This window comes from Vipera ursinii (assembly GCF_947247035.1).
Source record: "Vipera ursinii genome assembly, chromosome: 2".
Taxonomy (NCBI): domain Eukaryota; kingdom Metazoa; phylum Chordata; class Lepidosauria; order Squamata; family Viperidae; genus Vipera; species Vipera ursinii.
In genome coordinates this window covers 222,995,074-223,116,969 of record NC_139513.1, presented here as the reverse complement: position 1 = coordinate 223,116,969, position 121,896 = coordinate 222,995,074, and the positions used below count along the sequence as shown (strand labels likewise).

At 38.3% G+C, this 121,896-nt stretch overlaps 2 protein-coding genes across 5 annotated transcripts; one reads left to right on the top strand and one right to left on the bottom strand.

The window, feature by feature from the left end:
- The first annotated feature begins 3,318 nt into the window (after nucleotides 1–3,318).
- RIC1 (RIC1 homolog, RAB6A GEF complex partner 1) lies at nucleotides 3,319–61,014 on the top strand. 2 transcript variants are annotated; one of them, XM_083352527.1, is made up of 26 exons: nucleotides 3,319–3,857; nucleotides 19,709–19,816; nucleotides 23,474–23,550; nucleotides 29,035–29,142; nucleotides 30,651–30,793; nucleotides 30,960–31,093; nucleotides 31,642–31,733; nucleotides 40,443–40,531; nucleotides 41,762–41,906; nucleotides 42,537–42,585; nucleotides 43,802–43,948; nucleotides 44,206–44,409; nucleotides 46,146–46,184; nucleotides 46,356–46,466; nucleotides 46,626–46,715; nucleotides 48,584–48,744; nucleotides 49,198–49,336; nucleotides 50,101–50,217; nucleotides 50,910–51,638; nucleotides 52,081–52,239; nucleotides 53,260–53,396; nucleotides 53,489–53,775; nucleotides 54,304–54,501; nucleotides 56,325–56,502; nucleotides 56,639–56,827; nucleotides 59,019–61,014. In XM_083352527.1, the coding sequence occupies exons 1-26, from the start codon at nucleotides 3,717–3,719 to the stop codon at nucleotides 59,305–59,307; spliced, it is 4,260 nt and encodes a 1,419-aa protein (XP_083208653.1). In that variant the 5' UTR covers nucleotides 3,319–3,716; the 3' UTR covers nucleotides 59,308–61,014. The 2 variants fall into 2 exon arrangements, with proteins under 2 accessions (XP_083208653.1, XP_083208654.1); XM_083352528.1 differs by lacking the exons at nucleotides 3,319–3,857; nucleotides 19,709–19,816 and having other exon boundaries at nucleotides 23,523–23,550; nucleotides 29,037–29,142.
- Nucleotides 61,015–70,025: 9,011 nt separating this feature from the next.
- Nucleotides 70,026–116,112, bottom strand: ERMP1 (endoplasmic reticulum metallopeptidase 1). Of its 3 annotated transcripts, XM_083352545.1 has the most exons (15): nucleotides 115,674–116,112; nucleotides 102,765–103,066; nucleotides 97,548–97,675; nucleotides 96,714–96,819; nucleotides 96,238–96,384; nucleotides 94,828–94,920; nucleotides 94,093–94,305; nucleotides 81,786–82,006; nucleotides 80,906–81,080; nucleotides 79,423–79,613; nucleotides 78,697–78,849; nucleotides 75,065–75,267; nucleotides 73,909–74,024; nucleotides 72,974–73,140; nucleotides 70,026–70,868 (listed from the first exon to the last, which is right to left on the bottom strand). In XM_083352545.1, exons 1-15 carry the CDS (start codon nucleotides 116,009–116,011, stop codon nucleotides 70,704–70,706), a joined length of 2,718 nt encoding a protein of 905 aa, XP_083208671.1. In that variant the 5' UTR covers nucleotides 116,012–116,112; the 3' UTR covers nucleotides 70,026–70,703. The 3 variants fall into 3 exon arrangements, 2 of the variants coding, with proteins under 2 accessions (XP_083208671.1, XP_083208672.1); XR_014491192.1 differs by lacking the exon at nucleotides 73,909–74,024; XM_083352546.1 differs by lacking the exon at nucleotides 94,093–94,305.
- Nucleotides 116,113–121,896: the final 5,784 nt, after the last annotated feature.

The window sequence follows — 121,896 nt, the reverse complement described above, 5'->3', positions numbered from 1 at the left end:
AATGTAAAGGGGAAAAATAAATGATTTTCAACATAGCCATTAAAATAAGTATGTACTACTTTGCAATAAAAATGCATGCCCATGGGAGAAAATAAGCAAGTGCCAATTCAGAGTACATTCCAAAAAGCAACTGGCTGTATACTAGAACTACAGTGAATTATCTCCAGCTGGCATGAGCTGTTATTTCTAATTGCAGGTTTAATATGCATACTGTGCTTACAAACTTCCTTGTGATTACATTTGGTGCTTCTATATTGCAGAACGTATTCTGTGTTTCTACATCTTATTAATACAAACAATTGGAAAATCTCAGAAGAAATGTGATCCTGCTTATTAGAAATTATCAATTATCTTTTATTTCATCATCCATAGCATCCTCAGATAAGAGGCACTCTGCTCTACTTCTGTTCTAGTAGTTAAGGCACTGGGCCAGCAACCAGGACTGAATTTTATTCTTGCCTTAGGCATGAAAGTCAACTGGATGTCTTTGGGGTAGTCATTCGATCAACCCTAGGAAAAAGGCAAACCACTTCAAATTTTTTTAAACAAAAAAATTGCATGGATTTGTCCAGTCACAAAGAATTAAAACACACTCGATAAAACCTACTCATTTGTTTCCTGAAGATGGTTTGGAAAAATGTAGATGAGCATTTCTAGAAAGCAACTACATAGGAAAAGCTGCACTAATGCAATCTATTGTGTTTTGAGCTGCTTTTGAAAAAAGTTTAATTAACTTGAAAATTTCTATGGACAGCAATAAAATATGTATTAAAAGGGACTCATGCATCCTGCATGGTGGCTAGAGCAAAAAAATCATAAAGCTCCCTTGGAAAAAAATTGTTAACAGTTCTTTATTAGTACTGTGCAACATCTGTTTATGATCTTTAAGCAAAGGCTTCTGATAGTATTAAATATGGATGGATTGGTATTTCTGCTTGAAAAGAAATCTGAAACACAGATGGTTGTTACTTTCCAAAGAGACAATATGTTCATTCAAGCTATTTCAAGCATAGTTTTATGCTTACTGTACCAACAAGTGCAATCATAATAGTGTCTTTTGAATTTTATATTTAATCGTGAAATCAGAACAATTACGGGATTGAAACCTAGTTTTCTATTTAGAATGGTAAGTTCAGATTTGAATAAGTCTTTCAGTGCAGATACAAATTCACTATTTGCAAATACAGCATTTCCAATTTACACTGGTAAAATCAATGCATGGTTATAGTGAATTTTTTGCAACATTCACAACTTTTATTGTGTTGCTTTTAAATACAGTCATGTTTCAAACACAATTATAGTGAATAGCTGCCAGTATTTCAACTTTAAAATTTGGTTACCAGAATATACTATTTTGGAATTAAAACTAAAAATAAAATACACATATTTTGCTTGTATTTTATGTTTATGTAAATTGTAGTTTTCACTATTAAGCACTTTCACTTTTGCAATGAAAGTAAATGGATAAGTGCTTCATCTCTTTAAGCTTCTACAGTATGTACAAAATTCTTTGTGCAGCTGGAGGAAACAGGGAGATCACTGCTTTTGATATGTCAGTTCTACAATCCAAGAAATCTCTTGATATTTTGTATATCAGACACAATTTTGGGAATCTCTGTTTCCATAGCTGTCAGAATCCATTTATATCATATTCATAAATATATGTTTAAAACGTTGTTCCTGGATTCTGCCATCTCCCGAGGAGGAAGGAACGAATGTGTATTGAGCCTGTATTAGGCATTTCAAAGGAAAAGAGAAGCCTTTTGAACTGGGGGAACAAAAGGGAGGGTTAGGGTAGGTAGCATCTGGCTTGTGTCAAGGAAGAGAGCAATAAACATAAAAGGTCCTAAGTTCCTTTTTCCCACGAGAGGGATGATACAAGGTAACTGATGGAGGGCTGACCAAATGGAGTTAAGGAGGGGTTGAACCGGGAACTCTTTATAAGGTTTTAGTTTGTAGAACAATATTAAGTCCTGTCTTGTATTACTACAACCAAGCATGTCATAGTAAAGATTCCTTTTGGACTAGATTTGGCTCCAAGAGTTTTGTTTTCCTAAGAGTGGTTTGGGTTGGGTCCTGACAATAGCATTGATTTTTGCATCAGTAATTATATGCCCTGTTTTTTAAACCAATCTTCTTTATATATATTTCTTTTACAATGAGTTTCATTAGCACGTATAGTAAATTAAACATATGCATACATTGGAATTTTTCTTTGGTAAATATTTGCACTTCAAACAATTCTTATGTAAATATATCCTAACAGTAGTCTCCAGATCGTTTTCGCTTTCGCTCACACACACATTTTATTCAGTTTTGTTGTTTCTAACGTCTTTGGGGGGGGGGGAAACCGAGGGTTTCTTTTCTGCTTGAACTAACAGAAGCATATGTTCTTATACAGTTTCATAGACGAATCAAGCCCCCACTTCATTAAATTATAATGCTAGATGGCTTTGTCATATGAAAGAAGCCTTTGCATTTGAGTGCCTCTATTAGTAAAAGACTCAAATACCTTTATCGCAAGCGGCGAAGCAGTAGAAACTCTGTAGTGTAACTGAACTCTGCCTTAGGCGCAGGTTCATCTTGTTTCAATTTCAAAAGGAACTTTTAAACTACATTAATGAAACTGATCACAAGATGTGTTGATCGCGGAGAGATAGGGAGTGGACCTTAAATTACAAGGCGTACCTGCCTTTGTGATAGGGATTATTTATTTATCGCATGGCACATTCACATCCCATAAAAACACAGATAAAAACGGTAACAACATATGACACATAAAATCCGACGGGGAGGGAAGCCCTGATGAAATACAGTGCGTGTACGTTTGGACTGACCGCTTCAAAACGATCTTTTGCCGATTAGAACACCTGTGCGCGTCTGCCTAATTCCTTGGCCATCAGGGTGGAGAAAGGAAGTCGAGTCTGCAAAACCGGGACCTGCCGCCTTCCCCTTCCCCGCGATGTCACCAAACGCTTTGGAGTGTACGGCATCCGACGGCAAAATGGAGAAGTCCTCCACTGCACAGGAAATGTGAGGAAGGGGGCGTTTCCTCCGTTCTAGCCTTTCTCGGTGGTTCTTCCGGAGATTTAAAACGTCACTTCCGTTTTTTTCCTACGGGCCCTAGGCCAATCACGGCGTCCTCTACCCCCGAATTCTCCGCCCCCTTTTTCCAACCAGTACCGAGTTGCCGTCCTGAGGCAAACAGGGCTCAGTTCCCTCCTTCGGGTCGCATGCGTCTCTCGCTCGCTCTTTCTCCTTCTTCGCCCCCGCCCCCCCTTTCTTTCCACCGCCAGACGCCGACGTAGCAGAAAGAAAAGAGATGGCGGCGGCGGCGGCGGGCAAGGCAAAGGAAGCCGCGGCGGGAGGAACGCGAGGCGCCCGCAAGATTAAGGCGACGTCGCCAGGGCGCCGTCTCGAGCTGTAACCGTTCTTTCCCCTTAGGACGCCCACCCCCACCCGCCGGTCCCGTAGCTTCAACCCGCCAGAGAGGCAGCTCCGACTCCCTTCCTCTTCCTAGCGCCTCTCAGCCTTGCGAGGGGCGACGCCGGCCGCCGAGAGGAGCTTCCATTCCTTCGCTATTATGCTGGTACCACTCGGGAACGGCGAGAGCCTCCCGGCCGCCCGAGACAGATGCTGAAAACCCTTCTGGCTCCGGCCGCCGTTTCTGCTTGCTAGGACGGCGCCTGGCCGGGACGCTGGGTCCCTCTCCAGCCATGTATTTCCTCAGCGGCTGGCCCAAGAGGCTGCTCTGCCCTATAGAGGCTCAGGAGCCCCCGCTCGGTATTCAGGCCGACCCGCAAAGGACTTTGTTCGCCGTGTTGTCCCCGTCCCAGCTCAGCATCTGGTACAACAGGGTGAGTAAAGCTGCTTCACCGCGTCGTCACCCTATAATCACCTGCCTGTTTTTGGGCTGCCTTCTCCTCCAGAAGCGCGCTCCTTTTTTCCCCACCCAGCCAGATTACTCCGTACCTGACTTTAGCGAGCCTTTCTTACCCCCTCTCGGGTTTGAATAGCGAGAAAGATGTGTGTATATGTATATTTGTGTGTGTATACATGTATGTGTACGCATGTATGTATACATATGTATACATACGTGTATATGTGTAAATTACTAACAAAGAATTAAAGGGAAACTGAGATGCATTTCTGACTCCTTAGTCGTCCTCAGTCAGCTATACCCGTCTGAGATTCGAACCTGTGCTGATTGCATACAAGGCAGTGTTATTTGCCTCTAAGCCACAAGGTCTCTCTTGCTCTGTTAGCTTTTTTCTGCAAGGGAAGATATGTTTCAAATGTTAACTATTTAGATTACCTTGCTAGGCCTTAACATTTGATAGTTAACATTTGAAACATACGTGTATATATGTATACATGTGTGTATATATGTATGTATATGTATATATGTATGTATATATATATGTGTGTGTGTGTGTGTGTGTGTATATATATATATATATATATATATATATATATATGTATATGTATATGTATATGAGTATATATATATAGGTATATGTGTGTATCTATATGTGTGTGTGTGTGTGTGTGCGTTCATGTGTAGCCTCATTGGGATGTGATGATGAATAGGGAAATACTTTAGAAAAAGTGGCTCAAACAAAACTTGTGGCTTTGGTTTGTGGTATGGCTAAGCTGAATGTGACTGTGTTAATGTTATTGTTTTAAATATGGACTGAGGAGTTTAATATTTTTAAACTGTGATTTAATTTTTGCAGCTAGACTTAATTTAATTTATTTTAATTTTATATTGGATTGTTTTTAAATTTTGCCTTGTAAACCGCCCTGAGTCCTTTGGGAATAGCTCTGGTGCTGGAGAAGACTCCTGTGAGTCCCTTGGACTGCAAGGCGATCAAACTGGTCAGTCCTAGAGGAGATCAACCCTGACTGCTCTTTAGAAGGCCAGATCCTGAAGCTAAAACTCAAATACTTTGGCCACCTAATGAGGAGGAAGGACTCACTGGAGAAGAGCCTAATGCTGGGAAAGATTGAGGGCAATAGAAGAAGGGGAGGACAGAGAATGAGGTGGCTGGATGGAGTCACTGAAGCAGTAGGCGTGAGCTTAAATGGACTCCAGAAGATGGTAGAGGACAGGAAAGCCTGGAGGAACATTGTCCATAGGGTCGCGATGGGTCGGACACGACTTCGCAACTAACAACAACAACAAAATAAACCAAATAAATAAATAAATAAATGTGGGTCCTTTGCCTCTTCTCTTAAATCTTCAGATTGACAGCATTGTTTAGATGTATTTTTAGTCACTTAATGGACTCTAAAGGTGTGAGAAAGTTGATTGCAAAGGGATGCTTACTTAAAAAGAAAGGACTTGTTGTATCATTCTTGGAATGCTTTATTTTCTTTTGAACTTTACTGGTATTTCTTAATCTCAGTTCCAAATCTGCCTTCAGATACATACAGGTAGTCCTTGATTTAAATTTGTTGCTGAGGAGACATTTGTTAAGTTAGCTGTGCCCCATTTTATGATCTTTCTTATCATAGTTGTTAAATGAAGCATTGTGGTTAAGTTAGTAACACAGTTGTTAAGTGAATCTGGCTCCCCTATTGACTTTGCTTGTCAGAAGATCATAAAAGGTAATCACATGACCCTGGAACACTGCAACCATCATAAATACATACCAGTTGCCAAGCATCTGAATTTTGATCACATGACCATGGGGATGCTACAGTGGTCATAAGTGTGAAAAATGGTCATAAGTCACTTTTTTCAGCGCTGTTATAACTTGAATGGTCACTAACAGAATGGTTGTAAATGAAAGACTATCCGTAGTTGTAATGGCTTGGGCACAGGGGAAAAAAAAATTCCAAGAAACTGTTCGCCACTTTTAAAAGGAGCAGCAGAACCGCATTCTCAAGAGTTCAATCCTGTGATATTTTCCTAAATTATATTTACATTTTAGGCAAATGGCAATAACTCCTCTTGAATTTCCATTTTGTATACTTGTGACAGTTATGAAAAGCATTTAGGTTTGCATCTGAAACGTTCATAAATTTGAGTTTCTTCATTTCATACATTTGTTCCATTGGATATCAGAATCCATGGAAGGAACAGGATGTGCTGTTTATATAAGATACATAAGAGATGTATTTAGAAAGAACCAACTAACAGTAATGATGAAGGTAATTTGGTGGGTTTAAATTTTCTGTAAGAGTGAAATGTATTTCAGTAACAGTAACGACATATCTGACAGTATAGTACTGTATACTCAGTTACTATATATACACCATATGGTGCCCATGCCTTAACAATTTTTTTCTGTAACTGAATTTGAATGTATTAATATGATAGTGTAATGTCCTATCAATCTGTTGGTCTAAATTTAACATTAATACTTTGATTTCATAAAATCCAGAAAGGAAATTGAATTTTAGTTTTTCCATTTGCCTTAGCTTCTATTTCATTTGGTATCTATGATGCAATATTGTGTTGCAATGGCAGTCTGTTAGTTCCAGTAGTTATTTCTTTGTGACTATTGGTTTCAAAATAGTCGTAAGTTAGTGTAAGTCTACAATTCCCTACAAAGTTGTTACCATTCAAAATAATGATCTTAAACATGTTTATCATACTATTACATATGTTTGCATTAGAGTGTCATTTGTTTGGGACAAAGCAATGTGTTTTTATATTAGATGTGATGTTCGATAAAAAACATAATCCTGGAAGGAAATTCAGAAAACAATGATTAAAATTAAAATGATTGGACAACCTCCTCAAGGGATTTCTTAATTTACAAAAAAAGGTAGAGATGGAGCAATAAAGAAGAGAAATTTAAAAAACGAATATGAAAAAAATATCAGATATACTGTATTACTAGAACTGAAGATTAGAGAATCAAATGCAATGGAAGGTATAGGATGAAAAAGAAAATATATAATTACCTACAGCTCACTTTCTCAACACATATTAATCATCTACGTGACATTAAACAATTTTGAATGCAGTTCTACATATACTTCCATGAGAATAAACTCTGAACTAAGTACCAGAATATCAATTTCCAAATGTATTATGCCATTACACAGCCTTTGGATGGCTGTTAGTTGTAAAGGATGAATACAATTTATTTTTGCTCATAATTTATAATTTATCTTTCCATTTTTCTGGCGAGGAGGGCAAGTTTATAATCCATTTGCAAACATCCAGTGTAATATATGTATGTTATTAGGTTATTTGTGCAAATACAGAAAGCCTTTGTTATCTTCAATTTTGTTCTAGTATTTCACATACATATAACTTTTTAGAATTTTTTTGTATTTTATATGCCCCAATCCCAATAGTTCTGAATACATCGCCAACCTTTATTTGTGCTCTTCCTCTTGTCCTAATGACTTCACATGAAGTTGTGAATTCTTTAATAGAATCTTCAAACAGAAATTGGATGGTTATTGTCAGAGTTGCTATAATAGAGTCTGTTTTGAGATGGTGTTGGATTGTATGACAACTAAGGCTCTTTCCAGCTCCGATTCTATGAGTAGATTGCCAGCTTGTATAGATAAATATTTTTAGACAAGTGCATAGTTTATACATGTGTCTATAAATGGTATCAATAATTTGTAATGTGTTTTATGTAAATATGGCATCAGAATTGTAAAAAAATTTCACTATTAACGAAGCATTGCTGAGAAGCTATTTTTTTCAATCTCTGCTATTAGAAATTTCCCTTTTTAATTGGATATTAACAATGCGAGCTATTTTATTATATGTTTTGTTATATCCACTAGATAAAATATCACTGAAATGAGTTTGATCCAGAGGGTTCTGTCATTAAAGTAAGAATGGAAGCTATATTTAATAATGATTTGTTCCCAATAGAGCCAGTTCTGTTCTGTGTAATAGAGGGACCTTTTGAACAGTTTGTGTGGGGTAGAAGGATTGCAGTAAAAAAAAACCACACACAATTCAATAGAGCATCTAAGAAGTTGGGACAGAAACCAGGAAATATGCATTTTAGGCATGGGAGATGGCTGGGTGGCATTGAGACAGTCACTCTCTTGGCTCAACCCACCTCACAGGACTGCTGTGGAGAAAAGAGGATACATATGAACACTGCCTTGAGTTGACAATACAAAAGAGGGATTTAAACAATTGAAAAGAGGAACTTTTTCAATTTCTATTACTGCTAACAATATTTTCTACTGCATCAAAGTATACCATCCGCAGTGTGATTCCAGTTGGCAGCAACCATTTGCTAACATGTTTTTACTTGTAAATTGCAGTCCAATTTTACATTTCTAATATGTAAAGCAGTTTTTTTCTGAAATTATGCATATGAACACTATTTTGGATAGATGAAGAACTGGGTGACCTTTGTATTTTTTGGAAAAAGACAATAAGATTATGACTCTCTCTTAAAATCTAAGGCAGTAGAGGGAAAGGAATAGGGTCAGTGCAAGAGCCATGTTAAGATACTTAATATGACTTCTAGGTTTCAGTTTCCAACCCTTTTGGGCCAATAGATGGATTTGGAACTGTGCCATAGTTGTACTAAATAAAGTGGCCAACATCGGAAAACTATTAACAATTCACTAAATACTGTTGTAATGAGCATGGCATGTAGCCATTTTTTTGAAGTCAAGATACTGAGGCTAAAGATAATTTTAGCAGAATGGTTTTAAACTGTATGAGTCATAATTACAAATATGCAGAAGGTATAATGGAAAGCTTTTAAATAATAAGCAGCATCTATGCATAACTAAATGGACTCCAGAAGATGGTAGAGGACAGGAAGGCCTGGAGGAATGTTGTCCATAGGGTCGCGATGGGTCGGACACGACTTCGCAGCTAACAACAACAACAACAATGCATAACTATATTAAAGGAAAAAGCTTGTTAGGCTTATTCTCTATTCCACCTTTTCTTTAGATGCTTATGTCTGTTTCAGCCTGCTACATTCCAAATTATTTCAGAAGTAACTCCCATAAAGGAACAGTTAGTGAAACAGTGAGTTTTGATACAGAACATCCCTGTCGCTGGTCATCAAAAAATTATAGGGTTAGGAGTGCATGTAACATAGATGTGTGTGTGGACAAGAATATCAACCTTGCTGTCAAGCAAAATCAAGCTTTTAATAGCGAGTGCCACACAAAGTGCACTAACCAAACAGGTGGTAAGAAAATAGGGGAACTCAGGCACCACACAGGTTATGTATAAAGTAAACACAGGATCAGTCATAAAGGACTCAAATGTTTATACACCAATGCACAGAGTATGAACAATAAACAGGGTGAACTAGAAATTCAGGTAAATAAGGACAGATATGATATTGTTGCCATTACAGAAACATGGTGGGATGAAACCCACAAATGGACACACAGCTAGAGGGATTTAAATTATTTAAAAGAAACAGGCCAATAAAAGAGGAGGTGGAGTTGCTCTATATCAGACATGTCAAACTCGCGACGTCACATGATGTATCACAACGTATCTGAGCTTTTTCATCATTGCCGGCAATGGGGTGGGTGCAGTTTCTTCATGACGCATTCGGCCTGTGGGCCAGCAGTTTGACACTCATGCTCTATATAAAAGAAATAACTACATCTCTACAGAAATAGAGCACAACAATGATGAAAACTGTCTTGAATGCATTTGGGTCAATATAAAAGGGGGGGAAATGACATTGCCATAGGTATATACTATAGGCCACCCAACCAAACAGAGAAAATAGATTAACTTTTTGCTGGTCAGCTAACTAAGGTATGTAGGAAGCACATCACAATAGTAATGGGGGACTTTAATTATACCCTGACATCAACTGGGAGACAAACTCTGCACCAAGTGGAAGATCAAACAGATTCCTGACAAAACTAGCAGACAACTTTGTCTCCCAAAAAGTAGAAAAGGGAACTAGGGGGTTAGCCATACTAGACCTAATCCTCACTAACAGAGATGAAATGATAGAAGGTGTTGAAGCCACAGGAACCTTGGGGGGAAGTGATAATGCAGTATTGGAATTCAACTTTACGGAAGCACAAGCAATAGAACACAGTCAAACTACAGGGAGTGCAGAATTATTAGGCAAGTTGTATTTTTGAGGATTAATTTTATTATTGAACAACAACCATGTTCTCAATGAACCCAAAAAACTCATTAATATCAAAGCTGAATATTTTTGGAAGTAGTTTTTAGTTTGTTTTTAGTTATAGCTATTTTAGGGGGATATCTGTGTGTGCAGGTGACTATTACTGTGCATAATTATTAGGCAACTTAACAAAAAACAAATATATACCCATTTCAATTATTTATTTTTACCAGTGAAACCAATATAACATCTCAACATTCACAAATATACATTTCTGACATTCAAAAACATAACAAAAACAAATCAGTGACCAATATAGCCACCTTTCTTTGCAAGGACACTCAAAAGCCTGCCATCCATGGATTCTGTCAGTGTTTTGATCTGTTCACCATCAACATTGCGTGCAGCAGCAACCACAGCCTCCCAGACACTGTTCAGAGAGGTGTACTATTTTCCCTCCTTGTAAATCTCACATTTGATGATGGACCACAGGTTCTCAATGGGGTTCAGATCAGGTGAACAAGGAGGCCATGTCATTAGATTTCCTTCTTTTATACCCTTTCTTGCCAGCCACGCTGTGGAGTACTTGGACGCGTGTGATGGAGCATTGTCCTGCATGAAAATCATGTTTTTCTTGAAGGATGCAGACTTCTTCTTGTACCACTGCTTGAAGAAGGTGTCTTCCAGAAACTGGCAGTAGGACTGGGAGTTGAGCTTGACTCCATCCTCAACCCGAAAAGGCCCCACAAGCTCATCTTTGATGATACCAGCCCAAACCAGTACTCCACCTCCACCTTGCTGGCGTCTGAGTCGGACTGGAGCTCTCTGCCCTTTACCAATCCAGCCACGGGCCCATCCATCTGGCCCATCAAGACTCACTCTCATTTCATCAGTCCATAAAACCTTAGAAAAATCAGTCTTGAGATATTTCTTGGCCCAGTCTTGACGTTTCAGCTTGTGTGTCTTGTTCAGTGGTGGTCGTCTTTCAGCCTTTCTTACCTTGGCCATGTCTCTGAGTATTGCACACCTTGTGCTTTTGGGCACTCCAGTGATGTTGCAGCTCTGAAATATGGCCAAACTGGTGGCAAGTGGCATCTTGGCAGCTGCACGCTTGACTTTTCTCAGTTCATGGGCAGTTATTTTGCGCCTTGGTTTCTCCACACGCTTCTTGCGACCCTGTTGACTATTTTGAATGAAACGCTTGATTGTTCAATGATCACGCTTCAGAAGCTTTGCAATTTTAAGAGTGCTGCATCCCTCTGCAAGATATCTCACTATTTTTGACTTTTCTGAGCCTGTCAAGTCCTTCTTTTGACCCATTTTGCCAAAGGAAAGGAAGTTGCCTAATAATTATGCACACCTGATACAGGGTGTTGATGTCATTAGACCACTCCCCTTCTCATTACAGAGATGCACATCACCTAATATACTTAATTGGTAGTAGGCTTTCGAGCCTATACAGCTTGGAGTAAGACAACATGCATAAAGAGGATGATGTGGTCAAAATACTCATTTGCCTAATAATTCTGCACTCCCTGTAGTATGGTAACTTGTTCAATACTAGCAACTGTGAGAGGGATCTCAGAGTCCTAGTGGACAATCACTTAGATATGAGCCAGCAGTGTGTTGCAGCTGCCAAAAAAGCCGACACAATGCTAGACTGCATTAACAGAGGGATAGAATCAAGATCACAGGAAGTATTAATATCACTTTATAATGTCTTGGTAAGACCACACTTGGAATACTGCATCCAGTTTTGGTCACCATGATGTAAAAAAGATGTTGAGACTCGCAACAAAGATGGTTAGGGGACCAGAGGCTAAAACATATAAGGAATGGTTGCTGGAATTGGGTATGTCTAGTTCAGGGGTAGGCAACCTCGGCTCTTTTATGACTCATGGACTTCAACTCCCAGAATTCCTGAGTCAGCTGACTCAGGAATTCTGGGAGTTGAAGTCCACGAGTCATAAAAGAGCCGAGGTTGCCTACCCCTGGTCTAGTTTAATGAAGAGGGAGTCAAGCTATTCTCCAAAGCACCTGAAGGCAGGACAAGAAGCAAGGGATGGAAACTAATCAAGGAGAGAAGCAACTAGAACTAAGGAGAAAGTTTTTGACAGTTAGAACAATTAACCAGTGGAACAGCCTGCCTCCAGAGGTGGTGAATGCTCCAACACTGGAAGTTTTTAAGAAGAGAGTGGACAGCCATTTGCCTGAAATAGTATAGGGTTTCCTGCCTGAGCAGGGGGTTGGACTAAATGACCTCCAAGGTCCTTTCCAACTTTATTATTATTGTTATTGTTATAGCTTGTAGGTCCTATACTTGTCTATGTTTTAATTAACTGCTGCTGCTAAGTTGTGTATGGTATAAGGCAAAAGTCCTTTAATTCATGATTCTTAACTAGTTACGGTTTAATGCTACTCGGTACAGGAATCACATTGGGATTTGTGAACCTATCTGCATGTCTTTCATAGTTCTTCCACTTTAGCAAGGGTTTTACACTTGTTTCCCTCAGGATTTCGATAGTGAGAAGATCTCTTCCTCTGAGCATGCCTGTTTCTGGGGTGCTGCTGGTTAAGGCTACTAATTCCAAAGCTATGACTAAATAGAACAACGGTTATCTCATTTAGAAAATAAGAGGAGGGCATTTCAGGTGGCAGGTTGTAGCTGCTTTCATATCACCTTGCCTTTATTTAACAATTTAAAAGTCCAACAGATCCAGAAAATAAACCATGAATTCTCACAATCTGTATGTCATCCTACTGAAGACACTTGGATTTGAAAGGCATAGATATTAAAACAGGATTTCTGAAAGGTCCTGTTGGTCTTACAGAATTATTTTCTTACCTACAAAAACTACTATCAACATTTTTATTTCCCAATTATGGATTATTAATAGCTTCAGTTTTTCTTCGATTTTCATTGAAATTACGCTAAGCAGAAGAAGGACTTTCTGTGCTTTTGTGTAGTCTAGTAGTTTCACAAGTCTCTTCATAGCACATTTCCCATTTTTCCCATTTTTCAGGTACACTATATGTGTACGTGAAATCTTTACCATCCATTCAAGGGGGTATTGCAAGATTCATCCAGGGTTTATAATGAACTTCAACATGTTAAGGCTCCCCCAGGAACACTGGGCTGACTTTCCATTAAACAAAACTGTTCTATTCCCCTTTTCCTAAATATTTAGAGTAGTACTCATTAGCTTCTGATAATTGTTCATGTCAGTGCTGTTCTATGAACTGTCTTCTGAACGACTCTGTGAGGATTTCCAGTTTAATTAGGAAACAAACCATTGCAAGAAAAAACATTTGCAAGATACACAAAAGACCTAGGCAATTTGCCTCATATTGTCTAGCAAAAATGTCCACCATAGCAATAATAAACAAAGTAGGCATGTAGGCACACACATAAAGCAAACACATACTATAGCAATCCAGACAAAACATTTAGAAGACCATATATTCTTTTGTATTGGTTATAGTCATTCCTGTGTATTCTTTGCTACCCCTAGCTTTTTTTTTCTGAAGGCCATTTGCTAAATATATGTTGCAATATACACATGAATCAAGAAAAACAAGGTAGAGCAGGGGTGTCAAACTCAATTTCATTGAGGGCTGCATCAGCATTGCAGTTGCCCTGAAGGGGCCGGGCGGGTATGACCAGGGTGGGTGTGGCCTACTGGGTGGGCGTGGCTAGAGTGCATATGGCCTAGTGGGTGGGCATGGCCAGCTCTACATCGTTCGCATCAAGGGTGCCTATGGGGGCCTGGGCTGGAGTGGGACAGATCTGAGGGTCTCTGGCAGAAGGAGGGTCTCTGGGCCAGTGCCAAGGCAGTGGGGGGCGTTTCCTCACTGTTTCCAGGATGGCTTCGCGGGCCGCATGAAACCACTTCGCGGGCCGGATCCGGCCCCCGGGCCTTGTGTTTGACATGTCTGAGGTAGAGTATTAGCATCAGAGGAACTATCCAAGTGCTTTATAAGCTCTCTTTCTGATTTTCAGAAATGTAATGTGAGCTTGATTTTTTTAAATTGACACATAAGAGAATTGGTTGATATATAACATATGATATGCTTATTACAATGCTCAGCTATCACTGTAATTTCCTGCCATCGACAATGCATATTTAATGAGCTGTATTGTACAACACATAGGACAAAAAATAAGTAATATTTGTTCTGAAAAAATCACTTGCAAGCAGATTGTGATAAGGTTTTGTGTAGCAGAGACAAGACTTGTGCTCTGTCATCCTTATTTTTACAAATATCTGAAAGCCCTTTAACCCACTGAATTGAGATGATACACAACATTTAGAATCAGCAGGATAGCCTTCAGCTATACCGTATTTTCCGGCTTATAAGATGACTGGGCGTATAAGACGACCCCCGACCTTTGAGAGGATTTTCAAGATTGTTCATCTTATACGCCAGAAAATACTTACATGCCAGTTGCCAAGTGTCCAACACAAGCCCGATTCAGACCCGTCTGATGCAGATGGTGCAAAGCCCGGGCGGTTTCTGCCTGACGCCGGACGGCTCCGCCGGTGCCACCTCGAGAGGGAAGGGTGTGAGGCGCCTGCCATGGCTCCCTGAGGACTCCTTAGCAGCTGGGGAGCGCGCACGTGCACAGGACTGCCCTACCGGCTCCCGCCTGACGCCAGCCTGCCCTGTTTCCTCCACAGTGAGAGGGGAGGGCGTGCCTTCCCGGGCTCGTCGACTTGCAGCCACGCCAGAGCTGGGCTTTTCCTTCCACCCACCCTTTGGAATAAATGCAAGAGCTCCCGGGGTCTGGCATTTGCAAGGGGGAGGGGAAGGGGCTTAGAGGCTCTTGGGGGTGGGAAGGGAGAGTCACGTTGGAGGGGGGACTGGACTAAGGAGGCTTGAATTTTCTTTGCAAGAACAGGGGCGCTCAATTGATTTATGTACTATTTTCCGGCATATAAGACGACCCCCCAACTTTTGAGAAGATTTTCATGGGTTAAAAAGTCGTCTTATACGCCGGAAAATACAGTAAATAGGTAAAATAGGATTGCTTCTAAAGATACAAAAATTAAATTGTTAATTGCAGTGCTTATATGATTTTTCTGATACATGACTACACTTCATATTTTCATATTTTGAGTTGCCAATTAAAGTATTTGTTTTAAAAGTGTGAAAGTACTTTTGGCATATCTTTCAGCAAGATTAGAAGACTGAAAATTTAATCATCTTTCAAAGAACAGTTACTATTTATAATTGATAATAATATGCTTCAGTGCTATGTGACATTTTCTTTTAAATGTTTAAGCTCTTGTGTAAATGATAGAAAAGTGAAATGCACGTGAAATGATAATGCATAAGGAAAATTAAAATTTCTATGTATGACTTTGAAAAAGAAGTCTGATATCAGAATGTAAAGCAAACAAATACATCAAGAATGTCTGAAAGTAGCAATATTGATTTGAGATACGAATTTGTTTATTGTTTGTAGAAGGATAGTTCCAGAATGCTCTATCTTCTGTGAAACAAATAAAAGCATTTTTGAAATAGCTGGTCAGCCATAGTCTTAATACAGTCAACTTCTTTTCTGCTTTCTCCTTGCTTTTCTCTTCCATTTTCTTGATTTCTAAGTTATTTTACCAGTATATAAAATAAGATTAGTTGGTGCTAATGCTTCGATACATGTCTATTCAGAAGTAAGATTTCAGTAGAAGTTTCTATCAGATAAATTTTTATAGGCTTCCATGTAAATAAACACTACATCCATAAAAATATTTTATTGCTCCTACACAGTAAAAAATCTTCCTTAGAAGTATGTTCATTTATAATACATATTTATAATAAATTTGTCTTGATTATTATCCTATCTTCCAAAAGAGCAACATTTCAAAATTAATGAATGATTATGGTTCTTGCTGTCTGAAACAAAACAAGATGTTATTGTTTTAGCATATTTACTTGCAATAAGCTTACATGCTGAGACTAGCTACTGTGCTTGTGTCCAGTTAGATTTTCTTCCATACAATTCTCAGTTTTCCTTATGAGAAAAATGTAGGACTTTTTTTTTCATTGAATCTTAAGATATTTTGAAGTAAAGGTAAAGGTTCCCCCACGCATGTGTACTAGTCGTTTCCGACTCAAGAGGCCGGTACTCATCTCCGTTTCAAAGCTGAAGAGCTAGCGCTTGTCCGAGGACGTCTCCGTGGTCATGTGGCCGGCATGACTAGATGCCAAAGGTGCACGGAGCGCTGTTACCTACCCACCGCAGTGGTCCCTATTTTTCTACTTGCATTTTTTTACGTGCTTTCGAACTGCTAGGTTGGCAGAAGCTGGGACGAGTAACAGGTGCTCACTCTGTTACGTGGCACTCTGGATTTGACCTGCCAAACTGCCGACCTTCTGATCCACAAGCTCAGCATCCTAACCCACTGAGCCACCGCATCCCTTTATTTTAAAGTACTTATTATTTAAAAGATGTATTTGACTATCCATCTTAAGCAACTCTGGGCAGCTTATAACAATCATAAAAGCAATAAATAAAGCAATCATAAAAATAAATAAGTCAAAACCCTGCATCCAGTTAGATGCATTTTCTTCCATACAATTCTCAGTTTTCCTTATGAGAAAAATTGTCCCTCAGCCACGCTCCTCCCATGCATATAAATCTAGCATCTCAGTAAAAAGCCAGGTGTTCATGGCCTTCTGAAAGGTTAGAAGTGTGTGTGTGTGGGGGGGCTGTTGAATTGCCAGGAAGGGTGTTCCACAAGGTAGGAGCAGCCATGGAAAAGGCACACTTCCGAGGTTCTTGCTCAATGGAAAGATTTCAGGGAGATTTCTGTCCACCCTATTTAATTGAGTGGGACGGGTGATTATTCTTCCTGAAAGGCAGTCCTGCAAATAACCAGAAATATATCCTCTGAACTTAAGTTAACTTAACTTAATGTTTAACAGAACCCTTAAACAGAATCCTTAAACTTTCAGTATAGAAAATTTCTGTAAATATGAATAAACTGTTTAAAACTATTTATAAAAGCAGGTATGTTCCAGCATGATTACCATATGTTAGTAAGTGGTTCTTTTCATGGGGTCCTTATAAGGTTATTTAATTCATTTTGCTAATTTCGTATGGGAAAATATATTTCCATAGTAATACAGATAATAAATAATCTGAGAAAGAAAAAGAGTGGAGTAGGTCAACATTTTTCTAATTTATACAATATTTCTGAGTTAAATGCAGGCTAAGATAAAATAAATTATACATATCTATGTAAAATTGTTTTGGAAGATAGGAGTTTTAATGTTAGAATTCAAGCTAGAATTTTACTATAATTTCCATTGAAGGAGAAAATAGAGAAATGAAGTACAAGTATCTCTGATTAGGAAGAAATCATTACAGTACTAAACTGTGCTTCTCTTAACTGCTGAAGCCCTCTTTTCCCATTGTGCTGCTTTCCTCAGCAGCTTATCTTCTGCAACAAGTTGCCATTAGTTACTGCCAAATGTTATAGGTAAGATTGTGCTTTAAATGCTATATCAGCCATTCCCAACTGGTGCCTTCCAGGTGTTTTGGATTATAGCAACCATTGTTCTTGACTGCAGGCCTTAAATGGCATTGGAAGTAGAGGGAATGGAAATTGTAATTCAAAACAACTGGAGGGGCACCAGATTGAAACAGCTTGAAGTAATATTATTGCAACAGCACATGCCAGAATACGGCGTGTGGAAGATATGGAATCTTAATATTCCATATCTTCATTTTAAGATATGAGTTTTCAGTTGAATTCCTATCATTATTGAAATGTATTTGAAGCATAAAGATAAGGAGGTTAGTGCATATATTATGTGCTGATATAGTAGTTTGTGGTTGCTTTGGGCTTGACAGAGTTTAAAACCTAAATTTTTCACATTGCTAAATTTCATGGGTTACAATATGAATGTAAAACTATTTATCTTATTTATGGGCCACCCAAATCCAGTGGACTTTGGGCAGTGTATAAAAATATAAAACAAAACATAAAGGCAGCTAAAAACATTGAATCAGATGGACAGCTCCAACTAAAATGATGTAATAAAAAGCAAAATCTATAAAATAGGGATCTTAGACCAGAGGTCCCCAACCTTTTGGGCCTGGTTCATGGAGAACGGTTTATCCATGGACCGGAAAGCTTGTGGTTTTGTGTGCTGCCTGCATCACACAGATGGTGCTTTGCTTGTTTGTGCGGACTGGTTGCTGGCATGCCACGGACCAGGGGTTAGAGACTCCTACCTTAGACAAATAATAAACATAGTCCCCAGATCTGAAATCAAAGTTAGGCTTTCAAGCTTTCCAGACTCCTAGGAGAAAAGGTGCCACCCTTACATCTGAGGGAATGCTGTTCCAGAGGGTGAGGCCAGAAGACATGCTTCCTAGGTCCCACAAAGTGATATTTAATGGAGGGGAGCTGGAGCACACTCATTTTGCTGGAACATACTGGCCAGGCAGTTTTTCAGATATCCATCTAAAAGATTAAACATTCAGATATAACTAAGGTTACTTATTTGATTATACTAGAAACCAAGCATTACACTAAACTTAATAAGTAGTTGAATAATGATCATAACTTTTCTATCATTATTGATTGTATAATCGGTGCTGGAAATGTATAACACTCTACATATAACACTCTGCTAGCCTTTGTTTAGAAAAATAGCATTGGAAAACCATAAATCTCCAGATGTGTCTAAAAACAGTGCAATAATTTGAAAAGTAAATTATTCAAGAAATTATTGTTTTGTAATAAAAGCAAGTTCTTGAATGGTACTCTATTTTCATTTAGATATTCATAAATGAAAAAAGTATAGCTTTGACATACTATATTTGTTTTATAATCTTTTATTATACTCTTGGGACCCATCAAATTTCTGGAGGTATATTATTGATACTATAGGGAATTTATAAATTAGCATCTTGGTGAGCCATCAGCTCACTTTCCAATGTTTCTAGTATCTTCCAGTACATTGATCTGAAATTTTATGCTGCAAATGATAGAAATTAAATACCATTATAAAACAAATTTTGGAACAAATGCTCAGACGTTTGTTAAAATAAACATTTCTGGGCAAGAGAGAATGTTCTGATCTTTCCAAGCCTGAGAATTATGATGCAATATTAGCTTTTATTAATACATTTCTCACTTTGGAATGATTAACTATTCTATCTGAATTGAACCATTTTGAATGATAGCTGTACATCTTGAATAAATGTTTGAAACCGGTAATAGTGCATGAGCCATATTTTTTAGCAGAACATTTTAAGACATCATGCTTAATTTATATCCTGCTAATTAAGTAAGATTATATTGTGGTTTTGAAATAAGGAAGTCTTAGATTTTCCTAACCACAATTCCTAATTAATTTGCTAAGAGGTAGCTTCTTAAATGTTAATGTATACTTTTTGGTATTAAGCATTGAATTTAGATATAGAGCAATATCTTAGAAAATATAAACAATGATTTTTACGGTTGTACTATAGTCTTCTTTGAAAAGAGGTAGGTGTGCTATCACTTAAAGTGTTTAAAGCTATTTGAAAAAGTTGAACTTGTGAAAGTAATAGCTAGTAGATTTAGACTTTTTTAAAAAGATAACATTGAAATATAAAAGAATGTAACTGTTGTGTACTATCTCTCTTCCTATCCCAGCCCAGTGTGCTAATTGTAAGCTACAAAGAAACATTAAAAGCTGTGTCGCAGTTTGGACATTATGACCAAGCTGAATGGAAGCCTGACAGTACCATGATAGCTGTTTCGGTAAGTAAAGAATCTTGTATAAGTCTAATAGAGAGACATTTCACATAACTTTTTATTGAAAGATATAAAATTAATTTAAAAGTAAATTTAAAATATAGATGGAGTTGGTATCTAAATTTCTCATATATATTTTTTGCTCAGAGCAATCAGATCTGTCCTTTGGGTACTCTTTTTTTTGTCTTTCCTCCAAATATGTTGGATAAAGAATTCAGTGTCCTATATTCTTATGATTCCAGCAACAACTTGTTTGAATACAAGTCTAAATTTGGGGTTGTATTATGCTTCATAAAACCATCATTCTTCATAAAGACATACATTCTGAATTTTAATATCTCATTCAAACATATATTCACATCTTTACATTGCATTAATCTTTGTAATATATTAAACACAAATACAGCAATAGTAGGACATCTTAGAGATGAAACATGCTTACTTCATTTTTCGATAAGATTTCAAACTCTTATTTCCATTGTTTGATATATTCCTGTAATTTGTCAGTGTAAAATTAAGGTTCTCTGAATGAGGAACAGGGAGGTTGTGAGGCCACAGTTACCCTCCCTTGGTTACTTGCTTGATTGGCTAATTTTATTTAGCATCATAGTTGGCGATTAGCTGTTGTTTTTTTTACTCATTACATTCCAAAGCACTATTTTAAGGCAGTTTTTGCATATATTTGTAGCAAAGTTGTGAAAACATTTAATTTTTTTTTAAAAAATGGCTTTATAGTTTCACATGGTTGTTATTCAAGAAATCTAATAAAGTAGATTTTTGAAATACAGGTAATCATAATTACCCATTATCTCTTCATGTATCATAAAAGGTATTTTTAATGTCCAGTCAATAAAATAAAAACATATTGATAAACTAATTTGTTTTGAACATCTTTGTATTTGAAAGTGAATTTAAACGTGAATTTTGATTGATTTGGTATTCTATGCTTTATTATAATATGTTTTCAAATAATAATTAAGGAAAATAATTGTCTTTATTTTCAAGTTTTAAATTATTAAAGTGCCAAATCCTGACTGTTGTTTTATTATATTGCTAGTGAACATCTCTTGCTACTAATTTTTCAAAATCTCAACAGATTTTCTAAGTAGCAAATTTTGTTATCCAATATGGCAAATTCTGTTTAAAAAAGCTCACAATTTTTATTTAATTGCTTGGTGGTTTGTATTACAAGTAATATGTAATTTTTATTCTTTAGCATAAAATAGTAAGAGTGGTGTTTTTGCCACATCTAAATAGATTTTTGAGATAATGCATACAGTATTCCAGTTAGCATTCAAATACTTAAAAATGAATAAAAACAGTAATGAATCTGGTGTGGTAAACAGGTATAATGTTGTGAGCTTATGCATAAAGTTTGAAAGACTGATGGAATTTGACAAGATTGTCATTAATCAATCTAGTATCCAAGCAGTTTGTTTCAGTGATATTAAAATTAATTGGTTTGATTACTTGATAGGCAAAGAGAAGCAAGGTCAAGTGCTGAAACATGGCATAACTATAATGTTTTCTGTATCAAGACTTGAAGTATTGGAGCAATCAATTACTATTATTTGCATCATCTTGAAATGTCAATGATACACAAAAATATGAAGGGGAGGCGTAGGTTTATTGTTTGACCAAGCAAAATTAGTATCTGGAAGTTTCAACACAGTGTAGCGTATAGCTTGAACCTTGCTCATAAAAAAAAATGACATTAAAGGTAATCTGAAGAATCAGATGTTCTAAGCACATACAGCATTGGTTTCCTTTGGATTTGTGGCCAAAGTAATATTACATAATATCAATATCATAAATAATATCACATTTTTAATTCTAATACCACAATATTTACTAGTAAAAGAATAGGGGAGAAATAAAACCATTTCTCATTTCTGCATTTCATTTCAAAATGCAGGAAGTACAAATTTATAACTGTTCATAACTTGATTCTCTTCCATCAAGTCTGCACTTACGGTAATCCATGTGATTTCTTGGTGGAAAAAGGAAGCCAGGTAACAGGCACAAGGCCTTGCTTCATCCAAAGTACCTCTTTGAAATATTTTATAAGATTGATATCCTAAACCTCATGAGACTTCGGTATTTTATCCATGATAGCCTGGATCTTTTACTGGCAAGACTAGGTTTGGATTGCTTAAGAAAATTTGGCATCATTCTTCTGAGCCTGCTGTAACTTTCGATAATGATAATTGCTATTGTTTGGAAGATCCTATATGTAAATCTGTTTACTTATGCAAATTCCAATGGAAGTTAATGATAGCTTCTTAAAATTAGAGAACTGAATATAAAATAAGAACAAGTTGGAATAATAATTGTTACAGAAAAATGTAGGTTAAATATGACTATTTCAGCCTTCTTCATATCAGCATATACAGAACTGAGTCTTATCAACTTGTATGGCAAATGGAACTCAAGAATGCGCATTATGCTGATGTCAGGATGATACTTCTACAAAGTGTCATTTTACACTTTCTTGTAGCATAACACAGCAAATGAATAAATTATTTAAAGACAGATAATGGTAAAGAATGCAAGATTAAATAGACAGTGCTATCTTGTTCCTTTTGTTTCTTTCAAACACTGAATTTAATTAGAACATAATCTGGAAATTGTAATATATACATAGATATAGAAACACATCTGTGGATAAGTAATAGTTTTTCTTTAAAAATTGAAGAAAAAAATATCACTAGGTGGAGCAATTGTGGAAATATGCTTTCCTTTTCCATCATATTCTTCACTGAAAAACAGGAAACTATGCTTGGAAAGAAACCTGAAATCTGTATTTTTTTTCTCCTTATGTCTTTGAGAAATATATTTTAAAAATTAAATCATTTAAAAGAAGGAATTTGGTTAACATTCTTTTAAGTGTCTGCTTTTGATTTAGAGTCCATTTTACTTTAATTTTGGGAAAAATGCTTATTAATGTTGTGGGCAGTTATCCATCTAATGGGGAGGTTAGGATTAAATGAATAAAACAACATATTGAAACCAAAGAATGAAAATTCAAAAATCAGGTGTTTGAACTAATATTGTGTTTTCTCTCTCTCTCTCTCAAAATATAAACTCCTCTGCCTTTTAAGTACCTTTCTGTCTTAAAAGTTTTTATAAACTTTTTTTCTGCCATTAATTTGGTTAAAATATAAAACTTCAATATGTCATGAACAAAAAGTATTTCTGAGTAAAAATAAAGCACAGATAATGTTGCTTATCAAGTTTGTTTACTCTAGAAATATGTATTGGGGTAACTTGGAAGACTAGACCAGGGTTAGGCAACCTCGGCTCTTTTATGACTCATGGACTTCAACTCCCAGAATTCCTGAGTCAGCTGGCTCAGGAATTCTGGGAGTTGAAGTCCATGAGTCATAAAAGAGCCGAGGTTGCCTACCCCTGGACTAGACTGTATGGTCTGATACATTTTTTTAAAATTTTCATAAATGTAAGACGCAGTTCAGGGAGAAGAGAACGCTGTTTCTTACTTCATGAATAAAATATGATTGATTTGTAAGCCGAGGACTACCTTTTTTAGTTTTTCCCTTGAATGCAATATTCATGTTTTAAATATATGGAGTTTAAATTACTGACAGCTCTATGTGAAAAAAATTAAATTATTCATTTTTTAATTTTGGCTGTCTTATCTTTTAGACTGCAAATGGATACATATTATTTTTCAATCTTCTTTCTTCAAGAGACAAATACTTGTATGAGCCAGTGTATCCCAAGTAAGTTTTACTGTAAATCCTTTATTGGTTCCATTGTACAGGGCTACATAAACAAATTTCACAGAAATAAACACCACAGAAACATATTTCTAGTTACGTATATCCTTTATTTTCTTTCCCTTCCCCAGATCTGTTTTGGTACTTTAACATTTTGCTGAAAATATTATTTTTGAATTAGAAAATATTCATAAGGGAAAATATGGGGAAGGAAAAACAAATTTGCTTTTTGTATGACATAAAAATATGGCTATATTAGTAATGTATACAGTATATTTGTCAATTCTTTTGTACTTTTTACTCCATAATATGAAATTTTAAAATTCTGTTTTAATAGCAGGAACTTGAAAATTCTATTTAATAAGTATAAATAAGAAAAAAATACATATCTAGATCAGTTGTCTAGAGAAAGGATGGGCAGATTTCAGGCATATTCAGAAGTTGGCAGTGATTTAGAAGTGGTTTGTTGGTTCAGTATACTGACAGTGGTTTGTTGTTGGCAGTGATTTGTTAGTGTATTCGGAAGTGTTATCAAATTAACCATCTAGTAACCCCAACAATTGTTATGTTAACCCTTGGAACTGAGAAATATTAAAGTTAACAGAACACAGCAGTGCTTCTTCAAAACAGCTGTATTATTTCTTTAAAAAAATGATAAATAATGCCAATAATTGGATGTTCTCAAACTTTGCAGTGCTATGGGGAAAAAATTCACATAGGATTGACTTTTGTCATATTGATGACATAAAGGCAGGAATTTGTCCTAGATAATGCAGTTTAAGTAAAAATAGATGAGAGCCTTTGGAAAATGAAGTGCTTTGGGAAAGAGATTTGACACAAAAAAAATGTTCCATCTAAAGAATTTCCTTTCAGCTGGATAGCATTTTTTAATAACAAAAGAAAACCTGGTTGCACTTGTTTTCTTCAAATAACTGAAGGCATAAGGAGAATATTCCTATTGAGTAAGAATTGTGAAAATAAAAATGATTAGAAAGAATTTTTTTTCTTTTTAACTCCCATTCCATTTTTAAATCTTTATTGACATATGCCGAGTTAGATAACTAAAGACACTTTAAAGCAGAGGTGGGGAACTATGGCCCTTTTATGACTTGCAGACTTCAACTCCCAGCCTGGTTGGCTCAGGAATTTTGGGATTTGAAATCCATAAAAGGGCTATAGTTCTCTCCCCCTCCTTTAAAGGGTCTAATGGTTAAGCTCAGCTAAAATTCTGAATTCGCTAGTCACACATCTGCTTAGAAGTGGTGATGTGATACAGTTTTCTACCCAGAATCCTTATGACTTGAATAGGTATGCATTACCCATAAACCCCTAAGTATGTACAGAGTTATTTTCAAATGAATCAGTAGAAACTATGTTTTTCATTAGTATCAATAAGAAGAGAAAATATGTTCTTCATTTGGTTTTAACTCCCAGGATTTTTGATGCAAGTAGAACAATTAATCCAAACTTCACCTTTTTCCTATTCTGCCTGTCTGGAAATTCTGAACTGTGATAGTGTTGCAGCTGTGACCTCTACTTGCTCAAACATGCTCTGGACTTCTTGCTTTTCCTGATCTGGCAGGGAACATGTGAGGTTTGACTTAGTTGTGCTAATATCTAGAAAAAAAAATTAACAACTGGTTCTTAAAGGTCGGACCAAACTGATTAAATAACTCTCTGCAGCCTATTAGATGAAATCGTTTCACTGCCCCCAAATCCTGGCTCCATTAAATTGAAGAATAGCAGCATATGTAGAATGAAGCACATATATTTCAAATTACAAAAGACTATGGCATCTTGAAGCATATGCTAAAGTCAGGGATTTGTTTAGTATAATAGTGCTTAAAGGCCTTTCAATCACAAATTTCTGTTAGCACTGGAGATGGTGAAGTGCTACTGTTAATAGGAAGACAAGAAACACTTAAAGGTCTGCTGCAAATAAATAGTGATTTATCAGTAGAATATAGTTCCTGTTCCTGTAGAATACATATATAATACAGTTAATGACTGAGTGACCAAACTCCTTTGTGCTATACATTATAGTAAAGCTTAGCTTTCAAAGCTATGATGACCTTGATGGCACTGAAATGATACTAAGCCACTATCTTGAATTAGCTGCATCTAAGGCAAATTAATAGAAATGGGGGATATACAAAACTCCCCAGTTTGGGAATAGTGCTTTCTGGAGAACTTTGGAACAGTCTGTAATTCTTCCAGATCAGACTAAACTTCTTCCAGGATCATGCTGTCCCAGGGATGGTCTATGGTTGAAATGGAAGATTTAAGAGTTTTCTGGAACTGTTTGTGAAGCAGTGAGCTTTTCAGCATTTTTATAATGAAATCTTAGTTGAACATTTTAATAATTACCACTTGGTTCCTTAAATTATATATAAACAAGAGTTACAATAAAGTTTTAGAAATCAATCTACATTAAAAAAATCAGTTTCATTTAATAAGAATCTGCTATTATGTTTTGACCATTTTGTGTTTACTTCATGTTAATAAATAGAATTCTATTAATTTTTTTTCTGTCACTATGTTAAGAGATTAGCTAATTTTCAAAGAAGTGAGCTATCATAAATAATGTGAGTATGTAACAGCCACAAATATTCTTTCTCCTAATATCAAACTCTGTCCTGTGATTTTGAAAATGTATTAGTTTTCAGCCAAAAATGAAATACTTTATGCTTTTGATTAAAATGGTACTCATCTTCAGAAACTCTTCCCATCTCTGCTGCCTCTAGTAATAATACTTTGTCAATTTGAAGAAAAAAAACCTTACAAATCTGCTATGGAAAAATGACAATCATCTCGGAAAATAATTGTTTGGAAAGGCTATGCATGAAATATGCATATTTGTGTTTATGATAGAAGGAGAGATACACATGTAGTTCAGAAATGCTCTTAGGCTTGATAGATAAATAAATTTCCAAGAGTATTATAAAACATTCTTGCTGACAATCCCTCATATCTCATTGTAATAGAATTAGAATTTCTATACAATGTATTCATACAAAACATTTTATATAGAATCACTTGTTTTTTTGCCTTCTGTTCATGTGTTCTTTAGTGATCTTCCTCTTCGTTTCTTTTAATTTTTAGACATCTATGGTAAGAGACTACAGAAATATAGCTCTTGTTGGTTTGGCAACATAGATGAAACATTCTTTCCTGCTTCTGTCACCAACTTACATTCAGAGTTTAAAGGTCAAAGCTATTGAAGTACTAAAATAAAAGTTCACAAGGCTATTTTGTGTGTCAGAGTATTTTAAAGGGGTGTGATCATGTTATATCTTTCAACCTTTTCAGTGGCTATTAACAAAGAAAAAAGAGTAACGTGGAACCATTTCTGTTAAAGGATTTAACATTGCACGGGACTGAATTCTGGCTTGATTCCCCTTAGACTGAGAAGAAAAACAATTAGATTTTGGCATCTTCTGCAAAACAGTATCAAATTATGTTAGACGTTTGAAATGCATCTTTTTCTTAAGACTTAAATATAACATTTTAAATGAATTTAAGTGATTTTAGATATAAGGCAGTGGCTTCAACCTGTGGTCCATGGACCTCTGGGGGGGCTCCAATGTCGTCACAGGGGGTCAGCAAAGGTTTGAAGAAATGTTATGATTTAAATCTTGAGTTAAGTCTTGGAGGGTCCATGCCCATGGCCACAAAATGTATTTAAAGGGGGATCTGTGGTAAAGAAAAGGTTGAGGACCACTGATATAAGGCATTGGTTGGATTTGTGGTAGGAGGAAAAGAAGGCAGAGGATGTTATGGAAATAGAGGTATGTGTAAACAGAGCAAGAAAATGATGGATATGAAAATATTAGCTGTTCATTTAAGGAGACAAATGGGAGCAAGGTTGTGGAGTTGCATTTTAGTTCTAGCCTGTTGGTCCTAGTCATAATGTCCTCAGCTTTTTATTCCCCTTCTGTAACTGGATGAGTCAAAAACATTATACTCATTCATTTATTTGAGGGAAAGGAGCCAAGGCTACTTATTGGTTTTAGGACATCTGTGGAGAACAGATCACATTTTTGTTTGTATTTATGCAGATATATTGAATATTCAAAAAAGTTCATAAACTTTTATGCACCACTATATATGTACTGCCTTTTCATTGTTTAGGTGTACATGTAGTTCTCAACAACGGTTTGTTTAGTGACCATTTGAAGTTACAACGGCACTGAAAAAAGTGACATGACCATTTTTCACATTTATGACTGTTGCAGCATCCCCATGGTCATGTGATCAAAATTCAGACGCTTGACAACTGATTTGTGTTTATGACAGTTGCAGTATCTTGGGTCATGCAATCACTTTTTGCAACCTGCTTCCCATGTATTTTACCAGGAAACATAGATAGGGCAGGCTAGAAAAGTCAGTGCCTTCCTAACCATACCCAAGCACTCCGATTTTGTTGGAGGTGTCCATTTTGCAATCCAAGGTTATGGTGACCTAACCCTAACCCTAAATGGAATTTTCCTCCAATGGGATTTTCCCATGTATTTTATCAGGAAATGTAGATAGGGCAGGCTCGAAAAGTCAGTTCCCTCCTAACCTGACCCAAGCACTCCGAGTTTGTTGGAGGTGTCCATTTTGCTCTTTGAGTTCATGATGACCTAACCCCCCTAAGTGGAATTTTCCTTCATTGGGATATTCCCCTGTATTTTCCCAGGGCAAGTTGAAAAGGTAGGCTAGAAAAGTCAGTGTCCTCCTAACCATATCCAAGCACTCCATGTTTGTTTGCGATGTCCATTTTGCTCTCCGATTTCTGGGTCACTAAACCCTAAAGTCTTTTATCGTTTTGTAACATGAAAATCATGGTACAAATAACTGAAGTAATAAATCTGTGTTTTCTGCATAGATAAGCTTTTCTTGATGAAAATTTCTTTCAAGCTCTTTTGAATTGCAACATATAACTGTTGTTGAGTAGAGAATATCTTTCTGAGCATAAACTAAGTCTTCAGTCTTCATAATTTCATAATACTGATTAAATTGTGATCAAGTTATAGAAACGGTAGGAGCTATTTTGCATAAAACCTATTCTGGGAAAGATTATCTTTCTTGGAAGCTATGAATATTTGGTTGTCTTAGTAGCACATATTTGATTATATCAAACGTCAAAATAATTGTTAAGTGTTTTGCATTGAAATATTGTATATCTCCATGGGTAGAGGAATCTCAATGCCATGCAGTAATTTGGGGTTGAAAAGTATTTCCTATAGCTTACTTTGGTGGCTGGAGGAAAAGTGTGAATTAGACTGAGTATAGGTCTCCCCAAGGCTTTTTATAAGAATTGTTTTCAGGACCATAGCTTGTAATATAAATGTTGGTGGGTGCTTGAAATGTTTTGCTTTATCATGTATCTTCAGATCAGAAGTTTATTTTAAGGATTTATTTAACCACAGGCTGAATTAGTATGTTAATATATAGAACTTGGGGGGGAAATGTATTGAGTACTGTTGATTCTTTTTTTAAAAGAGGAAGCCCCCATCTGAAAGGAACACTGTATTATAAGGAAGAACAATGTGCTCCATCATTAAATCTAGAGAAGAAACAAGTACTAGATTTACAAGCAGCTATTACCAGGTACAGAGACTAATAACTTATATATTTAAATTCTTTTCCAGAAAATCAGGAAATAAGGTGATTAATAATGCATTATTATCAGATTATAGTATAATTAAGAGTAGAAGTGAATAATGTCATCTTAGAGTATCAATTTGCTTGGCAGTTCCTTAGAATCTTTAGTAGATCTTTTCATCATCTACTATTTAATTCTTTTAATCGGAAATACTACAGCTGCCCCCACCTCCAAAAATTCTAGAAACTCTGATAAATGGGCTTTGAGAGCTTAAGGGCAGATAAACTGGTTATATTGTTTGGACAGATTCTGTATATCTTTTCCTGCAGCACTACTGAGTGCCAGGATATGGAGCTTTTGCACTGTACAAGTAGTCCTCACTTACGAACCACAAAATCTGTCACTAAGCAGAGTGGTTGTTAATTGAAATGCCACCTGACTGCACTGGCTTACATCAGTTCTAGCGGTGGTTCTTAAGTGCATCACCACAGGTTGTTAAATGCAACATCATGTGACTGCAGCGTGCAAGTTCCTGTGACTTCTCTGTTGACTTTGCTTGTTGCATACTGACTGTGGTAATTGCAAATAGCGATAACATGATCATAGGATGCCTCAACCACTGTAAATAAGCACTGCTTGCCAAGTGACTAAATTATGATGTGACTTTGGAGATGCTGTGATGGCTGCAATTTTGAAGATTAGCTATGAGTCTCCTTTTTCAATGGCATCATATCTCTGAGCAAGCAGTCAACGGACCACTTGTATGCAGTCTGTACTATTTCTATAGTTACAAAAGTACATGAGCTCAATTGCCAGTACAGGGTCTGAACCCATTGAAGCCCCACTGGCTACCTTTGGGTGGCATGTCCCAAATAGGACCAATCTGGCCATGTAATGCCTCTTAGTGGTGACCAGTGTAACTGAAAACACAGTATATACATTGTATAAAAATAGAACATTTTCCTTTTCCCTTAAAGTAGAGGGGATGGAAATCATGTAAAACCTTGTACATGCAAACGTGAAATAATGTAACATGGTATCTCTCTCTGCTCTGAATGCTTAATAGAAGGTGAACTGTATATACCAGGGGTAGGCAACCTCAGCTCTTTTATGACTCATGGACTTCAACTCCCAGAATTCCTGAGTCAGCATAGCTCAGAATTCTGGGAGTTGAAGTCCATGAGTCATAAAAGAGCCGAGGTTGCCTACCCCTGGTATATACCATTCTGATTAATTTCAGATAGTTGGAAAGCTCTAAAGTAGTGTCCAAAGGTCTGTTTCTGATTTACTTTGCTTCTCTTAGCAGAATCCAGGGCTACTTTCAATAGTTCTTGTCCTTCCATCCCTACATCCTTCCTCAGTGAGTTGGAGAATTATTTAGAGCAGATCTTGGAGGTGGTGTTGGGTTATGTCTATAAAAATGTTTAAAAGTTCTAAATAGAATTGATGTATTGGTAAAAAAATCATTTCTTTTGTATCAAATGTCTGATAAAACAATGTGCCTTGCTTGTAGTTTACAGTCCATGCTAGAGGATCTGATCATTGCTACGGCTGATGGTCTTCTCCATCTTATTCACTGGAATGGTTTGACGAATGGAAGGAAAGCCATAAATCTCTGTACAGTACCGTTTTCAGTGGATCTACATTCATCTAGAGGTATTTCTTATATATGGTTGAAAAGTGGGGATTCTGAATTAAAATTGAATTAATATTTTTATTAATTCATAGCAATTCCCTTTTCTTGTATTCTATGGAAATGGAACTGATGAAGAGAGCTTGCACTTTAATAATGGCAGCTTTTAATAACTGTGTTCTTTACCAGGTTCTTTTTTGGGTTTTGAAAATGTACACATAAGAAATATGGAATACTGTGCTACTCTTGATGGATTTGCGGTAGTGTTTAATGATGGTAGAGTTGGTTTTATTACACCAATGTCAAGTGGATTCACAGCAGAGGTAAGATTTCTCAGTAGTTCAACAACAGTTTGATTTTTCTAACATATAACAAAATATTTGCTCATCTGTCCATTTAATAATATTTGAGCTATGCTTGAGAAATTGTAAAAATGTATATAATTAGCCTTGTTAACTAGAAAATAGGGTTAATTTACAGAAATATATAAATAAAATGAGATTCGGTTTTTTGCAGTAAAATATTAATGGAAAATTACCCCTATAAAGAAAGGAAAATATAAAGTAATATTTCTAGAATATCTGATTGTTTCATAATCTCATATTGTTATATTCTGCTAATAAATTTGAACTATATCATTTTGTTCTTTGTAAATTTATTTCCTTGAAATATGTTATTCTCATGCCCATCATTTATACATTCTTTGCTTAACACTTAGTACTATATAAAACAAATATTTCAAAATGCATATTGTACTTATAGCTTAAAACTTGTATCAATTGAAAAAGAGCATATAGGCCATGCCTCATTTTAAGATGTAAAACAATGTGCTGAAAGCTAAACAGATAACTTGGATAAAATATTCTTGCAGCAACTCCATGGTGTTTGGGCACAGGAAGTTTTCGATGGGACCTGTGTGGCTATAAACAACAAGTACAGATTAATGGCATTTGGCTGTGCAAAGTAAGTTGAACATCTTAACTCAGAAGTGGAATATATTTTTTAGATTATCTGAGTATAAAATTGTTACTATGCTAAAGTTCCTGAATTCCTAATTACCATTCTTTCTATAAGAGGACATTACCTTAGCTTTTAAATGCAAATCCAGTGTATCACATCATGGGGAAAACTATCTCTTGTAAATGAAGTTATTAATTTAATTAATTCCGTAGTAGCTAATATGGTTGGCAGAAGTACATGTTTTTAAATTCCGCTGTTTTTAAATTAATGGTGTTTATATTTTGTACATTAACAGTTGTTGCTATAATAATCAATGTTCAGGTTGCCAACTGCAACAAATCTTTTATGTACATGGAGCGATATTAGATGTCAAGCCTATTATTGGATAAGCATGATTGTAGAAAAATGTCTCAAACCAGTAACCAGAGAAGTATATTTTTGCTGTTGTTATAATAAAAATAGACTTAAAGTTAAAGGAAATTCATCCCTTGTTGCTTCTTATCAGGTCTGTTTGCCCAGACCAACCAGAATTAGTCTGCAAAAGGTGTGGTTAGCTATTATTTCCATTGTTTATTATGGAATTAAAATAATCACCATCCTCATTCCTGCAGCTAAAGTTTGTGGTAAATAGCACTCAAAATGGATTATCAGGCCATGTTTAAATGTTTAAGGGTGAAAAACAAAGGAGCAAAAGGCTTGCTCTGAACTGCTTTTCTTTTTCGTGTAGTAGAATGTTCAAAACATTTTAGAGTGGTGGAGTTGAAATAGGAATATTGTTTGAATATTTGTACAAAGGTTTTTTTGTACAATTTGCCTTCCTATAAGTTATTATTTGCCTTATATTCTGCACACATGTAGAACATGTTTGACATTCTTTTGTCAGATATTTGAGGTGTGCTATCATATCCACTGCATTCTCCTCAAGGCTAAATGTGCCAAATGCCTTCACTTTCTCTTCATAATGCTTAGTTTTTGGTGCATCAAGTACCCTTGTTGCCCTTTCTTAAACTTCAAATTTTCTGAATTACTTGCCCCAAGATAAGTAGGCCATTTTTCATATTGTAATATGAAATGTTACTGTGAAAATAATTTACCAGAATATTAGAACATTCTTTTGTTATCTAAAAGATTGACTATTCATTGCATTTCTAAGTTAACTGCTGCATGGTATAAAAGTAGAAAAAGGTTGGATGTGAAGAAATAAATAAGAAAGCCAACCAATCCAATCTAACAAGCACTGTGCATATTTATCTAGTACAGGGCTTTTCAACTGGTGGTACGCATACCACCAGTACGTTGGCACTTGGCAGGTGGTATGTGTATGACGGGTTGAACAGCACTGTAAAATAATGTGTAAAAAAAGTGTAAAAGTGGAGGAGGTGCAGCAGCAGCACCGCACAGACTTGTGGGAAAGTCAGCTGGAACTGCAGGAGGCATTGGCTGGGTCCTACTGAGAGCCCAGAATCAAAACACGCAGCTCCAGCTGATTGGCAGCGGCTTTGGAGGTGGCAGGCAATCACATGCAGTCTTCGGGTGGAGATTCAGCTGGAGCTGCGTGATGCATTGCCTGGGTCCTGCTGAGAGCCCAGGATTGCTGCGCACAGCTCCAGCTGATTGGAGGTGGCAAGTAGCTTCATGCAGTTTTCAGGTAGAGATTCAGCTGGAGCTGCGTGAGGCATTGTCTACCTGGGTCCTGCGGAGAGCCCAGGATCAGCATGCACAGCTCCAGCTGATTGGGAGTGGCAGGCAGCCTCACACAGTCTTCAGGCAGAGATTCAAATGGAACTGCGTGAGGCATTGCCTAGGTCAGGGGTCAGCAACCTGAAACAGTGAAAGAGCCACTTGGAACCGATTCCCTCACAAAGGAAAAACTGGGAGCCGCAAAAAATATGTGTGCATGTGCTTGCATGCGCAGAACAGGGTTTGACTGAAGAGTGGAGCCAAGGCGAGATATGCACCTACCCTGCATATTTGAATTGATTGGTTGAACTTTTTTAGTCCCACTTTTTTTTTTATTGAAAAGTTTTAACATACAATTTTTTCTTTAAAAATCCCCCCTCCCCCTCCCTTCTCCCTCCCCCCCTACCTCTCCCCCCCTCCACCCCCGACTTCCCAGAGCTAAATACAAGGTATATATAAAAAAAACAATCATAAACAACCATATACTAACAACCATAAACTCTAAAATCCATCACTCTCTAGCTTATATAGGATAAAACAAACCTTAATAATATTAAATATATATAGAAAAACTAAAATAGAAAAAGAAAAAAAGAAAGAAGACTTATTCAAATGCTACATGAAACTTCTTAACCCTATACTTGTTCTGGATAAACTCAATCCATTTTCTCCATTCCATAATATAGCGTTCTTGCGAGTGATCTTTCAAATAGGCCGAAATCTTCGCCATCTCAGCCAGGTCGGAAACCTTTAAAGTCCACTCTTCTATGGTCGGCAGTTCCTCTTTCTTCCAGTACTGACCTATCAAAAGTCTTGCTGCCGTAATTAAATTCAACATCAACTTAGTGTCCACAACTGTAGCATCTGTAATTATTCCCAACAAAAAAAGTTGCGGACAAAACTTTATCCTCTGTTTAAAAATCTTCTGCATGTTCCACCAGACTTTTATCCAAAAAGCCTTAACCTTTTTACAAGTCCACCATATATGAAAATATGTTGCGTCTTCATCACCGCACCTCCAACATTTAGGCTGATAATTCGGATACATACTTGCAAGCTTTTTAGGATCTAAATGCCATCTATAAAACATTTTGTAAAAATTCTCTCTTAGATTTTGAGCTTGTGTAAATTTTACATTCCTAACCCAAATCTTTTCCCACGTGTCCATTGTAATAACATCCTGGATGTTTTGGGCCCATTTTATCATACAATCCTTAACAAGTTCTGTTTCTGAATCAATCTCTATCAACGCAAAATATATCCGTTTAATATGTGCTGGTCCCTGATTTCTGATTTGCTTTATCAAATTTTCATCAGTCATTGTAAAACCATTTTTCTGGTCTTCTTTCCACCTGGCCCGTAACTGAGTATATTGAAACCAATTTTGAACAACCTTCTCTTCTCGCAAGAGGCTATATGATTTCAAACACCAAACATTTCTTTCCAAGCTTAGGATCTCCTTGTACGTAGTCACATCATGTTTGAAACCAGCATGTATATTTTCTATTGCGTGTTTTGGAATTGCCCACAATGGTATCTTGCAATCTAGCTTATGTCTATACTTCTTCCAAACTCTCAACAATGCCTGTCTTAAAATATGCACTCTAAACACATTGTCTACCTTCTTGTCATACAACAAATATGCATACCAGCCAAACAACAAATCGTGGCCCTCAAGATTTAATAATCTCTCTTGTGTCAAATTAATCCAATCACTTATTCCTACTAATGCAGCAGCTTCATAATATAGTTTAAGATTAGGCATTTTAAGACCACCTCTCTAACGAGTATCCTGCATAATCTTAAGTTTAACTCGTAGCCTTTTCCCTGCCCAAACAAATTTATTGATACCTCGCTGCCATTCCTCCAAATTAGAATCTTTCTTAAGAATCGGTATCATTTGAAATAAAAATAAAAATTTAGGCAGGACATTCATTTTCACTGCTGCGATCCGTCCCAACAAAGACAATTGCAATTTTTCCCAACTCTCCAATTCTTTTTGAATTTCCCCCCATAATTTTTCATAATTATTTTTATATAACTTTGTATTAGAGGGCGACAAAAGCACCCCCAAATATTTAACCCTTTTAACAATCTCAAATCCAGTTAATCCTTCTAAGAGAGCCTTTTGCGAAACTGTCATATTTTTGGCCAAAATTTTGGTTTTCTGTATATTAACTTTAAATCCAGAAACCTTCCCGTATTGTGTTATTATCTCCATCAGGTCCACAACAGAGTTCTCTGGCTGGGTCACTGTAACAACCAGATCGTCTGCAAATGCTCTCAATCTATAATCCTGATCTCTAATTTGTATCCCCTTAATTTTTTCCGAATTCCGTATTTTAACCAATAATATCTCTAATGTTAACACAAATAACAAGGGCGATAACGGACACCCTTGCCTTGTGCCCTTCTCAATATTACATGCTTCTGTCAGACTATTATTAACTATAATTCGGGCAGTTTGTTTTTGATATAATGCCCTAATCGGTTGTAGAAAATTTTCCCCAAAATCCATTTTATCTAAAACTTTCATCAAAAATTGCCAATTCAATTGATCAAAAGCTTTTTCAGCATCTAGAAAAATTAGCGCCGCAGGGATCTGGTTGTTCCTTTCCAAAAACTCTTAACACATCAACTATATGCCTCACATTATTTTTCATTTGCCTACCACTGATAAACCCCGTTTGGTCCCCATGAATCACCTGTTGCAGAACCCTCATCAGTCTATTAGCCAAAACCTTAGCAAATATCTTGTAATCTGTATTTAAAAGCGATATCGGTCTATAATTTTTAACTTGAGACCACTTTTTTTTTTGACTGCACGTGGCAGAGGACCGGGAGCCGCAAGAGACGGCTGAAAGAGCCGCGGGTTGCAGACCTGTGGCCTAGGTCCTGCTGAGGGGGAGAGAAGAGAGGATATAAAGGGCAGGAGAAGAGAGAATATTAAAGGGGGTGAGGACTACCTGTACTTTATCACTTTTTTCTGGTTTTTTTGGTCATCAAGTTTTTGACACCTTGTTAGGTGACTGGTGGTACTTGAATATTGCCATATTCTAAAAGTGGTACAATCGGTGAAAATGTTGAAAAGCCCTGCTCTAGTAGATCCCAATGGATTCAGTTGGATGCACGGGGCTCATGCAGCACCTATTAGCAGTTCTTTCAATAAGTCATATCTTAAATCTAGAATTAGTTTAAGGCCTTCAGATGCTACATTCATGCCTGACATTTTTAGTCCTTTGAATCAACCTCTCTGCACAGCCCTAATATGATTATGACATCTGTTTCCCTCGGACACTAATGAGGTACAGGTAGTCTTTGACTTACAACAGTTCATTTAGTTCAAAGTTACAACGGCGCTGAAAAAAAGTGACTTATGACGCTTTTTCACAGTTATAACCTTTCCAGCATCTCCATAATCATGTGATAAATTCAGATATCTTGGCAACTGGTTCATTTTTATGACTTTTGCTGTGTCCCAAGATCATGTGATCACCTTTTTTGCAACCTTCTGACAAGCAAAGTCAATGGGGAAGCCAGATTCACTTAACCGGGTTATTAACTTATCAACTGCAGTGATTCACTTAACAAATGAGGCAAGAAAGGTTATACAATAGGGCAAAATTCATTTAGCAAATAACAACAGAAATTTTGGGCTCAGTTGTGGTCATACGTTGAGGACTATCTGTATTTGAATTAATTATATGAAGTGGACAGTCTTTACATTCAGATTTTCATCTTGTTGTTGTTGTTAGCTGCGAAGTCGTGTCCGACCCATCGCGACCCTATGGACAACATTCCTCCAGGCCTTCCTGTCCTCTACCATCTTCTGGAGTCCATTTAAGCTCACGCCTACTGCTTCAGTGACTCCATCCAGCCACCTCATTCTCTGTCGTCCCCTTCTTCTATTGCCCTCAATCTTTCCCAGCATTAGGCTCTTCTCCAGTGAGTCCTTCCTTCTCATTAGGTGGCCAAAGTATTTGAGTTTTAGCTTCAGGATCTGGCCTTCTAAAGAGCAGTCAGGATTGATCTCCTCTAGGACTGACCGGTTTGATCGCCTTGCAGTCCAAGGGACTCGCAGGAGTCTTCTCCAGCACCATAGTTCAAAGGCCTCAATTCTTTGGCGCTCAGCCTTTCTTATGGTCCAACTTTCACTGCCATACATTGCAACTGGGAAGACCATAGCCTTGACTATACGCACTTTTGTTGACAGGGTGATGTCTCTGCTTTTTAGTGTGCTGTCTAGATTTGCCATGGCTTTCCTTCCGAGGAGCAAGCGTCTTTTAATTTCTTGGCTACAGTCCCCATCTGCAGTGATCTTGGAGCCCAGGAAAATAAAATCTGTCACTACCTCCATTTCTTCCCCATCTATTTGCCAGGAACTGAGAGGGCCAGATGCCATGATCTTGGTTTTCTTAATGTTAAGTTTCAACCCAAGTTTTGCACTCTCCTGCTTCACCCGCAACAAGAGGCTCTTTAGTTCTTCTTCACTTTCTGCCATTAGAGTGGTATCATCTGCGTATCTTAGGTTGTTGATATTTCTTCCGGCAATCTTAATTCCAACTTTTGAATCATCTAGCCCTGCCTTTCTCATGATGTGCTCTGCATATAAGTTAAATAGGCAGGGCGAAAGTATACAGCCTTGCCGGACACCTTTCCCAATTTTGAACCAATCAGTGGTTCCATGTCCAGTTCTCACTGTTGCTTCTTGACCCGCATATAAGTTTTTCAAGAGACAAATAAGATGGTCTGGTACTCCCATCTCTTTAAGAACTTGCCACAGTTTGTTATGATCCACACAATCAAAGGCTTTAGCATAGTCAATGAAGCAGAAGTAGATGTTTTTCTGGAACTCCCTAGCTTTCTCCATGATCCAGCGTATGTTGGCAATTTGATCTCTAGTTCCTCTGCCTCTTCGAAATCCTGCCTGTACTTCTGGTAGTTCTCGATCCACATACTGCTGAAGTCTAGCTTGTAGGATTTTAAGCATGACTTTACTAGCATGAGAAATGAGTGCAATGGTGCGATAGTTTGAACATTCTTTGGCACTGCCCTTCTTTGGAATTGGGATGTAAACTGATCTTTTCCAATCCTGTGGCCACTGTTGAGTTTTCCAAATTTGCTGGCAGATTGAGTGTAGCACTTTTACTGCACTGTCTTTTAAGATTTTGAACAGCTCAGCTGGAATACTGTCGCCTCCACTAGCTTTGTTGTTGCTCAGCTTTTCTAAGGCCCACTTCACTTCACATTCTAGGATGTCTGGCTCGAGGTCAGTGACCACCTCATTGTGATTATCTGGGACGTTAAGCTCATTCTTGTATAGTTCTTCTGTGTAATTTTGCCACCTCTTCTTAATCTCTTCTGCCTCTGTTAGGTCCCTGCCATTTTGGTCCTTTATCATGCCCATTTTTGCATTAAACGTTCCCTTCATCTCTCCAATTTTCTTGAAAAGATCTCTGGTCCTCCCTATTCTATTGTTTTCTTCTATTTCTTTGCACTGTTCATTTAAGAAGGCATTCTTATCTCTTCTAGCTATTCTCTGGAATTCTGCATTCAATTGGGCATATCTATGTTTTTCTCCCTTGCCTTTCGCTTCCCTCCTTTCCTCAGCTATTTGCAAAGCTTCCTCAGACAGCCATTTTGCTTTCTTGCATTTCTTTTTCTTTGGGATGGTTTTGGTTGCTACCTGTTGTACAATGTCGCGAACCTCTGTCCATAGTTCTTCAGGCACTCTGTCTATCAGATCTAATTCCTTAAATCTATTTGTCACCTCTACTGTATATTCAACAGGGATATGATTTAATTCATACCTGAGTGGCCTAGTGCTTTTCCCTACTTTCTTCAGTTTAAGCCTAAACTTTGCAAGGAGAAGCTCATGGTCTGAGCCACAGTCAGCTCCTGGTCTTGTTTTTACTGACTGTATGGAGCTTCTCCATCTTTGGCTGCAGAGCATATAGTCAATCTGATTTCTGTGTTGACCGTCTGGTGATGTCCATGTGTAGAGCCGTCTCTTGGGTTGTTGGAAAAGAGTGTTTGCTATGACCATCGTATTCTCTTGACAAAATTCTATCAGCCTGTGCCCTGCTTCATTTTGTACTCCAAGGCCAAACTTGCCTGTTATTCCGCTTATCTTTTGGCTTCCTACTTTAGCATTCCAATCCCCCATGATGATAAGGACATCATTTTTGGGTGTTCGTTCTATAAGGTGCTGTAGGGCTTCATAGAACCGGTCAATTTCATCCTCTTCAGCACTGGTGGTTGGGGCATAGACTTGGACTACTGTGATATTGAATGGTTTGCCTTGGATTCGAACTGAGATCATTCTGTCATTTTGAGGATTGTATCCTAGTATTGTTTTTCCTACTCTTTTATTGACTATGAAGGCTACTCCATTTCTTCTGAGGGATTCTTGTCCGCAGTAGTATACCTGATGGTCATCTGAATTAAATTCACCCATTCCTGTCCATTTTAGTTCGCTGATACCTAAGATGTCGATGTTCAGTCTTGTCATCTCTTGTTTGACCACGTCCAGCTTTCCTTGATTCATGGATCTTACATTCCAGGTTCCTATGGAGAAAAAATCTTTACAGCATCGGACTTTCCTTTCACCACCAGACACATCCACAGCTGAGCGTCCTTTCGGCTTTGGCCCAGTCGCTTCATTCTTTCTGGCGCTACTAGTACTAGCCCTCTGCTCTTCCCCAGTAGCATATTGGACACCTTCCGACCTGAGGGGCTCATCTTCCAGCGTCATATCGTTTTGCCTTTTGGTACTGTCCATAGGGTTTTCATGGCAAAGATACTGGAGTGGGTTGCCATTTCCTTCTCCAGTGGATCACGTTTTGTCAGAACTCTCGGCTATGACCTGTCCGTCTTGGGTGGCCCTGCACGGCATAGCTCATAGCTTCATTGAATTACGCAAGCCCCTTCGCCACGACAAGGCAGTAATCCATGAAGGGGGATTTTCATCTAGTCAGCTCAATTTTAAAATTCTTATCTCAGAATTGTTTGTGTTTCTTTTTTCTTTTCTAGTGGTTCTGTGCACGTGTATACAATAGATCATTCCACAGGGGCCATGCAGCTTTCTCACAAACTGGAACTAACACCTAAGCAATATCCCGGTAAGCCTAATTATATTAAAGTTCAGATTGGATTGTTTATTTATCTTTTTGGTGATATCCCTCGATTCCTTTATAACAAGTAAACAGTTTGGCATACAGTGTCCGTAAAATAGGCTAAGCTACATATCCAATCATCTGGGTTAATGCACATTCAATTATGTATATCCTGTACAGTTCTGTAGTAGACAATATATTTCTATCAAAATTTAAAATATCATTGTTATTACCCATCATAAAATACAGTCAGGCTGTTGTGCTCATGGCCGTACCATGTGCGTAAAGACAGTTATTTCTTTCTTTTAAGGAGGAGTCAACAGCTTTTGTTAACAGGAATAAAACTAGCAGCTGTGAGCTAAAAAAAATTAAAAAATTTCTAGAGGTTAGGAAAGAGCTGTGTTTGCCATAGTTCTTTTTTTAAAAAAAATCTAGTGGCCATAATGGTTTTGCAACCCAGATTGTTCTACTAGTCACCCAATGTCAATGCATTGTTTGCTTAGTCATGCAAAGAGAAATCGAGTGGTTGGTTACCAGGAAAAAAAGGTTTCCTTTGCACCAACATTTATACATCCAACACATAGTTTAGAAAGTTATAAATCTTACTTTGCATTTCCGGGTATTGTGTTCTGACTACAGGCTTGTTAGAGACGTAGAGAAACTGCTTGGAAACAGTTATAAGGTTCACTTATGCTGTTCCAATATTTTTTATTTGCTTGGGAGGAATTGTGGCAAGGTTCGAAAGATCTACAAAAACTAAGCTAAGAACTCTGGTGAAGTTTTTCATATCCTTAAGCAAGAATAATTTAAACAGAGGAAAGAGGCAGGGCAGAATGTAGATATGCATTTTCTGTTAATCCTGATGACTTCTCACTCTGTTTTTGTGCATTACTTCTATGTATCTCATGAGGAGGATGAAACTGTGCAGAGTTTAATGAAATTAAATTGCATCCTGTTAGGATTAATATTTTGGGGGATATCACCAATCCCACAGAGCCAATATACTACGGTCTTCTCTTCACTTGTAACTAAGTTTCTCTTTCTGATCCCGAAAGAATAACGAGTGTGAGATTGAATTGAATCCCTTGTGTACCATTTTGAATTTCCAGAAGAAAAGTGAGAGTTAAATATATTAAATAAACACTATTCAACTACTGCTCATCTTAAAAATAGTTGAAAATATTAAAAACAGGTTTGTTTTTTAAAAATCTGCTGACAATTTTTGTATTTCAATAGATATTTGGAACAAAACAGGAGCTGTTAAACTCATCAGATGGTCTCCTGATAATTGTGTTGTTATGGTGACCTGGGAATGTGGAGGCCTGTCTTTATGGAGCGTATTTGGAGCCCATCTTATTTGTACTCTAGGAGGTGACTTTATGTAAGTAACTTGTGCTTCATATTAGGAAATTTAAGCAAAATGTGTATCTGCTACTCAACTTTTTATTTGCTACACAGATCTTAAAACTATTTTTCTTTGCTTAGATGTTTAATATCTCACACTGTATATTTTGTTGACTGAGTTAGTAAAGCAAAATGCTCATATTTTTCTGCACAATATTTTAATAAATGAAATGTTTACCATGTCAATGAGAGGCTTTATCTACAAAACCAGTTCTCCCTTCAGTCTGTGTTGTACAAAATATAGGTCTGTGTTTTTATGTCCAATGTATACCATCAAATTCAGAGCTGTTTTTAATAGCCACAGAAGAGCTTCCTCGTGGTTAGTAGACTTGTTGAAGTTGAGAAAACCTATCTGATATGATACTTTTAAATTAGTAGAAAAGTGCAAATGATACTAAAAATCCCTAGAATAGGGTTGCTGAAACATTTGTTATATAATGCCTATTTTTCTTGGCTATTTTGGTTTAATATATCAAGGATGAAAAGGAGGGACTTGGAAACAGAATTAAAAATGCCTCCTAATCAGTATGTATGTAGTGAATTGAAACACAAATTCTCTAATATCCAATATTTAAATTTAATATTTTGTTTATGCTATTCATTTTAGTCATCGAACTGATGGTACTAAAAAGGACCCTCTAAAGATCAGCTCTATGGTGAGCATCATTTATTATTGTCTTACTAGTCTCTTTTTTTCTCCCTCATCTAGGCACACATAATTAAATTTTATTCTAATACTTACCCAAATAAATTAACCTGGACTTATCCTTGAGCTTCTTTCTGCATTTATGTTACAATCCAGATATTTTCAAGTTACTTTCTTAATTTAATTTATTTAATTTACACAAAGACAAATACCGTATTTTCCGGCGTATAAGACGACTTTTTAACCCATGAAAATCATCTCAAAAGTTGGGGGGTCGTCTTATACGCCGGAAAATAGTACATAAATCAATCGAGCGCCCCCGTTCTTGCAAAGCAACTTCAAGCCTCCTTAGTCCAGTCCCCCCTCCAACGTGACTCTCCCTTCCCACCCCCAAGAGCCTCTCAGCCCCTTCCCCTCCCCCTTGCAAACACCAGACCCCGGGAGCTCTTGCGTCTATTCCAAAGGGTGGGTGGAAGGAAAAGCCCCTTTCGGCTCCGGCTTGGCTGCAAGTCAGCGAGCCCGGGAAGGCATGCCCTCCCCTCTCACTGTGGAGGAAACAGGGCAGGCTGGCATCAGGCGGGAGCCGGCAGGGCAGTCCTGCGCACGTGCGTGCTCCCCGGCTCCTAAAGAGTCCTCGGGGAGCCATGGCAGGCGCCTCACGCTCTTCCCTCTTGAAGCAGCATCGGTGGAGCCGTCCGGCGTCGGGCGGGAGCCGGCAGGGCAGTCCTGCACACGCGCACACTGCGAGTGTGCGCGTGCACAGGACTGCCCTGCCGGCTCCCGCCAGACGCCAGCCTGCCCTGCTTCCTCCACAGTGAGAGGGGAGGGCGTGTCTCAGCCCATCCGGACGAGTAACGAAGAAACGCAGCCGGTACGAGAGCTGAGTCCACAGGAACGTATTTATTGCAAAGCAAACAGCAGATAACGATCCAAAAGAAAACGAAGTCAGCGTTGGCTGCTACCCGCAACCAATGCTGCTAAATACCCTTCTATCGCCAACGCACGACCCCACCCATACACGCCTACACCCGCCCCCTCCCTATTTCCACCCCACCCTTCCCTGACAACCTCAGAAGGATGGAAGGCTGAGTCAACTTTGAGCCAATCAGGATCGAACTGCTGGCAGTTGGGAGAGTGAGCCTACAATACTGCATTCTAATCACTGGGCCACCACGGCTCAGAATGGTGATAAATGATACACTCTTATTTTTTATTTTTTTTCTTAGAGTTGGGGATCAGAAGGTTATCATTTATGGGTAATCGATGCAAATAACTTTGGGAATTCAGTGATTGAGAGCAAAAACAAAGGACAGCATTTTGGGATTTTGCAATTTCAGTTCATCAAAAGTGCACTCGCAGTTAATCCTTGCATAGTAAGTATTCATGTTTGATGATTTGTAGTCCTAGGTCAATTTTATTATCTTTTTGGTCAAAACGTTGCCTAATTTGGATTATCTTTAAAAAAAATTTTTTAATGTAAATAAAATTGTATATAATAATATGGCTGTGCAAACATTTGAGAATAAAAGTGCCACCTCTCTTAAATAATCTTTTTCCAATTTTAATTATTTTCTTTGAAACTTTGTTATTCTTCACTGTCTGAAGTACTGACTTCTTTGTTTATTCACAGAGCAGCCAGGAGCAGGTCCTTCTTCAGGGAGAAGATCGCTTATACTTGAACTGTGGTGATGTAGTGCAAGCTCAGAATCCTAGAAGTTCCTCAGCACATGCTGAGCATAAGACTGCCAGAGAAAGAGGCCAATCTTCATATGAGAACTTAGATTCTCAGGGTTTAAGCACTTTATTAGGGCACAGACATTGGCATGTTGTACAGGTAACTTCTTCTCTTGGCACTTGACTGCTTCCCTTTTCGTATCTTATTTTTTGAAAACCTGTCAGCTTTTGCTGTGAAAGAAGACCAGATTAAAAACTACTGACTTCCCAAGGCCACGTCTTAAACTGCTTGGAACTTTTAAGTGTGACTTTCCCATATAAGAAACCTACCATTAGCTCTATAATTGCTATTGTCTATTAGGATCAAAATATCTTTATTGTTAAAACTCCCTAACTGAATTTTTTTTACTTATGTTCCTGATAGAATACACATATATACATGCCAATAAATATACATATGCCAATAAATATATAACGTAAACACGCAAGTAAAATTTGTTAATAATTTGACCTCATGTAATAGTGTAGATGTAATCCTTGACTTACAACCATCTGTGGACTGGCACAAGCTATGGAATTTTAGTTGCTAGTTTTGCATTTCAGAAAAAGAATGAATAAAGACTAGTTCTTCAGCCAGTTTTTTTTATTTATAGCATTATTCTAGTTGTTTCATTGGGTTTTTAATTGTTTTACAATTAAACTTTCCTTGAAAGTTCTTTGCAGTAGGTAGGGGTGTAAAAGCAAATAAAAATAAATCAGATTGGCTATTAATACTCCACCAAATCATTAAACAGAGGAGGACAGACTGTTGAAAAAGTCATTAGCTATCAGATGGGTCAATTCATGTTATTTTTTAAGATTTTTTTTAAAGATTAAAATGTTTCTAATCAGGAAAGTAACCTCTCAGCAGAAAGAATTTCAAACATCTGATTTCCTTAAGGGCCAAACCACACATTGAGTCAGAAATGTCAAGCTCGTGACATCACGTGACGTCACGCAATGTATTGGGACTGTTTTGCCATTGCCGGCAATGGGGTGGGTGTGGCTTCCACGTGACACGTCCGGCCCGCAGGCTGGCAGTTTGACACCCCTGCATTAAGTCATAGCTCCATGTTTAGAGCTCACCTTATAATATTTCTCAGGAACCACTATAGGATGGTTCCATTTTTATTGAGGTTAGGGAAGAGATGGGTCCCCAGTATCTTTGGCCTCTATCTAATTGTGACTTTGTGATTATCAGCGAGTGCTGGATTTAAAACAAAGTGGGAAAGTTACAATGAGGGGAAAGGCATAAAACAGGAATCTTCAAACTTGGCCCTTTTATGACTTGTGGACTTCAACTCCCAGAATTCCTCAGCTAGCTGATATGCATGTCAAGATATAACCGTAGATCAAGTAACCTTTCAGATTTGGGGACAGAAAATTTGTATGGAAGAAACCTTATCCACTCTATAATATTGGAGAATGTAGGTAATAAAATATGCAATATAGAAGGATCTGTGCTGGATGATTATTTCAATAGGTTTGCATAGTACAATTATTAGTATATTTGATATAAAAACACAATGTTTCCAATCTTAATTTTTCTTTATTAAAATGCATGATTATTGTAACATTGTTTCTACCAAAATGTACTCAGCTTTAGACATTTTGAGACATATGCAAATCCTATCATTAGTAGTTATCATTGGTGACCTTTTATTTTAAACAATCCTTTCCAGTCACCCTGATATTATAAAAAATGCTGAATATCTACTATAGAAATATCCAGAGATCTTGTACTGAAAATGGGAACAAACATTTGCAGGTGAAACCATGTAATATTTTATCTATTGACTTTGATGAAATGTGGTAATTGTAATAATTTTTCATAATGCTTTTTTTCTTGTTTTGAAGATTCACAATATATATTTAGAAATCAACTGGCCTATAAGGGTAAGCTGTTTTAAAATATTAATACTTTACAATATTGTATTGAGATAGAAACTTCATTTTTATAGAAATAAATTTGATGGGGCAGCTTGTATTAGAAATTATTATTAATGAAATAGGGCAAATAGTATAATTCCTCTCTTAATAAGGACCTAACAAGTTGCATTTGTTTAGTTTTCAGCCATTGATAAGATGGGGCAGAATGTAGCTGTAGTTGGCAAATTTGGCTTTGCACATTACTCTCTGCTTTCCAAAAAATGGAAATTGTTTGGCAACATTACCCAGGTAAGAGACTGATTATAAATTAATTGGTGGGGAAAGAAACATTACTGTCTAAAAATATTATAACCAATTTATAGAATGTCATTGAGTTTTATAGACTTGATGGAGTAAACAGTAGATTTTTAAAAAGTTGAATAATTCTAGCTTTCCATTTAATTTTAGGAACAAAATATGACAGTTACTGGAGGCTTAGCATGGTGGAATGACTTCATTGTCATTGCATGTTACAACTTAAGTGACCGCCAGGAAGAGGTAAGGCAGACCTTGAATATAAAAGATTGAAAAATTTTTGTTGGTGCACTTTTATGGCAACATTAAATAGAACTCTGCCTGTCACATAGTTATATTAAAACTTTGCTGCCTGCATAGCAATAACAATGTCCCAAATTTCAACTACTTGTTAATTTCATTTTTCTTTCTGTTCTTAGAAAGTATTAGGGTTAAAATTAATACTCCCCAAAATTCTAATTTTTGTAAATATATTTTTATCACAGCTGATGAACTTATTGAGATAAGGAATGCCCAGTGATATTTTTCAAACAAAACTAAGAGGAGAAAGTAGACTCATTCTAAAATGCCAAGGATGTTTTATGGCAAGTTATATTATGATATCAATATGCTGATGATACCCAGCTTTTCATCTCCACCTCGAACCAACACAGTGATGCCCTCGATGTGATGTCCCGTTGCCTGGAAGCGGTACAGATTTGGATGGGAAAGAACAGGCTTCGGCTCAACCCGGCCAAGACTGAGTGGCTTTACATACCGTCATCTCGTTTAGTCCAAGAGGTTCCATCTTTGATTATAGGAGGAGAGATGTTACCTCCCATTGATAGAGCACGCAATCTGGGTGTCCCCCTAGATTCACGACTCAGTTTTGAAGATCATATTGGAGTCGTAGCTAGGGGGGCATTTGCCCAGATTCGCCTAATATACCAATTGTGCCCCTTTCTGGACCGAGATGCCCTACGTACAGTCACCCACGCACTCGTTACCTCCCGTATAGACTACTGCAATGCTCTCTACATGGGGCTGCCCTTGAAAACCACCCGGAGGCTTCAGCTGGTGCAGAATGTGGCTGCACGGGTAGTGATGGGAGCTCCCCGATACTCCCATATAACACCTCTGCTCCATGAGCTGCATTGGTTACCGGTTGCCCTCCGGGTGAGATTTAAGGTGCTGGTACTTACCTTTAAAGCCCTACATGGCTTAGGCCTGGGATACTTGCAGGACCATCTGCTACCGGGAACGAATTCCCATCACCCAGTACGCTCACACAGAGAAGGCCTCCTCAGGGTACCGTCGGCTAGACAATGTCGGCTGGCGACCCCCAGGGGGAGGGCCTTCTCTGTGGGAGCGCCAGTCCTATGGAATCAGCTCCCCCCTGAGCTTCGGATGGCCCAAGATCTCCAGTCCTTTCGCCGCGGCCTCAAAACACTCCTTTTCCACCTGGCTGACCTGGACTGACAGGCATTTTAATTATGTTTACAATTTTTAAATTATTTTTAATTTTTAATTTTAATTTATTGCACAGATGGTTTTAATGTTATTTTTATCTTAATTTCTGTACTTATTATATGTTATTGTTGTTAGCCGCCCTGAGTCCTTCGGGAGATAGGATATATATATAGGATATATATATATATATATATATGGTAGAAGACAGGAAGGCCTGGAGGAATGTTGTCCATAGGGTCGCGATGGGTCGGATAAATATAAATTCCAAATACAAATAATGTGATGTTAGTCTCATTTTTCTTATGAGTATGATAGTTCAGAAATTGGATTCTCCCTCTAAAGGTTTACCTCCATGGAAGTTATATTGTTTCATACTGTAAGTTTAATTGTTCAAATGTCTGCCTATTATTACTTTTGCATTGTGTTTTTAACATGATAAATATAGAGTGTACTTTCTTTCTCATCTCAAGGAGGAAAGGGATAGTGAATGAAGAATATTAGGATCACGACAGAGATGAAAAATCCATTCCCTGAAAAATCTAGTTGAAGTGTAGATCAGCCAGGTTGCCTTATTATAAATTCGTCATGAAAGGAGGAGACTAGGAAATTAGTTTAAATTCTCCTTATAGGTTTGTGATCAAAAGTATTCATTATTCTTTCAGCTAAGAGTATATTTACGAACAGCCAATCTGGACAATGCATTTGCTCATATCACCAAAGTGCAGGCAGAAACATTATTGCTCAGCGTCTTTCGGGACATCATAATTTTGTTCAGAGCAGACTGTTCCATTTGCCTTTATAGTATTAAAAGAAAATCTGATGGGTAAGTATACTTCAAATATGTTATTGCCTAATTTGTTTTACTTTGTTTTTCTTTAGAGCATGGGTTAGGGAGAAGGAAACCTTTGGTGAAACTCTCTGAATCAGATTCGAGTGGTGTCCTTTTTGCCCTTGTTCATTCTGATGTAAACAATAATCCAGAGTTCAGTATTAACAGGCATTCAGTCATGTTTAACTCAGCAGGTACTTCATGTTAGGGAACTCAGCAAAGCTAACCTTTAAAATGAAAACATTTTCCTTAACCAGTAGCGTGCGTGTGTGTGTGTGTGTGTTACATGGAATATTTGCAATATCTTGGTCTCGTAAGGATTGTTGTATTATCTGAAAATTATTATCATACTAATAAATAAAAATGTTAGAATACTTTTTCAAGTCCCACAGACATTCATTTGGGGCTAGGAGGAGACTGACCACTGGGCTTTTCTTTGTCTTTCAGCCCTAATCCCACTACAAGTATTCAGGTTCTGCAAGAGGTTTCTATGTCACGTTATATTCCTCACCCTTTCCTTGTTGTGTCTGTTACTTTAACATCAGTAAGAACAGAGACAGGCATCAGCTTGAAAATGCCACAGCAGGTACCTACAGTTTTTAAAATTATTTTAAAGCTAGAGAAAGCAGACTTTATACTTGAAAACAGTATACATAAGACAACACCATCTCTCATCAAATCTGCCCTATGGTTAAGGCAAGATATATGATAGAGACATGGCTGATAAATCATGGTGTTTCAGGTTAAAGAGAAGAGAAAAATGCATGTGTTTGAATTAACACTGATTTTCCTGAACATCCTAATGTACACCATATCTTTATGAAGGAATGGTTTGGATTGCTGCTGTTTTTGCTGCTTCCTATAGGGCAGGGGTCTTCAAACGTGGCCCTTTTATGACTTGTGGACTTCAACTCCCAGAATTCCTCAGCCAGCGTGCCTGGCTGAGGAATTCTGGAAGCTGAAGTCCACAAGTCATAAAAGGGCAAAATTTGAAGACCCCTGCTGTAGGGTTTTGTTTTTTTTTACAAAAAAGTTGATGCTACTGAGAATTGCTATTCTTCTGAATGAGAGTTTACTTGTAAAACTTTTGATGAATCAGTATGGCTCTATGATGTTCAACATAAAAAATAAATTAGTGGGAAAGATAAGGGATATAATATCAATGATAACTTTACTTTTTGGAGAAGGCAGTTGGGTCATCAGCTTTTTGTCTATGATCAGTGTGGATTGAATGCAATTGAATAGTATGCTTTTATAAACAGAGTGCTGATAATGATGTGTTTGAACTTTTAGAAAAATAGTAAATCCAGCAGAATTGAAAAATAATAATAAATATTGTGTTTTTTGAAGGCCTGTGAAGCAGAGAGCATTATGTTAAATTTAGCAGGACAGTTAATCATGGTACAGAGGGATCGATCAGGTCCTCAGATACGAGAAAAGGAGAGTAGTCCCAACCAAAAGAAACACGTGAGTTAATTTATGGAAAAATTACATTGAAAGGAATGCACATTGTGAATTAATCTAAATGTGTAATACTTTGTTGATCTTATAACTAAAGCAAGTGTTCTTTGTTAACGAATGACTGTAACTTTTTGAAATTTTTGTGACATTGCTTTTCTGTAACTGCCTTTTTTTAGATGCAAATTAAATTTGTTTCCATTATTATTTTCAAATAGCATTTGCTTACCCAACATTGTATGATAGTGATTAATGTACATGTTTTTTTTCAAACACAGCTAACAATGTGAACTGTAGCAATACCTTAATAAATATAGAAAGGAAGGGAGACAAAAATAAAGGATTTAATATCAGTAGCAAATGTAGACAGCACTGTAAGTTTAGATTATTTTTAACTGAACCTTCTATTTCTGTACTTTGGTAACCCATTTATGTTATTATAAATAAGCTGTGTTGCTGATTATTTAAAATAATATGGGGGAAATGCATAGTAGTAACAGGATAATATTTAAAAAATATGGAGGAAATTAGGGAGAGTTACATTAATTTAGTAAACTAACATTTGATCATGCTTATATTGAAGAAGAATGAGATGTCAGCAGAATTAATGTTTGTGTGTTGCCATATAAAACTTGATGAATAACTTGTGAAAAAAGGGAAAAAAGAAAATAGCTTAATTAATATTATTCCTATGTTTTCAGCTGCCATTTTGTGCTCCTGTTGTACTTGCCCAGTCTGTAGAAAATGTTTGGACGACCTGCCGTTCTAACAAACAGAAGCGGCACTTATTGGAGGCTCTGTGGCTCAGCTGTGGGGGATCGGGTATGAAGGTCTGGCTTCCTTTGTTTCCCAGGGACCATCGCAAACCACATTCCTTTCTTTCAAGACGGATCATGCTGCCTTTCCACATTAATATCTACCCTTTGGCTGTTTTGTTTGAAGATGCCTTGGTTCTTGGTGCTGTCAATGACACTGTGCTTTACGACTGTTTATACACTCACAGCAGTGCTGTTGAACATTTAGAGGTCCTCTTCCCCTTCTGCATTGTTGAGAGAACATCTCAGATCTACCTCCATCACATTTTACGCCAGCTTTTGGTGAAGAACCTAGGTGAACAAGCCTTGCTTTTGGCTCACTCTTGTGCCGCATTACCGTATTTTCCTCATGTACTCGAACTGATGCTCCATGAAGTGCTGGAAGAAGAAGCTACCTCGCGGGATCCCATTCCCGATCCTCTCCTTCCCACTGTGGCTAAATTTATTACAGAGTTCCCCCTCTTCCTACAGACTGTTGTTCATTGTGCTAGAAAAACAGAATATGCCCTGTGGAATTATCTCTTTGCTGCTGTTGGAAATCCAAAAGACTTGTTTGAAGAGTGTTTAATGGCCGAGGATTTAGATACAGCTGCATCTTACCTTATTATTCTGCAGGTAATTGTATTCACTCATCTTATTCTGACAGTGATAGGATGTGTTAAATATGCATCCCAAAGGACACAGGCATCTTATTTTGACAGAGCCTTGTCTCTTACAAGTATATATTTATTAAATAAGGATGGAAATAAATAAAAAAGAGGGATGTTAATTATCTTTGGGAATGAAATTGTCTATTATTTAGTCATCTGTGTAAGTACCCATATAGAGGAGCTGATTCATATAATAGGCGCCTCTAGGCCATTTCTGGCTAGCAGTCCTATCATAGTCATGGACAGTAAAATCATGGGCCGTAATTATTGGACTTGGACAATGAAAGGAAAGGTGTGAAGTTTGATGCATGCTTTTATCTGCAGCCTTTTTTGTTTGCTTATTGTTATGCTAAATTTTAAAAAAAATCAGTGGCATCTGTATAAAAAGTGGTTTATGTTGGTTCCAGAATATGGAAGTTCCAGCAGTTAGTAGGCAGCATGCAACTCTGCTATTCAATACAGCTTTGGAGAAAGGAAAGTGGGATCTTTGTCGGCACATGATCAGATTTCTGAAAGCCATTGGTTCTGGAGAATCGGAGACTCCTCCTGCTACACCAACAACTCAGGTTTGAAAGGCACATGATTGCTTTATCATAAATGTCTTTGACAGTAATCCAATATAATTTTGAGGGGGGGAAATATTCAAGTCCCATATGGAACTTGCTAACTGTCCAGTTATCAGATAAATGGATTCTAATCATACACTAAACCATAGTCCTTTTTATTAATGAATGACTGTATGTGAACATGATTATTTGATGGTTAAGGATAACTAGAACTTGTAACCCTTATTTGGCATCTTAAGCAAAGGGTCTGTTTAGCTTTGCTTGTGTATAGTGCCACAAGACTAGTCTATGCATTGTTTTAGTCCTAAAAACAAGTATGGTAAAAGTATTGTGAAGCAAATTTTGATTTTGTAAATCAAAATGACTCCATCAATCCTTATCGTGCTCCTGCTTTTGCCATTTCTAGCTTGTTACTTTTAAATTCCTTTCAAAGGAAGTTCGGTGGTCAGGTATTTTAATCAAAGGGAATAGGGGGAAAGATTCATATTTTCAAACTTTAGCACAGCGCTCTCAGTATCAGCAGAATCACTATTTGCTAGTAGTCGTGCTTTGATATCTGCAATCTGCAAGATGTTCAAGCTAGGCCTTTGCTTGTTTTGGTAATAGATGGCAAGATGCCTGGACAGAGGGTTTTTTTCTCTTAAGCTATTTGATTCTAAAAGTTACAGACCTTTTTAAACAAATAATCAAATATAGCATTAAGCCTGTCTGAAGGAGTAGGCACCTTAATGTCATAATATAACAATAAAGCAAAAAAGTTACTATTATCTAAAATGTTTTGAAGTCATTATAAGTAAGTGGATTTTTTTCAGGGAGCATCTGTTTGATGGAGGATTTCTTGAATAGTTCACTGTTGTGAAATTCATTAGAAATATTTATTTCACCATAAAACCTACTCTCAGCTTTTCTAGTTGTCAGCCAGTTGGCTCTTTGCTTTAAATGTAATATAATCAATTTAGACACTTCCAAACTCTAACTAGTTCTCCAGCCTGACTATTCTTATTCCTTTCTTCCATGTAGGAACCTACTTCAAGTGGTGGCTTTGAGTTCTTCAGACATCGCAGTATTAGTTTGTCTCAGTCAGGAGAGACACTTCCAGCTGGCAAATTTAACTTACAAAAAACCCTGAGCATGCCATCTGGCCCATCTGGGAAAAGGTAATCAAGTAGAAGAGAATATACGACTCTTGCTATATATATATAAAATGAAAGTCTGTTTTTGGTGTTAACCTTATTTCCTATCTTTGTAGGTTGAGTAAGGAAAGTGATTGTGCTGAGAACATGTATATTGACATGATGTTGTGGAGGCATGCTCGACGTCTTCTGGAAGAAATCAGGCTTAAGGATCTTGGTTGTTTTGCTGCACAGCTGGGCTTTGAGTTGATAGGCTGGTTGTGCAAAGAGCGTAACAGAGCTGCCCATGTGGACGATTTTGTGACTGCCTTGAAGAAATTACACAATGATTTTCTTTGGCCATTTCCCATTATTCCAGTGTGCTCCATAAATTCACCTCTGAAGAATGGAAAATGTAGGACAGGTATCTTATCCTTACTCTCATTTAATTTATCAGAAGCTAAATGTAGCTTTAGAGTAAATGGAAGCTTACAGTGCAGTCACCTTTCATTGTGTTTTCAGACATTACATGATTATTTTCATATTTGTACCAAATCCATTGTTGGTACTATCATAGGGGCAAATGTAGCAGGCATTTTGAATTCAAGTTGTGCTGTACATTAGCACACTAAGATTAAACATGTCTAATTCAGTCTTTGAAATTAAACTAAACAAAGAATAAAAACATATAGCAAGTAATTGTTGGAAGAGGATACTATCTACCTGATGAATGTTACAGTTAAAGTGTTCATAGGAAAGAAAATAAATGGGTTTGGTTTCACTGTGTGCAGGTTACACTGTGTGTGGTTTTATTAATCTATACTGAAGCTCATGGTAGATATCCTGAAGTAGTAGGGGTTGGTTATAAGTCCTTGAAATGAATTAGGCTTGAAATATTAAATAGCATGTTTAAGGCTGGAACAACAGCTCATTCCCATGCTTTCATTTCCAGTAATAGGTGAACAACTCTTAAAATCACAGTCTGCTGACAGCTTTTTAAACATGGAAATAGACACCGGCCTCCCAGATGTACCAAGGAGTCATAGCTGGTTTGGTGCCATCAGCTCCTCCCAAAGAGAGATGGATACAGCATCTTCCCATGGCCCTCAGATGCAGGACGCATTTCTCTCACCTTTGTTAAGCAAAGTGGGTGAGTTCTTTATTCTGATCTTTGGCTTTCTTTTAGGTGATTACGGGTGTTTTATCTGAAAATAAAAATATACTTTTCGTATATAACAATGGCCATTTGCTTCCTAATCTTTCTTGGGAATAATGCAGAAGGTAAAGGATTAAATAGCAGAGGAAAAACAAACCAATAATATGTTCATATTTGGGATGAATTCAAAATAGGAATTCTATTGGCAGCAGCAAACTAGAACTTCATCACAAGATAGCAGCATGTGTACATGTATAGTGACCATGCTAGTCTCTTTTGGAGTAAGCAGTGTTCACAAAGTGCAGAACAAGAATAATAAATTTTAAATTGAAAAAAGTTTATTTATATCCCACCTTTATTATTTTTATAAACAACCCAAGGTGGTCAACATACCTAATCCTCCTCCCTCCTCCTATTTTCCCCAGAACAACAGTCCTGTGAGATTGGTTGAACAAAGAGTGAGTAACTGGCCCAAACTCACCCAGCTGGTTATCAGGTCTAAGGAGGGACTAGAACTCACCATATCCCGGTTTCCAGCCTGGTGACCTAACTACTAGAACAAATTGCCTTGTTCGAATCAACATCATTCAGTATAACTGTCCTTATGTGTCTGTCCTTATAAACTATAACCAAACTTCTTAACCTGTTGTTCTTAAGGAATTCATTAAGCACAACCTCCTGAAAGTCCTCTCACTCTCAACAAATTTACTCTTTGTATATTTGCTTTGCTGTTAGATTCACATTCATTCTCTCTGTACTGATAGTCCTTCCTTGACCGAGGTACTTGGAACTGGCAGCTCCACCACTAAGCAGCGTGGTCATAAAATACAATGTCATGTGACTGTATCCTCTTAAAGTGGCAGTTGAAGTTGCGGTTATTAAGCAAATCTCACATAGTCGTTGGGTGTGATGTCACGTGATTGCCATTTGCTACCTCTTGCCAGCTTCTCCACTGACTTTTGTTGGAAGCTGGCAGTGAAAGTCACACATGGTGATCTTCTGACTGAGGGACACGCAGCCATTGCAATTGCAAGTCGATTGCCAAGTGCCTAAATCTTGATCCTCTGACCAAGAGATGCTACAATGACCACAACTACAAGGAACAGCTGCAAGTCTCATTCAACATCACCGTAACTTCAAATAGTTGTTGAACAAGCTTTTGTTAAAAGAGGATTACCCATATGACTAACTTAATTTGAACTCAGTTCACTGTTATTCAGCACCAACTCATTCTTATCCTATCTCTTGTTTTACAGCATCCACTTCTTAAGTATCCCATATTATAGTCATACCTACAGTAATTCTCATTTCCATTTTGCACGTTGGGGAGATTCATGGTCTAGTACACAACTATTTTAACTTTTTTTCCTTGCAACAGAACACATGCCAGTCTCAGCCTTTCTTCTAGCATTTACATATTTTAAATTTTGTTTCTCCATTTCCCCTTCCTTAGTAAAGTCATTTATTTGCTGCTGTTTTGGCTATTTATGTATACTTTATGATTGTTCACTTAGTTTTCCCAATAAAACACAACTTGTTTTGTTACCTTAATTTTTTGAGGCACAAACACTTTCGTGCATCACATAGATTAGTGTTCACGGCAGATGTGGTACTTGATAACATGACATCTACATACAAAAATACATACAGGTTTCATACTTTTTAATATTCCACAAGCATTCTCATACATTTATCCATAAAAATATTAAACAGCCAAAGGTACGCTACTCTATCCTGCTGAGATGCAGTTTTTTGCACACTTTAAATAAGACACAGAGAAACCAAAACATCTCTATTTGTTTTGCTGTATTTGACAGGTGATGAGGGGAGCATTGGCTCCGCCACAGATCTGACAGAGACAAGCTCTATTGTGGATGGAGACTGGACTATGGTGGATGAAAATTATTCCGCCTTGAGTCTGACACAGTCTGAATTGGAACGTATCTCTTTGGAGCTAGCCAGCAAAGGGCCACACAAATCACAAGTTCAGCTGCGGTAAATGAGATGGGAGTTTGTATCATCATTGGGATTCCTTTGAGCTGTTCTTAGAGGATGGGGGCCAAGGATAATATCCTGTGGGGAAAACGGAATCTTTCTTTGCCTTAGAAAGTGCCTCTGGGTCTTTTTGTAGGTATTTGCTTCATATTTTCATGGAAGCAGGATGCCTGGACTGGTGCATGGTCATAGGCCTGATCCTTCGAGAATCCTCAGTCGTCAATCAAGTGTTTAATCTAGCGCAGTCTTCAGAGGTCGATGGGGAGATGTTGCAGAACATTAAGACAGGACTGCAGGCAGTAGAAAGCTGGGCTTCTGTCGACTGGTGAGTTGCATGAACCTCCTTTCACTATACATATGATCTAAGCTACTTTTCTAGGAAACAGCAGTAAACAAAGAAATAATACTGTTTAATTTATTCAAAACCTTAACCTCTTTGAGGAAGGTATTCTATATGCTGAAACAGTGAGGGGAAAAAATATTTGATCCCCTGCTGGTTTTGTACGTTTGCCCACTAACAAAGAAATGATCAATCTATAATTTTAATGGCAGGTTTATTTTAACAGAGACAGAGTAACAACAAAAAATCCAGAAAAATGCACTTCAAAAAGTTATAAATTGATTTGCATTTTAATGAGTGAAATAAGTATTTGATCCCCTACCAATTAGCAAGATTTCTGGTTCCCAGGTGTCTTTTATACAGGTAATGAGCTGAGATTAGGAGCACTCTCGTAAAGTATAAAAGACATCTATCCACAGAGGCAATCAATCAATCAGATTCCAAACTCTCCACCATGGCCAAGACCATAGAGCTGTCCAAGGATATTAGGGACAAGATTGTAGACCTACATAAGGCTGGAATGGGCTACGAGACCATCGCCAAGCAGCTGGGTGAGAAGGTGATAACAGTTGGTGCGATTATTCTTAAATGGAAGAAATACAAAATAACAAAATCTCCCTCGGTCTGGGACTCCATGCAAGATCTCACCTTGTGGAGTTTCAGTGATCATGAGAACAGTGAGGAATCAGCCCAGAACTACACGGGAGGATCTTGTCAATGATCTCAAGGCAGCTGGGACCATAGTCACCAAAAAAAATTTGGTAACACACTACACTGTGAAGGACTGAAATCTTGCAGTGCCTGCAAGGTCCCCCTGCTCAAGAAAGCACATGTACAGGCCCGTCTGAAATTTGCCAATGAACATCTGAGTGATTCAGAGGAGAACTGGGTGAAAGTTCTGGTCAGATGAGACCAAAATCGAGCTCTTTGGCATCAACTCAACTCACCGTGTTTGGAGGAGAAGGAATGCTGCCTATGACCGCAAGAACACCATCCCTACCATCCAACATGGAGGTAGAAACAGTATGCTTTGGAGGTGTTTTTCTTCTAAGGGGACAGGACAACTTCACCGCATCAAAGGAATAATGGATGGGGCCATGTACCATCACATTTTGGATGAGAACTTCCTTCCCTCAGCCAGGGCCCTGAAAATTGGTCGTGGATGGGTATTCCAGCATGACAGTGACCAAAACACACAGCCAAGACAACAAAGGAGTGGCTCAAGAAGAAGCGCATTAAGGTCCTGGAGTGGCCTAGTCAGTCTCCCGACCATAATCCCATAGAAGATCTGTGGAGGAAGCTGAAAGTTCAAGTTGCCAAACGTCAGCCTTGAAACCTTAATGACTTGAGAGGATCTGCAAAGAGGAGTGGGACAAAATCCCTCCTGAGATGTGTGCAAACCTGGTGGCCAACTACAAGAAACATCTGGCCTCTGTGATTGCCAGCAAGGGTTTTGCCACCAAGTACTAAGTCAGGTTTTGCAAAGGAGTCAAATATTTTTTTCACTCATTAAAATACATATCAATTTATAACTTTTTTGAAATGCGTTTTTCTCGATTTTTTTTGTTTGTTATTCTGTCTCTCACTGTTAAAATAAACCTACCATTAAAATTATAGACTGATAATTTCCTTGTCAGTGGGCAAAAGTACAAAATCAGCAGGAGATCAAATAATTTTTCCCTCACTGTAATACCTGGTATAATTTATCTATGGAATTATTTTGTAACTGCCTGACTTGTCCTATTAATACATTTGACAGGAGTTCTTATTTCAACATTTGAAGATGTGTAATGTGAACAGAGAAGTATGTATCCAATGATATGCATGGTGTCTTGAATGAGGATATTTCTCATAGTAAAGCAGTAGGTTACAATACCTAATTATGGCTAGGAAGATCCAGGACAGTAGATTAGATGGGAAGAAAAACAAGAACCATCTCCGCCAAATAAAAGCATTGAAAAACCACTTGCAGGTTGACATAAAAATTGAAAAATAAATACAGAAACCAAGATCAATTTTAGTGAAAATTTGAACAACGTATATATTTTCATTGTGCAAAGGGCATCCACCTGTTGAGTTGGCTTAGTACACCAAGTTAATAACCAGAGAAGGACAGTTGCTGAATTTGCAGTTTTAAAATCTTTGAACTAATTGCTTATTTTCTTATGTTCTTTAGTCCTGGCTATAAGCCATTTTTAACCATTATCAAGCCACAACTGCAGAAGCTGAGTGAGATATCAGAGGAACAGGTGCCGGCGGAAGCTTTTCAGCCTACAAATCTGTCACGGGTGGCTGAACAAGCCAGTCCAAGGGCGGAGGAGAACCGGCTTTCAGTTAACCACAGCGCTAATCCTCAAAATGAGGCTGGTCCTAATCCTTCAATCCGACATGATGAGGACAAGATTGGGCTGGAGAAGGAAGACCATCCCCCTCAAGAAGGCGGTTATGATTGTACTGTCTCCTGACAGAATCAGACCTGATAACTCTTTTAGTAAAGCTTCATAATGATGGCATTGAAGAATACTGCTATTGGAAGAAAGTACAGCAATCACTTTTTTTCACAACATATGTTTAGTTTTGCTTTACTTTATTTTTGTTTTTAATGAATACTTCTTTTTACATGTGATGACTAGAGAATCTCCTTGAATTTGTGAACGCTTTCCCAGTAACGTCCTCAATTCTTTCATTTATCTGACTATGAAAAGCAGCAATATTTGCCTGTATTCCAAGAAGATTTATTTGAATCTCTTGTAAGCTCTTTTTCCTTAATCATGCAGAACACCTACTTTGTATCAGTGTATATGATCTTTATTGCATTTTTTTGAAATGAAAGGGGGGAAAAACTTGGAGACAATTCTAAAATTTACCCATCTGCACCATCCCCAACCCAGTTTTTGAACCAAAACTTGAACAAGTTGACAATGAAGCTTGCTCAGATGAAATGTTGATGCATTCTGTGTAGTTTAACTGCCTAAAGGAAATGATGGCCTGATTAAGCTAAATTCTGTTCTATAAATTATGCAGGTATCATAAATTTGACATCACCAAATATTATATATTAAAAATTGTAAAATACATTGTATCTTTTGTGAATACTCTTATATATTTTCAATATACTGTTTTTGCTTTTGGCTTTGCTCTACAGTGTAGGGTACCTTTATCTATCTCGCATGTTTGTATTTTTAACTCCAGGAAAGCTAAAAGTAAAGTTGCACTTCTATCAGAATGCAACTGATTTTCATCTGGCATTATTTGCAGTTTCATTTCGTCATTTAGTCTGTTCAGATCCATTCTGAGCAAAAAGATTTTAAATGAATTACTGAATTCTTATTTATTTCTATTGTAAAGATGCTTTCTTCAAGATTATTTTTGTGTAAATAAAACCACTTTATATATTACTGCTATTAAGACTTTGTAATGGCAATGTACAGTGTATATATTTAAGCCACCATCTTGCTAATATTTTATAATGCATATACTTGTAACTAAAAAATGTTTATTTTAACTTTCATACAACAATATTATGAAAAACTGGCTGCAGCAGAATCTCATGTTTGCTTGAGGTACTTATTTTTTCAATCTGCTGACTCCAGATTGGTATTATAAATACTGATGTGTAATATTAAATACCTGTAACAGTATTACAATTTAAATATTGATTGGCTTGTCCTGTGCAGTTGGGGAAAATGCAGCACTACTACTTTTTCTACAGAAACCTAGTACTTATTTTTATAATAAGGGCGTAATTAATACATACATGGACCAAAATCATTTATGTTTTAGGTAGTATGAGAATCAGCATCAGCCACAGTCATACTTCATGAAATTCTCTATGCGAATTCTGAATGAATATATTATGAACAGTCAAAAATATTGCTTCCTAACCTTAGCAAATTGAAGATGAGTGGTCTTCAACTCCCAGAATTCTCAGCAGTGGTTGCTGGAAATTGCCAAGGTTGGAAAACCTGTTTAAGAGGGTCAACAAAAATATTGGTTCTGACTTTATATATTTGCTTAGAAAGGCATGGTCATGTCTTTTTATTGATAAATGTAATTAGACAGATTTTATTGCTGTTGTGTAACCTTTACCATTGGTAAGACTAAAAGTAGTGGTACATGTGCAATAACTTTTAAATAAAATATAAAGGGGTGGAAATGACCTAACTTTTCTATACTTCTGACATTGTATTTTGTCTACCATAATGGGTGCAAAAATTGTCACTTTTCTTACATCAGAAAAAAGAGGCACTACTTTTCTATACTGTAGTGTTGAACATATTAATAGCTATTGCCACCACAGCCTTAAGCACTACACTGCTGTGGTTCCAGCCTAAGCAGCATTTTTTTATAACAACGTTCATCACATGCATTATCTCCAGTGCTCTTAATTCTGTTACTCTTAATAAGCCCTTTTCACATCTCTACAATGGGGACATCTTCCTACTCTGGAAGTTAAGCAGGTTCCTATGTTACTTGATACCCGTACTAGAAAATGGATGCCACCCTGAAAACAGAAATATTCCCAATTGACCAGCATTTCCCTCTGAATAAACTGCATAATACTATTAAAACGGAAGGGTTTAAATAGTTCACTTGATGATACGTACAGGAAGAAAGGCATTCCACGTTTAGCATGCAGCAGATATAAAACTGTATAGAAAGGGCTACTTGAGCCACTTGCTAAAGCTCCAGTTCAAGAAGAATGTCCATTAGTCTTCATTGGTACAGGTGATCATACAAAAAGTGTCTTTTCCAGTTTAAGGCAGAAACTGAGTCACCGTTGTTTTTTTATGGTGGAATGAAATGTGCACATTCAAACAATTCTGCTGGACTTCAAAGCAAAAGGGTTTTAGAACACAATTCTTCCTGTTGCTAGGAGACAATGCAGTAGAGCTTGTTTGGTTTTTGCATCTGCTTTCTCTCCAAGCAACCAAATGATGAGTGGGAAGAGATTTTTCACCTAAATCTGATGGAAGAAGTTGCTGTAGCGTGCATATTATTTATTTATTTATTTATTTATTTTATTAGACTTATATACCGCCCTTCTCCTGTAGGACTCAGGGCGGTTCACAAGGTTTTTTAAAAACAATACAACAAATTACAAAAATTAAAAACAAAATGATTACACTAACGAACTAAAAACCCCAATTACAATTAAAATACAATTAAAACCCCAGTTAATACACTCAGTCCAGGCCAGAAAGCTCTTCAGGTCCCGGCGGAATGAGCGAAGGTCAGGGGCAGTCCTAAGCTCTACAGGCAGCTGGTTCCAAAAGGCCGGCGCACCCACAGAGAAGGCCCTCCCCCTGGGTATTCTCCACTGGCAATCTTTTACCGGCGATACCCTGAGAAGACCCTCCCTGTGGGAGCGCACAGGATGAAGGGAGCTTGATGCCGGCAGCAGGTGTTCCCTTACTTACTTACTTACTTACTTTGTTGAGGAAAGAATTGCCATTGATTGAAAGAATGCAACTGCCTGCTCTAGTAAGGAGGTAGTGGAATGGGACAACTCTCCACAGGACAATTTAACATTTCATCTATTTAAAATAAAATATTTTAATTTTTGTCATTCACATTTCATTCTGGTTATTTTTACTGGCTGTACTCAGCATGTGGTCCTCAATGGAACCGCATCTACATGGAGGGAAGTGTGTAGTGGGGTGCCCCAGGGCTCTGTTCTGGGCCCAGTGCTCTCCAACATCTTCATCAATGATTTGGATGAGGGGATAAATGGGGAACTCATCAAATTTGCAGATGACACCAAGCTGGCAGGAATAGCCAACACTCCAGAAGACAGGCTTAAGATACAGGAGATATCTTAAGATCTGGACAGACTTGAACACTGGGCGCTGTCTAACAAAATGAAATTCAATGGTGAAAAAGTAAGGTTCTACATTTAGGCAAGAAAAACCAAATGTACAGGTATAGTATATAGCAGTGTTTTTCAACCTTTTTTGGGCAAAGGCACACTTGTTTCATGAAAAAAATCACGAGGCACTCCACCATTAGAAAATGTTAAAAAATTTAACTGCCTATATTGACTATATATAAAGTAATTCTCTTGAATAGGAATCAAATAAACACAAAGAAAGTATTTTATAATTACTTTTCAATTTTTCCCACGGCACACCAGGCAACATCTCGCGGCACACTAGTGTGCCGCGGAACAGTGGTTGAAAAACACTGGTATATAGTATAGTATAGGTACCTTGCTCAATAGTAGTAACAGAGGGAGCTCAGACTCCTAGTGAACAATCACTTCAATATGAGCCAGCAGTGTGCTGCAGCTGCCACAAAAGCCAACACAGTGCTACGCTGCATTAACAGAGGGATAGAATCAAGATCTCATGAAGTATTATACCACTTTACAATGCCTTGGTAAAGGCACACTTGGAATACTGCATCCAGTTTTGGTCACCACGATGTAAAAAAGATGTTGAGACTCTGGAAAGAGTACAGAGAAGAGCAACAAAGATAATTAGAGGTCTGGAGGCTAAAACATATAAGGAACGGCTGCTGGAATTGGGTATGTGTAGAAGGACTAGGGGTGATATGATAGCAGTGTTCCAATATCTCAGGGGCTGCCACAAAAAAGAGGGAGTCAGGCTATTCTCCAAAGCACCCAAAGGCAGGACAAGAAGCAACAGATGGAAACTAATCAAGGAGAGAAGCAACCTAGAACTAAGGAGAAACTTCCTGACAGTTAGAACAATTAACCAGTGGAACAACCTGCTTCCAGAAGCTGTGAATGCTCCAACACTGGAAGTTTTTAAGAAGAGACTGGACAGCCATTTGCCTGAGCAGGGGGTTGGACTAGATGACCTCCAAGGTCCCTTCCAACTTTACTATTATGATGATGATGATTTGCATCCTTTCTTTAATGATTCTATTCCACCATTTCTTTGATTGTCCTGCAGCGAGTTGTCCCACAACGAGTTGGTCGTGACGAGTTGTCCTGCCGTGAGTTGGCTGCAGCAAGTTGGTTGTGACAAGTTGGTCATGACAAGTTGGCTGAGGCGAATTGTCACAGACCAAGGTGGTTTAATTATTCAAAGTAGGGAACACCCTCCTTTCAGCTGACTTCAAAACTGAGTGCTGCATTGAAGAACTCCTGCAATTCAAAATCTTACTGACAGAACACTTGCCAAAGCAAAAGAAAAAAGGAGGTGGTATGGTCTCTTTCCACAAGCCACTCTTATTCTCTGCCCTAGTTGGTAACAGCCATGTGAGCAGTTTGAAATTGAAATTTAGGAGGGGAACTGAACATTCATATGCTTTTATGTCTTGCCTGTAGTAGTCAATAAATCTTCAGTGAAGTGGCAGCTCAACAATCTGAATTTCTTCAATATTTGAAGTTCTCAATCCCCAGTCATTTACCTTATATTTCTCTTCCTTCCCAACTAATTTTCTCAAATGTCCATTTGATAATGATCACCTGATTTCTCCCTGCACTCTGATTCTTTTCATCTAGTCTCATTTTGCTTCCAAGTTCTTAGTGTATTCACTGTTTTAATCTGCTACTAACACGTTACTGTTCTTACAAATATATTGTGATCTTGCTGCCAAACTGAACTATCTCACATTTTGATCTTCACCTGTTCACTGCCTCTCATATAGTGACTCACAGTTGCTGCAGAATCCTTCCCTTGAGACAGGGGTGTTAAATGCATCCCACAGGCCGGATACATCATAGTGAAACCGTGCCCACCCCATTGCCGGCAAAGGCAAAAAAGTCACGATATGTGGCGACACATCACGTGACGTTGTGAGTTTGACACCCCTGCCTTAAGATCCCAGGTTTCATGACAAAGCTCCTTGCTGTTTTTTTTTTGCTGCTCTCAACTTCAATTATTTAATGCTACCATTGTTTATTATTTCTGTACCTTTGTCTTGTCCCTCTGTAGATATCATTCCCTGCCCAATTCTATTGTCTCCTCTCCTCCGAAATAGATGGTCTTCTATATAGAGTCCTGTGCATATTTGTTTTTCTCTCCACAAATAGAACACAGGTATATGGTGGTGTCATCATTTTCTCTCCAAAACCAATTATCATAGTTTTTGGATTTTAGTCCTCATCCCTGCATTAAATATGGGCTAAGTAACTTTGGGCCAGTCATGCTTTCACCACTCAGCTTACCTCACAGGGTTGTTGTGGGAAAAATAGGAAAAGGGAGCTGTGTTGGATGTGTCCAGCATCTTTAATTTCTTATAAAATAAAAAAGATGGGATAATAAAATCAAATGCATGCAGCCATTTGTCCCTTCCATTCCCACATGCCCTCTTTCCTCATATAGATCTTAGCTGCCCTATGTGTAGGTAGTGCTGAAGATGTTATTTTCAACATCAATTAAAAAACTGAGGCAAGTACAAATTAACTTGTCAAGAATGATTTGCTTCCTTACCCAATATTAACAACTCTGTTTTGCGCAAACCTAACAAACCAGTTGCTAAGAAGGAGTACTTACCTGGAAACTATTTCTTCATTAAAATAAAGTTACCTAATTGAAATTAATTTTAAATGTCTTCCTTTTTCCTATTTCTGACGTTGTGATTCCATGTGATTCCACCTCAAAGGTAATGCTGTGCAGATGAACTAAACAACTTCTAACTTCCAACTAGCACGATGACTTTGATATTTAATTTGCCTGAAGGTTTCCAGTTTAGGCAGATTGCTACATTCACTGACCTGGGAATAAGTTGCACTGAACTCCATGGGACTTCTGATTAGACATGCATAGACTTGTGCTACCAATGCACAACTTTTGGACAATGGGTGAAAGCTTCTAGATGAAATGCCATTTGTACACAGGCGAATGCATGGCTTAAAGAACATTAACTAAAGTACTGCTCTGCATTGTCTATTACAGAGGTCTCCAACCTTGGCAACTTTAAGACTTATGGACTTCAACTCCCAGAATTCCTCAGCTGTCCACAAGTCTTAAAGTTGCCAAGCTTGGAGACCCCTGGTCTATTACGTACAAGGAATCTAAAACTACGTTTTCATCATTATTTCTCAATCTTGGCAGTTTTAACATGTGTGAACCTGAACTCCCTGAATTCTTCAGTAAGCATGCTGGGAATTAACACAAACCTAAGGCCACCAACATTAAGGAACACAATATTAACACACCATTTATAAAAGATTCATTAAGTCAGCAAACAATTTACAATATAGTAAACTTTCCATTTCCCCCCAAATTCATGCTAAAATTCAGAATTTTAAAATGTACCATGCTTTTTAGAAACTAAAAATATAGGTTATAAATAAATACAGCAGAGTCAATAACGTGTAAATGTGATAAAATATCTTTGTTAAAATGCAGGAATTCACAGAAAAAAGATGCCTATTATTTGTGCTGTCTTAAGATTCAAATGGTAACTCCCACACGTGCCATTACCTGCTACACGTAATGTTGTATTCCATTATATGTATTGATATATTATTTCACCTTTAATTTATTCCTTTGCTTTGGAATTTATTCCTTTTGTTGAACAAAGAAATAAGAACCAAAACCTGTCTAAAGTTCTGATAATTAAACTTTTGAGTTTCCTAATCTGGAAAGAAAACTTCTACTGGGAAATGGAGGAAGTCACATTAATATTATTTTCAGTAATATTAGTTTTTTTCATGCTTTGCTCCTAGATATTCTTTAGTTTCATAAAGTAAAGGAGAAACTTGCCCAAAAGGTGGCAGTAGCAAACTTTCTGTATGCTTGCCAAGACAATTGTGTGGATGCTAAGAGAAATTTGCAGGAGTTGAGTGACTTGTTTAGTGGGTGTCCATTGGATGAATTATAAGAATAGCTTCTGGGACCCCTTTCCCCAAACTGTGTTTGTGTTGTTGCCTTGCACCAATTCCTTATGCCTGGAAATTTGACAGGCAGTTGTCAGGCCACATGCAAAGCATCCTCCTCTAAGTAATATGTACATCCACCAGAGAAATTCTGGGCCTGAAATTCCAAGCTCTTAATATTGAGGCTTTGGGGAGTCTTGAATCACTTAGAATACTGGTAAGGTTTCCTGGACTCCACTGTTACCCAACTTTCCTGAATCCTGAATATGGAACATGAATTTTAATGGACAAGGTTTCTTTTAGTGATTATAGAAGGAAACCTCTTGGCCAAATTACCCTGCCAGCCTTCATGTGCAACTTCAGTGAGTGTTTTCTCAAACATCACTGAAGGTATCTGACAGGTGATGAGGGGAGCATAGGCTCCACCACGGATCTGACAGAGACAAGCTCTATTGTGGATGGAGACTGGACTATGGTGGATGAAAATTATTCTGCCTTGAGTCTGACGCAGTCTGAACAGGAATGTATCTCTTTGGAGCTAGCCAGCAAAGGGCCACACAAATCACAAGTTCAGCTGCGATAAATGAGATAGGAGTTTATATCATCACTGGGATTCCTTTGAGCTGTTCTTAGAGGATGGGGGCCAAGGATAATATCCCGTGGGGAAAACGGAATCTTTCTTTGCCTTAGAAAGTGCCTCTGCCACTTTCATGCTATACCGTACAATGAGCGTCTCTGCATTTACGGAGCGACAGAGGTAGAGGACCTGACTCACATCCTATTTGACTGTTGTCTGTATAAGAGGGTGAGAGACAGGTATCTTTATTTATTTATTTATTTATTTATTTATTTAATTTATATACCGCCCTTTCCCTGAGGACTCAGGGTGGTTTACAGGGAATTAAAAATCAAACATACAAAAGTTAAAAACCAAGTTAAAAAATATTAAATTCACCCTGTACTCTTAAAAACCCCAGTTAAAAATCTTGGTCTATATACCAAACGAATGACCCATTGGGATCCCCATATCAAAATAACTTACCTTATGTTAGGTCAGAACTTAAAAATAACATTTAACGCAGCACAGTATCTAAACAAAATGATCTGGTGAAGATCTGCATATGTGGGATTGATTGGGGTAGATTTTAAGGGTGACTCCAAAATATAATGTTATCATATTTTATCTACCGTATATACTTGAGTATAAGCCGAATTTTTCAGCCCACTTTTTGGGCTGAAAAATTCCACTTCGGCTTATACTCCAGTCAACAAAAAAACTTACCGAGGACTTGTGCGCGGCCGAGGCTTTGGTGCTTCCGGGATCGCGCGCACCTCTCCCAAGCCACCGCCGTCCGAGACCTGCCGAAGTTTGGGGAGGTTTGGGGAGGTGCGCGCGCACCTCCCCAAACCTCCCCAAATGTCAGCAGGTCTCCGTTCCTCCGCGCCCTGCCTGCCTGCTTCTTTCCGCAGCGGAAAGAAGCAGGCAGGCAGGGCGCGGAGGAACGGAGACCTGCCGACGTTTGGGGAGGTTTGGGCGCCTCCCCAAACCTCCCCAGGTCTCCGTTCCTCCGCGCAGACCTGCCGACGTTTGGGGAGGTTTGGGCGCCTCCCCAAACCTCCCCAAATGTCGGCAGGTCTCCGTTCCTCCTGCCGACGTTTGGGGAGGTTTGGGCACCTCCCCAAACGTCGGCAGGTCTGCGCGGAGGAACGGAGACCTGGGGAGGTTTGGGGAGGTGCCCAAACCTCCCCAAACGTCGGCAGGAGGAACGGAGACCTGCCGATGTTTGGGGAGGCGCCCAAACCTCCCCAAACGTCGGCAGGTCTGCGCGGAGGAACGGAGACCTGGGGAGGTTTGGGGAGGCGCCCAAACCTCCCCAAACGTCGGCAGGTCTCCGTTTCTCCGCGCCCTGCCTGCCTGCTTCTTTCCGCAGCGGAAAGAAGCAGGCAGGCAGGGCGCGGAGGTCCGGAGACCTGCCGACGTTTGGGGAGGTTTGGGGAGGTGCGCGCGCACCTCCCCAAACCTCCCCAAACTTCGGCAGGTCTCCGGACGGCGGCGGCTTGGGAGAGGTGCGCGCGATCCTGGAAGCACCGAAGCCTCGGCTGCGCGCAAGTCCTCGGTAAGCTCCGGGCGGTCACTTGCTTCGCGTCTCCTGAGGGAAGGGGGGGCGTCTGGAGCGGGCGTGTTTCCTCGCCTGCTGGGCGCCACGATTTGCCCGGGGAACGCGCGGGCCCCGAATGGCAGCGTGGAGCGAGGAAGCAGACAGCCAGGGCTTCCCCGAGAGCCGCGGCCACACAGAGTATTCCTGTGTATTCAGGCTTGCAAAATGGCGGATCGAGCCTCTGCTGGCGGCAGAGGCTTGCAGAGCGCGGATCCAGCCTCCACCGGCGGCGGAGGCTTGCAGAACGGCGGATTGGCTTATACTCGAGTCAACAACTTTTCCCAGTTTTTGGGGGTGAAATTGGGGGTCTCGGCTTATACTCGAGTCGGCTTATACTCAAGTATATACGGTATATCTTAAATTATTGTACATTATTACAATTTCATTTTAGATTGTATTTTATTATTTCATCTTAAATTGTATTTTATCAAATTCCATTTTGGATTGCTTTTATCAGGTTTTGGTGACAGTTTGTTGCTGATATGGCCCAACGGCTAATCAATAAAGTTGTTGTTATAACCAGTGGTTGTAGATACTGTTGTTGCAGTATTCCATGGTCATGGGATCAAAATTTGGGCGATTGGCAGTCAGCCTGCATTTACAATCACAAGGGACTTCAATTCCATGCTGATCCCCCTCTGCCAGTTTGGTTTTCAGGTCTGGAGCAGCAAAGATTACAATGATTATATTTGGGAGGTTGGAGATCCTTCCCCAAGAATGAACCCTTTGGCCACCGAGAAAGAGTGTGAGACTACTTTGTAGCTCCTAGGATGTTCTCTCAAGGACTCCAGGGTTACTGCCTTAGAAAAGTCCATGAAAGAAGACAGAAAACCTTAGCACTATTCTGCAGAGAGGCTCATATCAGCTTTACAGTTTCTCTGGCTTAGGAATTGTTTATTCCTATTTCTTTGGAATTTTTTTTTACACATAGAAAAGGAATCAATAATACAACTTGATTTCCCCATAGTATTTCCTAATTTTGCAGAAACTTGCAGCTTCTGAGGGAGTATAAATGACGTACTCCTGAAAAATCAGGTAAATAATAAAAACAATTGTAAGTTACCAGTTCAGTAATTATCTAAAGAGCATAACTAAAGAGATATTATCACCAAAATACAGAGTGTGTGTGTGTGTGTGTGTGTGTATAGGAGACCAGAATGGTACTTAGAAGCATAGTATTAGATGCTTACACTGGATGAATAGGCACCTGTTTTGCTTATATACCGCTTGATTGCCATAGGGAAGTCAGGTAAATATGGACTTGTAAAAGAATCCAGAAAAAAGAAGGAAAAACAGCAAAACCGGACCATGCAAACTTAAGAATTCAGTGAGATTGACCATCAAGTTTGTTGGCATTATAATTAAAAGAGCTTTACTTGCATAGTACATTCAAAACGAGTATCATTATTGCAGCAATCACCATTAACAGTTCCATATTCTTCATGATAGCCTTAACAGCGCTTAATCAAAACATTTCCTTAGTCAATGAAAACACATCAAAATATTAAGGACAAGGCAGCATTGTGTTATTTAAAGGCACTAAAAGTATGTTATTTTGTGCTTGTAGTTCCAGTACAAAAGCTCCTTTTATTGCAAAAAACCAAAAACAGCTGTTCTCAAGCTACCTTCCCAAAGGCAGTTTCATGTTACAATGTCAGCAGGTGAAGGGACTATTCAAGTGGCAGAAACAGGTGGGTTGTTTGTTTTTTTGCATTAAACAAACACAAAAAGACATCTTTTCCCAGGAGGTCTTACTAATACTGCCACTGAAATATACTTGTCACTAAATTACTCCTCATAGCTTTTTTTTCTGTCAGTAATGCCATATTTCCCAACTCACACAACCTCCCTATGAACAGAAGTGGCATCCAACAATTGAGACATAATTGACCTTTGCGTAATTTCTAGATTAAAAGATAAACTGATCATAGGTAGAAGTCCAGCTTAAAGGATAAATCCAGTTGGGAAATCTTTCCAATAAAGCATGCAACTGAGATGACTTTTGATCTTCTCCAAAGAAATAATGGTTAACTATAGCAAGGGTGACCATTCCTTTCGTGGATTTGTCCGAACCCTAAAAACCAAACAAAAAGCAAATAAGCTCATGTCTGATTATTCGAATCCTATTCTTATTCAGCACTATATAATAGTAGAATTCGAAGCTTGCAAAGAATGACCCAAGGGGTATAACCAGCTGAAGAATCCAAAGAAATTAAAATTTTAAAGAATTCCAAGATGCTCACTGAAATAGTGTTAAAGTGACTGTTTCCAAAACAAAATTTTATTTGAGCCTCCAACAGTTTGCATAAACATAATACCAAGCGAATCAAACTGAAGAAACAGATTGAATTCCTGAAGCTATGTTAATTAAATTTTCTGGTGAATTGTTAAAATAATATGAAAAGTAAGAATTTTTCCCACTGCAAGCAGAAGACGGATTAGTCCTTTTTAATTCTACATCAAGGAGAAGCAGAGTTATCACCTTCTTTACTGTAACACACTCAGTGCTTGGCTGCCCTTAAAAAGGGTCAGGAAATTGCAACTAGTGGCTAAACAAGATACAGAGAATATCTTGAAAAAACTGCATTGCCTACTCATTGCCTGCAGGATACAATTTAAGGTTGTTGGTTAATGAGTGCAATGAAGTTAACTAAAGTGAATTTAGTATAATAATGTTGACCTGTAAAGCTTTACAGGGTTTAGGTTTTACTATCTGAGGGAGTGCATGCACCTTTATGAAAATTATTAGGAAATGGCTTTTTAAAGATCTTCCAGAAGCTAGTATGGCAGACAACACCTTCCACTGTGTACCTCACCTCCAGACCAAGAAAAAAGATAAGTAACATAAATTGGGCAACTGAATATACTAACTTCTAAGCTATTAAGAATATTTCCCAGAGTATTGTTTAATAGGTTTGCTTAAATCACAGAAGTGAAAAGTGAAATCAGAAGAAAGAAATAGGCTGTATGGAGGTCAACTCAGTTTAGGATCAGGAGGATGTAGAATACGTTTAGTCTTCATTAAAAAAAACTGAGAAACCGAACTTTAATTCAAACATATAGAGCAGAATATCTAGATCAGGCAAGCCAAACTTGCGACATCACATGACATACGCAACTTTTCCCCCATTGCCGGCAATGGGATGGGTGCGGTTTTGGCATGACGCGTCCGGCCCACGGGCCAGCAGTTTGACATGCGTTATCTGGATATTCTGTTGCTTTTGTTTTGCTAATATCATTCTATATCAAAATATAATTCAGACTCTATATATCTAGATACCGTAGAAAAAGTGCTCATATTTTATAGACATAGGTAAAGGTTCCCCCGCACATGCGTGCTAGTCGTTTCCAACTCTAGGGGCTGGTGCTCATCTCCGTTTCAAAGCTGAAGAGCCAGCGCTTGTCTGAGGACATCTCCGTGGTCATGTGGCCGGCATGACTAGATGCCAAAGGCGCGCGGAACGCTGTTACCTTCCCACCGTAGTGGTCCCTATTTTTCTACTTGCATTTTTACGTGCTTTCGAATTGCTAAGTTGGCAGAAGCTCGGATGAGTAACAGGCGCTCACTCTGTTACATGACACTCGGGATTCGACCCGCCAACTGCCGACCTTCTGATCGACTGAGCCACTGACATAGGCAGTTTATTTGAGATGCTGCTGTTCGATAAAGGACACCTCTCAAGAACGTCTCTCCAGTACAAGACAAATTCTAATTTCCTCCTCTGGTTTACTGTATCCATGGTAATATTAGTAGCATATGCTACCCCGTTTGCATCTACTAATACAACTATGTCAGTAAGTCAATGACAGATAATTTATACAATCTTAAGTGAGTATCTGGAAACACTACACGAGTTCAATGAGTTTCAAGTAAGCAAATACAAGAGTACAGGATTAATTTCTATCTGCTGTTTGGTATAATTGCAGCAATCTAATATTCAAGGGCATATTTGATTTAATGTATTCCTGAAATAAAAGATATAAAAACTTGTCATGTCAAGGACACCAAAAGAAAAGAAAATGCATATCAAAATTAATAGCACTAGAAAATAGCAATTGGGTGTTAACTTCAAAGGATGAAAATGAATCAATAAGCTGTACCCAAAAGGCAAAGCATTGAACAGAAGAAGAGAGGAGAATTCTAAGAAATGAACGTGATGCTTAAAAGGACAAACTCACTTTCAGCTCGATCCAAAAGTGCCAGGGCCTGGCATGGAGCCCACGTGCATAATACACAAAGTAGTCTCCATTCAAACTATTAACAACAGGCGTTCCATTTCCAAGCGACCAAGTGGACAGTGTTGAACCTTGATGTAGTCGAAGATATAAAGCCATGTGGCTTGAACCTGAAGCAGGTGATAAACAAAAATTACTGCATGAATTCAGAAGACAGGTTAGTGGAGTTGCCACATTTTCCCCCATCTAAAGCAAATTATGCACCAACTGCTTATTTAGGTTTTCCTAAAATCCTGGAAAGGATATTTTCCTAATGTATGGATTAATTCATGAACTATGTTTTTAAAAACATCTAGGAATTTTTTAATGTATCCTAAGAAAAGAGACTGGCACACTTGTCATAGCATAATTTACAGATATAGAATAAGAGAGCTGGAAGGGACCTTGGAGATCTTCTAGTCCACCCCCTACTCAAGCAGGAGAACCCATACCATTCTGGACTAATGGCTATCCAATCTCTTCTTAAAAACCTCCAGTAATGGAGCACCCATAACTTCTGGAGGCAAGCCATTCCAATGTCTAATTGTTCCATTGTAAGGAAATTTCTCCTTAATTCTAGGTTGGATATCTATTTGATAGGTTTCCATCTGTTATTTCATGTCCTGTCCTTGCTTTGCTTATCTTAGTCAACTATTTATCATAGTCAAAAATATATTCAGGTACAGCTTATTACAAGCATATTATATCTGTGATATGCTGTATTCACAATGATTGGCTACCTCTGAGAACTTTGACTGAAGGTGCCTGATTAAATATCAGATAACAATTGGATAAATAATTAGATGAATTAAATAATTTGCTATATCCAACTAGTTGTTAAGCTCAAATAATTCCCTACTAAGACTCTCAAAGCAAGGAAGGATGAGATGTTTACTCACCTATTACTTCAAAGGTTAGCTTTGTAGAATCCCATTGTGTTTGCTCTTGGGAAAGAAGCTGAAACTGAACAGGGTTTCGGGGAGTAATTGCTGGTGCAGGAAGATACCATGTTTTCCTTTTAAAAAGGGATTTTTTAAAAAAAAATTTTATCAATATAATTAACTGTAAGGGTCCTTTAAAATATTTCAAATTACTGTTTCACGTTAATTCTGTTCAACAAAGTATAATATGGTATATTAAAACCTAACATGTAAAAGGTTGCATGCAAAGGAACTAAAAATGATTAGCCTTTTTAATCTTAATATTAAAAGAAAAGGATAAATCTGTCAAAGTAGTGTTTGTCAGGTGTTTTAAAAAAACAACAAAAACAACAACAACACCCCACCCTTGTTTATCAGATCTCCAGGAAAATAATGACAAGCCAGTCAAAGTTTTGCTCAAAGCCGAAAACTTTGGCAAAGCAGAATGACAAGATTCTGCACTATTACACAGAGACAGGAGTAACTCTGATAGTCTTGCTGACAGATAAGGCCAAGCCCATTCAGAAAAACATTAGGATTCATTAAGACTCTTTAAACCTAAATAGAAAAGGGTGCAAAAACAAAAAAAACACAGCCTCCAAATAGCCAGAATTCTGCTGCATGGCACCCAGAACATTTTGTGTGTTGCTGGTTGCCATTGCCTTCTTCTAGGGTTGAGAGAGAAGGATTGGCCCTCTAGATCACCCAGTTGGCTTCATGCTCAAAGGAGGTCTAGGACTCATAGTCTCCTGCTTCTAGACTCCTGCCTTCACGCTTAGGCCCATTTTACGCTTCAAGATTAAAGGGATTAAAACAAAAAACCCTTCCTATCCCATACAGGAAGTTTTAGGAAGTCCCGTCAGTCCAGCAAAAGATACAGGAAGAAGAAAAAAAAAAGTTCCTCCTTCTCCCACTTTTCCAAGCAAATCCCAAACCGCATTTCCAGACTCTTTCCACTCCGACTGCGGCTTTGTTATGGGCATTGCTCTATTTTGCAATTGCTTTCCTTCTGGCAGTATTGGCTTAAAACGCAACAAGTTTCCTGATTCACTTGAAAATACTCATTTTTCAAAAGTGTTACATCAACCGATAACTCTGTAAACTAAATGGTTCATTGGGTGAGATCGCAACCAACCGAAAAACGTTGTTCACGGGCAAGATCCAAGGAAATCCACAGAGTGGGGATCCTCCCTCACAGGTGGCTGCAATAGAATCATTGAGCTCAGGCAGGTGGGGTGTAACGAGCGAAATTCCAGTGTAGTCCATCCCATTTATCCATATTCCAGAATCCCTTTTTCCCAAGTGACCATCCAGGCTATGAAATCTTCTGTTTAAATGCTGGAAAAACGACAAGACAAGAAGCTGCTAAAGCTTTGCCAGCTGTCCGTGAGGCAGATACAAAATAGCTCGAATGTCTGAGTGACTTCTAAAAAACGCCACATGAGTGTTAAATCTGTGCTTGTTGCACTAGACATTTTTCTTTCTCTACTTTTGGAAACCCACAAACTTGATTGTGTGATAGCCAACAGCATACTAATCAGATGTAGCAAGTCATGAAAAAAGAATTATGATCACAGCTTGCACTGAAAAAGCTGATAATATTACGGAAGCAAGGAAAGATCAGAGAGAGGAAGGTCCTGAGTGAGCGAGTAGGGTGGTTATCAGTTTAACCAAGTTATAAGCAGTAATAGCCCACTCTGGATACCAGTATGCCCACTCAACGTTTAAATATAGTTTTGCAGAAATGGCTGCTGATGTAATCTGCTCAGAGTTGCTTTAAATCACAAGATGGGCAGCAAATAAATACAATAATCTGGCTGACTATGCAATGAACCATAATAATCAAAATTATCTACTGATTTACCTGCCTCAGTGAAGTCAACTGACATGGCAAATCAAGCAAGTGACATAAATCATTGCAAAAATTAGATCCCTTTTCACAGTAATAACCATTTTCACAGTACAATGTATTTGCCAATCTTCTATCTCCTTCTATTCTATCCTAAAATAGTGCTTAAAATATTAGGAAATAAATAACTTGAACTATTTGATATTCCCAAATTAAATTCTTTGTTTTAAATGTCTATATAGGGTGGTAGATTTATGTGTATTGTTATGTGAAACGCTTTACAAGGGCTATGCTTTAAAGGGATTTACATAGAGTATGTATATAATCTGTACTAGAAGGCACACCTATTAGGAAACCATATTTTTATTTATTTAACACAGAGGTCCCCAACCTATGGGCTGCAGCCCACTACTGGGCCACAGTCCCTTGGTTGCCAAGCTGCCTGAATAGCTGGGCAGTGCACACACGTGCACGTGCTCCCCCCCCCGTGTCACTGTTGCTGCAAACATGTGGGAAGCGGCAGTGCCACTAGTATTGCACAGATGGCGGTAGCACCGCAAGCAGCAGGTGGCCACAGCATGATCCTTGCACTGGTAGTAGCATCACCGCAAGCCTGGAGGCAGCACAAGCCTCACACAGGTGCTGTTGTTGCTGAGAGCCTCATGTGCATGCTTGCAGCCCCATTTGTGTGGTGTGCATGCTTGCGGCCTGTTTGGATGTACGCGCACACGTGTGGCCACATTCACATTTGCGCACGGGCATGTAAAGCGCGTGCCCCTCCCTCTCCCACTAGGCTGCCAAAATAAAAAGGTTGGAGACCCTTGATTTAACAGATCTGAGTTGACATGCTCTTTTATCGTACCCATTTGAACACTTAGTACCTTGGTTGTACTGAACATCTAATCAGCCAGTAAATGTGGGAAAATGCCTAATGTTTCTGCAGGTTGATTTAAGTATTTGTTCTGATCTGCAGGATGCCTCCATTTCCATTTCCATTTCTACTTAAAATCAAATCAAATGATTTAAAGGTAGTCCTCAACTTATACCCATTTGAATTAACATTAGCCTCCAAAAAAGTTATGATATACATTTGAATTTATTACCACTGCCCCAGCTCTATGGTCACATGGTCATAATTTGGGCACTTGGCAATTAGGTTGCATTTAAAATTGGTCATGGTGTCCTTCAGTCACATGATCATGGTTTGTGACTTTTTTTTGCCAGTTTCTGGCAAAAATTGACATTAAGCTGGATTTGCATTTAAAATCATGTGATTTAACTTACAACCATCATAAAATGGTTGTAAAACTGGATCCAGTCACTTTACCACAATGGAAATTCTGGTCCCAATAGTGGTTACAAGTCCAGAACTAGCTGTGGCTTGCTATGAACCATGTGCAAGTTTTATAAGTTGCAAAAACAAATGTTGGCAACAGTAGAATTACCTTGAGATCTTATCTGTCAATAAAAGGATTTTAGTAAATGTTTATGATAAAAAATATTCATGATAAAAGTTACAACACAATAGAATAGTGAGTTTGTGTTTCAATCTTACCATCTTTATATGGACGGAGTTTTTTGGCATACGGGATCTTTTGAAAGATTGAGCCATAATAACATAACTGCTGGCTGAAATATATTGTTTATTAATCTGACTAGATATTTCAAAGGCTGCTTTGTAGTGTGCATTGATATGGCCCAGTTCTACACTTTTAAGAGTTTATGATATTTTGTTTTCTATCTAAGATCCTTTGTTTAAGCACTGCCATCAAGAGCATGAGTGTCTCCTTGAGAAATTGGGAATGAACCTTTAGTAAATATTTGAACACACAAGCCATGCCCTCATTTCAAGTTTTGTTAAGTTCTGCCTCCAACTGCAGGGCAAACCTAGGCATGTATTTCAGCATTTGGATTAGTTTTCTTGGGAATTTTGACTGCACCCTTTCCAAGCCCTGATACTGAATTCCTGGATTTAATGGGATAATGTGTCAGTTTCAAAAAGTTTGAATGAAGCTGTTACAGAGGCATCTTTGGAAATGAAGAGCAAGAATTTCTGCTGAATTCCTCTGGGCCATTTCCATTTTACATAAGGGGCAGATTGTAAATTAATAACTGTGGTTGTGTAAGAAATAAAACTCTCACAAAAATCAGTCAGCATGGCTGGAGATCTGTGATTATAAGACATTTGGATTGTCTTTTCCTATTTTATATTAGGAACAAAGTTGCCAAGACACTCTCTTATATTAAACCATGAAATAATTGGGAGGCAGCAGAATCAGTGCAGATGTCAAGGATTAAACTTTGGCAGCTACATGACTCTGTTTCAACTTGCCTTTAGATTAAGGTTGAGAGGTATTACTTTCAATTAGATGGATTAGATGGAAAAACTTCTATGATTCAGCTTTAGACCATGAAAGCCTGAAACCTTTTCAAGGACACGAGAACAGGTATGGATTTGAAGCAGATGGTTCCCATAATAAAGTGAACTTGTTTATATGGACTACGTAAGATGTTGGGGGTTTGGCTGGGAAAATTATTAAGTCTGTGAATTGGTGTTGGAACCTCAAGAGTTTGTTTTGCTTCGACATTATCATGCAATGTATTCAATAAATAGTAAGATTTTCGGAGTGGAATGAACCTGGAGTTTTATTTGGATTCTTGAGCTGGATGTTGACATTAAACCAAATCTCTATTTCCTCTTCAATTACCATTTCTCAATTCTAGGGATGGCAAGATCCAAAGGCTGAGGTAAGATAGCAAAAGTGTAAGATATGCACATCTGAGAATGAGGTTGATGAAAATAACACAACATATTAACTTCAAACCACTGGATTTAAGGCAAAGTACTTTCAAAGGAGTGAATTAAAAAAACAAAAACAAATGATAAGTTCCACAGCAAATTTAGAAACACTTTTTACCTGAACAAGCATTCGCTTAGGCCTTGGGTCTGACAAATCTGAACTGAAAGGAAAGAAGAGTCCACTGCAAACAAGGATGAATGTGACTATAAAAATGGTTGTCAAAGATATTAATGTCACCTTTGTGCTTCTGGACAGATAAATAAAGCTGAGCTAGAAAATAAAAACAGGAAGTAAAAGAAAGAGATTACCGGTACTTTTACTGAATTATTTCCAGAAAACAAGTGTGTCAAACAAACTTAAATGTTAAATGTGTTAAAAAAACATTTTATTTCTTTAAAACATATCTTTCAACTTATACAATTTAATTTTAATTTTTTAAGTTTGTGGCAAATCAGAGATAATGTTGAAAGCTAGTGACTTCCACAAATCCATCCACAATGTCTCCTTAGCACAGACATTCTGCTTCAGAATATTAGGAGTTGGTGGCTGGAATAAGAAAGGGAATAATGCCTATCTTCTATATCTTCTCCATTGTGTAAACAGAAGCAGCAAGATATGCACATTAAAACAGTCCCAGATACCCCCATTAATTGCAATTCTGCTTGCAGGAAAAAAATATCCTTTTTTGATTGTATTTGCTCTTTCGTAGTAAATTTTTTTCATGCTGATGGTGTCTTCTTTCATCAGATGGGAAAACTGACAGGACACATGCTTAAATATACTGTTCAAAAGTTATTAAATAAGTTCAAATCCATAAAATTCAAGCTTTTAAAACTATCTTACCAAATAGGAAGACAGAAGTATGGACATTACAACGATAAAAATGCCCATGACTACATCAGGTGGAACTTCAGAACCACTGCGCCCCATGATGGGAACAAACATTTCAAATATAAGCCGGATGAGATACATTAAATAGAGATATGGAATAAACATTCCCAGGAGATAAACTGTCACAAATTTAACTGTAGCACCTGTAACAGAGACATAAACAGATTATAATGTAGAAATTGTAGCTATTGACTTTTTAATATCTGCCCCACTCAGAGCGTTCTAGAAGTTATCTAAGAAACCTCTGTCTGAAGGCGATTATTATGTTTTTCTTGCAAAACAGGTAAGATGACTTAACAGATTAAACAATGGCTTAAAAAGCAGGCTAACCAGATTTTCTGAAAATATGAATCATGCATTCATATAAATCAGCTTCTTATGCAAGTCTGTAAATCAAGACATCGAGGCATAAAAGGCCAAGTCTGGGGTTCATGCATTCTTTAAATTAAGTTGATAGGGACAGAGAGCAGTAACTGTGTAGAAGAAAAAGGGTAACTCTTTATTTCTGATTGATAAATAAGAAGGGATTTCATAATTGACAGTACAAATTTGGTCTACTATGTCAGCTGGGCATAACATGAATTCTTTTGGCCAGAACAGAAGGCCCTATAAAAAGCCTATGAAACAAATCTGTGCATTTCTATAAATCGGTATGTCTGCTTCATGGTACATTAAATTGAGTGGAACTTACTTTCAGGGCAACTGGAACAAACATTGAGAGCCACATGGGAGTCTCAACAATAGCAAAATGCAAGTAAATTGGGAAAGATACGTATTATTTATAACATCGCTCAATAAATAATGTGCAGTGAATGCGTTTGTTTTTTATTCCGGTTAAAAACCAAGTTAGAGGGGATACAGTATATATGTGGTATTTAGCATAGGTTGGCTACTTCACGTGCACATTTTTTAATCTGACAATTTTCCTTTTCCTTTTTTCTTTCAAAAAAAAAAAAAGGCATGGACTGTTCTTGTCAGACGTGTGAACTACATGAAATGAAATTACATCAGGGGGTGCATTTGGCTTGGTGGTTTCATGCCTTACTTCAAGCATAAAGTCCCTAGAACCTCCTTATGGCCTTATTGCCAAAACTGATTTGCCATTTTAGAGTTTTATAGGGACTCAATGTGACAATGAATGTTATAAACCTTCTTTAAAGTTTATAGCATCTTAAGTATCTTATGGTATCTTATTTAAATAAAACTGCCAAAATTGGACTAATAATTCCCATGGGGAAGGTTGGGAAATTTTAGGAACAAAATAGATGCTATGAGCATTGCAAAAGGGGCTGAAAAAAAACTCAGATTGAAGACATCACACTATCATCACCATTTACAACATCAGCTCTCAGAGGCTAGAAAAGTATCGTCTTGACTATAAGCATGCCCACCTCTGCCTTACCAGAACCTATGGAAATAAGTCTTGCTGCCATACCTTTTTCTTTCAGTTCCTTATAGGTCATTAGTTTTGTGAGGAGTGGAAAAGCTACCCACATTGCACAAATAAACGCAGAGGAAATTCCCTGGAAAGTAAGCAGAACCCCTGAAATAGACCAAAGTGCAAGTGGAACATCAAAAAAGAGTTCTCCTAGGAACAGTTCATTTGTGTGCTGGGAAAAGAAGAACAAAATAAAAATGTCAATCTTCTTTGATTTAAATCTGAAGACAACGTTATCAAGCATTTTAAGAGCAGAAGATTGCTTCTTAATACACAATATATAGGAAGTTCCACTTCCTGTGGAAACTGGAAGTGTATTGTCTACTACTTCTAACTACAAACATGCGGGTTATAAAAGGAAGCCTTTGAAAAAGCAAAGCTATAGTAAGTATAAAAAGGAATCTAGGAGAACACAGAAGGACAGCTTTCCAAAATTTTATCAGTTTTGAACAAGTGTGGATGCACTAGAAGTTTAAAACAGCTACTTTTAGGTTTTCAATTATTAAGAAAGAGTCAGCCTCATCCTGTCAAAGATCACAATTTTATCCCTGGATTCTGGTAGCCCAACTCTGAGAAGGTCAAAGGGCAATCAAAATGATCTGGGATTCATATATAGCCTGAGAACTGCCTACTGTATTATAGTGAAGTTCACTTGGAAATTTTGCCTCGCTAAGAAATTTAGAGGAAACATCAAAGCATTTAATTAACCAGGACCAAATAAGAGAGGTTGGTATTGGCGTCTGCCTACAGAAGAGTTTTACTGAGCTAGGCAGTCTGACTCACCTAATTTAGTACTGTAAAGCCTAAAGCAATGGCAAATTCCTTCATATAATTAATTGCTAAATTCAATCATGTAATAAAATATAATAGTACTTACTTTATAATAAAATTTCTTGGCTAATGTATGCACAAAAATCAGTGTAGCCACAGCTGCAGATCCATAGAGAAAATAGGAGACATAGTAGTGGGTATACCAGCAAAGAGATTGTCCAATAAAAGAAATAAACAGCGCCACAAGAAAGATGCCAGTTAAGGTAACAAAGAAACTAAGTACTGTAAAGCCTAAAGCAATGGCAAATTCCTTCATATAATTAATTGCTGAAAGAAAAGAAAAAAAAGATATTAAAATTAGAGACATACCGTACTATTTCTTTTAGGAGGACTAAAGTAATAAGACGTGGTTCCTGGTAAAATAAAAATGGCAACAAAAACCACAAAGCTTTTTTCCTTTCAGGACTGAGTTGCAAATTATTGCTCTGCTTACTCTACCTTTTTATATTCTAGTCACAGCATTTCTGAACTGACTTAATTGCAATACGGCAAGGCTTTTACTTTTTTATGGAAGACTGTTTACATACAGTATATAGCAGGTTATGTCTTATTAAAATCAGCAGAAAACTTCATTTTGCTAGGTCCCTTGGCCCTCAACTCAGTATTTTTCACTTACTCTCTAAGACAGGGGTCGGCAACCTGAAACAGTGAAAGAGGCACTCAGAACCGGTTCCCTCAAAAAAACAACAACAACCCAGGGAGCCCTCTTTCCACCCCACTCTTTCGCAGCAGGGCCATCCGGCCGTTTTTCCATCTGCTGCGCCTTCCTTGGGCTCACCTCCTCCGTTTCGCCCAGTGAGGTCAGGAGAGAGTCGGGCGAGACGGCAGCAGTGTGTTCAGAGGAGGGGAGCCCAAGGAAGTTGCAGCAGACGGAAAAAGGGCTGGATGGCCCTGCTGCGAAAGAGTGGGGTAGGAAGAGAGTCGGGCGAGACAGCAGCGGTGTGTTTGGAGGAGGGGAGCCCAAGGATGGTGCAGCAGATGGAAAAACGGCCTAACGGCCCTGCCATGAAAGTGGGGTGGAAAGAGAGTCAGGCGAGATGGCAGCGGTGCGTTCGGAGGAGGGGAGCCCGAGGAAGGCACAGCAGACGGAAAATGGGCCCACTCACCTTTCCAGCAGTCCTCCAGTCTCTTCCTCCGCTGCCGCCATGTGGAGTCCAAAGAAGAAAAGAGGTTTGTGGGCAGTCCCACAAACCAAAGAAATTCAACCAATCAAACTTCACGAGTTTTTTTTTCGTGAGAAGTTTGAATTGATTGGTTGAACTTTTTTAGTCCCACTTTTTTGGGGGGGACTGCACATGGTGGAGGCCTGGGAGCTGCAGGAGACGGCTGAAAGAGCCGCATGTGGCTCCGGCGCCGTGGGTTGCCGACCCATGCTCTAAGATGTGTGTCCACTGATTACCACTTCTTCTAGACGAAGATGCATTTCATATGTCATCAGAAAAAATCATACCATGGTTATCAAAAGAGAAAGGCAATAATCATAACCGGCCAACATCTATATATTACTAATTTAGGGAAGCTGTGTCCCCAACTGTGGACACAAACAGAAGTTCAGTTTGTTAGCCTGCAGATCCTACACTCATTGCTTCAGCCTGTTTCAGAAACTCAGGCAATCCTAACTTCACTCATATTCATGCTAAATAACTGACTGGGGAAATGCATAAAGACTTAGTTGATGCAAGGAACACATTATCAAAGATTAAATTTCTCGTTTTCTTTTCCTGGGTTTCTAAACATTGTTTTTAACTTTTATATAGCTTTTGGTTTCTATAGTCCATAGTTTAAACTTTTGAAATAGCTTCTTTTGTTGGCTTCTTCCAGTGGATGTATAGAAACAGAAAACAAAATTATAAATTTCTAGGAAAAGTATAAATTATGATATGGGTATAATGAAAGAAAGTACAGTTTGAAGGAATTAGGTTTGAAGAGGGATTGTGAACACCTTTCAGGATCCTCTGTCTAGTTTTTGCACCAACACCAGGGCTTCCCTACCAACACCCGGTTCCCTCTGTCTTTTCCAGGGTCTTGGATGAAGCTACAACTTCTATGGACTTAGTACATCATATAGAAAATTTTGAAGTCCTGCCCTACCTAGAAAGTGATCATCTTCCTCTGTGTATATACGTGAAGCCCTTTATCAGGCAGATACCCTCTAAGGACCATTTTATCCCTTCAATCTCTACAGCCAGCCTAACAAGATGCCAGGTCAAATGGACTCAACAACTTGATCAGAAGGTAAGGATAGCCCTAACAGAGGATAATTTTCAAAAAATGTGTGCAGCCTTCATATCAGCCAACCCAACTCAAGATCTAGTAGAACTATGTAAGAGTTTAGTCTATGAGTTACAACCATTATTAGCACATGACCGAAATTTCTCAGCTAAGAGGTCCTGCACCACCTCCAAACCATGGTTTGATAAGGATTGTGTTGAAGCCAAAAAAGCCCTTAACTTAGCATATAACGAGTACAAAAGAGAGACTGGATATGGCAATAAAGCAATCCTTAAACAGTTACTTACACTTAAAAAACAATCCAAGCAACTGATTGCATTCAAGAAGACAAGACACAAGGTCTTCCTGGGAACAGGAAGCAGCAAAGCAAAAGAGCTCCTTTATTTTGGCTCCTAATAGCTTGCCATTCTGAAAGAATCTACCCCAATAGACTGCCATATATCTCCCATAATTCCATTTTCGGAGAATGTATGAAGACCCCTCCAGCAAGAGTACAAGGTCTATAATGAAGGATTTACCTGAGTGGCCTCCAGTTTCAGAGTCTTAAATCAAATCCCTCATTGGCCAACTCAGGATCAGGAAGGCTCCAGGAGCTGACTTCATCTCGGCCAAATTACTAAAAAATAATATGGAGTGGTGGATACCTGTCCTGGCAGCACTATTCACGTATATTGACTCCACCGGCCATGTCCCAGAGGATTGGGGCTTGGCAGTTGTAGTCCCAATTTATAAAAAGGGAAAGAGAGACAACCCTGCCAACTACAGACCAATAAGTCTGCTAAATATAATCAGCAAACTCTATGCCAAACACCTTCAAGATAAACTAAAGGAGTGGCTGGACCGTGAGAACCTGATTGCTGAAGAACAAGCCAGATTCAGAGAGGGGAGAGGCACCATAGATCAGTGTTTAGTTCTCCATCACTTGATTGAAAAATATGCATCAGACAGACCTGTATCATTATACGCTGCTTTATAGACCTTAAGGCAGCTTTTGACACAGTTACAAGGTCTAAGCTATGGGAGAAGCTGGAAGCTGCCTCAATTGATCACAGACTCCTCCATCTGTTACGTGCTTTACATACCAAAATATTTCTCAAGGTGAGGTGTAATATGAAAGGGTCTCTCTCGAGGTCAGTTGAAACTCAAAAGGGGGTTAAACAGGGGTGCATTTTGTCCCCCTTGCTCTTCATTTTTTACATAAACGATACGGTAAAATGGTTAAATAATCCAAATTACCACCCCCAAAAAATAGGTGACCAAAGCATTGCTCTGCTACTCTATGCAGATGATGCTGTGATTCTCTCCAGGACTCCAGTTGGCCTTAAAAGAGCCTTGTGAACCCTTGTCCAGTATTGCAAATATAATAAACTGGACATAAATTATGAGAAAACAAAGGTTATGGCTTTTGCAAAAAGGCCTAAACAGTATTAATGGTATTTAAATAGCCATAAATTAGAGCAGGTAACTACCTTTAAGTACCTAGGGGTGGTCATCCATGCCACCGGCTCACAAAACGTCCATGGAGAATATGTGGCTGCCTCTGGCCAACGATCAGCAAATGCCATTCTTAAATTTTTTCATGCAAAGGGAGGACACAATGTTCCAGTTGCAATTAAGCTCTTTCTGGCCAAGTCACTAGCACAGCTTCTCTATGGGACCTTGCTCGGACCCTCAGCTTCATGTTTTAAACCACTGGAAAGAGTTCAATCCAAATTTATTAGAACAATTCTCCAGATGCCGCACTGTGTCCCAAATGCACTTCTGCACCTGGAGACAGGATTGATAAAAGTTGAAGCAAGAATCTGTATAGCTTCCTTAAACATCTGGCTAAGCCTTAATTGCTTTCCACAAGGCCTTGCTCCACTGATTCTACAAGATAAATTTTCCCCTTCGTGGATCAAGGCAGTTGAGTCCAACCTTGTCAAACTAGGCTTTCATCCACCTCAATTCTCAAATTGGATTATGACCAAGCAAAACAAACCTTTGCATCAAAGGGTAGAGGACATCGAGAGGCAAGTGGACTTAGGTTTAGCTCTGCTGTTTCTGGCTCCTGACTCTATTAGATACATGGTTACACCTGCCAGGTATCTTAGTCAGTTGGAGTCAGTAAACCACCAGAAAGCATTCTCGCTTGCACAGTGCCATGCGTTTCCTTCAGCTGTCATGTAGGGCAAGTACAACAGGACACCACTGTCTGAAAGATTCTGCCCCTGTGGCTCTGGAAAGGTGGAGACCATTGGTCACATACTCCTTCGATGCTCCTTTTACAGAGCCATTCGGAAAAACTATGTCTTCCCCATTATTGATAGGCATCCTGGTCATTCAGAAAATATTTATCTCCAGTGGCTGCTTAAGGATGAGCAGGCAGAGATCACGGCGCAGGTGGCCAGATTCTGTGCAGCAGCATTGGGGATTCGTCAGAAACTTAAATAATCATCGTAGATCTTTTTAATAATCTTTTGTAATTGTTTTTATTACGTCAGTACCCTTCCTTTAAATATTATTCTTGGTTTACTACATAAATTGTTACAAAATATATGGTTTCTATTTTATACCTATCAATGTTTTAGATTTATATCCACCTGTGGAACTGCATTAACATAGTAATACAATGTCAAAGAGTTATAATATGTTTTACTTTTCTAGTTGTTCATATATTATTATATTGATTTGCTCTGTTTTTGTTCTTTTAAACTTTTCTGGTCATTGACCGAATAAATATTGACATATTGAGCTTCCCTATCAGCAGCCGATTCCCTGTTTCTTCTAGTCTTGGATGAAGCTACTGCCTGCAACCAGGCAGACTCCTCCTAGCCTGGCTCTTTGCTTACTGACTTCTAGAGAAGCAATCCCTAGATTGTTCTTCTCCTCTCCCCGAACAGCAACCAACACTTGTCCTTCAGTTCTTAGATTTACTCTCCAACTTCTCTCCATCCTTTTCTCTCCAGCATCTCTGGTTGCTCCAGCTATAGACTTTACTCTTTTCTTCTTTCTCTCCATTCCCTCTCTCACTCTCTGTCTCTAATTTTTGGTTAACTGGCAGCATGTACCATAGCAATTGAGGAGGTCCTAGTAGCCAGGTCAGCTCATCAGCCTTGTGACAACACAATTACCATTCCGGGCCAAAGATAAGCTTTCTTTTTTCTCTTTTTCCTCTCTCCAATGTCTGGCTCACATCTGCAAAGCAGTGGCTTTCTCAGATTCCAAAATCCATATGCCACAGTATGCTAACAAGGCTTAATTAGTTTTCATTTACTTTTAACTCCTGCTTCTATTGTATTTTGCTTCCTATTCTTTTTCTATATTTTATATAAGGTTGCTTACCCTTAAACAGAACAGTATTTCTGAGTATTTCTGTATGGGACAGAACATGAATTGAACTGTCAAGCCCCTGGGCTCGACAGTCAAGTGGGGGGGGGAATCCACGGCGCAGCCGCTTGTTTCTCCACCAATCAGCTGGGAGGCCAGAACCCTCACTTTGATGCTATCAACCACTGAGAGCTCTGGTGGCCTGGACCTGATGCCACCGACCAGCTGGAGGTCACAGTGGCTGGCCCCACCGCTGCTGAGCAGCCGGGAACGTCAGCGACCCAATATCCAGGCTGCCAATCAGCTGGGAGCACCGGTGTCTTTGCCCCGCCACCGCCAATCAGCTGAGAGCTCCAGCAGCCTGGACCCAAAATCATTGGCCAGGAGCGTCGGTGGCCTAGTTTCAAGGGTGCCAATCAGCTGGGAGCACCAGTAGCCTGGCACATCACCGCCAATCAGCTGGGCGCTCCGGAGGCCAGGTCTCCCACCCACGAAACAGCTGTTCTCTCTACCTGGTCTACTACTGAAAAGAACGGGACTTCCGGGTGGCAAGGCTCCATCGATGGCGGCTGTTCCGGCCGTCAGTCCCGTTGTTTTCCGTTGGAGCTGCTAAAACAGCGACGATCAGCTGTTTTGTGGCTCAGAAACCCAATCCTCGGGAGAAGAGGGGGGGTGAGCGTTTAGGTAGGGGTAGAGCTCCCCTAGACCACCAGAGTTCAAACTCTGGGGATTGAAGGGTGAGAGCCCCCCCGAAGCCTGAATTAGCTTCAGACTCAGGGACTCCTCTGTTCCAAGGCTTTGGAGCGGAGCAGGACGCTGCAACCATCCCTGCAATCAACAATTAACTTTGGATTACCTGGATGCAGGCAGAGCTGTGCAGGAGAATATTGAAATAGCAAATATTTGAACTTTAACTCTGTTTACTTTGAAAGAAAAAGTTGCAAGCGGTGTGGAAAGTGAAAGTGTGCAACAGAAATTAGGAGGCTTGGTGGAGCAGTGGGCTAATGCCTCCTTAAGTAACACCAGCTGCCTGCAATTAGTGCAGGTTCGCATCCCACCAGGCTCAAGGTTGACTCAGCCTTCCATCCTTCTGAGGTAGGTAAAATGAGGACCCAGATTGTTGGGGGCAATAAGCTGACTTTGTAATAATGCCGCTTTGGGGGGGGAGAAAGCCCTAATAAGCAGGCATATTCATAGAATGAAGGCTATTGCTAAGCACATTGGTTTGTGCTTAAATTGTAAGCCGCCCTGAGTCTTCGGAGAAGGGTGGGATATAAATGGGATTAAAAATAAAATAAAATAAATAAATAAATTAACTGGGTGTTAAGATGGCTTCTAAACCAACTAAAGTTCCTAGAAGTGCTGGTGCCTCACCAGTTCAACATTCTTCACTACAGGCTTTGATGCCTCCTCTTGTGGCACCCGCACCCGCACCCGCATTAACAATAAAAGATTTACAAGATGCTTTAAAAATACAATCCCAGCAAATAGCTGAACTTATTGAGGAGAAGAATACTGAAATAAGAGCAGACATTTTAGTTGCATTTCAAGGGCTTGCAGTCTGTATTGAGCGTCTGGATGATCGCATGGAAGAGCTCAATCAAAATAATTTGAGATTAGATGCTAAAATGTTGGAAGCTGAAAATGTGATGGAAAAGATTGATGATGATGTAGTCATGTTACAATATAGAGATATGGAGTTTGCTGTGAGGATTAGAGGAATGAAAGAAGACCCTAAGGAAAATCTGAAAGAGCTATTGGCACAAGCTCTCGAACCGGTTTTGGAGCGTTAAGCAGAAGATATTATGGGGGATATAGATAAAATATTTTGTGTTAACTCTTGGATTGCCAGACAAAGAAAACTACCTAGAGATGTGGTGGTTTACTTTATAAAGAGATCAATTAGAAATGTGATTATCCAAGCCTTTTACAACAATAGATTTAAAGTTGCTGAGCAAGAAGTTTTAATTCTGAAAGAGATTCCTCCAAGAATTCTAAGGAGAAGAAAAGAATTTGCTTTTTTGGCAGATGAATTAAAGAAACGGCAACTTCAGTTTAGATGGGAGATTCCAGTAGGCTTGGTGGTGACTTATGCTGGCACGAGATATCGCCTTAATACAGTTTTGAAGGCACAAGATTTTTATTCTAACATATTGAAGGCAGGTTCTCCGCCATCTTCAGAATTTAAAGGAAGGAAGGACGAAGGAGAGCGTCAGATTCGAGTGGAGAGTATACAAGGAGCTGAAGGAGTTACTTTGCAGAAGGATAAAGAATCTCAGCAAATTTCAGAAGTGCAGCAGTCCCAGATGCCATCAGAAGAGGTTAAAGAACAAAGAATGACACGGGCTGCAATTAGATGAATGAGACAAGAACAAGAACAACAGAAAGCTACAATCATATCTCAAGAACCTACTTATAGTGAAGCAGTGGGAGGAGCGAAACCGAAGAGGTTGCAGGTGGTTTTGCAAGAGGCGCTCCGAAAGCTTCAGGTCGCAAAAGATGGTGACAAAGTTTCTAACCTGGAATGTTAATGGATTAAATTCCCCGCACAAGAGAAAAAAAGTATTTCAGTATTTGAAACAATTTAGAAATGATGTTATTTGTTTACAGGAAACGCACATTCAAACAGCTGATCAAAAATATTTGATAAACTTTAGATTGGGTACACAGTTTAGTGCATCTGCTCCAGATAAGAAAAATGGAGTAATTATTTATGTCAAGAAGAATTTAACAGCTAATTTAATTGAAACAGACAAACAAGGAAGATATGTTATAATTGAATTGTTAATAGAAGGCAAGAAAATACTTTTGGTTGGATTATATGCTCCTAATCAACAGCAAGGAGAATTTTATAAACTTTTACACAGCAAGATAATTCAATGGGATTACAAATCGTGTATTCTGATGGGAGATTGGAATGGTGTCCTGGATGCACAAAAGGACAAAAAAGGTCTTTTTAGAAGTATACCAAATCATGCTAGATTGCCTAAATCTTTTTTTGAGATGAAAGATGACTTGGAATTGAGAGATGTTTGGAGAGAAAGAAATTTGCAAGAAAAAGATTTTACCTTTTTCTCCGATAGACACCAATCCTTTTCTAGGATTGATTTTGTATTAACTACTAAAGATTTTTTTTCTAGGATTAAGAAGATTAAGATATGTCCAAGAACTCTATCAGACCATAGTCCAGTATGGTTGGAACTGGAAAAAGAGAGTGGAGATAGGCGGTCTTGGAGATTGAACGAAAATTTGTTTAGATATCAAGAAAATGTGGAAGAATGTAAAAAACAGGTGAAAGAATTTTTTAATATAAATATGCATAAGGGTACTTCTATTGAAATGGTTTGGGATGCAAGCAAAGCTTATATAAGAGGAGTGTTAATATATTTGAATAATAAACATAGGCGCAAACTGGAATATAAGCGAAAAGAATTAGAGGAGGAAATTAAGAGGAAAGAGAAGGCTTTAATTTTGAATCCATCTGATAAGAAGATTAAAGAGGTAATTACTTTGTTAAGAGGTCAGTTTAATAAGTTGATGGCAGATCAAGTGGCAAACAATTTACGGTATGTTAAACATAATACTTTCTGTAATGCTAATAAGCCGGGTAGGTGGTTAGCTTACTTGTTAAGGAAGAAACAAAGGTCACATAATATAGATAGAATAGATTACAAGGGTAAAGAGGTGTTTCAGCAGAATCTTATTAAAAAGGCTTTTGTTGAATTTTATTTTAAGTTATACGTTAGGGATAAGATTCAAGATGTAGATATAGATAGATATTTACAAGAAGTTAATATCCCTGTTCTTACACAAGAGCAAAGGGAAGGGATGAATCAACCAATAAATGATGAAGAAATTATTCCAGCAATTAAACAATTTAAGGTGGGGAAAGCACCAGGAACAGATGGCTTGACTGCTGTTTATTATAAAGATTTACAGTTAGAAATGGTGGAACCTTTAAAAGAATTATTTAGAACAATTCAATCTGGAGGAGAAGTGCCTCCATCGTGGAAAACAGCTTTTATATCGCTGATTCCGAAGGAAGATCAAGATCTTACCCAAACGAAAAATTATAGGCCAATATCGCTTTTAAATACTGATTATAAGATATTTGCAAAAATTTTAGCAAATAGATTAATGAAGGTAATGCAGCAAATGATTCATAGTGACCAAACAGGATTTATAAGTGGTAGACAAATGAAGAATAATGTGAGACATATTATAGACTTATTGGAATTTTTGGAAAGAAATAACCAGGTCTCTGCAGCGCTGATTTTTCTGGATGCTGAAAAAGCTTTTGATCAATTGGACTGGCAATTTTTATTTAAGGTACTGGAGAAAATGGAGTTTGGGGATAATTTTTTACAACCTATTAGGGCAATATATCAGAAGCAAACAGCTCAAATAATAGTCAATGGTAGTTTGACAGAAACATGTAACATTGAAAAGGGTACAAGACAGGGGTGTCCATTGTCACCTTTGTTGTTTGTTTTAACATTGGAAATATTATTAAGATACAAGACTCAAATAAAATTAAGGGAATTAAAATAAGAGATCAAGATTATAGATTGAGAGCGTTTGCGGACGACTTGGTTATTACATTAAGTCAACCGACTTACTCAGTTGTAGAGATAATAATGTCATATGGAAAAGTTTCTGGATTTAAGATAAACATGCAAAAAACTAAAATATTGCCTAAAAATATGACCATAGAACAAAAGGTTGTTTTAGAAGAGCTAACGGGATTTGAAATAGTTAAAAAGATTAAATAATATTTGGGGGTATATCTTTCAGCTTCTAATGTAAAATTATACAAAAATAATTATGAATTGTTATGGTTAAAAATACAAAGAGTTAGATAGTTGGAAAAAACTACAATTATCCTTATTGGGAAGAATTGCAGCAGTAAAAATGAATGTTTTTCCAAAATTTGTATTTTTGTTTCAAATGATACCTATACTTAAAAAAGACTCAAATTTGGAGGAATGGCAGAAAGGTATTAATAAATTTGTTTGGGCAGGGAAAAGACCAAGAGTTAAATTTAAGATAATGCAAGATGTACGTGAAAGAGGTGGTCTTAAAATGCCCAATTTTAAATTATACTATGAGGCTGCTGCTTTATCATCAATTAGTGATTGGTTTAATTTAACACAAGGGAGATTATTGAATATTGAGGGTTATGATTTGTTATTTGGTTGGCATGCATATTTATTGTATGATAAAAAGGAGGATAATGTTTTCAAAACACATATATTAAGGTATGCTCTGTTGCGAGTTTGGAAAAAATATTGACATAAGTTAAATTATAAAATACCAATTTGGACAATACCTAAACACGCAATAGAAAATATAAATGTGGGATTTAAACATGATGTGATTACATACAAAGAAATTCTTAGGATAGAAAGGAATGTATGGCAACTAAAGCCATATAATATTTTAAAAGAAGAAAAGGTAGTACAAACTTGGTTCCAGTATAGGCAGTTACAAGCAAGATGGAAAGAAGATCAGAAAGTTGGCATCTCGATAACTGATGGAAATTTGGTAAAACAAATCAGAGATCAAGGTCAAGCACATATAAGAAGGATATATAATGCACTGATAGAAATTGACTCAGAAACAGAACTTGTTAAAGATTGTATGATAAAGTGGGCCCAGAACTTTCAGGTGGTTGTAACAATGGATACTTGGGAAAAGATATGGGTTAGAAATGTAAAATTTACACAGGCCCAAAATTTAAGAGATAATTTTTATAAAATGTTTTATAGATGGCATTTAGATCCTAAAAAATTAGCAAGTATGTATCCGAACTGCCAGCCCAAATGTTGGAGGTGTGGTTGTGAGGATGCAACGTATTGTCATATATGGTGGACTTGTAAAAAAGTTAAAGTTTTTTGGATTAAAGTTTGGTGGAATATGCAGAAGATATTTAAGAAAAAGATAAGGTTTTCTCCACAGTTATTTCTGTTGGGTATTATTACAGATTGTACTGTCATAGACACTAAATTGATGTTGAATTTAATTACGGCAGCAAGACTTTTAGTAGCGCAATATTGGAAGAAGGAGGAACTGCCTACTATAGAAGAGTGGACTTTGAAAGTTTCAAACCTGGCAGAAATGGCAAAGATTTCAGCATATCTGAAAGAACAATCGCAACAGAGATATATTGTGGAATGGAGAAGATGGATCGAATATATTCAGAATAAATATGGGACTAAAAAGTTTCATTTAGTATTTGAATAAGTATTAGTTTTACATGATGTTTTATCAGTTATTCATTATTGGTTAGTAATTTAGTTATGTTTAAGGGGAGTTAAAGCACGATAGAATTTAATATGTTTTTTTAGTTAGGTAGCATATCTTAGCTTAAGTTCGTAAAGTTAATACCCTGTATTCAGCTCTGGGAAGTTGGGGGGGGGAGAGTTAGGGAGGGCAAGGGGGAGGGGAGGGGGAGGGAGGGAGTTTATGTTATTAAAAATGTATTTTAAAACTTTTCAATTAAAAAAAAGAACGGACTTACCGGGCTGCGAGCCATGGACTAGCGTGGGGCCGGAGGGCAAACAGTGTGGCTAAGCAGGGGGGAGGGGGATCTAGAACGGATTTATACCTGGTTGTTCGGATGCTGGTCTGCCAGGAGGGGAAGGATGGAGCAGCAGGGGGAAGGTATTTAACGCACTAGGAGCAAACCACTGCCAGTGCTAACTTTGTTTGCGATTCAGCTTCTGTTTGCTGTGTTCCTGTTTCTTGGTTGCCTGTGTTTTTCTGTATTGGAGTTGGAGGAGGCCAGGGACCATTATGGACATGACACTTACCTTTTTTTCGTGGCTGTAGAATTTTTTTGCTGATATAAAGCATGGCAACTGACACAATGACGCAATTCATAATGGCACCAACACGAGCTGGGTAAGCCAAAATAAACATGCCAAGCACATCAAAGAAGACCACATTTCCATGTTGATACTCCTGAGATTTGGTTAATATATCTGATTTTACTAAATATTTTACCACAGCTAAGATATTGTCACCTTGGGGAGAAAAACAATATATATTAAGATTTGTCTTTTCTTAAGTATATCAGCACACCATTTCATTAATATTATGTCATGAAACAGTTGAAATTTGAAATTATTTACTTTTTGAAACAAAAATTGAAAGGGAAACAGTAAATAGGCTGGACAAAATTCAATATACTGAAGGCCTGAATTTTTAAAACATTACAAAACCTTAATATAAATAAATAATTCAGTGAACTGCAGGGTCAACAATGATAAGAAGCAAGTAAGATGTAACCAGGGAAAAATTCAAGGAAAAGAGTAAAAAACTAAGCTATGATATCTAAATTGTTTTTAGTCATTAAAATCAATTAACTTTACTCAAACTCCTTACCTAGTTATATTTATCCATGAAACTTTTATTTCCAAAGCGTTATCTTTAGGATGCTGAGATTTTGGGCCTATTAATTTCAATTTTCATTATTAACCAACACGGGGAACAATAATTTAATCTTACCTTGCCAGTGAAAGTCATGAGAAACTTCAAATACTAACCTGCTCGCTGAATAGAATCTGTCAAAATTCGATCCACCGTGTCATATTTTGTATGATAGATGTAACCATTTTCAATGAAAGCCAGGTCTATTCCTGTCAGTATAATTAAATTAAATCATAATGTTATTTCATATAACTTTGTAATATAGCTTTACAAAGTATTCCTAATTGATTGTGTGCTTATTATTTATGTTTTTTTCTTGCTGTCTCACATGGTGGCTTCAGAAAATGTTTCAGAAAAATATTAATAAACAGTTTCTATATTACTCTGGTTGGTAAAGGTGATGGTGCAGAATGCAGTACTGCAAGTAAACTCTGCCCACAGCCTGGAGTTCAATTCTGACGGAGCTGAAGGTTGATTCAGCCTTTCATCCTTCCAAGGATGGTAAATGTGGACCCAGATTGTTGGGGGCAATATATGTTTACACTGTAAACTGTTCAGAGAATGCTATAGACCAGTGATGGCGAACCTTTTATAGACCGAGTGTCCAAATTGCAATCCAAAACCCACTTATGCATCGTCGGGTGGTGGGTGGGCATGGCCCATTGGGTGGGTGTGGCCCATTAGGTGGGCGTGACCCAATGGGTGGGCGTGGCTGAGGTGGTAACGGCAGATTGGGCGGGACTAAAAAGTTCAATCAATCAATTCCAACTTTGCGCGATCTTTTTTTTTTCCATGAGAAGTTGAAATTGATTGATTGATTGATTGAACCTTCTTTTTTTTTGCACACGGCGGCAAAGGCCTAAAGTGAAAAGGTTTTATAAAACCCAACTGAAGTCCTAGCACTGGGGCGACGGCGTGTGTGCCCACAGAGAGGGCTCTGTGTGCCACCTGTGGCACGCTTGCCAAAGGTTCACCACCATGGCTATAGACCAATGGTATATAGGTCTAAGTGCTATTGCTAAACCAACATTAACTCAAAATGCATTGGCCCTGCCATAATGGGAAAAAAGGGATGTTCTCGTTGTCCAACCCACCATTCTTAACAAAAACATTGTCTTTATAATCTCATTTTCACTATGTTACTACTTCTGGACATATGGATTGCATTGATACTTTGATTTACATAAACCTACATAAAGATGTTGCACTTCACACATTTTGGAGCTAACTATTGCAGCCTCCAGTACCAAAATAAATGTAACCTTGCTTTTACTAAAGAGTGATATGGTCTCTGTCATTAAACAAATCATAGACATTTCTCCCATATAGGACTGTGTCGGAGTTTCTTGTCTTTGGTTCAGAAAATCTGCAATGTGCACATCAACACTGGGCACGTACAGCATTGGACAGCTTTGTATCACAAGCTTTTCCTTGCTTTTATTGGCTTGACAATCCTCCTACCTACTTTCCATTGCCCTTCCAAGTATAGGCCCAAAAGCTGATCCTACTAGGCCTATCTAACACACCTGGAACATTGCCAAAATCTCTGTAAATACGGAAATCTGTGTCTGCAGGGATGACACCACTCTGAAACACCTCTTGAGCCACGATACAACCAAAAGGGTGCTTAGCAGCAGAGATGTATGCTTGTACTAGCCAAGGGTTTTCAGGTCCTATAAGAATTAAGAGAACAATTGTGAAATAAAAATAATTTTTAATTTAGTGTTCAATACTTTAATTTGTGCTTTGCCATAACCAAAATACATGGCTTTCATTCTAAATATGATTACAAATGCAAATTCACAGGAATTTTAAATTCCCTTTTCCCCATGCCCTTCACATGACACACCTGAGAATGGCTTTTCAGAGGACACAGTCTACCATGTAGTAAAAAAAAGGCTAATGACACAGCTCAGTGGCTGAAGTCAAAGATGTTTAGAAATTGGCTCAAGTTATTTGTCAATTGTCACAAGACTTGCATCAACAGTATTAAGGATCTTACCTGTCTGAAACACAAGTTCTTTCCCTCCTACTCCAGCAGCCTCCAGATTAATAAATGCTTTAACTGATTTAGCCCATGGGTGTTGTGTAATGAAGCCATGACTAGCCTTGATAAACAGTAGAGATAGTGGACAAAATAATATATTATATATGTTTGCAGTACCTTCTGATTAACAAAGGAAATTCCAGTTCTGGGAAAATGTTTTGTTGCTCTCTTGGCTTTTTTGCTTAATTAGTTCAAAGTTTATTATGGTACAGACCAGCATCATAAAGCTAATAAATGCATATTAAATGCATTTATATATACACAATATGACATGTAAAAAGAATAAACAATATTAACAGTTCACTAATAAATGTTAAACAGGTCAGCCTTTTCATAGTCCGAGAAGACAATGCACACGTTTGAAAGAATGGGCAGGGAATAGCAATGACATAAAACATAAGACAGTTGATGTATTTTCAGGATGATCTTCTTCTCCCACAGGAGCAGCTGGTTAGAACAGTTTTCCTAACTCAAAGAGGCCAGTACAATTTTAAATAAACACTGTCAGCTCCTGGGGAATTGTAGAACAAACTATTATTTTAATTGCAATACAGCGTTTTCATAAAACACTTGCCCACACATGTGCACATAACCAAGAGTAAGAACTAAACTCAATCTCACGGCCATGTTGGGAAAGGAAAGGAAAAAAATGTTCTTACTTTTATCCAAGTATCTGTCAAATCCCTCAGTTTTATACACCTTTGTAGCAATGTTAGTTTCATATTAAAGAATAAAATCTGTGCGTTTACGCATATTAAAGCATTAAGAATCTACTCACTGCTTTCTTACCTGTAAGATACTTTCTTCTGCCCCATTAAACAGGAATATAACAGACTGTTGCAAAGGTTCAGATGATTTTGAAAGTGTATGCAGTATTTCAAGCATTACAGAGCAGCTGATAGCATCATCACTAGCACCTTAAAATAATAAGATATATAATACACTAATTTCCTGAGGCTGAAACCTAATTATAGATCATTTTTTAAAAAAATCATACTATAGAAGACTGTCTTTCAGAAATGGATGAACTGTCTCCAAAGTGTCTGGATTGATGGGAAACAGAATATTTCAGAATGTTTATTATTTTCAGAAAAGAAAATAATAAAATATGGGAATTGACCTGTGGTGATGCACAACAGGTTGACACTTTTATATACCTTTCTGTACATATCTCCACAAAATATAAACTATTTAATATAAAACAGTTTTTAAAAAGTGTTGCTATTCGTTATAAACAGGAATTGTATTGTATAACTCAACACAGCGAAATTTACAATTACAAACATTTTGATCATTCAAGAAGAATAATAGTAAAAAGAAGAAAATCCATGACTTGCAAAGACTTGCAGCATTAATTGTTACTGTAATGTTTTTCCCCCCATGTTCTATAGGAGAAATTGGGACAATATTCAACAGATTTTGAATTGCCAAGATAAAGTCATAAATACTTGCAAAATCTAATCAAATGAATGTTGTATCTGTTTTAAGCAATATAAATTTATTTAAACAAAATAATATACTGTTCAGACAAACAGTATACAATTTTAATGTATATGCTGAGAATTAGTTCAACAGAAAAGCCGAAACAGAAGACAAGAAAAATTATTTTATATCTCAATTCAATTAGAATGATTTTGAAATAGTTACTGTATTCAATTACACTACATTTGTTTAAGAATAGAATAGATATTCCCCAAACAGTGTGCTGTGACTGTCTTTGATGGCTAGAAACACAATGGAATTAAAAATAATTCAATAACTATTAAATTTACATAACATTTTAATTGTAATGAATCAATGAAGAATTACTTCTGAGTCCTCCAAAAGCTTCAGGGTGCCACGCATGGTGACTAAATTTCTAACCTGGAATGTTAATGGATTAAATTCACCACAGAAGAGAAAGAAAGTTTTTCAATATTTAAAACAATTTAAGATTGATGTTATATGTTTGCAAGAAACGCATATTAGGACTATGGACCAAAAGTATTTATCGAACTCAAGGTTGGGCACGCAATTTGTTGCTTCTGCCATGAATAAGAAAAATGGAGTGGTTGTTTACGTTAAAAGTACTCTAACAGCGGAATTAATTGAAGCAGATAAGCAAGGAAGATATGTTATGATAGATTTGTTGTTAGAAGGTAAAAAAACGCTCTTAGTTGGACTGTATGCTCCTAATCAACAACAAGCTGATTTTTTTAGTTTACTTCATACAAAGCTTACTCAATTGGATTACAAATCGTTTATTTTTATGGGGGACTGGAATGGTGTTTTGGATGTACAGATGGATAAGGCTGGTTCTTTTAAGCGTGCTCCGAGTCATGCCAGATTGCCTAAATCTTTTTTTGAAATGAAGGACGACTTGGAATTGCGAGATATTTGGCGTGACACTCACCTACATGAAAAGGATTATACTTTTTTTTCTGACAGACATCAATCTTTTTCCAGGATTGATTTTATTTTGCTGACTAATGATTTTTTTTCTAGGATTAAGAAGGTAAAGATTTGTGCAAGAACTATTTCGGACCATAGCCCAGTTTGGTTAGAGATCAATAAGGACAATAGAGATAGGCGCTCGTGGCGCGTAAATGAGAATTTGTTTAGAAATCAGAGAAATGTGGAAGAATGTAAACAGCGGATGAAGGATTTTTTTGAAATTAATATGAATAAGGATACCTCTATGGACATGGTCTGGGATGCTAGCAAGGCCTACATGAGAGGGGTGTTGATATATATGAATAATAAATACAGACGTACTTTGGAAGCCAGAAGGAAAGAATTGGAGAATGAAATTAAGGAACAAGAAAAGGCCTTAATTTTGAACCCATTGGATGTGAAGACTAAGGAGGTTATTAAGCTATTAAGAGGACAATTTGATAAATTGATGGCTGATCAAGTGGCAACCAACTTGCGGTTTGCTAGGCATAATACTTTTTGCAATGCTAACAAGCCAGGTAGATGGCTAGCTTATAGATTAAGGAAAAAGCAAAGGGCTTCTAATATAGATAAAATTGAACATAAGGGAAAGGTTGTGTTTCAACAGGATCTTATTAAGGAAGCCTTTGTGGATTTTTATTCTAAATTATATGCTAAGGAGAAGATTAATGAAAAAGACATTGATGTATATTTGGAGAATGCTAGCATCCCGGTTCTTACGCAAGCACAAAAAGAGGAGATTAACCAATTGATAACAGAAGAAGAAATTCTTATAGCAATTAAGGAATTGAAGTTGGATAAAGCGCCAGGTACGGATGGTTTGACTGCGGTTTACTACAAAAATTTACAAATGGAGTTGATAAAGCCGTTAAAGGAACTGTTCCAGACAATTCAGAGAGGGGGAAAGGTGCCTCCGTCTTGGAGAACTGCTTTTATCTCCTTGATTCCGAAGGAAGACCAAGATGCTACTCAAGTAAAAAACTATAGACCGATATCACTTTTAAATACAGATTATAAGATATTTGCTAAGGTGTTGGCTAATAGATTGATGAGGGTTCTGCAACAGGTGATTCATGGGGATCAAACTGGGTTTATTAGTGGTAGGCAAATGAAAAATAATGTGAGGCATATAGTTGATGTGTTAGAGTTTTTGGAAAGGAACAACCAGATCCCTGCGGTGCTAATTTTTTTAGATGCTGAAAAAGCTTTTGATCAATTGAATTGGCAATTTTTGATGAAAGTTTTAGATAAAATGAATTTTGGGGATAAATTTTTGCAACCAATTAGGGCATTATATCAAAAACAAACTGCCCGAATAATAGTTAACAATAGTTTGACTGAAGCATGTAATATTGAGAAGGGCACAAGGCAAGGGTGTCCATTGTCGCCTTTACTATTTGTGTTAACATTGGAGATATTACTGGTAAAAATACGGAGTTCGGAAAGAATTAAGGGTATACAAATTAGAGATCAGGATTATAGACTGAGGGCATTTGCAGACGATCTGGTTGTTACAGTGACCCAGCCAGAAAACTCTGTTGTGGACCTGATGGAGATAATAATGCAATATGGGAGGGTTTCTGGATTTAAAGTTAATGCACAAAAAACTAAAATTCTGGCCAAAAATATGACAGTATCGCAAAAGGCTCTTTTAGAAGGATTAACTGGATTTGAGATTGCTAAAAGGGTCAAATATTTGGGGGTGTTTTTGTCACCTTCTAATACAAAGTTATATAAAAATAACTATGAAAAATTATGGGGAAAAATTCAAAAAGAAATGGAGAGTTGGGAAAAATTGCAATTGTCTTTGTTGGGAAGAATCGCAGCAGTGAAAATGAATGTCCTGCCTAAATTTTTATTCTTATTTCAAATGATACCGGTTCTTAAGAAAGATTCTAATTTGGAAGAATGGCAACGGGGTATCAATAAATTTGTTTGGGCAGGGAAAAGGCCACGAGTTAAACTTAAGATTATGCAGGATACTCGTGAAAGAGGTGGTCTTAAAATGCCCAATCTTAAATTATACTATGAAGCTGCTGCGTTAGCAGGGATAAGTGATTGGATTAATTTGACACAAGAGAGATTATTAAATCTTGAGGGCCACGACTTGTTATTTGGCTGGCATGCATATTTGTTGTATGATAAGAAGGTAGATAATGTGTTTAAAGTGCATATTTTAAGACAGGCATTGTTGAGAGTTTGGAAGAAGTATAGACATAAGTTAGACTGTAAGATGCCATTGTGGGCAATTCCAAAACACGCAATAGAAAACATAAATGTTGGCTTCAAACATGATGTGACTACGTATAAGGAGATTTTAAGCTTGGAAAGAAGTGTATGGTGCTTAAAATCGTATAACCTCTTGCGAGATGAGAAGATTGTTCAAACCTGGTTTCAATATACTCAGTTACGGGCCAGGTGGAAAGAAGATCAGAAAACTGGTTTTGCAATGACTGATGAAAATTTGATAAAGCAAATTAGAAATCAGGGTCCAGCACATATCAAACGGATATATCTTGCATTGATAGAAATTGATTCAGAAACAGAACTTGTCAAAGATTGTATGATAAAATGGGCCCAGAATATCCAAGAAGTTATTACAATGGACACGTGGGAAAAGATCTGGGTGAGGAACGTAAAATTTACACAAGCTCAAAACCTAAGAGAGAACTTTTATAAAATGTTTTACAGATGGCATTTAGATCCTAAAAAGCTTGCAAGTATGTATCCGAATTATCAGCCAAAATGCTGGAGGTGTGGTGGTGAAGATGCAACATATTTTCACATATGGTGGACTTGTAAAAAGGTCAAGGCTTTTTGGATAAAAATTTGGTGGAATATGCAGAAGATCTTCAAACAAAAGATAAAGTTTTGCCCGCAATTCTTTTTGTTGGGTATAATTACAGATGCTACTGTTGTGGACACTAAGCTGATGTTGAATTTAATTACAGCAGCAAGACTTTTAATAGGTCAGTATTGGAAGAAGGAGGAACTGCCGACTATAGAAGAGTGGACTTTAAAGGTTTCTGACCTGGCAGAAATGGCAAAGATCTCGGCTTATTTGAAAGATCATTCGCAAGAACGCTATATTATGGAGTGGAAAAAATGGATTGAATATATCCAGAACAAATATGGGACTAAAAAGTTTCATTTAGCATTTGAATAAGTCTTCCTTTCTATTTTCTTTTTTTTCTATATGAAATATTAGTATTGTTTGTAGTTATCTTATGTGAGCTAGAGAGTGATAGATTCAAGAATTTATTGTTGGTAGCATATGGATGTTTATGATTGTTCTTTGTTTTTATACCCTGTACTTAGCTCTGGGAAGTCGGGGGGGGGGGGGGGAGGGGGGAAAGGAGGGGGAGGGGGAGGGAGGGATAGGTAAGGGAGGGGGAGGGGGGATTGTTAAAGATAAAATGTATTTTAAAACTTTTCAACAAAAAAAAGAATTACTTCTGAGTCCTAAACAAATACGTTTTGAAGTGCAATTAATCTTCATCTTTTAAACAGAGAAGAAACACCAATTTTCTGTGAAACATAATTTTTCCTGTAAAATATTTTTTATCTATTTACCTTGAGTATTTGGTAAAGAGTCAAAGTGACAATTCAACATCACAGCATGTTTAGCTCCTCTTCTGGGTTCAAGTCTAACAGCAATATTAGTAATATTGTCATAATAACTGGTGAATCCTCCAATAAAGTCAATACTGAAAGTGCCTGTTGGCCTTTGTATATCTACAGAAATTGTATGGGCACGATGGCTTTTAATTTCAATAGCTTTAACTTGTTTCAAGAGGTAGTCAACAGTGAAAATTTCATTTTCTGGACTTCCAACAGTTCTTGGACCAATTGCAGTAATATTTTCTAAATATTTCCTGTGGGACATATAAAATAAAATATTATAAAATTATAAAATATTTCGTATCATAATTCCCAGCAAACACTCCATTAATTAAGGTCCCATTATTATACGAAAAAAATTACCCACTTTTTGCTAACAAGAATAGAATTCTATATTTATTGTGTATAGCAAGTTTTAAAAGACTCTCAATTCAAGCTTTAACAAGTTATATCCCATCTAAACTATTTTGGAATCCTACCAGCATATGTGGCACCAGTAATGAAAATCACTGACTTAAAACACAGCTATCTATAAATATGGGTGAAATGTACAGCTATTATAAGTTCTGACTCTGTCATCAAATTCATTATTATGTACTGTAAAATAATTCTAATAAAGTTTTTTTCATGCTTTGTAGGTCATGAGGTAACATATGTAACATTCTACTAATGACAAGAAAAAATGTAGAAGACTTCAGTACTACAAGGTACTCTTCATACGCTTATATGTGACCTGCTGATTTACTTCAGATTTATAAATAAGAATGAAGTCACAATATTGAGTAAACCTACATACTTTTGTGTTACGTTATCACAAAAGACTTATCACATTTCCTTCAATATGCACTGTATTACACATGTGGAGTTATTCATTAATGTATTTAACACAAAATCAATTTGGAATATAATCCAGGTCCAAAATATTGTAAAGGTAAGGAAATTGTAAAGGTGGGTAAGTCTTTTTTTTTTTTAATGTCATTGGACTTTAATTCCTATTTTACTCGATAAATGAACATGAAATCTGGGACTCGTAGATGTTTTTAAACAGAAACTGAGATATCTGGCTCTTCTAGAAGTATAGATGTAGTCTGCAATCTATCTATATACAGTATAACAGGACTATGTATGCTTTGAAAATTATTTGGAAGGGCTTCGAACTTCACATGAGCACAGAATCTCCCTGCCACTAATTAAAATGGCCTCAACTTTTTTTCCTCTCAAGAGAAGACAATGCTGGGAAAAGTGGAAGAAATAAAGAGGACAAGCAGGAACAAGACAGGTTGACTCAGTTACAATGGCAATGCATCACTAGAAGACCTGAGGCAGGTTAGGAAGAAAATTTATCCACATACAGGGAGTGCAGAATTATTAGGCAAATGAGTATTTTGACCACATCATCCTCTTTATGCATGTTGTCTTACTCCAAGCTGTATAGGCTCGAAAGCCTACTACCAATTAAGCATATTAGGTGATGTGCATCTCTGTAATGAGAAGGGGTGTGGTCTAATGACATCAACACCCTGTATCAGGTGTGCATAATTATTAGGCAACTTCCTTTCCTTTGGCAAAATGGGTCAAAAGAAGGACTTGACAGGCTCAGAAAAGTCAAAAATAGTGAGATATCTTGCAGAGGGATGCAGCACTCTTAAAATTGCAAAGCTTCTGAAGCGTGATCATCGAACAATCAAGCGTTTCATTCAAAATAGTCAACAGGGTCGCAAGAAGCGTGTGGAGAAACCAAGGCGCAAAATAACTGCCCATGAACTGAGAAAAGTCAAGCGTGCAGCTGCCAAGATGCCACTTGCCACCAGTTTGGCCATATTTCAGAGCTGCAACATCACTGGAGTGCCCAAAAGCACAAGGTGTGCAATACTCAGAGACATGGCCAAGGTAAGAAAGGCTGAAAGACGACCACCACTGAACAAGACACACAAGCTGAAACGTCAAGACTGGGCCAAGAAATATCTCAAGACTGATTTTTCTAAGGTTTTATGGACTGATGAAATGAGAGTGAGTCTTGATGGGCCAGATGGATGGGCCCGTGGCTGGATTGGTAAAGGGCAGAGAGCTCCAGTCCGACTCAGACGCCAGCAAGGTGGAGGTGGAGTACTGGTTTGGGCTGGTATCATCAAAGATGAGCTTGTGGGGCCTTTTCAGGTTGAGGATGGAGTCAAGCTCAACTCCCAGTCCTACTGCCAGTTTCTGGAAGACACCTTCTTCAAGCAGTGGTACAGGAAGAAGTCTGCATCCTTCAAGAAAAACATGATTTTCATGCAGGACAATGCTCCATCACACGCGTCCAAGTACTCCACAGCGTGGCTGGCAAGAAAGGGTATAAAAGAAGGAAATCTAATGACATGGCCTCCTTGTTCACCTGATCTGAACCCCATTGAGAACCTGTGGTCCATCATCAAATGTGAGATTTACAAGGAGGGAAAACAGTACACCTCTCTGAACAGTGTCTGGGAGGCTGTGGTTGCTGCTGCACGCAATGTTGATGGTGAACAGATCAAAACACTGACAGAATCCATGGATGGCAGGCTTTTGAGTGTCCTTGCAAAGAAAGGTGGCTATATTGGTCACTGATTTGTTTTTGTTATGTTTTTGAATGTCAGAAATGTATATTTGTGAATGTTGAGATGTTATATTGGTTTCACTGGTAAAAATAAATAATTGAAATGGGTATATATTTGTTTTTTGTTAAGTTGCCTAATAATTATGCACAGTAATAGTCACCTGCACACACAGATATCCCCCTAAAATAGCTATAACTAAAAACAAACTAAAAACTACTTCCAAAAATATTCAGCTTTGATATTAATGAGTTTTTTGGGTTCATTGAGAACATGGTTGTTGTTCAATAATAAAATTAATCCTCAAAAATACAACTTGCCTAATAATTCTGCACTCCCTGTAGTCACTAAGAGTTGATAGCACCTAGATGGCACATAATCCGACAACTTTTTTTTCAGGGTTGCATAGAAATCTGAGAAAAATGACTACTTAATATTTGCTGCCAATATTTAACTGAGTGCCTTTTCGCTGTATTAGAAGGCTACAAGGAGAGATCCTTCTTTTAGTGGAGCCTGGCTATTTTCTGCTTATGGCATGACCTGTCCATGGAACTGTATCTTCATCTCCATTAAATTGTCCAAGCATTTTTATAGTGTTGTATTCATTCAATATGACTTTATGTAACTATAACAGATGTTATTATTTTCATTTTACTGTTTTAAATTCTTTTATAATAGGGGTCCCCAACCCCCAGTCTGTGGACCTGTACTGGGCTGCAGCATGCTAGCAACCAGTCCACACAAAGAAGCAAAGCCCCTTCTGTGGCACACAAAACTACACACTCCCCGGTCTGTGGAAAAATCTTTCTCCATGGAACCGGTCCCTGGTGCCCAAAAGGTTGGGGACCAGTGTTTTATAACATACAATGTTCTCATGATAATTTGTAATGTACCTAGACAACAACAACAACTTTATTGATTAGCCCTTGGGCCATATCAAAGTGCAAAGTTCCAGCAACAAACCGTCACCAAAACTTGATAAAAGCAATCCAAAATGGAATTTGATAAAATACAATTTAAAATGGAATTTGATAAAATACAATTTAAAATGGAATTAAAATTAAATACAATTTAAGATGAAATAGTAATAAAATACAATCTAAAATGAAATCGTAATAATGTACAATAATTTAAGATATAGATAAAATATGATAACATTATATTTCGGAGTCGCCCTTGCAATCTACCCCAATCAGTCCCACATATGCAGATCTTAACCGGATCATTTTGTTTAAATACTGTGCTACGTTAAATGTTATTTTCAAGTTCTGACCAGACATAAGGTAAGTTATTTTGATATGGGGATCCCAATGGGTCATTTGTTTGGTATATTGACCAAGATACCTGTCTCTCACCCTCTTATACAGACAACAGTCAAATAGGACGTGAGCCAGGTCCTCTACCTCTGCCGCTCCGCAAATGCAGAGACGCTCATTGTACAGTATAGCATGAAATCTCCCATATCTGACCATTGTGTCAAGCTGTTCGAATCTCGCTCTCGTAAATATCTCCCTAAGATGTTTTGGGACTTGTAACTTCAAATAACTGTCCACTTGAAAAGTACATTTGTATTTACTCAGCCATTTCAAGTTACCCACCTTACTAAGGATAGCTATATCAGTTTGTACTTCTATATCCTTAATTCTTTGGGCAACTCTTTTTTTAGATTGTTCTCCTGTTACGCAAGAGACAGGAAGGCCACAGCTTCTTACAAAATTTGTTAGTTTGGTGATCCAGGAGATTTGTGATTGTAGTTTTATTTGCTCTAGTAGGCATAATTTGGGGAGTCTATCAGTCTCCATTTCATTAACTTTGCACCAGTAGTTCATTAACTTTGCACCAGTAGTTATAAGCTCTAATTTTAGATAATGCCTGAATTGTATAAATTCCCAATTCAGGTCTAACTGCTGCAGCAGATGTTCTTGGATCTACACCCAAAATACATCTCAAATGCTGGGACTGTGTTTGTTCTAGGACTGTGGTTGAGTAAAGACCCCAAATTTCTGCTCCATACAAGAGCACTGTGGTAACCTTAGCCTTATAAACCTTGAGTAATGGAGCTAGGGACCCTGGGTAACTATGGTTCTTTAGTTTGAGCAATAAATTCAAACGGGCTTTTGCTCTAAATGTACTCCATTGATGATGGCAGGCCCAAGATCCAGTCTTGGAAAAAGTTACTCCCAAATATACAAAGTTATTAACCTGCTCAATTGGTTCACCATCTAATTGCCACTTATGTCTCTGATGGTTTCTTCCAAACACCATTATTTTCGATTTAGATTTGCTAATGATTAGGGAGTTATCCTGGCAATAAGAGCTGAATCTTCTTAATAGCCTACATAATCCTACTTGTGAGTATGATAATAAAATCATATCATCAGCATAAAGCAAGCTGTTACAGTAAGTATTTAGGATCATCGGCATGTGTACCATGGTATCTTTCATTAACCCTGGCAAGTCATTGATGTATAAATTAAATAATAATGGGGCCAGGATACACCCTTGCCTTATCCCTTTATTTGTGTGAATCTTGTTAGTCAGGGCCCCATTAACCCCATACCGCACCCTCAGACAGGTACTTGTGTAAAGGGCTTTAATCAAAGCCAGGAGTGTGGGTTCTATTTTAAGAGATGTCAATTTACTCCAAAGTACGTCTCTATTTACCATATCAAATGCTGCTGTAAGGTCTATGAAAGCAGCAAACAGGGTTCTCCTCTTATAGGCATATTTGGCAATTAGATGGTTCAAGACAAAGCAGTTATCAATAGTAGATCTGTTTTGTCTAAAACCTGCTTGTTCTTCTGTGAGGATGTTGTTTTCCTCTACCCAGATTTCAATTCTGTTCAAAAGGTACCTAGCATATATTTTTGCTACGATGTCAATCAGGCTGATGGGTCTATAATTACTAGGATCCTTTTTATTCCCTTTTTTAAAATATGGGGACAACTATTGCCATCTTCCACCCATCTGATATATGACAGGTGTTATTTATGTGTGTAAAAAGACCTGCTAATACAGGGCCCCACCAGTTGGGAAATTTCTTAAATAATTCTGCTGGTAAAAAATCCTTGCCTGGGGCTTTATTGCTCTTTAAGCTTTTAATGATGGACTCTATCTCCTTTTCTGAGACTGGTGGCCAAGGGGGGAGAGTTCTAGGATTTACCAAATCACTGTTTAAAAATAATTTCTTTACCGCTTCTGTGGGTAAATAATAATAATTCTCCCAGTCCGCAGCAGAGATTGGTATGTCAAATGCAAATCTCTGTTCCTTCAGGATACCTGCTACAGAGTGCCAAAATAATACTGAATTATGACTTCTGGCAGCCAACTCAAGTTCTGACCAGATTGAAATGGCAAAACGTTTTTTCTTTAATGTTATAGTTTTTTTATATTCCCTTCTTGTGTGCAGCATCTTAGCTTGTGTATGGGCAGTAGGATTCCTCTGGGCAAGCCTCATGGCTTCCTTCAATTTCTTTTTCAGTCGCTGGCAATCAGGATCAAACCAGCGAGGTCTACACACTTGGGCTCTTTTTGTAGTAGGTTTAGCTGTTAGGTGTTTCTTCAGTATGTTACAAAGATTGGAGAATGCATTGAAGGCTGACATCCAGTCAGTAGTAGATGACTGTATTGTTCTAGCCCACTTAGTAGCATTCTCTGTTTTAAGGCATTCTAATATTGCCTTAGTATCAACTTTGGCCCAAATTAACCTTTTATTTTGGGTCACCTCTACCTTTTTGGTGAGCCATCTGTCAGCCATGTTATATGGTCTTAAATCTGAGTGGCCTCGCAATGTCACACTTACAGGCTGATTGTCGCTATTGTCGCTAAGGTGTACTGTGACCTCTGAGAAGAGGTCAGCCTTATCTCTAGACACACAAAAGAGATCCAGTACACTTCTTGAATTGGCTGAGTGGTATGTATAAGGGTATGTATAATTCTTGTCCTTACCTCCCAAAATTTGGAGATTACCCTTAAAAATTAAGGAGACTAGAAGCAGGCCAGCGGCATTACTTTTACAGTCTCTCAAGAGCCACTGAGGATGGTTAGCAAAGAACTCCCCTGGGATTCCCTTCTTCTGGGCAAGCTCATACAGAGAGGGACCCAGTCTAGCGTTCAGATCTCCTAATAATACCACTATGGACTGAGGGTACAGTATAGATATATCTTCTAGGATAACTTCCAAGCCCATCCAATATTCAGAATTATAGTGCTGGGATGTGCTTGGAGGAATGTACACATTTACCAATATTAACTCAAACTGGTCATATTCAAATTTGACAGCTAGAAAGTACGGATACTTATCTTCATTATATAATTTCTCTCCCTGCCATTGCAACTCTTGCTTTATAAGAATGCATAGCCCACCAGAGGGTCTCCCTTTGTTCTTTGTTTTTAGGGCTGGGGAGGCCCATCCCTGAAAGCCTGGCAATTGTACTGGTTCGTCCACTTTGGTTAGCCAGGTTTCTTGAAAGGCTATTACGTAAAATCTAGAGAGAAAGCTCATTAGTCCACTATCAACCATCCCTTTCCAGCCAGCTATGTTCCAGGTCATCAACTGTATGGGGTTCTCAGAGGCAAGGTGGTCTGGCTTGGTTGATTGGCTAGATGGTAAAAATGCCAGATGTCAACTTGACATTGGAGCTGGGTTGATATCATCTAAGCTTCCCATATAAACACAGTTGTTGTGAGGTTCTATATTTCTCCTCATGGGTTGCAGAACTTGTTGTTGCTCCTCTATATCTTGGTTGCCAGTGTGCCTCTGCTCTTGCTCCAAGAATGATTTTTTTCCCAATGGGCAGGTACTCTGGATTAAGTCTATAAATGTAGATTTATGTCCATTTTTGGAGGGGCATAGCTGAGGGTTCATCTTGTGGAAAAATGTTGTGGGAACTTCTAAATCAAATGAGGATGGAAGCTGGATTATATCCTTAGTGTTTGTCAGCATAGGGGGCACTGTGTGATGAAGCCCTTTGTCTTTCAGTTGTTTCTCAGAGGCTGGGTTAGTCAGTGCACTTACCCCACTCTCAGCCTGTGTGACAGCACCTTTTTTTACTGTTGAGGTAAAGGCAGATTGTTGATTAAATATCTTGTCACAAGGTTGCGTGGTTAGTGGAGCCAAATTAAATAGAGGCTTTGCTGTAGATTGAGTTGTTGTCAGTACCTCTTTTAGGTCATCCAATCTTTGAATGATGTTAACTTGCTCAGGTTCTGGCAATGCACTGAACAGGTCAATCAACATTTCCTCTGGCACATCCTCAGCAGTTCCTGCAGCTGTGGGCAACACAGTTCGTATATTGCTTCTTTGCTTTCTCAGGGTCAGTTCAGTTGCAGCAGCCTCAGGCTTAGTAGTGTGAGGGCTGTTGCAGCCTAGATTTAAAGCGACAGTTCCCTCTTGGTGACACTGTTTCAGGAGTGGGCACACCTTTTCTGAGCAAAAGACCCTTATTGGAAATATTGAGAAGATGCTCAGAAAGGGCTTCATTCTGAAGAGCATGGAGGGAATTGTGGGCTGCTTGAACGATAGGAGAATTCTCATACATTGTGTTCTTGCTGGCAGCCACTCTGCATGTAGTAGATCTATTAGAGTGAATTCACAGCGGAGCAGCTAGCTCAGGGACAGTCTAATAGCTTCTCTATTGCTCCAACGCCCTCTATTTACTCTCTTGTCATAAATTTGCAAAGTAACCTGGTTAGTTTGCAGACTGTAGTTATATTGGTCATCTCTTAGGCCTTTGCCTGATTGAGTGTTTTCTCTGTGGGTGTTCAAATTTTTGGGAGGAAAACAAGGTCCTTCTCTAGTTTCATTTTCTGAGTTAGCCATCCCATGTCTATCCATGGTTGTCTTCCCAAGTCCTTCTACAGTATTTGGGTGGCTCCTAACAAACTTTGCAAAAGATTCTTTCAGGCAGTCGACATAAATGACAATTGACAAAAGATCATATATTGAATTTACAGTTTGAGCTGTAAGCAAACATTGTCTGGAGAGGAAGTCTGTCGCATTTTCCCCCTTTAAATTTGTTACATCTTCCTACTGTGCAAAGAAGGCTGCTGCTGGGCTCCAAGTAGGGGAGCCATTCTCCCCGGAGGGAGGAGGACAGCTCCACATGCTGTTTGCTCTCCAGTTCGGTTTGTAAGTCCCATTCCAACAAGTCACATAAATTAAATTTATCTGATAAGGTGCCTGCGAATGAGTTACTTACTGGAGCAGACTGTCTGTTTGCAATATAATCTTCCATTTTCTGCTGCTTCAAAGGCTTGGATATACTTTCTGCTGCAGAGTGCTGTCTCTTCCTTCTTTTCCCCATTCAAGTTTGTTAAAACAGGTTTAAAAATAAGTTTAAAACTATGGTTTAAAAGGTTAAAATGGGTTAAAAATGGGTTTAAAAAGTTAAAAAGGGGTAGGTTAAAATACAATATTAAAAGAGGTTAAAAAGTTAAAATAAAAATAAAGTAAAATATAATAAAACGTTTACTTTTGGAGGAGCTCTTTACAGCCTTTGCTGCCTCTCCACCATCTTGGCTCCGCCCTCCCATCTCATTGTATGTTAGTTACTGGGAAGATTTGTAACATAATAAATAGTAAAAAGAAGTATTAATCTGATTGTAAATTAATTCCCAATTATATTAGTAGGACTCATAATGAAGTATGGTAACTATGTTCAAGATTCTAGACTCAAAATTAAGTTATGATGAAAGAAATATGAGTTAATTCCATATAAACACCATTTTGGAAAGATGAGAAATCATTGTTAATTACACATAGAATGAATAGGTTGATGAAAACCAAAAAAAAGAAAAGAAAAGAAAAAAGGAAAGCTTAAAAAGATCAAAGATCACAGAAAAATAAATGATAGCTCAGCTTTTACTTAAGGGATTATGAAAAATAATACGTTCTGCATTAGCTACTTTTATTAATACAATCAAAAGAAATGTTTTAATTGGTTTTGTTACTTACCCTTATTTTTGAAGTCAGGAGTAATCTACAAAATAATATTCACAGAAAGCTAGAAAAAATGTTTATTTATACATATGGTATAAAAATGTGGATACCATATCTACTTCAGGATACAGATATAAGAAAGAAATATTTAGAGGATTAAAGAAATGGAAGTAGTACAGGAAAGGAATATGTCATGACTTGCCCTCTCCTGGTTTCATAACTTTAAAAAAAATAAAGAATGTAAGAAATAGAAATAGCACTGGACAATAGTATTTAGGTCATTTGTCTATTCAGCATTGCATTAAATTGTCTACATCAGGCATGTCAAACTCGTGACGTCACATGATGTCGCGTGACGTATCAGAGCTTTTTCCCCTTTGCCGGCAATGGGGTGGGCGCGGTTTCGTCATGAGGCGTCTGGCCCGCAGGCCGGCAGTTTGACACCTCTGGTCTATATGGTTTCCATATCAAAAGAAGGTGGCACAATTTAGACCAAAGGTTTAAATAAATCTCAAGTGATCCATACAAAAGTAAACATTAGGTAAGGTGATATTAAAATCTACAAAAGGCTAACATTCACTCAGAGTGATTCATTACTGGTGTGGTTATTCTTCCCCCTTATTCAGGTCACTTCAGGAAAGAGAAAGCTATTCTATATTTAACTGGCTATGTATGCCTTGATTCACTCCAAATCAAATATGTTCACCTATATGGTGAAGTACTGCTTATTCTCTAAATATCCCTTTTCATTATGCCCATTTTGGCTTCTACAAATGCTCCATGCAAAGTGATACAGATTGACTAATCCTACTTTTCTTCAAATTGTATGCACATGCAATAGGCCCGAGGGAAAATCAGCAGGGATTGCTCAAATGAGAATTGTCTAATATCTGTAAATTGCTGAGAATCCATTGGGACTAAGCTGGTGTAATAAATTGCATAAATAAATAGCGTAAATAAATAAATCTCACATACAAACTCTTCAACCTCAAGAGAGCAAATACTATTTCTGTACTTTTTTGATATATTTTTTATATATACCGGTACTCCTCTCCCAAAAAGACTGATCGGTAGGTCTGTCTGACTGTCTGTCTGTCTCTCTCTCTGCATAGGGATTTCCCATCATTTCATTCTTATAACAACTCTGAGATAAAGGAGAGTGACTGTCCCAAAATCATCCTGTGAGTTTCTATGGCTGAACCTTGCTTTTCTTATTCCTAGTCCATCACACTACAGCCCAAACAGAGGATGCAATTAATTTTTCAAAGGAGCATAAAGAAAAAGATGGCTTTTGTACATTCTTTCTTGAATCAAAGTAATAAGCAACAGACTTCTACTGTCAGCCCATATTGTTGATGCAGACCAAAGCAGAAAACAGAGCCAGAATTCCACAAGTGGCATTTTACTAGTATAGAGTATAATAAAAAAATCTTTAAATGCCTGGCAATTTCTCTCTGCCCTCTCTTATACCAAACAGACTCAAAGCAGTGTTATTTCAAATTTCTTTCTCATACCTTGTCCATTCCCAGGGTTGAGTTGTCTCTTTATTTTGCCTTATTTGTTCTTGCATCCTTTCCTCGAGGTTATCTACACATTCCTCTATATCAGACATATCAAACACAAGGCCCGGGGGCCGGATCCGGCCCACGAAGTGGTTTCATGCGGCCCACGAAGCCATCCTGGAAAAAGTGAGGGAACGGCCCCCATTGCCTTGGCCCTGGCCCAGAGACCCTCCTTCTGCCAGAGACCCTCAGATCTGTCCCACTCCTGCCCAGGCCCCCATAGGCACCCTTGATGCGAATGATGTAGAGCTGGCCATGCCCACCCAGTAGGCCATACGGACTCTAGCCACACCCACCCAGTAGGCCACACCCATCCAGGCCATACCCACCCGGCCCCCTGAGGGCAACCACAATGCTAATGCGGCCCTTAATGAAATTGAGTTTGACACCCCTGTTCTATATCTAACTGGAAATGCTAGGCCACTATCCTCTTTTACAATATAGACAAGATGCAGAAGCTACAACTGTGATGAAATAAACCAGGAATTCAGGAGAAGCCCAATTTTTTAAATAGTTTATTGAAAGTATTGGCCTAAACCTAATTCCCCTCCAAAGATCAACCAGCAAAATTTCACATTTAGCAAAAATGCATGTGAACATGTGAACACCCTCAATAATGTTATTATGCATTTGGAAGCAACACTCTCTGATTCCTGTCATTTTGGAGACAAATGGGGGGGGGAGAGCCATAATTGCTAAATCCACACAAAGAGTGAAGGTGGGAAGAGGCTGAGGATGAAAATTCAGACTTTGACAGTAGAGAAGAACACAGGATACTGCACACAGGAGTCCTTATAAAAGCTAGTGATGAAATGCTTCGTATTTATTACACAGGTTGCAGAGTGTAACAGAGCAGAATATGCCGCTATCTTGTACTAGCACTAGTTAAGAAACTGCCAAAGTGCCACAATTAGAATAGAACAGAGCTGGAATGGACCTTGGAGGTCTTCTAGTCCAGCCCCCTGCTCAAGCAGGAGAACCTATACCATCTCAGATAAGTGACTGTCCAGTCTCTTCTTAAAAATCTCCAGTGATGGAGCACCCACGATTTCTGAAGGCAAGCTGTTCCACTGGTTAATTATCCTCACTGTCAGGAAGTTTCTCCTTAATTCCAGGTTGCTTCTCTCTTTGATCAGTTTCTAACCATTGTTTTTTGCCTTGCCCCCTGGTGCTTTGGCAATTAATTTGACCCCCTCTTCTTTGTGGCAGCCCCTCAAATACTGGAACACTGCTATCATGTCACCTCTATTTCTTCTTTTCTTTAGACCAGCCAAACCCAAGTCCCGCAGCCGTTCTTCGTATGTTTTAGTCTCCAGGCCTTGGATCATCTTAGTTGCTCTTCTCCGAATTTTTTCCCCAAACTCTCAACATTAATTAAGCTCAAGCAAGAATAAAGTTCAGGTACCACGTGTGTAAGAACAACAACAACGACAACAATAAGAATAATAAATCACTAGGGTCGGATCAGGTGCTCCTTATTCCAAGCGGATAAATTACTCGCACTGGAAAGAAAGAAAGAAAGAAAGAAAGAAAGAAAGAAAGAAAGAAAGAAAGAAAGAAAGAAGAAGGAAGGAAGGAAGGAAGGAAGGAAGGAAGGAAGGAAGGAAGAAAGAAAGAAAGAAAGAAAGAAAGAAAGAAAGAAAGAAAGAAAGAAAGAAAGAAAGAAAGAAAGAAAGAAAGAAAATAAATAAATTTATCCGCTTGGATTAAGAAGCACCTGATCGGAGTGATTTAGTTTATTTGCACTCGCGCGCTGGGGAGGCGGGAGAGCGGCGCTGTCAATTACCTGGCGCGCGGGGCGTTGAATTCCGAGGGCTCGCTCGTCCCCTTCACCAACTGCCGGATGGACATCTGCACGAGCCCGCGAAGACCCAGCAAGTAGAGCAGCAGCACGAGAGCCGTCAGCAGCTCCGGCAGGAGGCTCGCGCCTCGCCGTGCCGGCTTTTTCTTGCAGTCCCGCTCATCTTCCTCCTTTTCCCGGCGTTGTTTTTGCGGCTCCTGCTCTCCCTGCCGTCGGCCTTGCTGCTGATGGTAAGGGTAATGGTTATTATTCTGCAGCGACGGTGTCTGGCTCCGGAGGCGCCTCACCGCATTTGCCGCCGCCGCCGCCGAACTCCGCTCCATCTAATCCCGGTCCTTCCTGAAGATCCCGTCGGGGCTGCTGCGGTACGCAGCCTACGGCAGCGAGAAAAGTCCAAAACCTGCTTGCCGCGATCAGTTTTTTCCCCCCCACTCCCCTTGTCCTTTGCGAGGCGGAGGGCGGGCGGGAGAAGAGGAGGACCTTCCTCCGCTCTGCCAATCGCCGGGATCGCGGGTCGAGAAGCTGCTGGGACTCCGGAAAAGGGGCGGGCCGAGAGGGAAACAGGGGGTTCTTGCTGCTCTCTCAACTTCCTTGTTTTTCTTGCAGATGTTTCATTACCCAAACTGGGTAACATCATTGTTACTTACCTACTAGCATTGATGATGTTACCTACTTTGGGTAATGAAATGTCTGCAAGAAAACAAGCTCGGAGAGCACCAAGTATCCCTCATGTCAACCCTGAGCTACAAATATTTCCCTTGATTGGTATGAGATGAGAAGGGATGAACACCAGCCAATCAACCCCAAACAAACTAACCAACAGTCTAACCAAGGAACTACCAAAGAGAAAACAATACCTTCACAGATTCTGACACAGCAAACTTGTGTCTATAAAAAGAGAGCAAAAAAAAGAGCCTTGGTGGAGCAGTGGGCTAATGCCTCCTTAAGTAACAACAGCTGCCTGCAATTAGTGCAGGTTCGAGTCCCACCAGGCTCAAGGTTGACTCAGCCTTCCATCCTTCCATGGTAGGTAAAATGAGGACCCAGATTGTTGGGGGCAATAAGCTGACTTTGTAAAAATGCCATTTTTGGGGGGGGGGGGGGGCGAAAGCCCTAATAAGCAGGCATATACATAGAATGAAGGCTATTGCTAAGCACATTGATTTGTGCTTCTTAGATTGTAAGCCACCCTGAGTCTTCGGAGAAGGGCGGGATATAAATGGGATTAAAAAAACAAACCACTGCCTTCTAGCATTGAGGATGGTATCTAGCCATATAACCTGCAAGAAAACAACCCAGCTTAGAGAGTACCAAGAACTCCACCGTCAAGAAACAATTTGGTTCACCAGCCTCCTGGACAGGTGTTTTCTTACTAGTTCCTCAAACTTGCAGAGGTTTAAAATCCTTACCAAATAGTAAATCCATCTATGATGATAGTTTACAGGTAGTCCTCGTCGTACAACCATTCTTTTAGCTATTGTTCAAAGGTACAACGGCACAAGAAAAAGTGACTTACAACTGCTATTTGCACTCATAACTCTTACAGTAGCATCATGGTCACATGATCAAAATTCAAGCACTTGGTAATTGCCATATATTTAAGATGGTTGTCCTGTCCTTGGGTCATGTGATCGCTATTTGTGACCTTCCCAGGTACAGTAGCTTCTGTCAAACAAAGTCAATGGGGAAGGCAGATTTGCATAACAACTGTGTTATTAATAACTGCTTGTGATTCACTTGACCATCATGATAAAAAAGGTCATAAAATTGGATGTAACTCACTTAACAATTGCTTTGCTTAACAACAGAAATTCTGGTCTCAGTTGTGATCATAAGTGAAGGACTACCTATACAGAAAGTTTCTTGACACCCAGAAAATGAAAACCTCACTCAATATAGTGATGTAATGCTGTAGGGCTACTTCATAATCTGTGTTAGTTACCAGTGGGTTTCTAAGTGCAGTTCAAAGTGTTAGGGGTAATTTATAATATCCTTCATGGCACAGAGCTTGGATATTTGCAGGACTGCCCTTCCCCAATTACCTTTGCTCATCTCATAAGATTTAACAAGCTTGGTCAGTATGGGTCAGGTCCCAATAAAACAATGTCATCTGATGGCAGCTAGGAGGCACTTTTCTTCCGTTGCCAGGTAAAGGTAAAAGTAAAGGTTCCCCCGCACATGTGTGCTAGTCGTTTCCAACTCTAGGGGCCAGTGTTCATCTCCGTTTCAAAGCCGAGAGCCAGCGCTTTTCCGAGGACGTCTCCATGGTCATGTGGCCAGCATGACTAGATGCCAAAGGCGCACGGAACACTGTTACCTTCCCACCGTAGTGGTCCCTATTTTTCTACTTGCATTTTTACGTGCTTTCGAACTGCTAGGTTGGCAGAAGCTGGGACATGTAACAGGCGCTCACTCTGCTTCACGGCACTCGGGATTTGACCCGCCAAACTGCCAATCTTCTGATTGACAAGCTCAGTGTCCTAACCCACTGAGCCACCGCGTCCCTAGTAGAGTAGAGTATTGTACAGCAATTCCCTCTTCCTACTCCTCTCAGTTCCTTATGGCCCCAACCTTGTCGGCTTTTAGAAAGGAACTTCAGATCTGGGTTAGGATAGTAGGTATGGACCCTACTAATCATCTTGTCTGGTGGATGAAACTGAAATTTGCTGAATAAATAGTATTTGATATTGTTTTCCCCATCAGTGCAGCTGCCTTTTATTGTTATTGCTTTATTATTGTTATTGCTTTAATCATTGAAATGTCTGTAGGTCATCCAGACACAGGAAAGTGGGCACCTTAGAAAAAGGCTCTTGAGAATATCTCCTGGCTAGTGCCGTGTCCCTACAGTCTTCCATTTTCCATATCTGAAAGCAGGGAATCAGGACAATGGAAAGACTTCTTTCCCACTGCCTATTGATTTTCTTTCTAGATCTAGTTGGCTGATTGCAAGAAACACATGGAGGTTACCCTGTATGGACCGTCTCAAATCACTTGGTTAACTAGTCATGCTAATTCAGAAGGACCATACTATACAGGTAATCTTTGACTTACAACAGTTCATTTAATGACCGTTCAAAGTTACAACACCACTGAAAAAAGTGATATGACTGTTTTTCACACATTACCGCTTCCCCATAGTGTCATAAAATTGAGTTCAAGCCACTCAAAATAGAATTTTCCAATAGTTCTGTTATACTTGTGTTATTCAGACAAAAAGCAAGACAAGTGTGCAATTAAGCTTAATTAGTTCATTTATATTTATACACACACAAACACATATATATATATATGTGTGTGTGTGTGTGTGTGTGTGTGTATATATATATATATATGTATATATATATATATATATATGTATATATATATATATATATATATATATATATATATATATATATATATATATATATATATATATATATAATTTTAATTCCATTTATATCCCGCCCTTCTCCGAAGACTCAGGGCGACTTACAAGCTTAGCAGTAGCCTTCATTCTATGTATATGCCTGCTTATTAGGGCTTTCATACACCCCCAAGCGTACATACATATATGTTAAATATTTGTCAAGTCATTTGAATATGCCTTGCTAATTAACTCTTTCTTTCCTGTTTGGCCTAACTCAAGGCTATCCACAGGATATAGTCACAACTTATGACAGCTCATTATTTGTGTAAATTATTCAAATTGCTAATAAAGAATAAAGCCTCCCTAAAAAATTCTTTATTAGCAATTTGAATAATTTACACACACATACACACACACACACAAACACACACACACATATATATGTGTGTGTATATATGTGTATATATATATAGTATATAGTATATATGTGTATATATATATATATAGTATATAGTATATATAGTATATATATATATATATATATATATATATATATATATATATATATATATATATATATATATATATATATATATATATATATATATATATATATATATATATATATATATATAGTATATTACTGGTCTAATTTCAAAGTTAGCTTAGTACGATAAGCTATGCCAACTAGGCTATCAAGAAACTACACCCAACAAGGCTGTTCAAATGACTATGTCCAACAAGGGCACTCAAGTTGTTGTAAGTATTGTTGCCCAGCTAGGCTATACATTCACACAGTACTCATATACACTTTCAACACAGGTGATCAGATGCTAAACCAATAAGCACATATTTATTATTGGTATCTTTCTGAAATAGAGAGGTAGGAAAAGCTTCAGGTGACTATGAAGGTCTTAAAAAGTTCTTTAAAAGAAAGGAGAATTGGGGTCCAGAGAATATAACTTAATGGATTGCTGAACCCCTAGCTTTAATTTCTCCAAGTGGTCAAGGAGGTTTCATTCCTGTTGTGTATGCCACATTAACACCAGGTGGCATTGGTCAGGCAACCTGATTGGTCAACCTGTCCGGTGGGAAATGTAGGACACTGGGTTGGGTGTTACCTGTCCGGCGGGAGAATAGAGCCAGTGGGTTGGCTGACTGCGGGGATGCAGGGAATCTATAAGAGGGCAACAGGAGGGAAGCTCTTCAGTTCCAGATTGTAATCAATAAAAGTGTAAACTCTGATTGTCGTCTCCTGGTCATTACACGTGGTACCCATGACTTAACAGTGTCGACAAGGGTGGGATTCCGGCGAAGCGAATAACAGGACCCAGAACTGGAGAGCGTCTGCCGCAGAAGCAGAAGACAGCGCGCAACATGGGAAATTCGAAAAGCTGTCATTGCCTGCCGCAGAAGCCAAGAAACAATCGCAGCAAGCGCAGGCAGAGAATGACGCAGCTGGGCATCATGAGAGAATTCGATACCCGGCACCCAGAAGATTGGGAAGATCATGTGGGGCAGGTCGAAGGCTACATGCTGGTCAATGGCATTACCGATGACCGTAAGAAAGCAGCAGCATTATTGTCCCTCAGCGGTCTGGCAGTTTACAGAGTAGCTGCAGGTCTGTGCCAACCAGACCCAATCACCAACGTCTCGTATACTGAACTCACAAAGAGACTGAAAGAACATTATATGCCAAAATGTTCTGAGCTCTTTTGGAGGCGAATATTTGAGTGTAGGAACCAGAGGCAAAGCGAATCAATCACAGACTTTGTGGCCGCAGTAAGAGAAGCCGCATACCGCTGCATATATGAGAAGTTAGACGAGTGGATAAGGGACAGAGTGGTCTTGGGGCTCAGAGACGAACACCTTCAAAACAGAGTGATCACGAAGCCCACGGGGACCCTCCAAGAAGTGCTAGACGAGCTGTTAACATACAAGGTCACCAGCCAACGCGACTCCCCCCACAATAGCAATGGCGAGAGCAGGTCAATCCACCAAGAGAGCCTTGTGGAAGGTGGGGTGAGAGACTACGACTTTGAGACGGAGATAGACGAAATTACACAGAAAGCAGAAAGAACGTCCGTTAAGAATGACCGCCGCGACACCACAGACAGACAAAGGAGACTGACAACAACCGCAACAATCAGACCGCAGCGTGACGGGAACAACAGGCGCAGAGAGATGGAACAAAAATGCAGCAGCTGCGGAGGGAATCACCCCAGAGCTTCATGCTGGTTCTGTAACGCTAAATGCTGAAACTGTGGCAAGACGGGCCACATTCAAGTCATCTGCAGGAGCCGAGTCCAGGACAGCCTACACGACCTAGAAGCTTGGGCACCAGGTCGCGGCACCGAGTCCCTTCGGCCTCAGGCACAAACTTCTAACCAGGGAGGGGGGGTGCAATCCATCAGCCACTCCGTGGTTAATCAAATGCTAGGCCCAAAAATCAGAGTCAATGTCCAGTTGCAAGGAATTCCTTGCAAGATGGAGATCGACTCAGGGGCTTCAGTTTCAATAATATCAGGGGAAACATTGTCCAAAATAGAGAAAAGGAGCAGCCAGCGGATTCACCTCAAACCCACCCCCATTCAGTTAACAGATTTCTAAAGGGCACTGATTAAAATAAAAGGTAAAGTCACCATTGAAGTTTGTTTTAAAAAGTTTAAAGGCCCATTGGAACTGCTGGTAACTGAAGGGAGGAGAGCTAGTTTGGTAGGGCTCAACTGGTTTGGGACAGTAGGAATCTGGGTAGGGGGAGTTAACTCGATCCAAAACAAAAACCTTGAATACGTTTGCAAAAAATTTGCAGACGTATTCGATGGATCGTTGGGAAAATACAGGGGCTCCCCATTTAAA

Coding starts and splice junctions, on each gene's coding strand:
- ERMP1 (XM_083352545.1), bottom strand. CDS start 116,011: ATGGAGCGGAGTTCGGCGGCGGCGGCGGCAAATGCGGTGAGGCGCCTC. Junction 82,007..94,092: donor TCTACAGCCACGAAAAAAAG/GTAAGTGTCATG, acceptor CTTTTCTTTCAG/CAATTAATTATATGAAGGAA. Junction 78,850..79,422: donor TACTTCTGTCTTCCTATTTG/GTAAGATAGTTT, acceptor TTTATTTTCTAG/CTCAGCTTTATTTATCTGTC.
- RIC1 (XM_083352527.1), top strand. CDS start 3,717: ATGTATTTCCTCAGCGGCTGGCCCAAGAGGCTGCTCTGCCCTATAGAG. Junction 46,467..46,625: donor TGTTTGGCAACATTACCCAG/GTAAGAGACTGA, acceptor ATTTAATTTTAG/GAACAAAATATGACAGTTAC. Junction 46,716..48,583: donor TAAGTGACCGCCAGGAAGAG/GTAAGGCAGACC, acceptor TTATTCTTTCAG/CTAAGAGTATATTTACGAAC.